General features: G+C 37.5%; 3 protein-coding genes across 6 annotated transcripts; 2 read left to right on the forward strand and 1 right to left on the reverse strand.

Moving 5' to 3' along the window:
* Positions 1 to 26,257: 26,257 nt before the first annotated feature.
* On the reverse strand, positions 26,258 to 101,563 carry LOC118279160 (cytadherence high molecular weight protein 2). 2 transcript variants are annotated; one of them, XM_050698217.1, is made up of 20 exons: positions 101,224 to 101,563; positions 96,921 to 97,081; positions 87,898 to 90,498; positions 87,401 to 87,578; positions 85,135 to 85,313; positions 84,617 to 84,706; positions 83,712 to 83,870; positions 82,825 to 82,995; positions 80,460 to 80,624; positions 79,806 to 79,954; positions 78,719 to 79,409; positions 77,989 to 78,098; positions 77,025 to 77,145; positions 68,164 to 68,348; positions 44,991 to 45,108; positions 44,203 to 44,394; positions 35,326 to 35,455; positions 34,603 to 34,703; positions 31,817 to 31,978; positions 26,258 to 29,189 (listed from the first exon to the last, which is right to left on the reverse strand). In XM_050698217.1, the coding sequence occupies exons 1-20, from the start codon at positions 101,306 to 101,308 to the stop codon at positions 29,088 to 29,090; spliced, it is 5,850 nt and encodes a 1,949-aa protein (XP_050554174.1). In that variant the 5' UTR covers positions 101,309 to 101,563; the 3' UTR covers positions 26,258 to 29,087. The 2 variants fall into 2 exon arrangements, with proteins under 2 accessions (XP_050554174.1, XP_050554175.1); XM_050698218.1 differs by having other exon boundaries at positions 35,347 to 35,455; positions 101,224 to 101,555.
* A 327-nt stretch (positions 101,564 to 101,890) lies between these two features.
* LOC118279295 (40S ribosomal protein S11) lies at positions 101,891 to 106,390 on the forward strand. 2 transcript variants are annotated; one of them, XM_035598949.2, is made up of 4 exons: positions 101,891 to 102,017; positions 103,493 to 103,609; positions 105,582 to 105,787; positions 106,247 to 106,390. In XM_035598949.2, exons 1-4 carry the CDS (start codon positions 102,006 to 102,008, stop codon positions 106,368 to 106,370), a joined length of 459 nt encoding a protein of 152 aa, XP_035454842.1. In that variant the 5' UTR covers positions 101,891 to 102,005; the 3' UTR covers positions 106,371 to 106,390. The 2 variants fall into 2 exon arrangements, with proteins under 2 accessions (XP_035454842.1, XP_035454841.1); XM_035598948.2 differs by lacking the exon at positions 103,493 to 103,609 and adding an exon at positions 103,321 to 103,449 and having other exon boundaries at positions 101,941 to 102,017.
* A 2,281-nt stretch (positions 106,391 to 108,671) lies between these two features.
* On the forward strand, positions 108,672 to 120,515 carry LOC118279118 (MIP18 family protein galla-1). 2 transcript variants are annotated; one of them, XM_035598650.2, is made up of 3 exons: positions 108,672 to 108,898; positions 108,981 to 109,244; positions 118,518 to 120,515. In XM_035598650.2, exons 1-3 carry the CDS (start codon positions 108,754 to 108,756, stop codon positions 118,613 to 118,615), a joined length of 507 nt encoding a protein of 168 aa, XP_035454543.2. In that variant the 5' UTR covers positions 108,672 to 108,753; the 3' UTR covers positions 118,616 to 120,515. The 2 variants fall into 2 exon arrangements, with proteins under 2 accessions (XP_035454543.2, XP_035454691.2); XM_035598798.2 differs by having other exon boundaries at positions 108,755 to 109,244.
* The last annotated feature ends 1,544 nt before the right edge of the window (positions 120,516 to 122,059 follow it).

Here is a 122,059-nt window from a genome sequence, read left to right on the forward strand (position 1 = left end):
CTTCGTTGAAATTGCAGGCTAAAAAGCTAAATTAATTATTATGTTGTCATCTTATCTGTTTGACGAAGAGCTTGACTAGTTTCAAGTCATGCTAGATGCTTATTTTCATGAGCAGCATTCCGGTAAAGAGGACGCAGCGACTGCCGCGCTGCTACTCATAATAGGCTAAAAATGGAAAAGCTATAATCTATAGCTATATCTTTTACCTGGGGCGTTAGTCTGCTATTACAATTGTGTCAGAATGGTCGATCTCTGAACAGTTGTAATAGCAGACTAAGGCCCCTGGACCTCATTAAAGGTCCAAATAAAGTTGTTCGTCATAAAACTATTACCAAAAATGCTTTAAAGATCTCCCGTTAACTATGTCCGCCAGTGTACTGTGCGAAGGTGGGGTTACAACTAAGTTAGTGTAACCTCCGCGGTGTTGTACTACTATGTAACTGCTCACTGTTCGCTGTTCAATGTAACCGAAACGAAATGGCTCTTATATGGTAGGAGTCTCTCGTCAATGAATATTGGAAGTTTGTTACATAACTTTAGAGGTTTTTTGCTTCAAATGTTGCTAGTATCTACCTGCATGCTTTTTAGAAGCTATGTTATATATTAATAATGAATTAAGACTGTTCTCATTAGTCGAGTGTCGGGTTCGATTCCCGGGTTGGGCAAAGTATTACTGGGCTTTTTTCGGTTTTCCGAAAATATCCCAGTAAAAGCACGGAGTCTGGGATTGTGCCCAGTGCGTGGTAATAGGCTCACTCCCTTTTACGGAGACTTACCGAAACAGTTACCTATTCGTCGCCAACCGCAAAGGGGCAAAGCTTTTATAATTTATTTTTTGCGGTATTGGTAACGTATTAATTTCGGGCATTACTTAAATAAGTTAAAAGCCACGATTAGAACTACTACAGAATAAATTCCTGTGACTCCTCTGGTGTTGCGGGTGTCCATAAGCGGCGCTGATCGCTTACCATCAGTGACTTGTCTGCTCGTTTGCTATTCCATAAAAAATAGGCTCTGCTAAATAGACCGTACCGTAGTTGGACAATAGACACTTCCTTACCTTACATTACAATGTATGTAAGATATAATTACCTACCGTACATAGTTGAGAGTATTTACTTGTTAGTACAATGCGTTGTTAAATGGCCCGCCATTGTCTTCGAGACATGTGTGTGAAGTAACTGTGTATGCTGTGTAGTGTGTATGTAGCGCGAAGAGGGTCAAGGGAGGAACAAAAACTGTGCCTCATCTTTTTTTTATTATCTACTAGCTACTTCCCCGCGGTTTCACCCGCTCTGCTTGGCTCCTATTGGTCATAGAGTGATGTTTTATAGCCTATAGCCTTCCTCGATAAATGCACTATTCAACACAAAAAGAATTATTCAAATCGGACCAGTAGTTCCGGAGATTACCGCGTTCAAACAAACAAACAAACAAACTCTTCAGCTTTATAATATTAGTAAGTATAGTATAGTATAATATTAGTATAGATAGGTTCACGCTTGATCGCTATCTCACCTGATGGAAAGCGACGATGCGGTCGACGATGGAGCGCGCTTAGTGCTTTTCCACCAGAGATGTGTTGTACTACGTTGCTCTGGATGCGTTTGGTTTCCACCAATCATACTCGTATTCATTGGTACACATAGCTTAGCCCTGGTGGAAATGGACTCAGCTTAGCTATGTTTTTATATGAGCCGATCCGCTGCTGTCTGCTGTGGATTCGTGGATGGATGGCTTCCCTACTATCGATACATCGCATACTCGATCGAACCGCGCATTATCCTCGCGCAGCCACTTTGCGGCGGCGCATCTTCATAACACATTAACTCACACAGCTACATAGCTTAGTATCAGTGGAAACAGTCACATAGTTTCACAGCTTAGCTATTAGCTACATTCTCGTAGCATAGCTACAGAGTACATCTCTGCTGGTAAAACGCATTTACTCTTGGAAATAAAATTGAGCGGACGAAACATAAGAGAACTAAAAACACACTAGATATCTACTTACCCCTCCAAAACAAAAAAGGCGTGATGTTATTATTTACAGTTTTACAATTTAGCACTCAATAAAAGTTCATTAGTAGGTGAACTCCATCGCGACGGGCACGACACGTGTCCGATTCGACACGGCAGACGTTCTCACGACTGCGATCCGACACGGTGACGATACGATGGGGATACGACGGGTAATATGCTCTATTTTATACTAAAATTACCAAAACGTTGGAACATGTGTATAAAGTACTTTTGTATGTGTTTCGAGTGCCCATGAGGCGATTGCTTACCATAAGGTTATCCGTCTGCTCGTTTACCGGCTTATACCGTAAAAAAATATTTCAATAAGCTTCTTGAGGCAAAGCTGCTTGCTTCATTAAATTCATTCGGAATTGTCTAGGTATTTTATTTAAGGAATTAAATAAATTATAACTTTTTGCTGTTTCAATAATATTTTTCTTTTTCTATGACTGAAGCTAAGTCGTGTTACGACAGTCACGAATGCATTTATTGCAATCACAAATGCAGTTCAATTTTTCAACTGTTTTTTACATTCAATAATAAAAATCATTTATTTAACAGTTACGAGAAACACCCATTACTATACATTAGTATTTCTTGGAAAACTGTAAGTGCTATAATAATCTAGTATTTTCAAATAAGAAATAATTCCAATAAGAATTTTAAGTGGAGTATCTTTCGTAGCATACTAAAATGAAAGTTAAGGGTAGTACACAATATGCTTCGTAATGATATTCTCACGATCTCCGATGATCTACAACTAACTTATAAATCCTTTACATTTACATACACTAATTTAAAAATATAGACTAGAAAAATATATTTTGAAGCTTATAATTGCGCGGCTGCACGTTTTCACTGTAGCGGGGCAACCGGCTGCGGCGCACCGTGTAGCGGGTTCAAATTAAAAGAGTACAATAATATAGCTAAATAAATTTTATTTATTTGACCTCCAGACAAGTTAAGGAAATAGTAGAGTTTTCATCTGAGAAATTCTTAGTAATCTATACTTATAATAAATCTGTAGAGAGGTCAATTCTGTACATGAAATATATTTCCAAAATAACTATCAGCGGGTGATTAGTGATCGATACTGACGCCAAAAATGCAATCAGAAAAATTTTTGTCTGTCTGTCTGTCTGTCTGTCTGTCTGTCTGTCTGTCTGTATGTTCTTTATAGAAACAAAAACCACTCGACAGATTTTAACGAAACTTGGTACAATTGTTCTTCATACTCCTGGGCAGGTTATAGTATACTTTTCATCACGCTGCGATCAATAGGAGCAGAGCAGTGAAGGGAAATGTTGGGAAAACAGGAGAACTTACTCCATTTTTTAAGCTTCCGTCGCGTGTGCAGCCTTAATGGTTAAAGCTACACAGAAATAATGTATGACGGAAATGTTCTCCTTAAAATTGTTTAAAAAATATTCCACGACAGCAAATGTCTATCTCTTATGGTTGACTCACAATAACACGTATAACTCCCGATAGCTTAGCAGTTCGGAGCTTTCTGATTATATTTGTCTACTCTTACGTTTATAACAATCTCATTAATTCATTCATTCATTCATATTATAAGAAATCTGTAGAAGGGTAAATTCTGTACATTGAAAATATTGAAATAATAAATAGCAGGGGGTGTTACTGGATCGATACCAAACCCAAATTGTTTTGTCTGTCTGTCTGTACGTTCAGGCATCACGTGAAAACTAACAGTTTGATTTTGATAAAACTTGGTATAATTATACCTTATTATCCTGGTCATAAAATAGGATACTTTTTATCCTGGAAAAATACGTAGAAAAACAATCTTAGTTTTTCAGTTTTATTCTACAGAACACGAGCTCAACAGCAGTAGCTCAATAGAGGGATCTCCTTAATTATTATGGGCCTCGCTGTATTTGGGTCCAATAGATATTTATAAGATGTCATTGTCAGAGTTACTCAAAATGGAGAAATAAAACATCCACGCGAAGACAGACATCCGCGCGGACGGAGTCGCTGGCAGAAGCTAGTAAATAATAAACGAGCAGACGGATAACCTGATGGTAAGCAATCGCCGCCGCCCATGGACACCCGAAATACTAGAGGCGTTATAAGTGCGTTGCCGCCCTTTTAGGAGTTAGGTATTTAAGGGTTATTGGAAAATAGGAGATTGAGAAGATTAGGAAAAGGGGTAATTGGACCTCCGGTATAAGTAGTATTTTCGGTGACTCTGTAAAATAAAATAATTGCTATATTATACGCATGAGTATTACGATAATATAAGACCTAAACAAAAAAGCATGCCAAAAAAATAAAACTAAACGGCGATTCAAATACATAGATAGTACATTAAACAACAAGAAAAAAGTAGTACATATTATGTAACATTTAGCTTCTATTGTTTTAAACCGGTCCAAGCTATCAACACATTAATATACTTCGCTAAAATAACCAATTAAAAATAGATTACTAAAAGGATACTGACCGAAAACAATGGGCCACGGAATTGAAAAAGAAAACATTCGAAATTCAAAGCCGGCGCCGCCATTGGCCAGTAAACGCTTCACAATCATGGCCGCCGAAACGTCAGATTTGACAGATGATAAAGTTTTTAAAATGTTTTCCGACTCGCTTATTGTTTTGAAGCGATTCATTTGAATACACTTTTTCTTTTATGGCAGAAACGACTGCTTCGTTGGTCGAGTGGTCGCAAGGGCGACTACCGGACAAGGGGTCTCGGGTCCGATTCCCGGGTCGGACAAAGTATTACTGGGGTTTTTTCGATTTTTCGAAAATTTCTCAGTAGTAGCACGGAGCCTGGAATTGTGTCCAGTACCTATATGGCAATAGGCTCACCCCCTATTACATGGGACTTATAACACAAATGTTGAAAAGTGGGTGTTCATTGTATAGCGGCATTACGTGCCGTAATGAGCACCTACCCCTTCGAGGATAAAAGGCGTGACGTTGCTTTGGCAGAAACAGAATCGATTGACGTGTTTTGCCATTGGATCCAAGGTAAATGGTTTACCATCATTGTTTTATCCATTTTCAATTTTTATGATCCTTATTAATTCTTTCTTACATCTAAGTGCTATGCTATGTAAGGTCAGGTGACTTAATAGTAATTTTATTACAATCATTTACGTAGAAACTACTACGTGAATTGAGATCATGGTGATTGAAATTAAATATGGATGCTGTCAATCCTTAGTACAACTTTCTATCTCTAAGTAAACTTTTTTCATAATTAATATCTCCCAAAGTCATTGTATTGTCTCGCCTTTCAACCCCAAAGGTGTAGGTATCGGTGTACATTACGGCACGTAATGCCACTGTACAGTGTATACCCACTTTTCACCATTTGTGTTATAAGTCCCATGCAATAGGGGGTGAGCCTATTGCTATATTCCGGGTACGATTCCAGATTCCGTGCTACTACTGACAAAATTTAGAAAAACCGAAAGCGCCCACTAATACTTTGCCCAACCCGGGAATCCCTTGCTCGGCAGTCGCACTTGCGACCACTCGGCAGACCTAATCACCCAAAGTATAAGCCTAAAAAATAAATTTAGATATAATTCGATCCTTTACCTCATCCGACATTATTTTAATGCATCACTCAAGCTGTAACACATCAATTTAGTTTGACGAAAGAAAATTAAAAGTGGACTCACTAAAAATGTTCCATATCATGTCAAAACCCTTAATTTAAGGACCATTTAAACAGTCAAGGGCCAATTTCCTCTATCGTATTAAAATATCTTGCAAGTTGGCTTATGCAAAACTGTGTGTGTGTATTTGCCGACACATTTTTCAAAAAAAAGCTTTTAACTTGAGGCGCGGTACCCCAAAAATCGCCTGTCAAAATATTGTCGGTCGCATCAAGGGTGGAGATGTACAGTCGACACTCTTTATAAATATTAATATTAAAAATTAAATTATGAATAGTTTTTTCTTTAGTTTATCCGTGATCATGGCGCTTGCAACAGTGCTGAAATATCGGAAACTCATAGATATAAATAAACATGGTAAATATCCCGTTTCAAGTTTTAATGATATTATGAATAGTATTTGACGAAAAATCTAAAGGCTACTTATAAACGAAAACGTAAGTAATTATTGAAAATTGGTAAGCTGCGTAAAGTGAAAAGAAAAAAAGAAAATACGACAAAAACGAAAGATTAAAAAAAAAGAAAATCGTAGAAATGTTATCTTTTTATAATAACAGCCAAACTACAGTCGGCCAAAGTAAAAATACAATACTAACTAACGTCTTCAAATGAAAATACCATTTTCATCTTATATTTTTCAGGTTTATCACAATTTTTTCCTTAAAACAGACTTCACAATCATTTTTCACCAAACATAGCTACGAAAATGTGTATCCGACTGTACCCATCGCCTCAAAATTGCCCCGTACTTCCTCCGAAGGGTGAGACGGCAGAAAAAGCTTTCAACTCCAACAATACTTTTTAACTCAAAATTAGACCTATTTTTGTTACGTTAGCTAATTTTGTAAGACCAAAAGTATAAAGAATTTTTTGTCCGTTCAAAAATTGTAGTAATTGTAGTGATTTTGTCTAAATTGGCTGAGTGATGTAATGTGTCTTTTGAGTAAAGTAGCTCGAAATGGCCCAATTTTTGAACTACTTTCGATTGGTCTTTTAAAGTGCAATATAAAAAGTTTATTATAGTGGACCGCTTTGTTGGTCCCACATATTTATTGATCTGAAAGCTCTAGTTTCGAATACAATTATTATTTGAACCAATTTCGAGTTTCAGTAGGAGTTTCTGTCGCTAGCTACTAGTTGGAAAGATATTGTGCATTTATTAGCCAAACAAGTTACGCAATGGTCCTTAATTGATTTTATATGCTCTGAAGTTTCTTTCTATAATAGAGTCACGATTATTTTAAGTTTATGGCTACTTGAAACTGCTGCTAATAAAACCGAATGCCCTTCAAAATGACTCAGGCGATAGTTCTCACGCTACAACCTTGACAATAACGCTATCTAGTCACAATTACAAATCAATAAAAACCAAATGAAACTAATATCTAGAATCGCTCGACCTGTTCCCAATACAACTAAAAATAGATCGTTAAAAAAGATACGTACACCAAAGACAATGGACAGTTGAATTCGAAAAAGAAAACATTCGAAATTCAAAGCGGGCGCCGCCATTGGCCAGTAATGCTTCACAATGGCCGCCGAAACGTCAGATTTGACAGATGATAAAGTTTTTAAACGTTTCCCTTACTTTCTTTTTTGTGTGAAACAAGTTAATGTAGTAATTATACTTTTTTAGCGTGAGTTGGCATTGTTAGCGAGATAAGATTGCTGCAAAGGTTTTTAGTGAAAGGTCAAATCCTTCAAGACGTGGCATGCAAGCTTTGCGTTTGATTACAGATGTATAAATTGATACTGATATTTATGTCTTTTCATTAAAATTGAACCGTAATTTTGACATTAAAATCGTAAAGTAAAATGAAGACTTAAATAACAGCTGCAATATAGATTGCTTTGGAGATTAGCTTTTATATGACTCATCCTACTCGTATATGGGGATTGATGACCGATGGACACGTAAAGCCGTCGGCTCATACAATGTTCGTATAACCATTTCATGGAAAATGAAATGAAATTAAAAATTGGAAAACAGGCACCGATAAGAATGTATGCCAGAACTTCCAATTAGCTTTAAAATTGTATTTAATGAGAATAACAATGTAGAGGTTACTTATGTATCTTCTAAATGATAGCCACAGTAGTAAGCTGCTGATACCAAGGCTTTTACAATATGCATTATAATTACAAAGTCAATACAAGATACTAAGACCCTTGTCTTAGCAGCCAACTTCAGTTAAAAATACCTACTAAAGGGCAATGTCTCAAGATACGATATTTAGGGTTTATGAACTCATTCCCTTCTCACGGAACCCTCAATATTTTGACAAGAGCTTCTCAGAAAGCATGACGATGCACCACACAATCTTCCAGTCGATCAGCATACCTCAGGCCACGCCCACCGCTTTGAAACTCCACCGCGCCTTCCCATTGGCCGGCCGCGCGACTCGTGCGCACGTAAAAAGTCCAAAAATGTTTATAGTTTATAAATGATAAATATATCGACGCGCGTAATTTTCTGAGTAGATCATTCGTCGGTTCACATTTAGCTTTTAAAACATTGAAATATCGTTTCGAATAAATAACATTCGTTGCACTTAAAATGTGTGTATTTTTGGAATCGATATTCAATATCGATATTTGTTTGTTTCGATTCGTGTTTCCTTTACTTCAGTTATGAGTTATTGTTACGTTAATGTTGGTTAAGTGATTCGGTTGTTTGTTTATCCATTTTAGTTTTTATGTGTCTTAAACTGTTGTTTGTGATGAGCTGTTGACAGATTGTATCTGTAACCACTTGGCCTACTTGTCTAACTAATGTTTCCTGGTACTCTAGCGATCTATTACCTCGTCCTAATTCTTAGTATTGAACAAATCGTGATTGGGAGTTGTATTTTTCCCATAACCAAACTATTTGGATTAAATAGGTACTTTCTTCCTTGCCCGTAATATCTAATACGTACCTTTGTAGGTACATACGAGTATGTGCCAATTTTGGCTAGTCATTGGCGTATCCTTGAACCTCAAAAACGTACACCTATAAAGGTTAAACGATTTGATCTCTGATCCGGAGCTGCGGTCTGCCTAGCGGGCTTAAAAGCAGGAGTAGGAAAGGGGTGGTTTTTAGTCAGTAAGAGTCTGACACTCCCTCTCGCCTCGCCCGAGGAAAGAAGTCATTGGATGCTTTTCCCACTTAAAAAAGTGATTTAATCTCTGTTTAAAAACTGTATTGTATTTTGAACATTGAAAAGCTTATTCACCGGATGATAGGGCCTCTGGTAACCTCACTCACACAACGCAAACGTTGTTTCACATCGGTTTTCTGTTCGGCCGTGGTATAACTCCGATCGAGCCAGCCCATGGCTATCCCACACTTAAACTTTTTATGCTACCTCCAATACAATAGGCAAATTACATTCTGTCTATACCTAAGTTACCTCTGCCTATTCTTCAGTGAACCGTGCTGTACCGTTATCTCCACACACCACTCAGACGGTAGCTATAAATACTTGAGAGTATTTGTGGAGCTCTCGGGCTGATCTTATCAAGCAGACGAGGCGCTTGCTTTGATGTAAGCGCCATCATGGCTGTCATGTGACGTCAGAACGTCAAGTGCAACTATACAGCGTGTAACAAATTACCCATATACATCAAGAAGCACTGAAGAATACAGGTTGAATAGAATCTCTACACAAAGTTTCAGCTTAAAATACGATTAAAAAAAATTGGTACCAAATACTTGGTATCCCATGGTTCTTGATTTTAAATCGTCATGCAAACGTATCACAACACTACAGGGGTCACTCGCCAATTACGAAACATTTGTTATGTAAATCTGATCGCCTAGTACCTGTATCTACCTAATTTTATGTTCGGTTTCTGGAATTCGTTCCATGAAAACATGACTTTATAAATCCTTCCCGTATCGTTTGTTATGTTATCTAGAAACCGTGCACTTTATATGTGTACCCCCTTTTTGTTACACCGTGTATAGTCTGTAGTCAACTTTTGACTGTTCGTGTTCTGTTTTGTTCATGGTGAAGTGTTTTGGAAGATTTTTTTTTCAGTATCACCTGTTTTGTGTGTAGTTCTGAAATTCAAAGCATTTATTTTATTTAATCCTAAATTAGGACCTTTGGAAACGTCAAATTGAATTGTCTGTGCTGAGCTAAAAATTTTCTGTGCAATTAGTATTTTTGGTATATTTTTTACTTACTTCTGCTTCGGCTTTGCCCGCGTCCCTGTGGCATAAAAATCCATTCAGTCAAGTCAGCTCATACAGCTGACTTCACAAAAAAAGAGGTTCTGTTTTTCACTAAACTCTCCACTAAACAAACGTACTTTTACATTTATAATATTAGTGTGATGGAGTAAGGGACAAGCAAGATGAATCACTTAATATTCAGTGGTCAACATCGTCTATGGACACCCGCTACTACCAAAGGAAACATAAATACGCTGCCAGCCGCTGACATGGTATACAAATTCATTCACACAGTGATATTGTATTGGCAGAGCAAGTACCTTTAATAGTTACTGCATAACATAAACCGCCTTCTGAATGTTGAAAGAGGTTCTCATTTTCATTAAACTCTTCACTAAACGATTGACTGCACGATTGCTGGCACAGTGGCTGGGCAACTGGCTACCGTGCTACGTGTAGCGGGTTCGATTCCCGCACGGAACAACTTTTTGTGTGATCCACAAATTGTTGTTTCGGGTCTGGGTGTCATGTGCAAGTGAAATTGTATGATTGTAAACGCACCAACGACTCAGGAGAAAATAAATTTAAGGCAACGTTTTTTAAAAAAACAAAAAACAAACGTATGTTACAACAAATCTAATCTCATTCCTAAAACAATCAAATCGTCGTTCTAAATTCAAATGCTAACGCAACACTAGCGCCCTCTACCGACGGATATGAACGCCAATTTGAATGCTATTACTTCCGTAGCGATTGTTTGACCACTTGAGAGTATATTGGCAGGCTGACTTTAAAGATATTGGATTCTAAACCTCATCTGAATGTTGATAAGTGTTTGTTTTGCACTTACAGTTTTCATATTGGAAGTTTGGGTTGACTGGTGACGTGTTTGAATGGTCTGTGATGGTGACAGTCGTCTGGTCAACGTACTAGAGAGTTAGTTATTCATTCTCTCTGTTGATGAAGGCAGATTTTTTATCAATGTTGAGCACTGAAAAAAAAATGTGGGAGAGCCATGCTTCGGCACGAATGAGCCGGCTCGAACGGAGTGATGCCACGACCTCACAGAAAACGGACGTGAAATAATGCTTGCGTTGTCTTCTTTGTGAGCGTGAGGTTACCGGAGGCCCAATAACCTCCTTCCCAATCCACGATTCCCCAATAACTGATAAATTCCTAACCTTCAAAGGCCGAAAACGCTGCCACTTATGAGCACTGGTGCACCGGGTGTCCATAGGCACGGCGATTGCTTGCCAGTCAGGTGACCCTTTCCATCCGTTCAGTTATCAGGCTTAAACCATAAAAAACCTTGTTAAAAGCAAAACTTGAAACCTACCATAACAAAATACCTTTTTAGATAATTCCATGACAGTAACAGTTATAATACCTATAATAAGATTTGCCTGATGACACCGGTTAGTATTGCCAGTGCTATTTAATTTCCTGATATCTGATTGTAACAGTTATAATACCTATAATAAGATTTGCCTGATGACACCGGTTAGTATTGCCAGTGCTATTTAATAGTCTGATATCTGATAGTAACAGCTATAATAGCAATAATAAGATTTGCCTGCTGACACCGGTTAGTGTTGCCAGTGCCACAGTCACCAGAGTTGGCCACAGTCAGCCACAGTATGCTACAGTTGGTCACACCGCGGCACCGAAACAAAAACACAGGGGGCGCCACTTGACGACAATTGGGAACGGAGTGGAGACGAATTGAGGTGACATATTTTTTTGTGATGTTTAAGAGTTTAAGAAGTAAGTTATTGATAAGTTAATTCTTATGGAATGCTACCTATCATGTTTATGTAATCGAAACGAGAGTGCGTTTAGCGCTGCGATTAGTTGTTTTATCGAGCCGGCCCATCAAACTACCCAACGCGCTCTCGTTTCGATTTCTTTAGCAATAAAGCATACTCATACTAAGGGTACTGGTAGTGTATGGAATGCAGTTTCTTGCTCGTTCTTCTCCATTCGAAGCTACACTATGGAACGAGCGCCTAGCTTCACTGACACTACTGACAGACTATTAGCCTATACCTAAGTATTTATGATTTAATTGGGATAAATGATTCGACTTTGACTTACAAAAATTATGTCATAAGATTTTCCGCTGTTAAACTTAACCATCCCCAATAACTTTTACAGTTAGACTACCTACTCATATAAGTACATCTCAATTTTTCTCAACGTTTCATCTCCATAGCCTTTCCTATGCCATTCTCAACCCCACTTCCATTAAGAGGATTAAAAGCGCTGCATCCACTCTATACATAGCTTTACGCTATACTTACTAACAGCACTACAACCTACCCCATTCTACCAAAAATATCAAAGAACTTTCATCTTTATAACATTGGGATAGAGACGAAAATCCTTTGAGCGAATATGACAGTTCAGTGTAGCTTGATGTGCGACGTCTAAACAAGGGTATTGAGGAAAATACTCCCAAAATGTCTTGTGCTCACACCCGCTTGTGTTATGTACCTACGGGAGTTTTTACAAGCTTTTTATAAGGAGAAATATTGTTCTAGTTTCCTTATTGCTTCTCATTTAGATAAGGAGTGAAGTGGATCTTCCTTTACCTTTTTCTTCTTATGGTTACTAATATTTGCATGCCTATTCAGTAGAACAAAAATATCTAGTATACCTTAATCGATATACACCCTTTTTTATGGGAGAAAAATCATCCTATTACTTCTCCCGCCTTGGACGAGGCCTCCGTTCCTTTCGAGAGAACCTCAGACTCTTTTGAAATACCCAGCCCCGTTCCTACTCCTGACCCTTTTCCACCCGGAGCCCTAGTCGGTAGTCGCCGCAGCAAAAGAGCTCAGTTACCCTTTTAAGTCCGTCAATGAATTTGTGAGTCTGGAATTTGGAGAATAGTTCATACGGCGAGAAAAACCGCTTACCATTAGGCAATATGTTATCCTTTTATTGCACAATGTTCACAGCAACTTAAACGACTTACATAACCCTGTTTGTCTGCTCGAGCCTCCTTTGCCAGTACTAAGAATTTAAAATTAATGACCCAATACATCAAAATCATCCAATAACTACACGAACCAATCACCAGTAATTACAAATTTTTAATCTAAAAAACACGAAAGTACCCCATCTTTATTACTCTGCCTACCCCGTAACATATGGCGGGGAGATAGCACGCACGCGCCATTGACTCCGCAACTGTCGTATGTGATAATTAGGCACATCATGCCATCTATTGGACAGGGAGTCGACAGTATTAGGGTTCTTAATTACGTATAAAAATTGGCAAAAAATGTGATCTTTTTTGGAAGGTTAAATAGGTGTGAAGAAAATTTATTGGCTGTTAAATACAATGTTTTAGCATAATGGTGTTTTTCACAAGAGATGTGCTATGCTACGTTGCTGTGGGTGCGTTTGGCTTCCATCAATCATATTCATTTGTAAACGTAGCTTAGCACTGGTGGAAACGGACTCAGTTAACTATGTTTTTATACCAGAAAAATGCGTCAAATCGAATTTTTTATAACGTCACTCACTCCATTTTTATCGTAGGTTTTTAAGCATCCAAAGTGATATAGACCATATAATGTATTATGTTTATCAAATAAGACCTAAAATCACAGATAACAGAATTCTTAATGTATCCTAAAGTTGTACTTATTGAATCTTGAATGAAGAAAATTCGACTAAACAACTACACAGAATATAAAAGATTTCCTACCAAGTACTTATAATCACAACAGGTGAAAACTAATAGCAATCCCACGGAAAAAAAAAACTGAATTTTCACCTCAACAATTGCCCCTCCATTTCCCAAATAAATGTCGAGCAATATTCATAAAGTACTGCCTGCAATCTGCGTCTAATAATCGCCGATGTGCCCGCGACACGCGTCGCTGCTACCGGTCGCATTGTCGCAGCGCTAATCGCAATCATCACGGTGTACTCAGACAATGGTGGGTTGAACGATTATTTTTAAAGCTTTTTTTTTATTTTTTGTCGTAGAACAGTATTTTTCGGGTTTAGATTGGGAAATGTTTAAAATGTTTTTCCTGTTATTTCAAGAAATATACAAAAATAAATAGTTTTTTTGTTCACATAATTTTCTTATTTTAAAAAAAAAAAAGTTGCCTAATCGCCCGATAAAGGACATTATTTAGTTTCTCGGATTTTGATATCTTATATCGGCTCGAAGAACGGGGTAAGAACATAGGTGGTAGTTTTAGTCAGTAAGAGTCTGACACTCGCTCTCGCCTCACCCAACGCGGGAGAAGTCATCAAAAAAACTATTTAGTAGATTTAGTTTCATAATTAAGCCCATAAGATTACCTCTAAAACATTAATAACATCGGTCTCTTTCACCTTTAATTAATTAAAAAAGAAACTCAAGCACTAACCAAACACAAATTACCTCGCCAAAAAAACCAAATGAGACTCGCAATAATCATTCAGCATTCGATATTAGCACGGGGTGGTATTTATATTGACACTATCACGCTCCAGTGTGCGCTGCGAGGGTGGGCAGTGACGCAGAAATATGGTGCGATTAGAAATCCTGATGTCGTAGGTACCCTACTAACAATTCGGGTGGTAAGTGATTGGATGGGAATTGGTAAAAAAATCATTGTATTGTTAAAAAAATAATGGTTTTGGTAGCACAGTAAGAGAATCTTTTACTTAAAGTATTTACAGAATCGTTGATTTCGAATTATAATTATATAATTTATTCATATCTGATACAGTACTCTCAACGGATCTTGGCAGATCTGAACTACGTGCAGAAGGCTGCGCAATAAGTGTAAAGGGTCAATTGTATTTAGAAATGGTCAATCTCTAGCCTAGATCGTCGCCCCCCGCACCTCGCCTCATGCCACCATTTGGTTCTAAAAATACTTATTGCGCAGCCTTCTGCACGTAGTTCAGACCTGTCAAGATCCGTTGAGAGTACTGTACTTCTCACGAAACTTTCTGCCTCGCACAGCAAAACTGTGGAATGAGCTGGCATGGGCGATATTTCCGAACCGATACGACCTTCAAACTTTCAAGAAAGAACGTAATCCTTTTTAAAAGACCTGTGACTCCTCTGGTGTTGCGGGTGTACATGGGCAGCGCTGATCGCTTACCATCAGGTGAGCGGTCTGCTTGATTTCCATAAAAAAATAGAATCTTTATATTGCAACTTTAACTTCAAAATATAATAGAAAGCATTACTTCGATTCCTAAAAATAACCAAAAATAGAAATAATAGAAGCTCGTCCATTATGTCACCATTATATAATATGACCTAATCAATCATGCGACGTGACGTAGAATTAACGACTCCGCCTCATTATCGATAGTTATGCCTCATTCTGACACAGTTTGATCTATTGCCTCGTGTCATTACACATTTGTCACGGGTCGCCATGAGGTCAGATGATCAATTATAATAATGTCAATTGTAAAAATAGAAATTGTATTAAGTGATATAGTTTGTTTCCCAAATAAATAAAAGTACACGTATTTAAGAAGCTATCTTAAACAGTACCGGAGCTGCGGACAATCTACGAGGGTTTACTAGGCCTCTGTTTCAAAAGCAGGAATAAGAACGGGGTATTTTTTAGACCAGTAAGAGTCTGAGACTCGCTCTCGCCTACCCAGGGCGGGAGTAGGAATCGGATGACTTTAACAACTAAAAAAAAACTCACTGTAAAAAAACAGTACAACACATTCAGTCACAGTCTCCGATTCACCTTTCCCTAAAAAGTCGTCTTTTTAAAAATTGAACCTTTAAACTGCAAATGCAATCACCACCTATCAAGTACAAAGGGTGGCGATTAAGGAGAATTCTCATGAGCAGAGGTCGCTTATAGTTCAGGAATAGTCGGCCAAGCCTATTACTGTTTTATTGCTGAGAAATTTCAGAGACCTCACGCTCAGTTGTTGTACTAACAATCACTCATCTTAAGAGACTACGATTCAACCCTTTAACACACAAATCATGAAAATGAACTGTCATTACTAGAGTGTAGCTGCAGGGTATAAAAGACCATTCTAAATAATTCGCTCGTTGTTTTGTCAACGTTAACCCTTCGCTGCCGGATTAGATCGCCATTAGCTAATTGCCTGGTTACCATTCAACCCTTCGTTTGATGAGTAAGTTACAAAATATTGTACTTATGTTTGGATGTGTGATGTTTACAAGTATGGAAAGAGATGATGCTCAAATGTTGGTATTGCCAACCACAGTGCTTTGAATTAGAACCCGAACACAATTATTATGTTTAGTAGTTTCGGTCTATTTTCAGCAATTCTGAGACTGGAATAGTCCCGAATTCGAATCTATCTATTACCAAATTGAATAGTGCCACAAAACAATAAATCGAAACTTAAGTATTTTGGTATTTCGGGTGTCCGTATGCGGTGGTGGTTGCTTACCATCAAGTGATCCGTCTGCTCGCTTATATTTCATTTATTATAATGCGAACCATAAAAAAATACTAGCTAGCTGGTCTCAATACTCACTGAGATAGAGGTCCATATATATGGACCTCTATCTCACTTTTGAAACGTGGGGAATATTATTAAAAAAAATTTAGTTATCATAATACCTGAATTTGTCAAAAAAAAATCGTCATAACCCGACACTCTCTATAAATAGACCTAAAACTATACATACATACATACGGTCATATTTTCCGCTACTTACTTCGATCAACAATACCAACTAGATAACGGGTCACGTACAAAATCAAAGCCAAATGGTGTCCGCGTGAATTTATACCTATATAGCTGCATTTGTTTTTAACGTACTAAGAGAAAAGTTTTAAAACAGTTTTAAGTCTAACCTAATTTCAACCATCGCACCTAGTAATAAAGTCACAAATTTTCAAAATATTATCTTACACTTACTATCTTTCGTAACAAAAGCAATAAACCTATTCTGTCACTTAGAAATGAAAAGACATAAGTCAAATAACATTAAGTGTAAAACCAACTTTAAGGAGCAACAAATAAAGTACGATTTCCTGTCACGGCCTTGTGAGCTACAGCGTTTTGTTTCATGTCAGTTTGCCTTGTCGAATATTACTACAGGAGGTATGGAGTCGCGTTCAACACTAAAAGAATTTATAATATGAACGTAAAAGTTTAGTTAAAATTATGTATGTTGTTATGTTAGGCACTGCTGTTTTAACCAATCGACGGCGGTTAGTATTTCCGGATATATCCGATTTATCAAAGTGATCTGAACATATGACCGAATTCTTAGCTGGCTTATAAAAGTTATCTTCTCTTTCTCTGGCGACAATCGAGACCCATTCTGCACACGTAAACGGATTGCTAGGAAAACTAAAAAAAAGAAATAAGTAACTATCTAATGAGAGTTAAAAAAACAGACACAAAAGTAGCATTAACCTATTTAAAGGTTCTAGTAACAAATTATTTTAAATTATTACCTACAACATAAATCTACTCCATGCGTCTACTGTTCTGTTACACAAACGTTTGGCCACGTATTGGCCGATCTTGGCCAAACGTTTGTAGCGGTGATTTAAAATCGGTAATTTTGTTCATAATTAAATATTATTTGTTAGTTTAAAAATTATAATATAACTTAATTTATATGTTCTTACCGAAAGTAAGACACCCCGGCCGATGAATTGCTTTTGCGGGCATTATTTTTGCAACTCTTGAATACACATTGCGGCATTGTGAAACGTATTTACATTGGCCGTGTTACAAGCGAACTAAACAAAATAAGAGCTCACGTCTCAAGTGAGCTGTTATTTATCGAGACGTATTTTTTGCGCCGACCCGATATCTAGTTGGTATTGTTGATCGAAGGCTACTTAAGTAAAGGCTATATTGGCAGTGACACTCATATTCATACGTTTCATACATCGCAGATGTGGTTGTAATGTCGTGCGGAGAAAATCTGCAGAGTACTGCGGAGTGCGTTAAGTGAGTGAGGTGCGGGTTGTATACGACGAATTTAAGACCACCTAAGTAAAACTCTCAGATATTTCGTTCACTGAAAATCTACGAAATTACCTACCGTCATCGTCGTGATCTAATCATCGGCCTGAATCTAAATAATAAAGAGAAAGATCAGAAAAAATATTTTTTATTTATTTTATTACCCCAAAATCGAGCTGCGGGAGTCGCCGAGTCAACACCTCCTGAAGATGCTCCGTGGAGGAGCGAAACATATGTCGAGTGGTATATTGCATGTTATGTGTGTGTTTTATGTTGCACCTCTGCTGCATGATCATTTAATTGCGGACGGGAGGGCATTGCTGCATACCGCATGTTAAAAATAAATCTATAAACGGAATGAAAACTAAAAATCTATAATTATTATGAAATATATAATCTGTATTCTTAGTGTTTAAAGATGCTAATTAAAAATATATTCCAATTCCTTTTCTAATCATCCAAAACACACAAGTAGAAGGTTGTTCTAAACATTTTTTTAACAAAAATAGAATTTATTTTCTTCTGCATCAATTCGTAGTATACAACCGCTACTCTCTCTAACCAAGGGGAACCCATCATCGTCAATCAGGAACTAACATAAATATGCTTTTACCGCCCTCTCCCTCGGCCCGTTACGTGAGGGAGCCGGAGTAACGCACTCACACAATTGTGTGAATTTTTACAGATTCATTATAATGCAGATATTATTCTACGTCTCTGTGTTCTCTTGTGATTTCTGTGTGACAGAAGAGTTTTAGGTGTTCTTTAAGTATTTAATTGCCGTACTTAGAGACATTTAATGCTTACTTAAACTATTACTTAGTAAGTAACTATTTTGCATCGAAAACAATGATTAAGGACTGGGTTAAGTAACCATTAACCACCACCAACCGAATGTTCTCGGATCGATTAACTACTTTAAACGTAAAGCAAACTCCTTCTAAGGGTAATAAATAAAGTGAACAGTACACTTAGGTTAACCTGGACACTATGGGACTTTTTCCAGTTAGATAGAAGAACGATATTAGCAATGGGTTTAGAAGATATGTCGTTCCCAGTCATCGAAAAGAAAGTCTGTGTAGTTAGAACTGAAAAGTACGAAGTCTTGAATTTTAATTCCAAGACTGCTAGCTCTGTAGCTGCGGACTAAATAGTGGGTTTACTGGGGATCCAGCTCGAAAGGCAAGAGTAGGAACAGTGGTTTTTAGTCAGTAAGAGTCTGACACTCCCTTTCGCCTCTCCCAAGGCGGGAGAAGTCATTGAATGATTTTTCCCCCTTAAAAAAAGACTGCTAGCTCAGTATTTATGTTTAGACCTTAAAAACCTAATAAACAAAGTTACCTTCATTTTAACACTACAAATTAATAACATTTTAATTCCCTAACACCTGAATATAAAGACACAAAACACCGGTCAGCAAGCTAACTACATAACGAGCAGTAATCACGGCGCACCCATCCTGGCCATCATATTGCACGCCGCGCCGGTGACGTGCTAGCTAAAGTTAATCTTCATATAATTGTGAGTGTCCAGGGGACGCCAGGTGGGACGTAGGGCGGCGTACGATGACGAACATTGACTTGTGACTTGATGATGGGTATGAAAATTAAAAATCTGTTCAGTCCGTCAGTTAGACACTAATCTTTTTTTTTATTTTGTTATATAAGATGACAATACTTAGATAATAGGAAACAAAGTTTAGGAGTGGGATCAAATACGTCATCTATAATATAAAAATAAGTCGGGTTTTCCTTCCTGACGCAATAACTCCAGAACGCATCAGCTGATTTCCACGGTTTTGCATTCGTTGGACAGGTCTCTGCCTCCGTGAGGTTTATACCAAAGAAAATTCAGGAAAAAAATTCAAGAAAAAGGCAGGAAAGCAGGGAAAAGTATTTGTTTCCGTAAGGAAATAAAATATCATCATCATCACCAGCCGAGAGACGTCCACTGCTGAACAAAGGCCTGACACTCCCCTAGTCCTCCACGTAGAACGTAGACAAAAAATATAACAGATAAAAAATACGTATCTAATATTTTAAAATAATCTACAAGACAGATATTAAAATAAAAAATAGTCATATACCATATTTTCCACCAGCAAGTTCACCAACCTACCCATCCGTAAGTCTCACCCATTACCACCGCTGGCCACAACACAGGGTGTTGTTGATACACGCGCCGCCGTATAGTGTTACTTGTTTGTTGATAGCGCTCGTGTTGCCGACATCTGCACTGTGTGACGGAGACAGTCCGTGGTCCGGCTGATATTTGCCAGTTTAAGTCAATATTGTGGTTAAATAAATATAGTGTAAATGGTCTCGTTGGTTAAGGGAGGGACAAAGGGACCGAAGAGAGGATGTTAGGTTCGATTTCTGAATACAACAAAGTATTATTTTTTTATTGTTAGTGTGGGAGAGCCATGCTTCGGCACGAATAGGCCGGCTCGACCTGAGTGATACCACGGCCTCACAGAAAAACGACGTGAAACAACGCTTGCGTTATGTTTCGTTGTGTGAGTGAAGTTACCGGAGGCCCAATTGCCCCCCCCTTCCCAATCTTCCCAATCCCCGATTCTTCAACAACCTTTAAATTCCTAACCCCTAAAAGGCCGGCAACGCACTTGTAACACCTCTGGTGTTTCGGGTGTCCGGTTTATACCATAAAAATAAATTATTTTGGTCATCATTTTGCCAGAATTTTCATTTTCATCTGATGTTTGAAGAATCATACTCTAATTAGTTACCTGGTGTGGTAAACATAGACCCTATGGCCAAACTCTGGCTATTCAATTCTAGACTAAAACACTATGTATTTTCTAGAACCAAAATAATTGTCAATTTTCTTTATAAAAATGTTATTTTTGATTCACTTTTGAAAATGAAACAACACCCCATACCATATTGGCCACGGCCATGCATTTAGTTAATGAGAGGGGTAGTGGGTTCGATCCCGGCGCACGCATAATCATGCAATAATCTATTTGACTTGGTGTGGGGTTCAAATTGAATATAATAATGACTGACTCATCGTTGTATTGTGGATTGCTCACTGCTCACCTTGTTTGGGGGATAGCGTGATGGTTGAAGTCTTTTGATCATACATATAATTTTGGAAAAAGTTATACTTATTGTATTCATGGTGTCATGTGTATGTAAACTTTTATGTTTGTAAACGCACCCACGACACAGGAGAAAATCCAAATGTATGGCAAAGTTTATGGGAGCTGCGGACTACCTAGCGGGTTTACCGGGGTTCAGGCTCGAAAAGCAGGAGTAGGAACGGGGTGGTTTTTAGTTAGTAAGAGTCTGACACTCCCTCTTGCGTCGCCCAAAGTGGGAGAAGACATTGGATGATTTACACTTTAAAAAAAGCAACGTTTTTAAAAATATAATATATCTGACACACTTTTATGCCTTTCATCCCATACATACGTTTAATCAACCAAATAAACCGAACGCTAACACCACTTCGGGACCTAGAATCAATAGGAACTACAACATAATTATATTCTTCCTTGCATTTTGAAAAAGTTTTCTACCCAAAAACCTATCTTTTACACTACCCAATTTACAAAGACCCCCACATTCCTTTTCCACCTTCAAACACAAAGCTCAATTCTAACTGGTGTTGTTATCAGGGATGTAAATCAGGAACGCCATATGTATGGGAGATAGGCATCTACATTATACGCCGGTAATTAGATGATGCAGTAATAAAATCATTGGCTGCATTGGTAGGGAGGGTAATCTCTTCATCTTTTGAACGTATGGTTGATTGTGGACGAATGCATATCAAAGTATACTAAACTGTGAACTATTTTGTTAGGACTTAGTAATCTTGAGACGTTGCCCTACATTAGGGCTTTCTCCCGTGTCGTGAGTAGGTACGTTTACAAACATTAAAGTTCACATGCACATGATAAAACTAACTGATATTTTAACTGTAGGCTTATATAATAATGTATATAATGCCTATAATGTATTGGCTTAAGCTGTAAAATTATGCATGTTTTTCTAAATAAATAAATAAATGATACATAAACCCGAAACAACAATTTGTAAATCACATGCTCCGTCCGGGAATCGAACTCATTACATATTGCACGGCAGCTAGTTGCCCAACCACCGTGCCAACGGTTTCCGAAAACTAAACGGGGTAGTTTTTAGTCAGTACAAGTCAGACACTCCCTTTCACCTCACTTAAAACGGTAGAAGCCATTGGATGATTTCCCCCTCAAAAATGGGGCTGCGAGACGTCGCCGCATCTGTCTACGACAGCTCATGATGAAAAGCCTCTTTGTAACAAAACTAGTAGAGCTTTTCTCTAGTGATTATTAGTTAATTTCATCCTATCAAGAACTCCTATAAAAAGAAAAACTATCTACACCTACCTATTACAATAATTTCCCCACACATCAAACTCAACACTTAAATCCAATCGATACTACAACTACGACAAAACACGATAATCTTTGAACAAACACGGTTCGTTAGTTTTATACAGTTTCCGAGATAGCGCCGAACAAAATGTACTGATAACATATCGGTGAGTTATGGCTGTTAAGCCTTTATATATGTATGTATGTAATCTTTATGGTGTGTGTATTATGTTGTAGTGTCGTGTTAAACGTGTGATTGGGTACCTATGGATCTTATAGTTATTTCTTTTTTTGTATTGTGTCACCCGGATTGCCTCGTTGGTCGAGTGGTTGCAAGTGCAACTGCCGGACAAGGGGTCTCGGGTTCGTTTCCCGGATCGGGCAAAGGATTACTGGTTCTTTATCGGTGTTTCGACAAAAAATCTTGAAAGGAACACGGAGTCTAGAATTGTGCCCAGTAATGGCAATAGGCTGTTGCCTGTTACATGTAACAGAAATGGGGAAAAGTAGGTGTACATTGTATAGCGGCATCACGTGCCGTAATGTGCACTTCTGCCTACGCCTTCGAGGATAAAAAGCGTGACGATACTTTTTAAGTAACTTCTAATAACAATCAAAGACCCACAACCACCTACATATCTACCTACCCCACATCAAAACCTCGTGAGTAGTTTCCACTCGACCAGTTCCTACCTTCCCCAGTCGTGCAGAGTGCTCGTGAGCCATTCTACTGCCGACTAGTGACTCGTACTGACTATTGACTTCTGGTTTATGGAGGCGATACAGTCAATCGTGCCGCTAATGGACCCGGTGGGGAAATGTGTGGAGACTGCTGCTCTTGTAGAAATATTCAACACTAACAATCCTGTAAGATTTTAAGTAGACAGTAACAACACAGAAAGATTCCTAGTATCTTTATTTTAGTACCTCGTTGGTCGAGTGGTAGGTAGTAAATGAGACTGGGTTTCTAGAGCAGGGTCTTTTTTAAAAAGTACAAGTACTGCCGGACTTACTTCGATTTTGAAAAATTTCTCAATAGTAGTCAAAGTCTGAAATTATCAACTAAAGTCACGTAAATTAATGGAGAAAAGCTCTACTAGTTTCGAGTCAGAGAGAGACTCTTCATCATGAGCAATGTGCGCAGGCGCGGCAACGTCGCGCTGCCTACTGTGGCCGCCTCTGGTATTTCGTGTGTCCATAGGCGGCGGTGATCGCTTACCATCAAGTGATCTGTCTGCTCGTTTACCGGCTTATACCATAGAAAAAATAATAACTTATTTTTTCTAAAACCCAGAAATTACTTAATACTACTCATCTTCCCATCGCATCTAATATCATTCCATATGTTTTCTTAGTCAAATCCCATACACACTATTACAATCAATTGCAATTTCTCTTTCCAACACTAGTTACTAGCAAAATCATCACAAACTACCACTTAACCTTAAAACAAAAAGCTCATTCCAATATAAATCCATCCAGCCGCATCAATAACAAAATTTCAAATAAAAACAAACAATAATAGAAGCTCCATTAGCGATATAAATACAACTGGAGTACTCTATGTATTTTCGTATGCTCTCCCGTTCGCGTGGAAAGTGGCCTTGTGTGTACCGCTAGTGTATCTATAAAATTTTGTTTAAAAATATATTCTGAAATGGGTGTGCCCTTGCTCTTTTCGATATTAGAAGGTATAAGTTACTGGATAAGAGGTTAAATGTCTGCAAATCAAGTCAAAAGACTGCACGTTTGGTGCGATGGCTGGGCAACCCGCTTTCCGTTGATTCAATTCGGTTCAATACAATGCAACGGTGCAACTCTTTGTGTGATCCACAAATGGTTGTTTCAGGCCTGTGTGTCATGTGAACTTGTATGTTTGTAAACACATCCACAATATAGGAGCCTTTAGACAAATACCATTTATCATTTTTCTACAAATAGAGTAGAAAACTTAATTGTGGGCTTTCTACTCTTTAGTTTTCTACTCTTTCGGTAGACAAGCGCTAAAGTAGCATTTGGCTACAGGCTCCGGAAATTTTTAAATGCGCTCAAATCAAATCTGCCAAGCCTGTATACTGTGGTAAGTCCTCTTAATAATGTAGAGGAGGCTCATAGTAAACTGGAAGTGTACTGACAAGGTACATTTAATCAAATATTGACTTCTTTCATTAATAAAAAAGGGAACTGCGTTAAATTTTCTTTACTGTCTCCTAAGTCAGGCACAGTCAGTAAGAAAAATACTATGCTGAAAACTGCACAAACGCGAGATAATCGCGCACAAACATACATAAGTACATACAGGTCAAACTGAGAACCTCCTTTTTTTAATTCGGTTAAAAAAGCAATGTCACGTACAAGTCATACTTAAAAACAGCTACAACGTCTGAACAAAACCGCCGCCCCTCGGCAATCGGAAATATTTTTCCATTCAATTGATCATGCAACATTTTTCTAACAATTTGGATTCTTATACCGTCATTGTGGGGCACTCGTGTATACGTAACGCGTTGATAGACGGACAAATTCTTTTCTTATACAGATTCGCAATTTAGAGGAATGAATTCGATCATTTGTTAAAGAATGATGTGATTATTGAGATGCATTTTGGCCTGTTTAAAGCTCGATTGTTTAACGACAACGAAGGTGACGTGTCATAAACAGAGATTTGCATTTTTGTTATAAACGTATCTTAAACCTTTTGAAAAGCATAAAATGTTGTTGTTTTTAATAAGTTTTAACAAAAGATATACACTACGTGCCTTCAATGTGGCAGGTTTAATTTGTTTTTATCGTAGGTAGTACAAAAATTGACAAACTATTAAAATATTTTGTTCAAAATTGAAATCTTGCATTGCGGTGCCCTACCTAGTGGGATTTTACCCGGGGCGTTTCCGGCTACCGAAAAGCATTAGTATATACGGGGTTGATGTTGTATTAGTCAGTAAGTTTATGACACTCCCTTGCCTAAACGCCCAAGGCGAAAGAAGTCATACGAAGATATTCTCCTTAAAAAAAACAAATATGGTCTACATCTATTTAACATTACCAAACACACCCAACTAGCCCACATTACACACATAAATCATAGCTACCAATTAACCAACAATACAGAAACATAACAACACTAAACCATTAAATCCTGACCACCCAAAACTCCCAAAAGGGCATCAATTCCATCCCCATAACTCAATCTCTCGTCACCTTTCTATATAACTAACATAACAGTTATAAATATAAAAAGCTTTCACGTCTATTACAGTCTACTGTCATAAAAAAATGAAACTCATTCACAAATTGAAGTTTAAAAATATTCCTTGAAACATGTCTATATAAATGGATACTTACTATTTTTAGTTGTAGTACATTTTTGTAATGTAAGTGTGGGAGAGCCATGCTTCGGCACTGCTGGGCCGGCTTGACCGGAGTGATACCACGGCCGAGCAGAAAGCCGACGTGAAACAACGCTTGCGTTGTGTTTCGTTGTGTGAGTGAGGTTACCGGAGGCCCAATTACCCTCTTTCCTAATCTTTCCTATCCCTGATTCCCCAACAAACCTTAAATTCCTAACCTCAAGAAGGCCGGGACAAACACTTTTTTTATGTTAAATGGGCCGAAGTTTGGCCGCTATTTCGCCTGATGCACTCGTAACGCCTCTGGTGTTTCGGATGTGGGTGGTGGCAATTGCTTACCATCAAGTGATCCGTCTGCTCGTTTGCCGGCTTATACCATAAAAATAAATTATATCATATATTGGTCTAGGTTCGATGTTATTTGTATCGGTTGGGACGAAGAGTTTATGATTATGAGAGCTTGTGATCGTAAAAGTGGATAGTGAATGCGCAATTTTGTGGATTTCAATTTCGATATTCTCAAAATTTGCAATTATTTTATTGAGTGAGTTTAGAATAAGGGCTTGAGTTAAATTGTCAAGTCAGAATCCTATTTAGACAGGACTTTTCCAATACTGTCTTTCGATAACCAAATTCAAAGCGTGTAGATATGTATCTTCTTAGGCCACTTATAAGATGTCATACACCAGGAAACAAGGTGAGCGGGTAAAACAGAATTTCTCAAATAAAACAAGAATACGATTATTACACAAATATTTATTTCCACGTAGACATGAGTTACACGAAAGTTACGCTAGTAAAAGGAATCACAGATAAAGTACATAAGACTAAACAAGTGTCGCTAACTAAACATAAAAAAAAATCATATATTACATTTGCAAGTGATAATTATTAAATTTAAAACACATATAAAATCACAGTCCCACACCCGTTTGCATTTAATATAGAGAATTCGTGGACGTTGGGACCCGTAGACACACAATAATAGACACAGAAAAATATTAGATTACATTCACTTAAATCTATGAACCGCTAACACTTACATGCTCATAATATAGAAGTGCTACGGCGATACATCAAACAGAGAGGCTACTCTCTAAAGAACGGGTCAAAAGTGACGTCACGGCAAAATATGCCAGTACACGAATTCCTTACAACGGTCAGCATTAAGATTCCAACCATGCAAACGGGCTGTCAGTAAAAGAAACTTATCACAAAAATAAAAACGGAAAAAATTAGAAAAAACCTTGAGATATTGAACTGACACAAGCGTTTGATAGCATTGACATCAACTTTTCCATCGTATTCTGTTACAAATATCATTTTTTTTTATTTATTTATTTTCGAGGAATAAATTCCGTCCGTTTCTCTATCACAGCATTCGAAATCCTCTTAAATACTCGAGTCGTTAAAATACCTTGTTTCACACATTCAGTAAGAGTGTCCCTCAAGGCACTCTATTAGCACACAATTTTCAAACTCATTCCTTTGAAGAAAGGTTAACATACATAACAGGGCATAATTTGTTGACGTTCTAAAGCGTGGCCGCATTGAAATTACCACAACCAAGATTAAAATTTACTAAAACTTGGCACATAATAATAGCTACACAATTTTGCGTCGGCAGTCAAGCAAAGTTAAAATTAAAGAGATGTATTCTAAATAAAATACACAATACAATTACTGAAAGGTATTTGTTAGCTCACAAATAAAATCAGTAAGAGAGCTCAGTCATTTATGAACTACATTCATAATTATATTAAAGCATTAAGACACTGGACCGAAGCCAGGCGTTGACTAGCACAAACATTAAATAAACAAAATCAGAACACAACATTTTTGGCTAATTAAGTAACGTCACTAACCGTAGTGAATTTTTAAACTAAATAGAGAAATTAATATTTAAAATTAAAATGAAGATAAAAGCAGTCATATGCGTCCACGTTTTAAAACATCAGCTCACAAAATCCAATGCGTAATTAGGTTTGTTGAATTACATAGTTTTTTTCCGTCTAGTTCTAATCTACAACCATAGAAAAATAGATAAATAGACTCACATCAAAAAGTGTACAACATTATCAAGTCTAACCATCTAAACGCATTTACTCAAACATTAGAGAAATATGTCTATACTGTTTTAGTAAAAGCTGAAACTACTAATTTTAATATTGATTATTAAAATATATGGGTGTCCGCCACGTAGGGCCGTGCAAACTATGGTAGATTAAATATATTACTGGTGTTGCTAATCAATTGAGTTTCTACTAATACTCTAAAATACTGCGAATAAAATTACGTAGAGTATTTGACTAGTATTTTTATGATGTATTTTAAAATTTAGCCTTAATTATAATGAGGCGAAAGATACAAGTTGAGCGCATATCCAAAGATTGTGCGTAGACGAAACATAAATGGAATTAAAATTGAAAATTGGGAATGTCTTACGAAACAATAAGTAATACAAAGCAAGGAATCGATCGAGATGGACACATTAACAATAATAATGAAGGCATCGATGAAAAAGTGCGTCGACATGACACCAATTTTGCAAATGCCAACTGCTTTACTTACTTTACTGCAGGAAACACTAATGAAGTAAATCAAGTACCACTAGGTACTGATCACGCGACGTGAGCAAGAATTGGCACAGACATGAATGGCACAGAAGGGAGCATATATACCCTGATGGATGATAAGCATACGACGACTCGTGAACTAAGTACACAATTAAAATCAAACTTCAAAAAGTTCAATATAGGCAACAAAATAAAACTAAAAAAATATAATCGATACAAAGTACCGGTGGCGGTAGACAGTCAAATACATTTTGCAAGTAAACGTGTCAGCAGACGTGCTTAGAATTATTCTAAACAAATATTGCATTGAATTGCAAAGTCCAAACAAACTAGCTAATTTATATTTTGAATAAAGTACCTTTATATCAATATAATAAGATTAATTTCACATTGAACAGCAAAAATGTTCTAAACCTATTACGATTAATGACTGAAAAGCAACTATGAGAACAAACTATTACACGTATGCAAGAGATTATACCATATTTAAATACATAGTTGCATTACTTCTGCTACATGTGATGATAGTACGATTAAAATTACCAAAGATCAAATGGACAAAATTCTACTTAAACACCAATTACATTGTGCTTTAAAAATGCGAACGATCATCCCTTTACGATTGCAATCAGCCATCAATTTAACATCACCACCAAACAAATGTATAGCAAAGCCACGGTATGTTTTAAACCAAGCTCAAATACCAAATCATACCTCCATTGATTAGCAAAACCTTTTACTTCACCCTTCTATGAATGATAGTTAAAGAGAAACATCAAATTGGAGTATTATAATTGTAAGGTTAGGCCTTAGTACTGGAGACTATTTGGGATGAATAATTTTAAAATTGGGATCGATGACTCATTTGGCCAGTGTCGGCTAACCCGCGTCGACGTTCACGTTTGCTGTTTGCATCGTTATTACAAATATGATCAACATGTTCATTCTGTTTGCCTTCAGGCTTTTTAGTATCATTGTTGGAATTTCAGTCTACTTGTCTTTGTTCTTACCTTTCTTTGTGCGTCCCTGCTTGATCACTTGTACCAGTTTTATCTTTTGTGCACACGGGCTCTTCATGTAGTCCTGCAGCATCTGTTAAACAAATTATATCATTAAGTTCATATTCGACTGCTGGGCAAGATATTTCGGGTTCGATCAAAGTATTACTGGGCTTTTTTCGGTTTTTCGAAATTTTCTCAGTGGTAGCGGAGTCTGGAATTGTGCCCAGTATATGGCAATAGGCTCACCCCCTATTATATGGGACTTATAACACAAATGGTAAAAAGTTGGTGTACATTGTATAGCGGCTTGCCGTAATGTGCACCTCTGCCTACGCCTTCGGGAATAAAAGGCGTGACGTTGCTTTTATTAAGTTCATATTATTTGACATTTTCTTTAATATCTTAAATAGTATCTTCATTTGTAATTGCTATAGTTTATTCTTCATTAATATTTATACAGACGTTTAATAGTTGTTCCAATTTACACTACGACATTTCATTTCATTCTCATTATCATTTATGTTTAATCATAAAAAGTTAATACGTTTACAGGTGTCAATTATTTTAATTTATGCATAATTTATTCTTCTATGTTGTGTTAGCAAATCTTGTCTTACAAGTAATTAAGATGACAAGGAATACTGTCATTATAACGTCTGTTTAATGCTTTGTAATGCGATGTTAATAGTGTATTAGCTACGACTACGATTGCCTGCAGTCTTTAACCCTTCATGAGATTTTGGATCAGCGTGTGATTCAGAACATTTCTATGCCACAAGTGGTTTTGGATCACCATATTATAATCCAATCTTAATTATGCTCTTCTCAATTAATGTACGTGAGTAAACCGTGATTTTTCAGTTAATTTCGTATGTCTCACGATAGTTATTAAAAAAATATTCCCCTTAATTATCTGTGTTATGGTAAGCGTCCACAGGCCCGCATCGTACGCATCGCACGCAACGGATTTTAGTTTGTCTTGTATAGAAACTCATACAACTGCGTCCACTGATCCGCATCGTACGGACCGCATCATCGGCAATGTCTACATGCGATGCGTACCAATGACGTCATACGGAATGCGTACGATGCAGGCCTGTGGACGCTTACCTTTAATCAACTTTCATGCAATTATAAAATTCGCTATGACATTTAGTAATTACAAGAGTAACATCAATAGCGAGTTGTTTACGACGAACCGATGGCGATGGCGGCTCGTCATCGAAATTATTAACACAAAGCGGTGTATTACGGAACACTCGTAAACCCTGTTGACACCTGTTTTTGGATAAAAACATTGGGTAGGTAGATGCAGAAGTACCATTCTGTGGTTATTGAAATATGTTTGTTTGACTTATACACTTCCGTACTCGGAGTCATTTAATGATTACTTAAACGATTCCTTAGTAACGATTTTGTATGGAAAACAATTGCTAAGGACTGGGTTAAATGACTCTGAGTCTGGTAAGACACATAAAATTGTATCTAAGATGACAACTAATGGTGATGATAGGCAAGATGACTAACTTTTGTGTTTATTACCGTCTCTAGATTATTTTAAAACATTAGACATATATTTTTATTTTCTAACGGAAACAAATACTTTCGAAGATATATACCGCGTGACGTCAAATCAAGGTACGTTTTATACGTAGAAATTACATTATCTGTCATCACTCCTAAACTTTGACTCGATATTTCCTTAAGAGAAAGACATGTTTTTACACAATAACGCCTTACACATCCATCAGTCTTTCTTATATGTACCTTCTGCCAATGTATCTATCCAATGCAACTTATTCCACTTGTCAACAGTATAACGTAGAAATGCAGCTGCGTCGGAACGCCACAGCGTAGCGTAATACCATCAAATATTCAGTAGCACAAATTGGTTCACTTCTGTATTGCCATTACTAGCAGTAAATACATTGTCGAGTTTGTTAACATTGTCTTGTTTGTTTGGCCTTGATGGGATAGGAGTTGTCTCCTTGTTCTTACTACTTCTTACTGATGAACGAAACAATGTAACCAAGAATTGTATTGTTTGTATTGTGAACCTGTAGGTCTACTCCGAATGCGAAGTTTCGTTTAATCTTCGGTCCTAGGTTTTATTGATTACCTAATAAAATTACTTAAAATTACGTTTTATTTTCATATCAAAACCTATTTATTTATCTTCATTTCATTCGTTCATTTTTGTTCACGAAAGTTCGCAACAAATATTGTAGTTTATTTATTTAGTTATTGTGTCGCAACGGATTGTAGTATGCAATCTGCGAAGTTTTTTCGTTCGATTTATTGAAAAAGAGTAACCTATGGAGTTTCTTGCTCGTTCTTCTCCATAGGAATCTACACTTTGGAACGAGCAAATAGCTTCACTAGAGGACTGACCGACAGACAGTTTTTTTTTTATATTGTAATATTTGCTTTGACGTTCAAAGTGTCTTTTCGGTCTATTTGAAATAAATAATTTTGACTTTGACTTTAATGTTATAAATGCGAAAACGTTTAATTTGTCTTTCCTTACGTAAGCGTGGCTGTGAATCCTCCAAGCAGGCGATGTCAAGTTTTTAAAGTTTTATTTAACTTTTTCGATTTACTTGCTCAACCTGAATTGTATCAGGTTTATTTTTTTTATTAGATAGCTAATTTTACCAATAAAAAAAATATACTATACAAACACAGTTACAAGACCAACAAAATTCCACATCTACTTACTTGCATGCTGAGCTCCGAGGATATAGCGCTGGCGACGGCCGGCAGCTCGGACAGCGCCACCAGGGTCGGCAGCAGGCAGTCGCTGTGCGGCTTGGAGACCAGCCAGTTGGCCGGGAGCGTGCACAGCGTCTTGATCACACTCCATCCGTCACATATTGTCTCCTAAACGACGATTGAAATCATTGATTATACCAAAAATATAAAATGTAAACTTAAGCAATATTACTTCAGTATCAAACAGTTTAGTGGTAGCACAAGTTTAAACCTTAGTGATTTTTGGTCGCTATTAAATATGCATAACCCTATATATATTGCAAAAGTGATAAAAAATATTGAAAGAGACCAAAAACGATCAGGTATTAGTCAATTTGTAGACTTTGTTTAACATTGTGACAGAGGTCTTTATTTCTTTATTTGTCTAAAAACGTGTGATTTCTCATTAGTTTACTATTCCAAGTAGATGAAACACGACCAAAAGAATACTAATTTCTATTTATGTGCACGATAATTAATATATTAAGAGCCGGCCTCATCTAGTTATTCAAGAGTTTAACGTGTAAATGAGTTACATTGTAACCTATTTGCAAAAATAAATATCATTTATCATCAGTAAAGTACTAATAAAAAGTTAGATAGCAGTAGTAAATACGACACAAATAATCAAACCTACAAACACGACATTTCATTTATTACATAAAACGCTATTCTACTTAAAACAATTACAAACTTACTTCCGAAAAGCAAAAAGTCGTTAAGCGTATAATGTGGAACATCAACAATAAACTATGAAGGCATCACGAGTATAAATTGTAGAGTAATGGACGGAGGGCACTCGACAAATGGGCACCGAACAACAAGACAACACCTGGGTCCTTTCTAATTTATAATTTACTAACGCTTGTTAGAGAATGTCGGAGTAATTCCTGAAGTAGGAGGAATTTGTTTGTTTCCTTATATTCTTGCAAACAGGAAAAATCCCTTTAAAAAAAATAGTTGCTCCACACTAGGATTTTCTCCTGTGCCGTGGGTGCGTTTACAAACATACAAGTTCATATAAACATGACACCCAGATCCGAAACAACAATTTGTGGATCACACAAAGAGTTGTTCCGTGCGGGAATTGAACTTGCTACACGTTGCGCGGCAGCCGATTACCCAGCCACCGCGCCAACCGTGCAGTCAAGTTTTGTACTCTTGAAACTTGATTAATTAAAGAGCAATGTGTAATCATAAAACTCAATAATGACAACTGCTACAATCCAACAATATTAATTCCATAACAATGACAAAAAAAAAAGATGGCTTCTATGACAAACAAACAACAACAAACCATTATATTATAACAACACAACACTTTAACTAAAACATCATAAAACCAATTATGAAAAAAAAAGTCGACGCATAAATTTTCATAATGGCCCCAGTACACTTCCTTGAGCAACTCCGCCCGATGTCACTCGGACACCTGTGTCCGTGAGAACTTTGGCCAAGTAAAACTGTTGTAATGAGCCCGTGGAATAATTTACAAGGACTTGAGTGCGGTATAATGTGTTCAGAAAGAAAGTTTCCGATGATTACCGGTAAGTAATCGTGTCGAAAGCTTCTGTTGGGTATTAAATATTCAAATACACAGGTAAATCTGAATAAACAATAATACACTTTGATACAACAAAGGAACTGTTTGAGATTCATACATAAATTAAGCTAAATGTACGAATCTATCGAAAATTAAAGAAGAATCATAAAAAAATGGTATAAATTATTACAATAATTATTCCCCAACAATCCTTAAATTCTTAAACCCCAAAAGGTCGGCAACGCACTTGTAACACCTCTGGTGTTTTGAGTGTCCATGGACAGCGACGATTGCTTAGCATCAGGTGATATGTTTACTCGTTTACCGGCTTATTCCATAAAAAAATAGCTTTTCAAATTAATAAGATTCGCTTGGCCACCATCTCGCATTTTACTCAATTGAAGCTAAACTAAAAACGATGAAGTAGAAACCATCTAACACCGAAATGTACACAAAACTATTAAAAAATACACCCAAAAGCACATCCCATACATATTAAAACGCAGAAGAAAAGTTCCCACAGACCGATAACTTAATAGATAACCACAAGACAATAGAAGTAGTCGGCTCGATCGATTACGTTGACCATGTAAACGTTGGTAACGCGTCAACCGATGGGCTATGACACGTGTTAACGCAGGTGTAGCCCGCATGAGAACTTACTAATAAAACGGACGAGCTAATTATGCGAGACGTTAGTTTTTAGAGGTCAAATGTATTAGTTGTTGTGGCGATTGCATTTGTTGGTTTAAAGTTTAAAACCAGTAATTTCAACGTATAAAGTGCCGTAAAACTATATTCTACAAAAGTAAAAAAATATACACTCCTAAAATATTTCGAAATCGAACAATACATAGAAGCTGAAATCAAGAGTTGCCGAAAAGTGGATGTATAATAAAATTTAATAGGTACCTATTCATGACCAAAAGGAAAAAATTGAAATACACTAATGCCCAACGCCCAAGAACATCCATAACGGCTACTTTCAACCAAATAAAAGCTTACGTCTGTATCGAAATCTATCATATTGTCTTTTGTTTTTTGAGGGGGAAAATCATTCAATGACTTCTCCCGTCTTGGCGAGGTGAAAGGAAATGTCAGACTCGTACTGACTAATAACCACCCAGTTCCTACTCCTACTTTTCGAGCCTAAGCCCCGGAAAGCTAGGTAGTCCGCATATACTAAAGCACCTACAATACTAAAACTCACCTGTAACTGTGGGTTGTTGACAACAACGAATCCGACTAGAACGATCAAGTCCAACACCATGGTTTCGGAGAGAGTCTGGTCGAGGCGCTGGTTGTTTGTACCTGGATAAATAAATAATAATTACGTTATAATTTGTTATATCGTGCATACGTTCGAGTTATACCTAGTTTAACTGTGCTTTTCCATCAGAGATGTGTTATGTAGCTATGCTACGAAGATGTAATAGCTAAGCTGTGAAACTATGTAACCGCTGCTACTGATACGAATCTACGTACCTAGGTGTGCGAGGAAGAGTATGCAATGTATCGATAGTAAGAAGCCATTCAAAGCTGAGCTGAGTCCGTTTCCAACAGTGCTATAGTACAAGCTATATGTAGCAATGAATATGATTGGTGGATGTTAAACGTAGCATAACACATAGAGATGTGTTATGCTATATACTATACTACTGTGTATGTAGTGATTGGTAATTGCCAAGTTTACTTCTATTGCAAAAATATTCGTCAATATATATTTAGTTATTTAAACGTACAAGCAACTGAATATGAATTAATACCATCGTCATCACAACATAGTCTATTTGTATGCTTAGATCTTTAAAACTATGCAACGTATTTTGATGAGGTTTTTATGAAAATGTATATGTATGTTTGTTTTTATACATGCATAATATAGTAGAGAAGAACCGTGCGAATCCGGGGCGGGTCGCTAGTTACTTTATACCTTTAGATGACTTTTGCTTACGTAAAGCGGTTGTCCTTGGTGCTTCCTTATCGGTGGGCGCGTGCTGCGATAGAAGTCGTGCTACTGCCGCTCTGAACTCCAGAGGCCAACCGCCTTCACCGAAGGCGTCCTGTTAACAAAATTAAACAACATTAATAAATGTATCATCATAACTAAAATTGTCATATTGATCCTTTTTAGGTCAGTACACGTTAAAGATTTACGTCTGATTGGCCGACTTGAATAAACCAACCAATTAGAGCGCCGTTTCGATTACTTTTAACGCATAGCAAACTCATACTAAGGGTACTGGACCTTATATAACCATAATACGAGCTATACATATGTAACTGTAAAATAACCTTCTAGATCTAGCAAAGGGTTTGCCAGTATCTCGCTAAAAATGCACACATGTAATACGCTACATGTTCACGAGAACAGCATTTACTTAGATATAAATACGCCAAAAGCTAGACAAAACCAGAGCATTATTCTTCAAAAATTGAGTGATTCATTGGAAAAGAAACATGAGTTTTCAAATGTAAATAGATTAGTTGTTAGGAAAGAAACTTAAGCTTTTAAATGAAAACAGAATTGATCTAGCCCCAATTATCACACAAAGACCAACACCAATCAGAAGAACGCTCTAAGCTCAAAACAAACAAGATAGACACAAGACTCAAACATAAAACAAGGACTCACAACCCACGAAGCATGACGGTACAACTCCCAAGTTAAATGAGGGATGACGGTCAGGCAGCGAGCGTAGAATCCGTGCGGTAAGTACAGAGGTCACGCGAGCTCTGATTGAGTTACTGACTCCAGGAGATGTGGACTGACCACGCATTGGGGGTACATAATAAAAGAGTGGGCGGCCAAGATTTGTGGATGGTAATGCTGTTATGGAGTTACGGTTAGTGGTTGAATGTTTTTAAGAAGTTTCTTTAGAATCACGTTTGGTTCTTTGGATTTACTCTAAAAGGGGCGTAGTATGTCTAGTGCAAGTAATTTAAAAGACTCATCTTTATATATATAATTCTTCTGTACGTGTGTATGTCACTGAACTCCTCTTAAACGACTAGACCGATTTTGATGAAACTGTTTGTGTGTGTTCAAGAGGATCTGAGAATGGTTTAGATTCACAATTTTGTCCGCTGGACAAAGTTTTTTTAATTAATTTTTAATTTATTAGTAGTTGTTGATTTTGGAATGTTTTACATAGGATCCGAGACGGCGCTATCATCGCAGTGTCAAATATTAATGACGTTAGATATTGTCACATTTGAATAATAATTTTCATCAATATGGTCCAGAATGTTTTAGTTTATTAAAAAAAGTTTAAAATTTTCAAATTAAAGACGTGTAGACAGGACAACGTCTGTCGGGTCCGCTAGTAAACAATATAAAAATAAATCGGGTTCACTCAAGAACGCGCGAACCGATTTCCACGGTTTTGCATTCGTTGGAAAGGTCTCGGGCTCCGTGAGGTTTATAGCAAAGAAAATTCAGGAACAATTCAAGAGAAAAGCAGTAAAACAAGGAAAATTATTTGTGACGAAACAAAGTTCGCAAGGTTTGCTAGTTGTTCTATAAAACGTCTCCAAAATATGCTTTTATTCAAGAATGCATCGTAAGATAAATTGAAAAACTCCATTTTTCAATCCCACGATAACAACATCATCATTCCGCTAACAGAAACCGCAAATAAATAATGTTCAATACAAACGTGTGCCCATGTGCGTAATAAACTAATAATGATGTTTATCTCCGCCATAGGATTACAAACACAAGTCCCAGGACGCATCGTTTGCGGACATCAAAAGTTTCAAGTCCACTGGGAGAGGGGAGCTCAGGGAGTGGATTGAAATGAGAGAGTTAATTAATAAATCAAAATTATTGGCTTTGTAGTAGATAGATATTTGTTTAAGTATTAGTAGTGTATTTTTTGGTTTCATTGTTGGTTTGTTGCGGTGTTTTCATGGGTGTATCTATTGTAGATCCTGGCTTACAGGAGTAGTGGCGGTACGGGAGGTTGTGGCTGGCTTGTCCCATTAAAAAAAGTATTGTTTGGTTGATGGCCAGGGATTTGAAGATGAAGAAGAGATTTGTGTTAAGAAACTTGACAGAGTATTTTTCTATTATTATATTTCAAGGACACAATACGATAGGTCAGTGGCGTATTAGTAAAGAAGCATAAGACCAGCAAAGAACGGAAAAAGGTGATAATGACAATGATGATGATGATTATGATGTGTGTACTTTTTCTATCACGGGACCACAGGGCCCGGACCTTTGGAAGGCGTATGAAGAGCCGAAGCCAACTCGCAGAGGCCCGTTGAACAATTTAAATCTAAGTGAAATGTATCATTACGATGTTGACATGTTACTAACAGAAATAACAACTAACACACTAGTGGTATTTACAAAAGCAGTATTTATAAACGCACCCATGACACACAAATTAAACAATATAAAAATCGAAATCATATTCAAATCTATTCACAAGACACTACCCATCAAAGACAACACAACAAGAAAACTGCAACAAGCAACAAACAAAGACCGACCAGACCCAATGTTCCATTTAAAAAAAATCACGTCTACATAGGCGCGCCACCTAATCCATTAACAGAGGTAGGAGTATCGATTACGTGGCATCAACCTCCCGGGACCAACCATTAGCGTACACAGCCAGCAGTGGATGGCTATATAAACATTAATACCGACGCTTTTAGGGAGACTCCGGTTTCAAATCTATTGTTAGGGTCTTTGAATGTAATGAATAAAATATATTTTTGCAGTTTTTCGGTTGCTTGTGGGTGATTTTCGTTTGATGTTTTCGAGATTGTTTTTAATTCACTTATGCATCTGCGTAGGTATATTTTTAGATCCCCTAAGTATAGGTTCGTCCGTTAGAATAAAAGTCGAAAGTATTTATTTCAAATAGACCGGGAACGCACTTTTGAACGTCAAATCAAATATAATGCAAAATTAATGTCAGTAAGTCAGTCCTCTAGTGAAGCTATTTGCTCATTCCAAAGTATAGATTTCTATAGAGAAGAACGAGCAAGAAACTCAATAGGTTACTCTTTTTCCGTCAGTTTCACAATAAAATTCTTGGTTACATCGAATAAGATATATATCATAATATATCATAATACATAGAAAAAGACCTCTGTACCTTCAGCAAATAAATAAAAGATATGATGTCATGCAATATGAAACAAAACCAACAAAACAACAACACCAACAATAATTAAATTCAGCAAATAATTCGCGTACTCTTACAATTGGCACAGTTTCAAGTGATTACATAGCGTGGCACGTGGCGTGGCAACGAGCGCCGCTAAGTGAGGGTAGTTGTAAACGTTAATGTTTACATTAAGGGCTTCTAGTGTAAACTTAGTATCATCGGAATCTCCAGGGGTTGTGGATGAGATGTGTGCAGTGTGTACTCTGTTTTTGTTTGGAGTATGGTCTTTTAATGGTGTTTTTGTTTTGATGGGTCTGCTGTAAACACTACGTAACTAATGCTACTGATTCGATTACTGCAAGGAACAATTTTTTGGGTGATCGACATATTCTTGTTTTGGGTCTAGCTTTGATACGTATGTAAAGTTATTTGATTGTAAACACACCTGTGACACAGAAGAAAATACTAGTGCAACATTCTATTTAAGAAGAGCCAGTGATAATAAATTATACACTGTTATGAAAATCGTCGCCTATGGCAAAGTCAGAGTCGCAGGGAGCCAGTGGATGTAGGTGGCGGCTTGTCGTTCTACATCAAAGACTAATGCCTTTGTTCAACAGTGGACGTCTCTCGGCTGATGATGATGATGACAATGAAGACAACGTTGCAAATAAATTAGCTATTACCGACCTAGTTAAAACTGTAGTTCAATCTACACACACGGCCATTCCTTCAACATTCCCTCAAAGACGTTCAGCCACATCACAAGACAGAGCAAGGAGTATTGACAGTGGAGACTGCAGTAGCAGCTCGGCAAACAATCGCAAGTAATGCAAAGCAAACAATTTGTTTAAAGTGCGGCCCCGCGGGGAGCGGGCACGTGGCAGTGCTTATACTCTGTTATACGGTGGAATATAAGATGTGAATGGTGTATCAACGACTATGTGATAGACTAGACTTATGGGTGTTTTTAGAAACCAGCCCTAAACCTTCCCTTAACTAAAAGTTACTTAGCATGAAGTAGCACCGAAACTGATACCTTGGTTGTACTGTAAAGATGGAGAAGTGTCGGAGATCCATATTATATGGGCCGGCTCGACCGGAGTGATACCACGGCCTTACCGAAAACCGACGTGAAATAACGCTTGCGTTGTGTTTCGTTGTATGAGTGAGGTTACCGTAGACCCAATTACACCTTTCCCAACCTTTCCAATCCGCGATTCCCCAACAACCCTTAAATTCCAAACCCCCAAAAGGGCAGCAACGCACTTGTAACGCCTCTAGTGTTTCGGGTGTCCATGGGCGGCGGCTATTGCTTACCATCATGTTAACCGTGTGCTCGTTTACCGGCTTTTTTAAATAAACTTGACGTTTTGCATTTCAAAACTTAACCATGAGTGCTGATACAAAATATCAGACAAAGAAAATACATTGTACCAAGCGTTGATCCACGTTCCGGCAATAATTGTAAATTACCACCACGTGTTAATTGCACATAAAACATTAATTGAGATTGGTACAAATAGGATACCCATCTCTTCATTTATCAGTCGCACAACTACAATTCTACAAAGTAGGACAAATAACAAACGCATAAAAGAAATTGTAACACTGTATTGAATCTAATATGTATATAAAATTCTCATGTCACAGTTTTCGTTGCCATACTCCTCCGAAACGGCTTGACCGATTTTGATTTTGAGGTATCTATGAGAATCGGCCAACATCTATTTTTCATCCCCCTAAATGTTAGGGGTAGTACAACCCAAAATTTTTAAATTTTCCGCGCACGAAGTCGCGGGCAGAAGCTAGTATTGAGATAATTATCGTATACGGCGGCTGCAACGTCTCGCCTCGCGTGAGATGTCATCGTAAGTCGTATGTCGTCACAACGCGTGACCATCGATGTTTACTGAGGCGAGACCGGCACAATGCTGCCACGTGTCTTGTCCAGACGCGATTATCTGGCTGGATTAGGGTTAGCGGTATTTGGGACAGTTTTTGTGCAAAATTAGTTTAATTTGTGCAGCTAATAATGTAATAGTGGTCGGGTGGTCAAAACTGTTATTGCTATCAACAAAATGTTTGAAATTGATCAATGATCCAAAAGCTTCTATTTCCATTTCACAATTAGCTAAAGTCAAATTCACATATTACGTTTCTCACAACACTAAGCTATGCTACGTTACTGTGGATGCGTTTAGCTTCCACCAGTCATATTCATTGATACACATAGCTTGGCACTGGTGGAAACCAACTCAACTATACAATGTTTTTTTTTATATGGAAAGTGGATGGTTTCCCTACTATCGACGCATCACATACTCGAGCTGCGCAACTTCCTAGCACAGTAACATAGCTTAGTATCAGTGGAAAAGGTCACATAGTTTCACAGCTTAGCTATTATATCTTCGTAGCATAGCTACATAGCACATCTCTTATAGAAAAGCACCCTAATAATGTGACATTTAGACACAATATCTTGGACAATAATAGCTGTAATTAGTAGTATGGCAGTATCTACACCGATCACATCGAGTGTCAGTCACTATTTATTGAGGCGGGGCGCGAACAATAGGGACACGTGACTTTGGGACATTGCGAATTATCGGTAAGGACATTTAATTTTACGTGTGGGATTCAGTATTAAATGTTTAGGCGGTTCGGATAAGCATTTAGAAGAAGACATTAGTTATCAATTTGAAACTAAACAAAAATTGGTGTTCGATAACTTTTTATAAACAAGGCTCATAATGAAATGAAATGATATTTATTTCTGTAAGTAGGTTATAAAATAACACTTTTACACGTCAATATTTCAAATAGCTAGATGAGGCAATATTAAACAAGAATAGTAACTATTTTTGTTACCCGTAAACTATAAAAATGCAATAAACTAATCAGGGAACATAGTAGCTTTTTAGTCTGTGAGAGCCATGCTTGACTTATTCGTCAACTCGGCCGCAATAAACTCGTCCGCGCGGTCGAGTCGGGAAATTCATAGAATAATTATTTTTTTATTATGCATCTCGGCCGATTTACGTGGTCGAGTTGATGAAGCTATTTATTCGTATCTTTTATTCGCCAACTCGACCGACATTGAAAATATGAGGCATTTTTGTACAGTACATACAAAAGTGTTTCGTTTCTAATTAAATTTTTGTTCTTCTGGGTATATTATATAATATAAAATAACTTAAAATTAGAATTAAGGACAGATAAAAAGATGTTTTTTAATCAGGCATTGCTCAGTTGAGTATTAGGTTCATTTCTTTCCACCGATAAAAATTCCAAGTTGCGAGAGAGAGACAAAACTATTTTAACTAATTAGGATATATGTAAGGTCATGATTAAAATGCTACATTTTATAAAAAGGTGATTGTAATGAAACATCTACGATCTTTGTAAATCTTTCCATGATATGCCTTTAACATTTTCTACTCAAATGTACATTTTGTACTCGGTTGAGATGACGAATAAAAAAAAATCACAAAAATTAGCCGGGTCGACTCGACCGCATAGTGAATGTTTCTACGGTCGAGATGCACAATTAAATAATAGGTAGATTTAAATCTTCCCAACTCGACCGCGCGGTCGAGTTTATTGCGGCCGAGTTGACGAATAAGTCCCATGCTTTGGCACGAATGGGCCGGCTCGACCGATGCGATACCACGGCCTCATAGAATATCGACGTGAAACAATTAAACGCTTGCGAAACTTAAAAAAAAAGTAACAGCTTATACCTATGAAAGAATAAAACCAAATCCCCTACATCACAACACAAAGACAGTCAACAGACCAGTCTTTGTTTTACGTGTATATGGTCATGGACAAAAAAATTAATCAAAACCTTAATTCAAGACCAAAGCAAACAGGCTCCTCGTTCACAAATACGTGGTAATATATGGTAAACACACCGACAGATAGACTATGTATAATGAGTATGCAGTTGGATATCAATACAAACAGAGTGATGGGTTTGAAATCAAAGACTGCGTAGAGGTAAGCTAGCAGTAGCTTCGAGTAAGCCTATGAGTAACGTGAAACGATGGCACGAGTGTATTGTGTACGGAGCGGTGTGAGAGGTGGTTTCATGTGAAATGTGGATATGGTGGTTTTGAGATTAATATGGATGATATTAATATAACTATATGACAAATTTATAGTCAAGTATGACATAGGAGATAATATTAGTAAGGGAAATGGAATAATCAAGGCTTTGAATATAATTCTTGCAAATTGGCATTGTGTCATTTTTGTTCTTGTTGTTTTTGTCTAAAATAAAACGATTTATTAGAAAATCTAAATCCCCATTAACATCTATGTATTTATCAGACCACTTACGTATTACCAAAAAAATAAATAATAAATATTACCAATAATAATAATAACTACTCCCGCGCGGTTTAGCTTGCGTCACTTCAATCCATAGTCCAACTGGACTATCCAACATAAAAATAATTCAGATATATAATTCAGAAGAATCCAGTAATTCTGAAGATTAAGCGCATCCTAACAAATAAACAAACTCGTCAGCTTTATATAATAAGTATAACCTAAACCAATTTTTAACAATGTCATATCCAAGTCAACCTCGAAATTAAACACCCATTCTTTACCAGACTACTAGGTTAGCATAAAAAGGCACTACCAACCGGGAAAACTCCGTACAAAACTAAGGCGAACCTCTAGAATATAAAAATAAAGTCTCAAATATCTCCTCCGATCCATTGTAGCTCGTACCTCTGGCCGGCTACCGCACACCGCTCTCATCGTTTACCCTATGTGCTGAGCAAACACCGCAATGATACTCCAGTTAATTAAGGACGCCGAGTCAATATGCTTTCTAACAGATGTGCACGGAATATTTCATTACCTCTCATTTGTTGGGCTGCCGACTCTTTTTACCAGTTTGCTTTGTTACTAGGGAATTGTCTGAGAAAGGTGATTTGGTCATCAATTTGGGAGTTCTTGAGTTATTTGGGTAGAAATGTAGCTTTTTGGTTGAGGTTGTTGGAATTCAGATGAGTACTACTTTAAGGTTGAATGATTTCGTTTACAAAATAACATCATTAGAAGGGTAAAATTAAAAGTACCCTTAACCGACGAGCATGCATGAAATGAAAAGACTGATGACTGTTGATGAAGCGAAAGATGTAAGATTCGTAGCAATTGGCGTTCCATTGTATCTGCCTTCCTCTATGGGAGACAGGCGTGAGGTTATGTTTGTAAGTATGTATGACTTCCTTTACTCGATAACGGATAGGACACCATTATCCTTTGCAGAAAAGAAGATGCCGTTCGAAACAAATCAATTATCATACAACTTATAGTCCACGTGTATCGTGTACCCTAGTCCTTTCCGTCTTCGAACCACAAGACAATCGGCGAGGCGTTACCGCTTCATGGTAGATATCCCACCCACTCGCACGAAGCGCTTCGCTTCAAGCTTCCTTGTGCGAACTACTAGGGAGTGGAACTCCTTGCCGGAGTCTGTGTTTCCTGATGGGTATAACCTGGGTGTCTTCAAAGCCCGAGTGAATGGGTTGCTTATGGGCAGACGTACTCCATCGTATGCTGCATCATCACTTACCATCAGGTGAGATAGCGGCCAAACGTCGACCTATTAAAAGTAAAAAAAAAGTATCAAAAGACTCTTGAAATTTCTAAACCTAATTACTAACCTGCACAATCATATGATCCAGTTCAGCCAAGGTGCGCAGCAGATGAGCGGTGCGAGCTGCCTTGACGAATCCGCCGCTGTGTTCCAACCCAGCTCCCTGGGCGAACAGCATGCAGAACTCGGCACGGGAGCCGGCGATGCCAGTGCCGAGAGCACAGCGGAGAGACTGGGTCGCGACGATACGCTCTGAGCCCTACGTGTGGAATTTTGAGAGGTTAGTGGAGACAGAGAAGAACTACATTTAAAATCTTTGTAAAAAATTGATTATTTATAGATTTCGTGTTGTCCTAGTCTAATCAGATTTTACTCATCAACATCAGCAACCTATAAATGGCCACAGCTGACCAAATACCTCTTCGCACACAGAGAAGGTTTGAGCATTAATCACCACGCTTGCTCAATGTGGGTTGGCGATTTTAAACTTATAAATAGTCTTTATAAGTCCAAGTTTTCTCATGGTGTTTCCTTCACCGTTTGTCAGTGGACAGAAAGTACATATGACTCGGAAAAAGTAACATAGGTACTTGCCGTTGGTAAGTTTCGAACCCGCACTCTCATACATAGAAGAATTATTTGATCAGCAGCTTTTCCTCTAATAAGTCAAAAAAAAGAAGATTCTAAAAAGGCATCATACAGAGGCATAACAATCGTGCAGTCCAATGCCGTCTGTGCTAAAGCCAGTCTTGTAAAAAATTCATAGTTCCTACACCATCTGGACATCTCTTCTAAATAATTACACATTTAACTACGGAAACCTATTTAAAGCCTACAAAATAAACCAGCACTTACAGCATCAACCTCGCAGGGATGGCAGAGGTCTGCGCAGACCGTCAGCAGGGTTTGAATACTCTCCCGCGCGGCACCTGCCTTCTCAGCACGAGTGATGCACCCGGTCAGGCAGAGGTAGCTGGAACAAGGAGTATGATATGAGCAGATTTGATAGTAAACAATCGGCGTTACCCATGGTCAATTCCGGAGCTGCGGAATACCTAGCGGGTTTACCGGGGCTCCGGCTCGAAAAGCAGGGTTGGTTTTTAGTCAGTAAGAGTCCGACGCTCCCTCTCGCCTCGCCCAAGGCGGGAGAAGTCATTGGATGATTTTCCCCACTCAAAAAAAAAAACCCATGGTCGATGACAACACCTAAAGAATTACAAGTGCAGCCTTTTCAGGATTTGGGGTCTATACGGATTAAAAAGAACATTAGAAGATCTTCTTCAGAACTACCTTCGAACACATTTGGAAATATGTAGGTATTCTCTTCAGCATATATTTTTCTATATCATAACAGTCTGCCATAATTTTTTCAGCATTTTAAACATAAAACCACCGACTCAATTAATTCACCTACCCACCTATCCTGTCACACGAGTCCACAATTTTATTTTAACGCCATCTACCGTCAATTTACATAATCACCACACGTTGGGTAAGCCGTTAAATCCGTATGAAAGACAAACATTGTATGTTTTGTGTTACAACAAGAACAACAACAACAGTGTGTTGTTGGTCAGTTACTGCTTTAGGCGGTACATGAATGTTGTGTTAGGATTCCAACATGGCGCTTGGTCTTGTATATTTAAGGCATAGTTTGAGATTGGCTGGCTTGTTATGTGTCTGGGTGGTTATGTAACTACATATGTAAGGGAATTAGTGAGGACTTAAAGCGTTGTTGCTTGATGTTTTATCGTTCTCATAACACCGTCTTCAGTTTAAAGGACGCAAAAATGTAAGTTAGGGATGCCTTGTCACTTATTTGCAATCCACAGGTATGACTGTGGTTGATTTTTTTATGGAATAAGTCGTTAAACGTGTAGACAGATCACCTGATGGCAAGCAATCGTCGCCGCTCGAAATACCAGAGGCGTTACAAGTATGTTGCCGGCCTTTTGAGGTTTAGGAATTTAAGGGTTGCAGGTCAAGCATAGCTCCCCACATTTAAAACAATCTTATGTATTTAAAATTACAATTTACTAAAAGAAAAATATTTGTAACTACTACCCAATTCATTCTAAATCATTTCCTACCAGAAGTGCAGAAACAACTTATTCAAGAGATATTTTTTCTTTGCAGAAACCACGCTTATTACATTATCCAATATTGGTTGTTAAAAACCATTTCACGGCTGTGTACCCCCAACTAAAAGGGGGAAAATTATAAAAAATCTCGTTTTGCTAGCAAGCATCTTCGTCGGTGTACATCCAATTATAAGTTGCGTCAATATTTGCTGCGCTTATAACCGCTTCAAGCGATGCTCAAACTTTTACTTGTGCATTGCAGAAATATACATTTACAGTCTATGTAGTTTGTGTTATGTTTTAGCCGTACAATTATGATGGAGCTGACTACATTTGTCTTCCATCCAGTCGAAAGAGATGACTAAGGGGCCTAGACCAAGCAGCAGCGCTCACTGATCCTGAAACCTGAACCTGAAATGCGAATTGTGGGGATGACAAAGTCTCTTATAAAGCGGACTCTGCGGTGACCGCTTATCTAGTGCTTTGATGCCACTTATTATGATAATCATCAACTGTTTACAGCAGACAGCACCGGTTGCGCGGTGGCTAGGCAACCGGCTGCCGCGTAACGTGTAGCGGATTTGATTCCCGCATGGAGCAACTCTTTGTGTGATCCACAAATTGTTGTTTCGGGTCTGGGTGTCATGTGTATGTCAACTTGTATGATTGTAAACGCAACCACGACACAAGAGAAAGACAGAAGAAAGAAAGTTATTTTTAAACAACAAATAGCAAGCCGTTAAGCTCCCGCAGCAAGTAGTAAAAAAATAGCTGATCCCTGAATGTAAAATAAATCAATAAGTCATAAAAGTTTGAGAAAGTCTGTCGTAATTGAATCTCGGGAGTAACCGGTAAGTTTGGTTTGAACTCGCGGATTTTGTGACTACGGATTTAATCTTCGACGTAAGCGAATTCAAAATTGGTTATCTCAAGTCCAAAGATGAAGAGGGTGCACTGCTTGCTTTATTGTGAGAATTCATCATTATCTTGCGATTATTTTTGTCCTTGAAAATGTAGGAAGAGAGATGAAAGACTTTTTTAAGAGGAGGAAATCATCCAATGCCTTCTCACGGCTTGGGCGTGACGAGAAGTGTCAGTCTCTTACTGACTAAAAACCACCCCGTTCCTACTCCTGCTTTTCGAGCCGAAGCCTCGGTAAACCCGATAGGTAGTCCGCAGCTACTGAGAAAACTTTTATTTTCGTCCTTGAAAATGTTGAGAGAGAGATCAAAGACGAGAGGTATGAAAACCTTAGTACATGGTGCTCTGTAGCTGTAGTTTCTGTTATTGCATTTATGTTTTGGCGTATAAAACTGACCACTACAAATCAATATAATTTTATAGCAGCCACAAAACGAACAAACAATTTTCCGTTCCAGAAAAACCAATAAAAAAAAATATAACGATAAAAAGATGGCGCCGTTGGTACGTGAGGAATTTAAAATTTGGAATCCGAGCAACGCCCCGTGATTGGTTACTCACGCGCAACGATATATTTTATACCAATTGTTTTTTACAGTTTGTAAAAGGTATTTTAGACCTTAAGGTGAAGGAAATAAGGGTTTATGTGATGGTGTATTGGTCAGTATGGTTGTAAAGTTTTTGATAATGTCAGACCTCCTTGTAGAGACGGGTTAAGATAATGTAATCTTAAATATTTGTGAGACTTAAAAGGTCACATTGTTTAAGGATGGCCGTGTGGTAAATGACCAGAGATTGATGGCAGCGAAACTGGATTGGGAAAATAAAAGTTAAAGGATATTATCAACCACGTACGCTTTGTGTAACAAAGTAATGACTTTGTTACACAAAGTTAAATACGGCATACCTACGTTGAAAAGATACAATTTACATCAGAAATAAACGAATAATAATTACCGATTTAACTCAAAATCTTTTTGTACTTGTTCTAAAACCTAGAAACTGATCTTAATTTGAAATCTATGAATAACTCGTAGATTTTAAATTAATTTTATGGAAAACCAACAGCTATACAATTTGATTAAAGAATGTGAAAAGAGCCGATTATAGGTTTTCACGAATAGCAGTAGAAAAAAACATGCCAACAAAGCAGTAAGATCAGTTAATAACCACATTTCAAGAATAAACAAACAAAATAATCATACCTTGAAAATGTAACTCTACTATCAGCTACGATATTTCCACAAAACTCCTACTATTTCAACTAACATACATCAAAATCGGCACAGCAATTTACGTGTAAAAGCATAACAAATCACTCACATTCGCGGAACAAACATAAGTTATGATTTCAACATGATAAACGGTCCACATTTGGACATTAATTTCAATAAAAACAAAATCCTATCGCCAACCATTAACATACTATGCGCCATATGTCCAACCTCCCTGCTTCGGTTTTGGCAGGATCTTAGACAAGAGACGTGCGATATAAATAATACCATCCTAACTAATATTATAAATTCGAAAGTTAGTTTGTTTGTAGTTTAGTAAACCTTTTACATTATATCTAGTGAATTACACAGCAAAACGTCACGCCTTTTATCCCCGAAGGGGTAGGCAGAGGTGCACATTACGGCACGTAATGCCGCTATACAATCTACACCCACTTTTCACCTAGAAAAGAATACAGACGGATACAATTCATAAGGGCAAAGCCGCGTGTAAAACCTAGTACTTGAAATGTGATGGATGCCAGATTTCAACGCGTATGATATAATGACATTTCACCGTTCACTACACACGCGAACTTCCATGTTATTTTCATGTAGCCTATACAGGTTGATGTTTTGTGCGAATGCAGTTTGTTATTTACTTTTTTTAAGGGGGGAAAATCATTCAATGACTTCTCCCACCTTAGGCGAGACGAGAGGGAGTGTCAGATTCTTACTGACTAAAAACCACTCCGTTCCTACTTCTGCCCTTCGAGTCGGATCCCCAGTAAATCCGCTAAGTAGTCCGCAGCTAGTTGAAACTGTAATTACATTCATTACTATAAAAATTACGTGTATCGTATAAACATAGAGCTACATGTATGTCACACGCTGTTTTGATTGCTAATAATACAATGAAATATGTACATTGCCAATTTCAAGTTACTAGTAAATATGATGTATCAGTATTAAAGCCTAATTAAACAATAGCTTAATTAATCAGAAAATTAATGGAAACATTTAAAACAACATCCTGTGTAACGTCTCAGCGCCGGCGCCATGATTCATTGCCTCCGCCGGCCAATCACGGCGCGTTCTAAATTCAAACGCGCTAATGGAAGGCGAGCATCCAAGAGGCGCCTGTGCATCTATCCGGATCAGTGTTGCCAGGTGTTCGACAATTTTATACGTTCAGATTTTATTTAGAAATATGGAAGTTTCCATAAGGAAATATTTTATTGGTACTTTAGCTTAGTAGCTAAAGTAAATGTTATTAATTTACGATAAATTATGAAATTTATGAAATCTTAAATATTGGGTGTATCGAACATATTAACTTCTAATAAGCTCCTGATTGAAAAACAACACCTAATTAATTTACACCCAAAAAATAGTATTATTCTACTAAAAAAAAAAATAGTACAAAACACCAATTAACCACGTTAACCTACAAAACAAACCCACACCACAACAACTGGCAACACCAAAAGAAAGCACTCACCTAAGAAAAATTTATGGTTCGTTTAAAATGTTTTCGTTCTTAATTTCAGTTAGATAAACGACTCGGGCGCATTTCGGCGCCTTTTACAAGGTGAAATACGTATACCCATTAAGGACACTGTGTCGTCTTTGATATTCCTCGAGACTTAAAACGTCCAATTAACAAAGACCTTTATAATTTGACAGATATCTTCATTTGTCGAACATTTCAGTTAGAAGCTCCGGGGCAGGGGAGGTCAGGTTAAACTGGGCACACATTAAAATCGTTGTGGCATTTTAAGTGCGTGAGGTATGTTAATTTTGTGTGTGGATTTATTTTAATTGAAGGAAGTCGGTAATGAAAGGAAGCACAAGTTTGCCGCTGCAATACGTTCCAATATTTTATAGTTACTTTGTACGAATGGATTTATGTATGTTTTAAATGCTATTGCTCGCGTTTGGTTTGATAAATAACGCAAAAAAGATAAAAATTTTAAGTACATTTCGTAATAACTTGTTTTTGAAGATATATTGCGGAGTTTTGTGCGGCTTTAATCTTTGGGATATATTTATTAGACGCGTGTTTGTGGTCATGTTCATGTTTTCTTTCAACGTGAAACAATATTTCTTTGTAGATTATGTAGGTGGAGTTGAATGTCTTCTCATCATCGTTACTAATGAAGATTATTTTTGGGACCAATATCAGGAAGGAATTTATTGAAATGTATAGTTTTATTACATTTTTACTGTTCGTGCAATTAATCGGCCGTATCATCATCATAGAATCAGCCAGAAGACAAACCACTGTTGATTTCAAAGGCCTGCCAAAATTAAGTCAGTCCATGTAGAACGACATTAGTGAATTGTACGCTAATAATGTCTATACCTGAAGTTAGGTGCAAATTGTTAACGAATTACAAAATAACTAATATTTTTAGTCAAATATGCCAATTCAATTCTACCCAGTCCACTTAAAATATAGCTTAAAAGGACTATGGCTAAGCAATTCAAAAACCACTAAAAATAAATCTGTAACTTTCAATTAAAAATACCAGCTTATACTCAAAAGGCCACTAACAGGTGTTTGCAACATAAACCAGAAATCCCATAAATCCATATGTGTTTAATTTTAATCCAAAAACGAAGGGGGGCTACATAGAGACATCAAATTTATTTCATTTTAATAAACGCAAATAAATATGTAAATTCGTTTTAAACAAATTCGCGCGCCCCCTTGCAAATGTTAGTTTAGTTGTGCGTGAATAGAAATGCAATGTGGGGATATTGTATGAATGGATATTAATAGTGTGCAAGGGTTTGAGCATGCTAATAAAAATATTAAGTTAATGTAGGACATACTATTTTTTTATGATATAAGCCGGTAAACGAGCTGACGGATCACTTGATGGTAAGCAATTGCTGTCGCTCATAGACACCCGAAACACCAGAGGCGTTACAAGTGCGTAGCCAGCCTTTTGAAAATTAGGAATTTAAAGGAAAATTGGGAAGGGGTAATTGGTCCTTCGGTACCCTCACTCATACAACGAAACACAATGCAAGTTATTTCACGTCGGTTTTCTGTAAGCCGTGGTATTACTCCGGTCGAACCGACCCATTCGTGTCAAAGCATTGCTCTCCCACAATAACATTACGTTACAAAAACAAAACGCTAATAAAATTAATACCCAATCAAATAAAACCACGTCCTATTACAGACAATCACGACATAAACAAGCGAATCAATGCAAAACATAAAAATCAAGAGCATAGCAAAGCGATACCAATCAACGACGATAATGAGCAATTAGCTGCATGCGAACAAGACGATAATTAGAAGAGTAACAATACTAATGAAACGGGTAAAGCAATCATCATTAAAATTGCTGAAATAATTTCCACATCTAATCAAGATGTGGGAGTAAGAGTAAATAGTAAAGAAGTTGAAGAATGCTAAAATTTAAATGCATATTGTCAATTAGATGAAGGTATGTGGTTTGAGCAATGAAAGTGACTGAAGATTTGAGACGATGATTGGACTCGTTGATCGGTATTTAGGTTTTAATTGGACGCTCATTAGTAGTGGTAACAGATGTTTTGTTGAATGTAAAAGATATGTGTTAAAGTATTAAGTTTCCTTGTTGTCTGTCAATCTAAGATTTTTAATATCATTTAAGTTAATAGTTAAGATTAATGCAATATTCATTATGCAGTGCATAACTTAAGTACATATTTTTAAATATATCTTCGGAATTTTTTTAGTTAAACAATCATAAGCCTACATAGATTCTTTAAACTTTATTTTTCTGACTCTTACTGATTAAAAATCACTCCGTAGTTACTCCTGCTTTTCGAGCCGGAGCCCCGGTAAACCCGCTATCTATCTATATCTCTATCAGAGATTCTTTAGCCTAGACTCAACAATTTTCTTTAATCATTCGTGTAACAAATAATTTAGCATCCATATTGGCAATAGCTATTTCTATCACACCATTATCATCAACAACATCACTACAAAAATAAAACACACTGTAATGATACCTCTCTATTCCGGCACAACGCACATAAAGTGCCACCTGATACTACACTCGCGCACAATTGAACAAATAGGGTCAAAAGCGGCTTATACTACTCCAGTATAATCATTGATGTTTTATTTACCCTTCGAAAGAACGTGACAACTGTCATTACAAGTAGAAAATGAGTTTAGAGAAAGACTTGTATTTGATAGATTTAGAATATTAGCTTTAACAGATGGAGCAATCAAAAACGTTTACGAACAAAACTGTTTTTTTTTTTTTTGTTAATGAGGGAAACCTTTACAAAGGCCTAGTTTTTGGGGAAAAACGAACTGTGAGATTTGTACCTCACTAAAACCTCTCAGGTGGCCACCATCTGCGCCTAAAAGAGGCACCGGGTCCTCTTAGTAGACCAACCCCAGAGTTAAGAACAAAGCTAGACCACAACGAATTAAATATCAACAAATTCTGATATCGTTTAAGTTAAACTTGGTGTAATATTTGTAAGAAATGTTTTTTTTTGAAGAATATTTTCATAAACAAATTATTTTTTCAAGCTAACTTTAAAATGAAAGTATAGCTATGCAACACGCGTCTAGTTAAGTAATATTTCTACTAGCACATACATCACAACAACAGCCTATTAAGTGGCCACTACTGATCAGAAGCCTCTTCTCGAACGAAGAAGACATGAATCACCAGGCTTGCTCAATATGGGTTGACGATATCAAACATATAATTAGAAATCGTAAGCCCAGGTATCCTCGCGATGTATTCCTTCACTGATTTTAAGTAGTGTCTAAATAATCTTAGAAAGTATATGTAACTCGGAAAATGTCACATAAGTGGACGCCGTTGGTAGATTTGGAACCCGCACTTTCATGCATGAGAATTGGGCGTCTTAATCATCCGAGCCACAACACTTTCTACTAGCATCACAACCAAAAACTGCATAAAACCATCAATTATTAAATATAATAGAGCAACACTTACACAAGAGACATTCCTTCAGCTCCTTAAAAACATTTAATCCCCCATCCTCTTATAGAAAACAAGCAATCAAATGACAAGCACGCAAAACACGTCCAAACACGATCTTGAAGTAGCCATTAACACCATCAAATTCTTTCTCATATAATACTCAAAACATTAGACATTCTATTACCTATGTAATAGGGTTTATAATTATTATGAACAATTAAAAACTAATGATAGAATCTTTTGAAGCGATCCGAACTAAAATTATATGCTTTTAACAAATTTTTGGAGCAGCGGAACATTTTCATTTGGCACTGGTTCAAATTGAGAGTGATCTATGCTTGTGTTGGATTCTCGTTTTCTCTCGCCTTTTGTGAATAAAATGTGATGTTTATTTTAGCTATATAGTGGTGTATTTTAAGATTTTAAAAGTCTATCCATATTTGATTAGTGTCTATGCCATATTTTTAAAGGCTGCCTCAATACTAGTTATTTCTCTGTGTCGTGGGTGCGTTTACAAACATACAAGTTACATACACATGACACCCAGACTCGAAACAACAATTGCAGATCACACAAAGAGTTGCTTCGTACGCGAATCGATCCCGCTACGCGTACCGCGTCAACCGTGCAATCAGTTAATTCAGACCAATAAAATAAAATTAAAATCCAGTATAAGAAACGCAACCACAAACAGAAATCAGCATTATTATAAACCATCTCCACACATTGAACGCAATAAAAACCCAAATAATTTTGGCTGAAGTATATCAAAAATAATTCAACTTGCGTGTACAACAGCATTTCTTGACTACCATATCTCATTTTACATCAGATATGATATTCCAGATATGCTGTCTGAAACCTTATCATATACTACTCAAAAATTCAGAGCTCGTTGCGTATTTACATAGGAAGAGTGTCGAGGGGAGAGTGGGGGTATCAGGGTAATCCGGATAAGTAATTCCCTCCCGGTAAGTAATGCGTTGATAAATGAAATTAAATCGCACAAACAAGCGTTGCCGTACGACCCGCCGTTCCCCTTTCATGTGTCCTCTTGAAAGCTTGTGTAGAGATGCGATGTATGTGTGTTGAAGTTCTTTGTCGATAAATATGTGTACAGATATGTGGTACACTAGTACCACATCACACCAAATTACTGATATCGCTTATACTATAGCATAATTTCTATAGTTTTTGGACCAAAAATACGTCTCCCAATTTTTTTGGAATAGGTGGCAAACGAGCTGACGATTATGGTAAACGATCAGTGCCGCCCATAGACGAACACCAGAGTAACAGTTGCGTTACCGGCCTTTTAAAAGGAATCTTTGCAAATTTCAATTTGCATGTAAACACTACTTCTACAAATTCTATGCCCATTACGCTTTCATTAATTAAACTATACTTAACACTTTCATCTTTAACCAGAAAATAAATAATCCCGACAATAATCAATCAAGTCATCGACACACAGCCCCTCACTACAACACACTTTGCAAAAAGAACATCGCAACTCGACATGTGCGCGCCAATCTGTCGTTGTTACGCGAATGCACTTCAAGCACATCACCCATCTCTCTCACACTCACTATTTATACTATAGCTGTCACTTTCACACGCCCCAGTCACAAGTATACCCTATTCGCGGCTGTCGCAACTACTTAGTGATGGCGGAGCGATAATCGCTTGTTTCGATGTATTGGATTGTTCCGTCCGATTCGATTATTCGGTTAAAAAAACAATGTTCTCGAGTTACGATGATTTGATTACTGTAGATTCGTATTCAGAGCACGCCTCTCTTGTTGTTATAGTTCGAGATGAAACGGAAAATGGCTAGCTCGTTTGATGTATCGCAAATTCTGCGATTGTTTTGATTTTGATTGATTGATTGTACCGAAAGTTACTTTAGTGGAAGTCATGTTCGAGATTCTGAATGTGGGATGACAGGAAACTAAGTCGTATCGATATTAGGAACAAAACTCACAAACCTGTAAAGAGTGCATTTCTAAAAAAAAAAGCACAGACTCATAAATCCGGTTTCTGGTAAAGCATAGTCTATTCACGACTCATAAAATATGTATTTTAATTTCTGTACATGAGACTTCAATATACATAAATAACCCTCCCTGTAAACAAAATTGGCCGAAACATGAACAATAGACTGCAATCACTTTCCGACTCGCAGATCCCAATCAAAACAGGACCTAATCAACGAAGGATCAACAATAACAATCACTGACCACCTCCAAAGCCTAACCCTCAAACGAAATAATCTCAAAATCAAAACAGCAGTGTGCATTTTACCCCCAATTTACCCCCGCAAGTGTGACATATCTCACGTAGGCCTTGAGTGAGACGGGGACGCGTGAACCACACCTGGCGTTTCGCACGGCACTTAACGCGGTCGATAAGACCGAGCCAAGAATTTCGGGGGGTTGATTAAAAATGCAATGCAATGTTCGAAAGATTTCCGAAGATCAAATAGAGGGATACTGTGATTGGAATTTGGAATGAAAGGGTGAGAATATTAAAATTTAATTTAGTCACTGTGGACTAACTGTTTACTGTTTCACTTTAGATTCGTATATCAACACCTCTAGAAGAGATTAACATCAGACAAAGAGCCGTGAAAATTATCGACAAAATCAATTTAAAATTATAAATAGAAACGATATCATTTTTTATGGAAAAGGAAGCATACGAGCATATGGATCACCTGATGGTAAGCGATCAGCGCCGCCCATGGACATAATCATGTTTAACAACAGATTTTCCAAATAAACTTAAAGAACAAATTAAAGTTCTTTTCCATAGATCTCAAGTAAAGTCTTATACTAGAATTGGAACTACATTTACGGAAATTTTCCGTGATGATGGCGCTTGCAACAGTGCCGAAATATCGGAAACTCATTAAAATTGAAAAACTTGGTAAATATCCCTTTTTAAGTTCCAATTCTAGTGTTAGTGACCATGTCAGTTTCAAAACTTATAAAGTCTTTTACTTCGGCCTATCCCTACAGACATTAAGCAAAGAACCAAAGGCGTTAACATTCCTTCCACTACACAAGTTCCTAATACACATAAAATATAATTTCCTCATCCACTCAGCAATGAATTTAAATAACACAATAAAATTCTATTGATCTCATTCGGCGGCCCCAAACATGGCCACACGCAGGGATCTATGAAAGGCGTTCGGTAGGCGTAAGTACAACAGAACAGCGGGCGGCGCCGCGGGGCGTCAATTGAGATGTTAGCCGATTGTATTATTAGCGTGTTTTGGTTGATTACGCTTAGTTAGATCTGAGAGATATGCTATTGCTTTCATAATTCTGGCATTTGCAAATTAATCTTTCCAGTTTCTATTTCTAATTTAATGCTTACCAACGTCACGCCTTTTTATCCCCGAAGGGTTAGGCAGAGGTGTACAGTACCCACTTGTCACCATTTGTGTTATAAATCCCATGTAATAGGGGCTGAGCATACTGCCATATACTGGGCAACCACTGAGATTTTTTCGAAAAACCAAAAAAAGCCCAGTAGTACTTTGCCCAACCCGGGAATCAAACCCGAGATCCCTTGTCTGGTAGTCGCACTTGCGACCACTCGACCAACGAGGCAGTCAATCGACAATACAATTTGACCGAAATAGGGATACACACAAAAATACAAGCCCCACACTTGACAGACAGATTTAAAAATACAGTAAAATAACACCAAAATCGGGCAGATGTTAATAAACTTTCTATTTATACAATTTCATATCGAGTGACGTATGAAGGAACATGTGACGACCCTCGGTGTCCGTGTCATGCGCGTGACAGACGTCATCGGGGACCAAGAGTCACTGTCACCGCGAATCGTTGCGAGTATCGTGTGCAAATGGAAAAAGTAGCGATTAAACGCCTGGACATACCTCAGAGAGGGTTCCACCAAGCAGGGCTAACATAATGACAGGATAAACCTGGACTCATCGTCATTTCGACAACGGAATTATTCAGATATCTTCAGACTCTTGACAGACATCATACAGAGATCAGATATCTGCCGCCGTGGCTCGGCAGTATACGCTCATAAGAACCTCTCCGGATGTAGAAGTAGCAAAGGTAGTCCTTAAACATGTTTGGATAAACTAGAAGAGTTCACTAAACTAACTCAAAAATATTCTATGGTGGATTCTACACCAGTGTCGCCAGGGAACAATCTATTTTTCCTTGGCTGAGAAATACAACCCGGGTCTTTTCAAGGTCAGAGTAAATAGGTCTATGTGCTCCATCTTCGGCCACATCTTCACTTCGCCGTTCTGGCAGTAAGCGGGTTGGTGGCCAAACGCAGACTAATCAAAGCAAAAAAAAAAGTAAAGAAATGTGCATATAAAAGACAAAGAAGTATGGTAAGACCCTAGTAGTAATAAAGTGCGTGGTAGCTGAATATTCAAAGTGCAAAGGCGGAGTTTACAAACGCTTAATCAAAAACCAAGACGAGTTACTAACTTTTATTTTCATTCGACAAAGCAAAACGTAACGTACGATTGTTAAAAGAACTTCTAAGATCGTAACTTTGATAGCACATTAAGAATTTTGGCACACATGTGGATGGATGTTGTTTGATTGACAGCCTTTTTTATCCCCGATACTATTTCACAGACGATGCGATGGACAGAAAGTCCCAATCCGCAGCACATCTGTTAATAAACTTTCTATTTTTGTGATTCGCGTGTATTTACCACAGATGATTCGACCCCTCAAATTGTGGGTATCGGTATCATGATTGTCATTTAGGAATAACAACTGGAACATTAGATTGGTATGTGTAATAGGGGATTTTACTACTTCTACGGTTTTAGGAACAACTTTTTGATTTAGCAAGAAATTGTATTGTAGTATTTAGGTAGCAATCAGGCAATAGACAAACGACATTAGAGAGACATCGAACGACAAAAGACATTTCTCCTATAAGGTAAGGGTCCAAAGGCCCGCATCGAACGCATCGCACGCAATGGATTTTAGTTTATCTAGTATAGAAACTCATACAACTGCTTCCACTGATCTGCATCGTACGGATCGCACATCGGCAATGCCTACACGCGATGCGTACGATGCGTACCTTACAACATGACTTATAAGTCTTGACTATATCAATCACAGAAGACCTTTATTTCTAGCCAAAACAAACAGACCTTCGCAAAAAACAACAACAAAACAAAAAAAATCCTTTGACATCACGAATCAAGCGTCCCAATCCACAGGGCATCTGTTAATAACCTTTCTATTTTTAAAATTTCGCGTTTCTATTACAGGGAGTGTGGCACGACCCTTTGGACACGGTGTCGTTGGTAGACAGTTGTCACTGGAGACCTGTAGTGTAACGACTCCGGCCATTCCCTCGGGGTTACACAGAAACCGCATTTGTGGCACGCGTTACTGTTATGATATTTTTGCGAATATCATTCTCTAGTTGGGCTGTGTGAACTGTAGTTTGATGGGAGTAGGGGTTTTGTGGGTCATGTTAGAGGTTAAGTAGAGTTATGGGTTCATTGTTATAGGTCACAGTAGTTGCAGAAGTATCGTCTTTGGATCTGCTCCAAAGATGATCTGCTTCAAAGACTATTACAGCGACGGTATCTGGAGTAAAGACAAATTAAACGGCAACACAGCGTAGAAAAAAAAAGAAATCCGCAAAAGCGACTGCGACTTAATTATGACACCTTTATCCAACACTCTAATGGAAGCAAGTTTAACACAAATATTCAAATTGTTATAATAAATTACACAATCTTAACTGCTTTGAGGGTGAAACGACTTGATTATTATCTTTAAAGAATTTGCAGAAATTTCACAATGTTCATCATTTTGAACAAATTCAAAAGACAGACTCATACGAGTAAAAGCACAGCTTCATCCAATAATCATATTGCCAAAACAACGACAAATGTTCGTGCACACATTAGCACAAAGAACCTGCACGGTTGTGCATGTCGACCAATTACAGGGCGCGAAGCAATGTACCGACAATAATGAATGCACTCAACGCACTATTCATCAGAGAGCCTAGTGCGAGTATGTTTTACGTTAACGCAATCACGAGGTTCAGCGCTCTGATTGGCTGCTCCAACTTAACCAACCAATCAGAGGGTTGAACGTAGTACACCATTAACATAAAAAAGGCTTGCACTAGGCCCTTAGTAGTCAGGACTGTTTTGATTTAATTTCACGGGCGACGCCTACCCATATGGCGTCATGAGGACATTTATTTTATTAGGATCAAAAGCTTAATCAAGTGGAAGTGGCTGATGTTTTTATTTCACGTGTTTATTATAGTTCGAGGGGTGTTAAAAATTCTGCAGTATGTCTGGTTTGATGTTTTGTTTGGTACGTTTTTAATTAAAACTTTGTCAAGTGAGTTATTTGAGCAGAGTTTGGCGATTGAGTTATTGTGCACTAACCAACATAGGATGGATAAAGATAATGATGGTTCATTTTATCAATACTGAATCTTCAACTATTGAATATTAAATCAAAATTACCCTTAAAGTATATGTGAGGGCTTGTTTGGCCGGCTCGAATTAAGCAACGAATCAGAGCGCCGAAGACACTCTTGTTTCGATCTCGTTACGTAAAGCAATTTCGTACTAGGGCACCTACAGTCATCAGTTTCACGTTATAGAAGTTCCTACTAGGTTTTAATTTTAGTTCCATGATAGATTTTAGATCAAATAGAATTATATCTAGCACCAAAAGAGCGAGTCGTAAACCAACTTATTCAACAAATTATTACTCTTGTTATTTATTTGGCGTTTAACATACTCCTTGTTAGTCCGTTACCACCATACTCCTCTGTCATTCCCAGAATATTGACAAAAACTCTCCCTTCGCCTTATAATAAAGACACAACCGTTACTCACACACTACATCAGTCGCGTGTCTATCCTCTTGGGTCACAGGTTCGATTCCCGGCCCAATCCCTAGAGCAAACACTGACAACCGTAACACGTGCCTATGCATTTCCATAACTTTCCCCTAAACAAGGAAAATGAGCTTTAAACTTTAGGATATAAAGTCGATTTCGCGTTATCAGGACAGAAATTACCGTTGCATTTAGACAGGTCTACCGATTTGATCGAAAAGCTAATCTTATTCTGAGAGGAATAGAGTATATTTTTGCGTGGCTAGCAGTTCAGTGACAATTTTAGTTATTGGTTAGGCACGTGTCATAAAACGATGAGAATTTGTATAATTGTATTAAGTTCGTGTAATAATTGGTTTGTGGATACGCTGGGTGTTGTGGTTATCAATTATCTGGGTCTTGTGTCAGCCATTTTTTCTCACACCTCCCCCTTTTGGCTAGGACAGAGAATACTTCGACGGAGAAACGGAAACTATTTATTTTCTTCACCAACGATTTAGATAATATTTTACTCACAACACCTAGACAATATACAGAATCATAATGTTACAACGTATTGAATATGTCATCATCATCGTCATATCAGCCACAAGACGTCCACTGCTGAACATGGGCCTCCCCCAATGACTTCCAGATAAGCCGGTAGCGGCTTCCTAGGACCATTCAAATTATGCTTTTCTTTTATTTAAACTACACAGGATGGTGTTTGGCCACTATCTCGCCTGGTGGTAAGCGATTTGGCGGACGATGGAGCACGCCTACCTATGAGCAACCTGTTCACTCGGGACTTGAAGACACCCAAGTTGTATTTTGTAGGAAACACAGACTCCGGCAAGGAATTCCATTGCTTAGCGGTTCGCACAAGGATGCTTGTAAAATACTGAACGCAGCACGACTACATACAAGTTAAGTTAAAACAAGACTGACCAAAACCAGTACCATTAAAAAAGGCCCAATATATGTATAAAATAATAAACCGAACAAAAAGCATATTAAAATTCAAAACTCCCATTATACTAAACAAAACAATCCATCACGACCATACAAAACGTATTCAAAAGGAGGATACATGTAAAACAGCCCTCGGCCCATCAGTATTACAGTTTAATAGACAGTGTGTGACATACGGACAAAAGGGACAGATAATAATAGTAAACAAACAGATCCTCTGTGTAACATGTTTAACGGTTGTGTGTGCTACCGTGGGGCGTGGTCACTGTGACAGCGGGAGCGGAAGATAGGAAGAAGCGTTTAAGAAAGGGTGATGAAAAGACAAGAAAGTAAGTAAGAAGAAAAAAATTGTAATATCTTTCCATATTGTGAATGTATAGCGTGCTATTATGAGACGTAGTCAGTGTAGTAACAAGAGAGGAAAGCAGACGATTAAGAAAGTAAGTTCAGAAAGGACAAGATTTTCCAAACTATTATCAAAGATAGTCATAAAGTTAACAGTGGTTACATATGAAGGCCGAGCTCAGTGGCGTGTCGTTAGCCGCGAGAGGTCTGTGCCCTTATTGGATGGTTTAATCAAGCCAGCCAATCAGAGTGCCCTACGCGCTCTCGTTTCGATTACTTTAAAGAAAACTCATATTAAGGGTACTGCAAAAGAAAACATAGGCCTCATAGATCATGATGATAAAGATACCCTACCTAATTTCAGAATGAATTCCCTTTTTAGTCCATCAAAGCATATATTGCAGGCATCACTATCTTTTATAGATCTCTTCAAAAGATGGTGGTCTAAAATGCCCAAAACCTAGAACCAAAATTTCTCGTTCAAAACCAAAAAAAAAAATCACTACACCAAAAAACAAAGACTCATCATCAAATCCCCAACGCTACAACTACTGGCCATACATAACATTAGAGGGGGCACAACACAAACTACACCATAAACGTCACCTGCCATTAAATCGAGCGCGCATCATTGGCGACACACAAATTGAATGCGACCCCCGGTTGAGCGGCACTGCACCCCTTCCTTATTCAATAAATATTGTTCATAAGTATTGAGATGTAGGGATGTGACAGTTCGATGTTCGGATCGTTTGCAGATGTTTGCTGAATACATTTTTAGCGTAATGTGTAAAATTTTTAGTATCTTTTTATGAAAGTCTTCTAGTCTAAGCCTAATAGTCTAAACCGGACTGCGTAAAAGGTTATCAGGGTTCCGGCTCAAAGCAGGAGAGGGAACGGGGTGGTTTTAGTCAGTAAGAGTCTGACACTCCCTTTCGCTTCACCCAAGACGGGAGAGAGAAGTCATTGGATGATTTTCCCGCCTCAAAAAAATAAAAAGAAACCTTTGTCCAGGTTATTGAAATTCGTCTTAATACATGTTTTTATTGATTGATATCGTAATAAAAGTGAATCTCCTATTTATAGGACTCACACACAACATAAAAATATACATAACTTGTCAACATAATAAATACCTAAGATCGTTGTAGCTGTCATATTCACAGCCTAATGACAACATAACACCATTTCAGTAATAAGGCTTTTAATAAATAAACCAATACAAATACATAAGCCCAGTGAATCGTACATCTAATCAAGCAAAGTACTAGGGTAACATAAGCAGTACACACGTAAGGAAACAATCGGCCACGCCAAACACACTGCCGTCCAGATGCAAACAGAACGGACGATAATAAAAAATAAATATTGACTTTGAATATCAAATAATCATCGAGCAACGTTTTAATAAATTAAAAAAAAAAATGTCCCCGTCCCGTTCGCGGTGAAATTATAGGACATGGGGTGTGGGTGCCGTGTAAGCGGGGTACGGAAATTAATTATTGAAATACCATAAATATATTAATATTTTTATTAATCAGTATTGTAGCATATATTTTTCAAAGAAAGTAGTGTGTTTCGTTAAGAAAGGAATTTTCACCTGATAAATCTGACCTCATTGGCCATGATGAGTATCATTAACGCTTGAAAAATCTAAAAATATGACAATCTATCATTAAATGTTGAAAAGGAAAGTAAAAGAATACTATGCACATTGGGAGCCTTAGTACGAGATTGCTTTACGTTTAACAAGATCAAGACGAGAGCGCGTTCAGCGCTCTGATTGGTTGGTTCATACGCGCCGGCCAATCAGAGCGCCGAACTCGCTCTCGTTTCGTTTTCGTTCAACGTAAAGCAAACTCGCACTAAGGGTATAGTACATTATCGCTCCGCTTATGATTCCGCTACCACTAACGCCACAACCACACACCACGGGGTACGGGGCTGTTTTCATTTACTTAACAAGGCGACTTTTTAATACCAATTGGTGGGCGGAGCCCAGTGATTGGTCGCGGGCGACATGCTGTCTAATTACAAAGCAGCTTATTGGCAGATCGCCAGATTGAAGCGCGTTCTCTTTGCAGAATGTCGTCAAATTAATTTGGGGAGTAATTATAATGAGTGGTTTAGCCTTGGCTCTCAATTTATTCTGTAGTTAATTGGATGTTAGGTAGTTTAATGTTTGTAGAAAAATAGGGCCATTTATTTTAGATGGACTTGGAGTAAGCAAGCCATTTGTTTTAGAAAACTTTTTGATTTAGTATGATACATTTGTAAACCTAAAAGAATCGAACTTTTTCAAGGGAAACACTAAGTTTCGACGATGAAACCAACCATTAAACTCTCTACGATTGATAGACGGTTCAATTACATCGAAAGAAACAACCGAACAACAAAACTCGAAAAAACACTAATCGATATTCTGAAAGCTTGCCAATTGGAACGCTCCATTTGAAAATAGAAAAGGCGGCATCAAATCAAAATCTCAGCATTCCCGAGAACTTAACGATGTTATCGAGTACGGCTCGAGAGTTTAATTCGATTCCTGTTCACTTACGAATGGTTCTCGATACGGTACTCGTAACGAGTAGCTCTTTGAAACCCTTTCATATAGGGCTGGCAATGGGCACTAAGTAATTTTGGCTGAGTTTGGAGGGAAATGACTGAGGCTTTCAATTTAATTGTGATGTAGCACATGCTTTTGATTTTTGAAATGAACGCTGCAAGGTTTGTAGAAAAATGAGAACATTAGAACTATTTAAAACTATGATTCAAAATACAAACTGATCAATTAATAAAGAATATTTATAACAGTACCCTTAGTACGAGTTTGCTTTACGTTTAAAGAAATCGAAACGAGAGCGCATTCGACGCTCTGATTAGTTGGTTTATTCTATCTGGCCAATCAGAGTACGTTTCGTTTCGATTACTTTAAACGTAAAACAAATTCATACTAAGGGTACAGTTAACAACTCTAAAAGTAACAGTTAAACGTAGACTGACTTCTAAGCTAAATAGGAAATCATTTTATTTAAGGTCTAACTTTCCACCTACATCCTAATTTAAAAAAGAACTCAAAGACCAGAAACATTCAACTCATACGTCATACACATAACCAAATACAAAGTTAAACCAAACAAACTCTAATCCAGCCGATATCAATCGTCACATATGGCAACAAAACACCGCTAATTTATTACATCTTACAACCCTAAATGTGCCGGTATCCGATTGAATCGATAATCGTCTGTAATCTACCGAGTATCGATGTCACAACCCTCGCGTCACGGAGTAGGGGGCGGCAGAGTGCACGCGACTGTAATTCTGTTTTAATTTAATTATGTTACTAGTTTTGATATCATCTAAGGCTTGGGCCACATGATTGAAATGTTTTTGCGAATTGAAATAATAGAGGAGGAATTAATTAAATTATATAAATTTTAGGGGCCTTAGAAATTGTTTTAAGTTTGTCTAGAGTTACATTGATAAGTGCACACCACGCTTTTGCATAGCAGATTGTAAGTTGAAGTTTTCTCGTAATGTTTTCCTTATTTTTGGCAGTTGTCCCACCAACGGCGAGTGAACGACTAACTATCGGCTATTTTCTCGCTCAAGAAACGTACAATAGATATAATTTCCGTGTAAACAAAAGAGATGCATATACAAATAGTTGATCGCTGACTGTTCACACTGCCGGCGAGTGCTCGCTTCACTTGTTTGTTTTTGTTTTCACTCGTTTCTAGTTCTAGCTCTACTCGTTACTCGTTCATCGTTGCCGGTGGGACAACTGCCTTTAACATTGTCACGCCTATTATCGCCGAAGGGGTAGGCAGAGGTGCACATTACGACACGTAATGCGGCTATACAATGTACACACACTTTTCACCATTTATTTTATAAGTCCCGTTTAATGTAATAGAGGGTGAGCCTATTGCCATATACTGGGCACAATTCCAGACTCCGTGCTACTACTAAAAAATTTTCGAAAAACCGAAAAAAGCCCAGTAATTCTTTGCCCGATCCGGGAATCGACCGAGACCTCTTATTCGGTAGTGGCAGTCTTAAAGTTTTCCTTTAAATATACATAAAAAATCTTTACATAATCATCACGGCTAAAGCAACCCTCCATAAACTGCATACTCGGTGCCACTCAATACTGAGATGCAAGTGGAACAGGACATATGGACACAATGGAGTGGCTGCGTGCATTGTGAGCGTTGCACCGTGCTGCACTGTCGCGGCACACAATGTAGGAGCCGGTCAACTGTATTAAATGTCATCGCGTTTAATTAAATACCCTTGTAGTATGTTAGTAGACGGTAGTGGACTTGTTTGATGGGTAAATCTCGAAAAAATATAGGGAGAAGGCAAAAGTGTATATGTATGGATATTTACCAGTACTTTACACAAATACACAAATTATATCATAAGTCCTGTATAAAATGAACACAATTGTTAACTAGACAAGTGAAGTTTTAAATATATGTTTTAAAATGGGTAAACAAATGCTTCCGGAGCTGCCGACTGCCTAGCTGATTTACCGGGGCTCCGGCTCGAAAAGCAGGAGTAGGAACGGGGTGGTTTTTAGTCAGAAATAGTCTGACACTCCCTCTCGCCTCGCTCAAGGCGGGAGAAGACATTGGATGATTTTTGCCCTTAAAAAAAGCTTTAAAACCGAAAAAATCACATTCTATATTAATCTTTCATTTTCACAGGAAGATCACCTATCAACCTAAATACTACAAACCTCAAAACTATTAACAGAAACACCGTGTATCATATCCAACTGAGCCCAAAAACTACAGAGCCCCATTTAAAACACATCGCATTTAATTAACACATACAAGTATTACACCCCCGACTTCGCCCGTCACCGCCAACATTACACCGAGTGTCACAACCAAGCTATTGTTCTATATACTGACGAGTCAGCTTTTTAAGTGATTAAATGCTTTTTCTGAATTATTCTTGACATATATGAATGTTGGGCGGATTTGTGTGAACAAATGTTGGCGCAAATGTTTGTTGACAGGTTGTTGGCTTTGAGTATTATTGCAATATTTATGATGAAGTAATAATAGGTGTGGGAGAGCCATGCTTCGGCACGAATGGGCCGGCTCTTCCGTAGTGAAGCCACGGCCTCACAGAAAACCGACGTAAAACAACGCTTGCGTTGTGTAAGTGAAGTTACCGGAGGCCCAATTACATCTTCCAAATTCTCAGATTCCCCAACAATCCTTCAATTCCTAACCCCGAAAAGACAACGCACTTGTAACGCCTCTGGTGTTTCGGGAGTCCATGGGCGGCGGCGAATGCTTACCATCAGGTGATCCGTCTGCTCGTTTACCGGCTTATATACCATAAAAACCAAATTTGTGAGTGTTTTACAACCCAATTTCATTATAACCATTTCCTACATAAGCGTGTGAGTAAATACATAAAAAAACCATCTTCAAAACTACGTCTGCACATTCGAGATCGCTCTATCCATTTACTAGAGCATAATCTAATTTGTGTGATGCGTCCTCGCCGACCCCCGTAATTTCCTAGGAGGGCGCCACTGTGCCAAATGGCAACGCTCTTTTTATTATTTCTCCTTGCGTAAAAATATTAAGTAGTTTAAGTGTTTATTTGCGTTTTTATGTGTGTAGAAGTGTATTTATGCGTGTAGAAGTGTATTTATCCGTGTCTTTTTAAGGGAGATAATGATACAATGACTTCTCTCGCCTTAGGCGAGGCGAGAGGGAGTGTCTAGAGTCTTATTGGCTAAAAACCATCCCGTTCCTACTCCTGCTTTTCAAGCCGGAGCCCCGGTAAACCCGCTAGGTAGTCCGCGGTCCGGGTATTTATGCGTGTAGAAGTGTATTTTTGTTGTTATTGGTATGTAAGGTTATTTATGTTTGTGCATAAACATTGTGTTAGTGTCTTTCGATGACTAGACGATGCAGTTGATCGATTTGCTGATTGTACATATTTAAAATAGGTTCAAAGTCAATATGTTTCACGTAACTTAACCTAAATAGTTTTGAAACGAAAATTCCGAAGTACATAGAAATTCTTAGACAAAGAATAAAAAACAGCAAAGTTTGAAACAAACCTTTGCAAACACCGATAAAATTACAACATTTCTGTATCACATAAATATTAAAGACGAATCAAAGAAAAACTACAACAATCATACCTGATATGTATACAACCGACGGTAGAGGTTGCCAAATTAAAAGTACCCTTAACCGACGAGCACGCATGAAAAGACTGATGACTGATACCTACCTCAATGGGAGAAAGGCGACACACCTTGCTGCCTATGATGCTTCTGGTATTATAGCTTTACATGTACTTTGGCTACAGTCACCGCTTACCCATTAACCGGGCTGTAAGCTTAATTTCTTTTTTTTTCTTTTTAAAAAACGTTGCCCCACATTAGGATTTTCTCCTGTGTCGTGGGTGCGTTTACAAACATACAATTTCAAATGCACATGACACCCAGACCCGAAACAACAATTTGTGGAACACACAAAGAGTTGCTCCGTGCGGGAATCGAACCCGCTATCCGTTGCACGGCAGCCAATTTCCCAGCCACCGAGCCAACCGTGCAGTCATAATTGAAATGCTACCAACTATATTGACTTACCTGATCAACATATGAGCCCTGCCTCGCAGTGTACAAAGCATTTCTGCCTCCTCCTTAGAGTTGTCCCTCTTGCCATCGTTGTACAGTCGTGAGGAGCAGAGCACTCCGTCCAGAACGACGGAGAGACAGTCGCTGAGCTGCATGGCTAGGTCCATCTCTCGTTGGTTGGCTTGTAGGTCTTTTTCCTGGAGACATAAGGAAAAGTTTAGAAATCTGATTGCACTTCTAGATTTAAGGTATTAAGTATCAATAAGCTATTACAATGAACTGCTAGACTATTTGTCTTATCTACATAAAAGAGTTGACAATTAATCGGTACCCAGGCGGGCTGGAGATCGCAGTTTAAAGTTCAGGTTTATGAGAGAACGCTACTGCCCGAGCTTTGTCAATACTTAGGTGCTTTTCCACCAGAACTGTGCTATGTAGCTATGCTGACTTGATGTTATAGCTAAGCTGTGAAACTATATAACCGTTTCCACTGATAATAAGCTATGTAGCCGTGTGAGTAAGATGTGATGACGATAAACAGCTCGAGTTTGCGATGTATCGATAGTATATTCATAGCACGCATGCATAGCACGCATCTTGCTATATAAAAAAAAAAACATAGCTTAGCTGAGTCCGTCCGCTACGCATGTAATTTCAGAAATAGTCCTTATACTATACAAGGCATATGACAAAATCTATAATAATATCATCATCCATGAAGTACGAAGAATCAGTACTGATACTGCCCAGTAACCCCCAGTAACTGGACTACTGACTACTGTACTACTCTCTGTGCAAACATTTATATCTACGTCCCCGTTGACCGAGCGCCGCGGCACGCTGTGGCATTACTGTGACTCGTTTGATTAGGCAAGTGTACTTGATTCAGTACTGGTACGAAAACTTTTTTTTATTCATTCGACGACTTATAATTTTCCTCTAAAGACCACTACAGAATCAACTTGCACGGTTCTCTCACATTATCCTTTATTTGATTATCTGGACTTTAAAAGAGACTATGACCTCTGAGTTTGTTTCGGCATTTCTTCTCAGAGTAGTCGGATAGGAAATGCCGGCCTCATCTATGTAGTTGTTTCAAAAAGTGTTATTTTATAACCTACTTGCCTTTTTGCACCATGACTTTTATGTTTTTTTTTTTTTTTTATAATACTAGTTTTTATGTTTGTTGTTTTTTTTTAAATAGTGCAAATAAACTGTTTTTCTTTCTTTCTCTCTTTCTTTCTTTCTAAATAAATAAATATCATTATCATTTGAAATAAGCTCCATTGAAAATGCTTACAATCTCTCCCATTTTCAAAATTCTATTTCAAGATGTAAGTACCTACTGGAACCGGAACACATGGCACATCCTGGCTTCAAACCCGTGCCCCTTAGATATCGTAAATATCTGTTCGTTGCAAAAAATCGCAACCCAAATATCGGGCAAAGATGTTATCTCGGTCAGTCGACCCTCATAAACTACTAGATTTACGACAGAAAAAAGTGCCTACTTATTTTTCGAATTTTTGGAAAAAAATCAGAGATGGCGTTAGTGATAACGGTCAATTAACATTGCCGCGGTACGATTCAATAAGTTGGCTCTAAATAGCCTTACATTTGGTTCCCAAAATGGTAAACGTGTTCGAATATAGTTTGAGATCGAGTTTTCTACACTGTACGCACTGTTCGAACCCGCTTCTCATGTATGAGGTCGCGGGTTCGAAACCTACCAACGGCAAGTACCAAGTGACATTCTAAGATTATTTAGACACCACTGACAAACGATGAAGGAAACCATCGTGAGGAAACCTGGCCCTATAATTTCTGATTTATAAGTTTGAAATCACCAACCCCCATTCCGCTCAAACCTCCTCCATGTGAGAAGAGGCCTTTGGTCAGCAGTGACCACTTATAGGCTGTTGATGATGACGATGATGAAACCTTTCGAATAAGAGAAAATCTTGCTTCTTTTGAGACAAAAATAGCCCATTATTCACCCAAAATATTCATTAAACAATCAAAAGCACACGCTCTTCAGACATTCAGTAACATTACATTGTATTTGTTTTGTTTTATTTAACAGTACATTGCGGCAGTAGACCGAACCGAGCCGCTTTATCCAAGACCACTCCGTTACGGAAACAACTGCATAAGATTAAAATTCCCAATTTTATTTTTATTACACAAAAATGCAACAATTATAATACTTTTTGGCGAAGGCTTTAATAATGTTTTTTATTGCGGACGATTGTACGGCCGGTGGGAAGTCGTAAGGATGGATATAAAAAATTAATCCGTTAATACACTTCTTGTGAAACAATGCGATATAGAAGTAATAAGGCGGTGTTTTTAATTAATTTGAAAGTAAGGACGCTGTAATGACGTTAGAGAATATCTCAATGCAGATATAATTGACTTTTTTTAGTGTAATTTAGGTTTGTTAGGGCATTTTATTGCTTAAGAACAGCTACATCGCTGTATGCATTTCTAAAAATCCAAATCACGATTGGTTTATTATTACCTATTAAGATTACTTCAATAGGCCCAATTACCCCCCCATCCCAGTCTAATCCCCGATTCACCAACAACCCTTAAATTCCTAACCCTTAAATAGCCGGCAACGCACTTATAACGCCTCTAGTGTTTCGGGGACGCATAGATGGCGGCAATTAATTACCATCAGGTGATCCGTCTGCCCATTTACCGGCTAATACCATAAAAACGTTCACTTACAAATCGAAAGATAGATAAATTACATTCATTTCATACGCCTAATCGCCTATATGAGACTTCTTACATCTCACGACTAGACCAACAAGTCCATTTCAGATGGGAATACCCACCGAACTACTCAAACATCTACTAAACCGTTCCCAATCATCTAAAACCTCAAATTTATAAGGCCAAGTCGCGTCGATATCTTAGACCCGTCGCTAAAGATAACACCAGAGATAAAGACTAAAGAAAAAAATAAACCCGTTTTATTTATTTAACGACTTTAGAATTTGTATCGGAGAGCCGGTAACTGCCTAATTAGATCGCCAAGTTATTTTATATTTTTGTTTTTATAACAAACAGTAAAAGCTTACGGTACGAATATTGTGGAATTCTTTTTTATTTCTGTACACGGTAGCGAGGAGAGATAAAATCTTTATAGTTTTGCGGACATTGTTATATTGTTGATGTGTCATTGTTCTAGAGACGAATCCTTTTTATGTGTAGACAGTATTATTAACACATTGAACGCTGTGGTGGTCACCGGTGACCGACGTTAGCGGAGGATTTGCCTTCAACAGTTTTCTATTGGCAGTCAAAGAGTTGAGCAATGATTTAAGATTCAGTTTCCTTAATTAGATGATTCAAAAGTATATAAAACTCCTACATCAGTAGTATTATTTTTTTACCTTACACGAGTTTCTTTTTATTGTTTCTCTATCCGACGCAATTTTGAACTCTTTCTATGTTTTTTTTTTTTAATTTGAAGAATTGATAACTTGCTTATAGAATTTGAAACTAACAAAATCTCCCTCAAACCAATGGAATGACGCACACTAGAAAAACGGCAACTCAAATCTCAAACCAATGAAATGGCGCAGATTAGAAAAAAATAGGCAATGTCATCTCAAGATAGTGCCTAAAAATCGAAATGGCATCTTGTACACAGATTTCAAGTTGAGTATTCTGAAAAACTTAAAAAAAATATGTGAAATAATATCCGCATATATAATATAGACATTACGTGCCGTAATATGCACCTCTGTCTACCCCTTCATGGATTAAAGGCTTGACGATATAAAAAAAAATAATATCGGCTAAACATCCAACTAGCACGTCTCCTTATATTAGACGCACACTATCTAACAACGCATAACTCGTATAAGTACTGGCGCAAGTAGCGAGGCGAGTATAAAGGACAGCGTGAACGGTCGCGTCAGATGCATTAGCGGCGCTTTTAGGGCGCCCACCCACTCAACGGGCTACTGCCAGTAATGCACAGGGCTGGCACGGGAACAGAAATTGAAATACTATTTTATTTGTTGAAAAATATCCGAATAAATTCGGATTCATCTATTTGGAGTTTGTTAAAAAGATAATATATTGTTTTTTTTTTTATTATTATCCTATTAATATAATAATACTATAAGCATGGAAGTTTGTGACGATGTGTGTGTGTTTGTTAATTTTACCGTCGTACTCAGAGTAATTTAATGATAACTTAACCCAGTCCTTAGTATTTGCCTTCCATACGAAATTGTTACTGAGGAATAGTTTAAGTAATCATTAAATGACTCTGAGTATGGGTGTAACACGCAAAAATTACTTGAACGGATCTGAATGAAATTTTAAACCTTCAGACATAAAGGAAAGTGTGAAATCACACATGGGTTACTTCAGTTAAAAGTAGATCAAGTAGTTAGAAGTAAATTTATGTGTTTTTTTTTTTCAATATTGAATCCTATTAAAGCAATTTTAAAAGGTTTTTTTTCTTTTTATAATAGAACTGACAGTTAAAAATTATAACTGACAGGAAAATCCTATAAAAATAATTTTATTAGTGGCAATAAAGTAAATCAATTTGATTTACAGTTGCATGTGTAAGACTAATGCACTTAATTTATTAATCTAGTTACATTATGATTAAAACTATGCCTATTTACCCAACGCCGGACATACATAGTCTTAATAGAAGCTGTAAATTAATCAAAAGTTTGACATGAATCAATATTAATGAAATCCGTCTCGAATACAATGTAATATGTACTTTTCAACCGTTGTGTTATGAATACCATGTAATAGGGGGTAAGCCTGTTACTATATGAAACACAAATGTAGACTTTGCTGTGTTATTACACCAGAGGCGTTACCGATTTGTTGCTGCCCTTTTGGGGGTTAGGAAGGGTTGTTGGGGAATCGGGGATTGGGAAGATTGGAAAGGGGGGTAATTGGGCCTCAGGTAACCTCGTTTAGACAATACAAACAACGCAAGATTTGTTTTACGTCAGTTTTCTTGAGCCGGCCCATTCGTGCCAAAGCATGGCTCTCTTACTTATACAACTCACACCTTCTCAGCTCTTTACTCAACTGAAGCAGGCAACCAACACATAACCTAATTTTATTTTATTTTAACAGTCCAATTTATCTACCTACATACAAAAATATATCACTTTCTAGTTGCTGACAGCCCTTAAAACCACGTTCGTCATTCGTCTCGTGGCGCGGCGTCTAGCGGCGTCTAACACATACATACATACCTACATACATACACACTATATACATTTATATATAGCAGTAGTAGAGTAGGTAGTACCGTCACGACTTCGCTACAGACTAGAGCAGGGATGCACAGACTTATTAAGACTAGGGGCCACTCGGACAAATTATGAACGGATTGCGGGCCGCAGAAGTATAAGGTGCGTTGTGGTAAGATCGGCGCAGAGGTAAGAACGTACAAATCAAATATCTCACTTATTTGGCTATATTTTTTAATGCTGATCACATTGCGTGGCACGTCATTAAGTCCCGCCCCACCCCGCGGTGACCACCACTCGCTCCGGTCAACACAGACGTGTACCCGCGCCGTTTTAGAAAAAAGGCAAATTTTATAAAATATTTGTTTATCCGGTCTTTCACCTACATTTTTATTTGCATATTTTAGCAAAAGTATAGCTTATTTTGACATGTTTTTGCCTAAATACTAAGTTTTAAGCAATGATAATATGATAAAACTAATCCAGATTTGTCTACTACCTCTGTAGGCTGAAATCCGGTGTTACCCATGTCGGGTAAAGATCAGACAAAAATATCCCTATTCGAAAATGGGCAGTGATTGTCAAACTTTTGTTACAAATGATTTTAATTTAATTTTAAATAATTACTTAGGGCTGATTTTCCAATCTTCAGTTGCCACGTAAATACTCCCGAACCTCTTCGCGAGCCACTTCTTATACAAAAGAAGCGCTGGAATTAGCCATGCAGCAAATAAATAATAAAGAACTCACGTATGCAGCCACTTCAAAAATGCTTGTGGATAAATCTAAACTTTGAGAAACTCAATTTCTTTGAAATTTGGTATGCGGGGTAAGATCGGACAAATTAAACGAAAAAAAATAGAATCATTTGGAACATCTATATTTGTTGTATTAGGTAAATTTTTGTGATTTCATGTTAAAGTACAGGAAAGATCGGCTACGTTCCTTTCATACACCTTGTCCTCCTAGCACTAGAAATTATTTTAAATTGTTGTCCGAACTTACCCCACGATGGCCAAATCGTCATCACATCAAAAAAAAATTGTCCTAATTTTATAGGCTTGCAAAGCAAAAAGTATTGAGTATTTATAAATAAGTTAAATTTTAAATAACACTGTGTTTAATCATTATTCGTTTCCACTATTTTTCATTAATCTACTGTGTACCAAAATTTTAATTTTATTATTATCTTAATAAAGTTTTTGCAACATCCTTGCAACTATTCGAAAATCCGTCCGATGTTACCCCAACGCACCCTAGGTAATTAATAAAGAATTGATAATAATGTTTTAAAAATGAAAAAGAATTTATTAATTTGAATCGTGACTCCGCATAGTGCTTACAATCTTTTTCATATTTGGCTCAAATTTACTTGTAGCAATTTATTTTTGCTGTCGGCGGGCCACCAGATTTCGACCGGCGGGCCGCGGTCTGTGCACCCATGGACTAGAGAGTGAGCTGAGTTATAACTAAAGGAAAATTGAGTAGGAATGCTTTTATAGAAACTGCTGATTAGATAGATCTTTATTAGGACGTTTTTCGAACAGAGATGTGCTATGCTACGTTGTTGTGGATGCGTTTGGTTTAAACCAATCATATTCATAGGTACCTACACATAGCTTAGCACTAGTGAAGACGGACGAACTAAGCAATGTGTTTATGGAAAGATGCGTGCTATGGAGTTTTGCAGTTCTATAGATAAATATCACACTAATATTATAAATGTGAAAGTTTGTTTGTTTGGATGTTTATCCAATGTAAGCTGAAACTACTGAACGGATTTTGATTAATTTTAGTATACTGACAGGTTCTTTATCATCAAAGACGTGGTTGAGTTATCTCTAACCATGTCTATAAATGTTACTACTAAAAATCTCCAAAACCTAACTTTGCCCAACCGAAGCATCTTACTCAGAACGCCACGGTTAACAGCCACACTCGCGACCACTATACCTACAAGGCATCTTACCCCTTTAATACGAAAACTAACAAAATAACCCATAAAACTATACGACCCCTAAATATTACATATTGCGACTATTTTCAATAAAAAACATAATCAGCAGTGAGGCGAGCACTTTCCGAGATTACAACCAAAGTTCGGACATACATAGTAGTGGTGTTATGTAGATCCGTAATTGTGACCAAAATTATCGAATATCCACAGTAAAAAATACTTTTTGGAACCGTAACTGAATCCGATATAAAAAGTTGAGGATAATATCTTATACGGGGAGAGACTAAACACCTTTCTTCAATGACGGACAGACTGACAAACTATTATACCTTTATTTGTGGATATTTTAAAAGCACCTATTTATGGTTTAATTGGAATAAGTTTAGTGATTTGAGTTTGACTTGACAGAAGGTGTTCTAATTCTACTTGTTTCATTTAAATTCCTACTAAATCTAACTCGTAACCCAAACCAGCCAACATCGTAAATTAATTATTAACTGGTATGATAAATAGCATTTTATATTTTACTATCCGAAAACCAGGGGCTGACTAATCATAGTAACGATAGCTCAACCAACGAAACAGTCAAATACAATATAATTTAATCTAATATCTGTATCCTTCTCCAGATCCGAATAGTGAACAAGTCACATCACTACCATCCCTGCTACAATAAAGAGCAACCCTTACATTACCTACGTACGTACAGAAAGGGTAACATAGTTTCTGCCTAGTTAATTTTCATGTGTTTTCGCTGTTTGGGCACCAAATTGATTAACTTTTTGCAGTTTATGTTTGTAAACGTTTTGGGAGACGAGTTTTTTTGGTGAATTTTATTTTGTGATGTTAAGCTTAGGAGTATTTTTCGTAAATGATATTATTGTGTCGTCACGCCTTTTATCCCCGAAGAGGTAGGCAGAGGTGCACATTAAAGCACGTAATGCCACTGTACAATGTATACTCACTTTTCAGCATTTGTGTTGTTATAAGTCCCATGTAATACTTAAGGGATGAGGGTTATTATTATGACTTATGAATTAAACGCAAGAAAAGGATAGACAGTAACAATGTTGATATTAGTTTTCTATTATACTTTTCAGGTAGGTGTTGCATTTATAGGAAAATGTCAGTAAGATGAAATTACATTTTTGATAATCTAAAGCACAAAAAGCCTTCATCGATTTCAGTACGACGTATTTCTTAAAAACAGACGTGTAACGCCATCTATCTTGGTGCTAAGTCAACCTATTAGTTAAGTCATTATATGCAGATGGCGTTGCTTGATTTCACAAAGTAGTTCATGCTTCAGGATATAGATGTCGCTCTTCCGAATTTTACAAACTCATCGACTAGAGTAACAGTACTACCAGATAAATTATAATGGTGCTATTTTGCCGCCCTAATGACCAAGACGACGGCATTTGCCAATTCATAAAACTGTTGCAATGCCTGTGACCATAATGTGTACACTTAGTTGCAAGAAACGCTTTAACTTTGACTCTGACTATATTTTTCGTACCGGCGTAATCAGTGTGGCACGGTGAATAGTTAGTTCAGCAAAGTTGGCGTTCTCATGAGTTCCTATCTTTCTGGCTTCTTCACGATTTCCCCGATGACATAGTCTATTGAGATAGTCATAGAAACAGATAGCAATGTACAATACTTACCAGTTGCATGCTGAGCAGTTTGACGACGTAGATGGCGGCGCGCGTGGCGAGGAAGTAGCGCGCGCTCATGTTGCACGACGACACCGCGCGACCCATCGCCACCACCGCCGTGTTCAGCGCTCTGACAGCGAATTATGTTATTAGTACTATTTTACTATAATAAATCTCATATTTATATTAAAACTAGCAAACCCGGCGAACTCCGTTTCACCACCAATGATTTTCCCTGTTTTGTCTGAATTTTCTTTGCTATCAACCTCACGGAGCCCGAGTCCTTTCCAACAAATGCAAAACCGTGGAAATCGGTTCGTGCGTTCTGGAGTTATAGCGTCAGGAAGGAAAACCCGACTTAATTTTATATAATAGATAATAATCATGTAACTGTCTGATGAGCTAACTGCAGTAGTTCCAAGCCACGTTAGGGACTCTTAATCTTGAGAGTTAACGTAGTTGGGTCACTAGTTATGTGACGTTACATGCTGACTTTTTTTATGATATAAGTGGGTAAACGAGCAGACGGATCACCTGATGGTAAGTAATCGCCGCCGCCCATAGACACCCGAAACACCAGAGGCATTACAAGTGTGATGCCGATGCCTTTTGGTGGTTAGGAATTTAACAGTTGTTGGGGAATCGGGGATTGGGAAAATTGGGAACGGGAGTAATTGGGCCTCCGGTAACCTCACTCACACACAACGAAACACAACGCTGTGGTTGTTTCACGTCGGTTTTCTACTCGGCCGTGGTATCACTCCGGCCCAGCAGTGCCGAAGCATGGCTCTCCCACACTTACAACACACAATATAACGTTAAACTAAATATATTTTATATTTGTATCTACAGTAAATCCTGGCTTACAGGAGTTGCAGCCCTTTAGGAGGATGCGACGGGTTTGTCCCAAAAAAAATATGTATATTTATTTGATACAAGTGACTGAGTGAATCCAATACTACGTTTCACTTACTTGGTAGTAAACTGCGGAGTGATGTCCTCGCGGTCACAAGCGATGCACAGCATCTCTCCCAGTACCTTGAGGAGGTGGATCTTGTGGAGGGAGGTCCTGTCTTTAGGGGTCTACAACAAGAAGGTGATAAAAGTAAATATAATGCCGATATACAGTGGTTCTTATTAAAAATGGTTTCTTAAGGTAAGCGTCCTCAGGCCTGCATGCAACGGATTTTAGTTAGTCTTGTATAGAAACTCATACAACTGCGTCCACTGATCCGTATCGTACGGACCGCATCATCGGCAATACCTACATGCGATGCGTGCTGATGACGTGATGCGGATACGATGCGGGCCTGTGGACGCTTACATTTATGAGTTTAAAAGCAATCAATTAAAAAAATCGCTTAATGAGTTTCCCTATTCTCTTAAAGATACTCAATCTCATTAAGGACAGATTTTTCCGACACTACATAACTTTACTGGAGGAATAATTTTGAATTTTTAATAGTTTTAGACACAAAAACTTTCAGACATCAATTTTATTACATGGATAAAAAATATCTGTTGATTATTACGATTCTATTACATTTCTATATTAACTTCAAATACAAAAAGTGACAGCACCCTTTTCAAATTAAATTGGGTATAATTTCGTAACCCTTACCCTTTTAGTTCGCAAAAAACAATACGAAAATAACTAAATCAACAAGACACTGAATAAAAACAAAAAAAATTCTTACACTCACCATCTTAGCGCACTTCTCAACAGTCCTATGCAATTCATTCAACTGTTTCTCCAAGAATTGCATATCAATCATAGTGCGAGGTTTCTCATTCTTCGCCGAACTCTTACTCATATCACTGAGAGAAGAACAGACTGAACTAGTCTTACTCAACTTTGGTTTATCTTTATCACTTTTCTTTTTCTTCTTTTTACCACTGGTAGTTGACTCGTTGTCTTCTGCTTTGACCTCTTTTTCTACTGGTTTATTATCTTTTTCTTTGACCTCTTTTTCTACTGCTTTGTTCTCTTTGTCTGCTGCCTTATTCTCTTTCTCTGCTTCTTTATTCTCTTTGTCTACCCCCTTATTATCTTTGTCTACTCCTTTATTATCTTTGTCTACTCCTTTATTATCTTTGTCTACTCCTTTATTCTCCTTGTCTACTCCCTTATTCTCTTTTTCTTTAGGCTCATCTTTTTCAACCACATTCTTAGCTCCCCCGTTAATAATAATCCTATGTCTCTTCTTAGTGAGAGGATCGAAGCCGTTTTCAAGTTGAGTGACGTTTTCGTTTTCAATAGTGAATGTGATGGGGTGTTCCAAGAAGGGTTCGAGCGTGTGCGATAGTTGGTGTATGACTTTACATACTTTTGTTGTGGTCGGCGATATAACGTCCACTAGGGAGGCATCGTCTATTATTACCGTGTCGTTGCTCCTGTGAAAAGAGGTTTAGAGGTAAGAAAATGGAAATAGTAATTGGAAACTTGCTATGAAATTTGATTAAATCAGTAAATTGCTAAGTATTAGTGTACTACAGATAACGCTTATAATCGCATCTTGATACCTAAGTCTAAATCTCTAATAATTAAATACTAACATATTATTATAGTTGTGGCGACAAATGACATGAAAAGTGACATATGACAGAAGTCGCATTTAGACGATCGAGGAATAAATCAACGGATGACGTCATAAATTCTAATCTGAAGTTTACATGCGAATAAACATACTTGGCAGTTGCATATTTCATTAACAAGGTAACAATGTACTATCTTACATTACCATTTATAACATTCGAAAATCTACTAAATAAATAAGTAGTAAAACTTACGTAGTCAACAACTTCTGCTTAACCTTCCTAGCTTTCTTCTTGATGGCCTTCTGCTTCTCTCGGTCCTTTCTCTCTTGTTCTAGACGCTGAGTCTCTTCTTGTAACTCCTTCTCTTCTTTAGACATCTGATCTTGGCTTTCTGATGTGGTCTGGTGAATGGAGAGTAGTTTTGTTAGGTTTCGTGTTTATGGAATCTATCGTTATGCCTTTTCTCCCCAAGGAAGATATGACAGTGGACATCGAAATACAGAAGAACACAAGAAAAAATTATGGAGTCAGAAGATTTAAAAAAAATAAATATTTTATTTCACGGCTCCCTCATACAACTATTTAACGACGAGATAACTTGACTAGTTTCAAGGTAAACTAGAGGTTCATGATCATAAGTAGAATCTCACGACAAACGGCAAACATTGAGTGAGCCGTAATATGAGTCTGAATCCTTTGGTAACAATGCCGATCTAGCCCTAAACTATTCAGGAGCTGCGGACTACCTAGCGGGTTTACCGAGGCTCCGGCTCGACAAAGAGGAGTAGGAACGGGGTAGTTTATAGTCAGTAACACTCCCCCTCTCACCTCGCCCAAAGCGGGAGAAGATATTGCATGAATTTCCTCTCTCAAAAAAAAAGCCCTAACATAATATAATATACTCACAGGTTGTCGCGGTCCAGTGGTGGCCTTCTCCCGGATGGCCTGCAGATGTGACTCCAGCCGCAGTTGGCTGCGGTCCTGCTTGTCGCGGATGCGGGACCGCAGTGCATCCGCCTCCAACTCCGCCGCCGCCGCTAGCGCCGACAAGCGGGATTTTACACCTTGTGCCTGGGGGAAAGGAATAAATACATCATCTACATTGTAATCATTTGTAGAACATAACAATGTTAAATATACATCATCTATCTATCTTCTGAAAATTGATAGATATTTTGTTTATATTATATATAAGTTGTCTTATAATTAGAATATTCTGAGAGCCACTTTGACATAGGAATAAATTAGAATATTCTTAGAGCTCCTATCGCCTGTGACACAGGAATATTCCTAGTACAGACATATTAAATTTTGTAAGATCTTTTTCGGCTTACTCACGTAATTATTTGACAAGGAACTCGACTAGTTTCAAGCCATGCTAGAGGCTCATATTCATGAGCAACATTCCGCGACACACGACGCGGCGACTATCGCGCTGCTACTCTCAAATAATTACGTGAGTAAACAGAAAAGCACATTATAATTAATTTAGTATATCTCACAAAAGTTATAATAATATATAATAAACACTTACATATCGTAACAATTCATTCATCATTCATTAATTCATTCATTCACTCATTCATTCATTCATTCATTCACTGCTACTTCATTAATTAATCACTCCACAAAACCTTTCAATCGACCTGGGGCCTTAGTCTGCTATTACAATTGTGTCAGAAGCTATACAACCTACATAGCTCCGTCCCTCTTGCACTGATCAATGATCGACCATTCTGACAAAATTGTAATAGCAGACTAAAGCCCCTGACCAGTGAACACCTACAACAACTACCACCATAAACCCCTCACCTTCTCCCTAGCAGCATCATCCCTCTCCTGTTTCTTCTGTTCCTTGAGCTCCTCGACCCTGGCGTCTCTCTCCTTCCTCATTGTAGTCTATTGTACTTGACTTTTACTTGACTTTTTTAAAGTTATAATATAAAGACTATATTGTTACGATGCGACATTTATTTGCTGCTACTCCATTAATCAATCACTCCAAAAAACCAGTCAATTTAACCCCACTTAACTAAAACTCCCACTATAAACCCCTCACCTTCTCCCTAGCAGCATCGTCCCTCTCCTGTTTCTTCTGTTCCTTGAGTTCCTCGACCCTGGCGTCCCTCTCCTTTCTCATTGTAGTCTATTGTACTTGACTTTTTAAAAGTTATAATATAAAGACTATATTGTTACGATGCGACATTCATTCGCTGCTACTTCATTAATCAATCACTCCACAAAACCTTTCAATAAGGTCGATTATTGACCTGACCGGTGAACACCTACTAAAACTCCCACCAAAACCCCTCACCTTCTCCCTAGCAGCATCATCCCTCTCCTGTTTCTTCTGTTCCTTGAGTTCCTCGACCCTGGCGTCCCTCTCCTTTCTCTTCTCCAGCAGAGTCTCGACATGGAGCTTCCTTCATTCATTCATTCATTCATTCATTCATTCATTCATTCATTCATTCATTCATTCATTCATTCATTCATTCATTCATTCACTGCTACTTCATTAATTAATCACTCCACAAAACCTTTCAATCGACCTGGGGCCTTAGTCTGCTATTACAATTGTGTCAGAATGGTCGTTCACTGAGCAGTGCGAGAGGGACGGAGCTATGTAGGTTGTATAGCTCCATCCCTCTCGCACTGATCAATGATCGACCATTCTGACAAAATTGTAATAGCAGACTAAGGGCCCTGACTCCCACCTAAACCACCTCACCTTCTCCCTAGCAGCATCATCCCTCTCCTGTTTCTTCTGTTCCTTGAGTTCCTCGACCCTGGCATCCCTCTCTTTCCTCTTCTCGAGTAGATTCTCCACATGGAACTTCCTTCATTCATTTATTCATTCAATCACTCACTCACTCACTCATTCATTCATTCACTGCTACTTCATTAATCAATCACTCCAAAAAATCCTTTCAATTGACCTGACCAGTGAACACCTACTACAACTACCACCAAAACCCCTCACCTTCTGCCTTTTTTTTTTGGGGGTGGAAAATCATCCAATGACTTCTCCCGCCTTGGGTAAGGCGAGAGGGAGTGTCAGACTCTTACTGACTAAAAACCACCCCGTTCCTTCTCCTGCTTTTCGAGCCGGAGCCCCGGTAAACCCGCTAGGTAGTCCGCAGCTCCGGATCAGGCATCAGCCCTACTGGGCCCCATCTGTGGTGGTCTGATGGCTCTTTGAGCCGCACGCACGGGTCTGGTTCTGGTCGGGCGGCGAGCTACCCTTGCTCGTCGTCCGCAGACCCGCACTCACCTTCTCCCTAGCAGCATCATCCCTCTCCTGTTTCTTCTGTTCCTTGAGTTCCTCGACCCTGGCGTCCCTCTCCTTTCTCTTCTCCAGCAGAGTCTCGACATGGAGCTTCCTGGCGGCCTCCAGGGCCTGTCGCCGCGCGCCCACTGCGGCCTCGCGGGCTGCCTTCTGTTCCTGGAATGGGAGATAGAGATTGAGAATGAGATGTATGTTTGTTTGGTGTTTCTTTCTTTTACACTTTTACTAAAATAATGCAATGTCACGCTGTTTTATTCCTGAAGGGGTAGGCAGAGGTGCACATTACGGCACGTAATGCCGCTATACAATGTACATCCATTTTTCACCATTTGTGTTACAACTCCCATTTAATAGGGGGTGAGTTTCGGGTTTTACTAAAATAGTGAAAGTTAAAAATCTCCATTAACATCAGTCATCAATGGCTGAAATGACGCTTTAGAAATTAGGTGAAAAAGATTATAAGCGTAAAACAAAATGGTGTTTTTATACAAAGTCAAATAAAACTGTCCTTGCTTTGCAATTTTAAGATATTAGACTACATAGCATTAGGAACAAACTGAATTTTATGTGATTTTCACTAATATAAGTCTGAAACAATTGCTACCAGCTCAGAAATGGCACCGTGTGGTGGTAGTATCCACTTAATTGTGGTTCTGCTGCCAAGTATAAGGATTATAGAAACTCCACAGCTCAGGTGCCATAGTAGGCAAGTATAGGGATTATAGCACTGCCTCAACTGATTACACTTTTAACTAACAACGAAACGAAAATCATTGAAACTCTCTATCAATATGCGCGAAACTCAAAAACGACCGCCTAAATTTTGATACAGCATTTTAACCAACTTAAAAACGTAGAAGGTATCCACTTACCAGTTTGGACAGTCGATCCCTCCTCATCTGCCGTAGGCGCGTGGTATGCGACCGGCATTGGTCGAGGAACTCGTGTCTTCTGTTCTCTGCTTCCAACTGCTTGATGAACGCTATCTCTCGGAGTTTCTCTTCTTCATCGTGGGCCTTGCGGACTATGTCCTGTGGGAGATGGAGAGGGGGGTAATGGGTGAGGTCTTATACCGTATGCAGCGAATACAAATGAATTTCTTACCATCTTGGTTGATAATTTGCGAAAAAGAGCAAAATAGGCTGGTTGACAACGTATGAAAAATTAGCGACATTACACACACACACACACACGTCACACCTTTTATCCCCGAAGGGGTAGGCAGAGGTGCACATTACGGTACGTAATGCCGCTATACAATGTACACCCACTTTCACCATTTGTGTTATAAGTCCCATGTAATAGGGTGTGAGCCTATTGCCATATACGGGACACAATTCCAGACTCCGTGCTACTGAGAAATTTTCGAAAAGCCAAGCAATACTTTGCCGACCCGGGAATCGAACCCGAGACCCCTTGTTCGGCAGTCGCACTTGCGACCACTCGACCAACGAGGCAGTCCCAGTAATTAAGCCAAAAAGTGCATTTGAACTAATTTGAACACTCTTCTCAAATACGGTATTGCAACAGCAGCGCCGCATGGCTGTAACATACCAACAGAGCTTACAACATTGGAGCTCTTCTATAGTCAAGGTATATGGTATAAGCTGTTCACACAGAATTTAATACTCGATTTGTTTAATTATTTTTTTACTTTCGGTTTTTATTGATATATTTAGTTGTTCTGAAGACGAGTACTATTTGTATTTTGTACTTTAATTTAATTCATACGAATAATTGATGTACTTTAATTTAATAAAGATGTGTTCTCACTTACCTTAAGATGTTGGTCTCTATTCGCAGCTGCCTTCTGAAGTCGTCTCTCCATGCGAAGCCTCTTCTCTTCTATCAACTCATTCTTTGCAACCTGGAGAATTGGGTAGTTTCCTTAGTAAACATTTAATTATTACGATTTTTCGTGTGTGTGAAGTGAAGCTCATCAGTGCTCGTTCTAAAGTGTAGCTTCGAATGGAAAAGAACGAGCAAGAAACTGTACTCCGTGAATAGATAAAACATTTATTCACCCCTCTTTTGTATCTGTTCACCCCTCCCAAACCAAACTCTTAATCGGTTCCTACGACACCAGCATTAAGAATGGGGGAGGTAACAAATTGTATTCCACTTTTTTTTCAGCCATGGTCGTCCCACTGCAGATCAAAGGCCTTCTTACCCTCCTTCCACTCATCTCTTTGTAGAGCTTTCTGTCACCAATCCTTTTCATAGGCGTTGAGTTCATCTCGCAGTTTTATTCTACTTACATACGTTCTTAATAAAAATACTCCAAAAACTCCATACCTTAACCTCCTCAACTCTAGCCAGCAGCTGATGTATCTTCCTAGCCCGTTCGGTCTGATACTCAATCCGTTGCCTCTCCGCGCGAGCCTGTTTCAGCTGCAAGCGACGCAGCGCATCCTGCAAGCTGCCGCGACGCTTGATGCCTTGGGATAGCTTCGCGTGCAGTTGCTGAGCGCGACCTGTACAAATATATGGATATAAATTCATGGTTAAATAAAATTATATAGATATAAAATTAAATAAATTATAATTAGATAGAATAGAATCAATAGAAAGTAACACCTACTTTGTGGAAATCAATGCTACTGTAACAATACATTACATTTTTAGTTTTAATTCCGCTTAACACATTGAACGCCGTGGTGATCACCGGTGACCGACGTTAGCGGAGGATTTGCCTTCAACAGTTTTCTATTGGCAATCAATGATTTACGCCCGAATACTCAAACGCTACTCAATTTTAAGTTGTACTTAAATATCGTGCTATCTCTGTCATTTTATAAAGAATTGATAGTGACAGAACTACATTTGAGAGCGTCTTAAAATTGAGTAGCGTTTGAGTAAAATTAGCGTTTGAGGCATTAAAGATGTATTTTTAAAATTCGATGTGCAGCACCGCGCTCTCGCCCGCAATTAAATTTATGTTACACCTCTGCTGCATGAACATTTACCTTTCATTATACCTTTTCGTAAGTAAGCCGATAAATTTTAATAATTGATTTAGTAATAAAATTATACTGAATGGATTGCTGATGAGCAGACGAGCTTCATCGTAGTTGATCCCTTACTTTTTTATACTACCGTGAAACAATAAAAAGTTAAAAAAAATGGTTCACACATGGGAGAGCCATGCTTAGGCATGAAAGGGCTCGACCTGAATTATAGTACGGCCTCACATAAACCCAGCATAAAACAACGCTCGCCGTGTGAGTGAGGTTACCATAGTCTCCCCCGACCCCCAAAGGCCGGCAACACACTTGTAACTCGTCTAGTGTTGCGGGTATCCATGGGCGGCATTGTAAACTTACCATCAGGTGATCCGTCTTCGTCGTCGTCCTCTATCCCATGAAAAAAATATGTTTTTCTTGTGTTTAGTTGTGACAGTAACGACCAGTCTTAGTACCTGTCTGTTCATAGACTCGAGATAAAATTTTGACACAATTGCATGAATGAATAATTATGTTATCGGCTTACCGCCACACTCACAGTCATTTAATGGTTACTTAACCCAGTCCTTAGCAATTATTTTCGGAACAAAATTGTAACTAAGTAATCATTAAATATCTCTGAGTATGGTTGTTACTCAGTTTACTGTTACTAGTTTCCAGTGATGCTAGAGGTTTATATTCATGAGCATTTCGTTACCCAGGATTCAAACGAGTCTAAGGCGACCGTCACCGAATGAATATAAGCCTATAGCATGGGTGGAAACTAGTCGAGTTCCTCGTCAAACAGTTTCGTGAGTAAACCAATAACATAATAATTAATTTAGTATGTCTCACGAAAGTTATAATAAAATTGTTGTGCACTAAGTTTATTTATGTCAAAATTTTACCTCTAGCAAGCAAATCTATCGACAGACAGGATTCTGAGACTGATCGTAAGATGAATGACAATGAGCAAATTTATATGAAAGATGAATTGGTGTGTTATCTTATTAAAAAAACTACTTTTGCGACATGCTAATGAATCAAAGCTATGTTAAAACTTATTATTTATAAGTAAAAAAAGCTAGTTTAGTTATAGAATTTGTTAAAGCGAAAAAATGATTAAAGCATTTTACTTAAGCTAACATCATGCTGAAGTGATTTAGATATTTATAATAAAACTACTAGTTTGTAATTTGTAGTTTGAATGCTTGTGTATTATATCATAATGTCTGAGCTGACATGAAAACTAATAATGGAATAAATTAATGAATGAATGAAGCATTAATGAATGAATAAATGAAGCATGAACGAATGAACGAAAGAACTATGAATGAGTTAGGAATGAATGAATGAAATAGGAGTGAATGAATGAATGAAAGAGGAGTGAATGAATTAATGAAGAATGAATAAAAGAGAAGTGAATGAATGAATGAATGAATGGAGAAACTATGAATGAATGTATGGAGAAAGAATAAAAAGTGAATAAAAAAAATAATGAATAAAGGAATGAAGAACGATTGTATAATCAAAGGTTTCTCTGGCTCTGGTCTTCTCCCCTACTAATTCCTATTAAACATATCACAAACACAGACTAATTATTATCATGCCCAATTTACCTGGATCCCTTGCCACCAAGGCCTCCAAGGCGCCGAGAGTATCAACCCGTTCAGCCCAGGACATGCCGGCGAGCGCTGTCTCATACTGGTCTTCTAGACTCGCAGCTAAAGATAGGTTCTCTGTAGATTGACAGGAAACACCCGCCGATGCGTCTTCGCAAAGGATTTCTGCGTCAGTCTGTGAAAGAGATTGTGGCATGATTAGTTTTTATATGCCAACCCATCTTGAGCAAGCGAGAGTGAGTATTGGTGTTTTTTTAAGGCGGGGTATCCTCCATTGACTTCTACCGCCATCGGCGGGGCGAGAGGGAGTGTCAGATTCGTACTGACTAAAAACCACCCCGTTGCTAAACCCGCTAAGTAGTCCGCAGCAATTGCGATTTTAGTATTTGGAAATAGTCTCCTCGTTTTGCGTAATATCATACTAAAAGAAGTCTATCATATTATTTGATAGGACAATAAGCTAAAGATAACAAAATATTAATTTAAAATCTCACCTCCGTATCGTCAGTCTCCGTATCCAGATCTATGTCGGAAACCTGCTGAAGTTCCATGATCTGTCGGTTCAGTAAATCCTCCTCCTCACACAGCTTCCTCTCGTCGTCCACCGACTGGAAGTCCAGAGCTAAACTAATCTTCCTTTCATTCTCCTCAATCTGTGACGTCATTTCAGCAATTTCCGACATCTCCGACGGATCTGCCGTCTTCAGAATCTCTTTGTGATCTTCATTCATTTGATCGTCGTCTTCCAAAAATTTGAACGTAGACATGAACTCAGATTTCCATTTGTCAAAGTCAAATTTCTCTTCGGTTTTCTCTTGGGACCTTGCTAGTCCCGTTGTAAGGCTTTCTAGAGAGGAATGTAAACGATTCTTAGTCAACTCCGAACCATCATCTTTGGGAGTGTCCTTCACTTTCTCACGTTTCAAAGCTTTGGACCTAGAAGTGCGAGTTTTCAGACCTGTGACGTCTGATTTTTGTCTTATAATGGACAAATCTTTCTTCGCCTCTTTAGCTTCCGGCTTCGGTTTCACTATTTTAGGCTTCTCCGGCTTGTTCTGCGGTTGTTCCGACTTCGCTCGATCCAATTTCGAGGTCGATATAATTTCTTTCACCTCCTGTTTAGGAGACTCAATCATGTTAAGAGTCGGCAAGCTGGTTGTTGCTGATGGCTGGTGGAATCTGTTAGCCCAGTGCGATTTAGATTGCTTCTTCGATTCGCGACTGAGTCGTCTGGATTTTACTGTGAGCCAGCCATCGTTATCGCTCTTAGCATTATCGACGTTAAGTACTTCAATTGAATTAGCGAAGTCTCCTTCTTCTGGCACTAATGTCTTCAAACTCTCACTAGATTCAATGCGGGACATATCTATTTGAGTGACAATGGTGTCGCTACTGCTGTATTCTTCGCCTTCTTTCTTATCAAATGAAGGATTGACTTTCTCGATTTTATCTCCTTTCTCATTGATTTTGAGTGTAGATGGTCGTGGGGGACGCTTTTTCGCGTCAATTTTGGCTGTATTCTTACTATCGCCGGAACCCATTTGGGCGCGGATGGGTGGTTTTTTGGATACAACTTTATTGGATGGAGCGTCAAACAGAGATGTCCTTCCCGTGGTGAGGTTGAAAGGGTAGCTGCACTTGCTGGTCTGGTTGCGTTTTTGGAATGGTCTTTGAGCTTTAGAAGCGGAATTCGGTCGCATTTCAACGACAGTCTTGCTTCTAGCTATCAGTCTGGTAGGAGTTTTGACTTCAGTTTTGGGAGTAGTCACTGGTTTTGGTTTGGCAGCTGCCTGTGAGTACGCTGGCCTTGTACTCGGCTTTTCAGAAGCTGTTTTGAGGTCAGTCTTCTTTGCATCATGGTCTTTCTTATCTTTGACCTCACCATCTTTATCAGGATTCTCACCAACTTTAGTGATGTCAGTTTCCTTTGTATCATCATATTTATTATCTTTGTCTTTAATGGTTACGTTTTCATTTTGAATGTCATTTTGACTTGTTCCTGATTCTTTGACATCTACTTTATTGACGTCATATTTATCATCGCCGGATGAAGTCTTATCGTCGCTTGATTTGCAACTGTCATTGGATACATCACCAAAGTTATCCTCAGACTTAACTGGAGATACAGAAGAAACGCTTACTTTCTCATCACCAGTACTATTTTCATCGGATAGCTTATTTTTCTCGTCATTAGTTTTATGTTCTGCCAAGTTTCCAGTATTTATGGGGGCAGGTTTTACAAATGCATCATCAGATTCTTTATCGAGATTCAATTGATTTTCATTCTTAGCTGCATTTTCAATAAGCTGTTTAGCTAAGAACTCGTTCTCCATAGCGTCTAATTTAGCAATAGTAGCCTTGGCTTGGCTCGAAATATCTCCATTAGCTGCTTTGGCATCCTCCTGTGCCTGTCGTTTAGGTGATTTGATAACCACCATCTTTGGTGCAGTATTTGGGCATTCTCTGGCTTTGCCTATCTCTACGACAGGTCCTTTATTCGATTTGTTATCTTTCTCAATCGTCTCTTTTGCCAATTTCTCTTCTTTGTCAACTGCAGGTGTAATCACATCAATGACGTCATTATCATCGACTATGTCCTTAACCTCTTTCTCCTTTATATCGGAAAGTCTAGATATATCCTTAGCAGATTTTGGCTCAGGCTTAGTAGTGATTTTCGAAGCAATTTTGTTGCTGAAAAATTCAATATTCGCTTTTGGACTGTTGCTGGAATGTCCGGTAACTCGTGGGCTAACTTTGCCACTGCCGGGGCTAGCTTTGCCGGTTAAGTTAGGGCTGTTTTTGCCACTTGGTGTGTTATGTCCAGAGAGGCAAGGACTATTTTTGCCTGACACTGATGGGGAACTTTTGACGGAATAGCCTTTTCGTGACTCTGGTCGTACGAAGTCCGTCTTTCTGATCTCCCATGCGAGACTTTGTGGTCTTTGTGGTGGAGGCGTGTTGTCATACTCCCACTTGAGCCGGAACCACTCGCCGAGTGCTTTGAAGTCACGCGTGTAGTTCTCTAGAACTAGGATCACTTCCTGGCACTCGTTCAGGTTCTCATGAGCCTCGACGGTGTTGTAAATCTCGCCAATCTGAGAACAAGAAATAAAGTCAAAGTTAATTATACAAAATTAAAGACTAAGTTATCGCTAGCTTACACGCGAAAAAGTATCCTGATCATATCACCCCTACCTTTTAAAGTCAACTAAAAACTTGATTATACAGCTGGTACAGTGGCTATGACGTGCATAATATGAATTTGTATATTAGCAAACGCAATCTAATACTATATTCAAAACAACAAAACCTAACAAAATACTATACAAAACTTGACATTCAAACATGTCCTTAATGATGTAATTGAACAAATACTTCCAACATTATACCTACATACATACATATGTACAGTAATGCACCACCATTTTCAATCTACAGATAGAAGCTCGCTTTGCTCCGGTAAATATCGATTTTGTCTCGACAAAGGATGCTATTTCTAGCACGGAACTAGGGACAGATTAGTGCTTAACATAACTTTACGCCATTTTATCTCCGAAAAGGTAGCTAGATAAACAATGTAACACCTGTTCTTTACCAGTTATGTTATAAGCCCCCATGTAAGTCAACTACCATACACTGGGCACGAATTCAACCTCCAAAGCTATTTTCCCCAAACTAGATTGGTAGAAGTAGTTACTATAGATTTGGCTGAATATCAGTATTGTACACAAAGCCACAGTAATAAGTATACACCCAACATAACTATAACTATGCAATACCTTTACATGTGTGGGTAATTTTATAGTAATGTGCATAAAAACAAACGTAATAGCCAAACGCCTATTACGCACACATTGGTAAATACTATAATTTTTGTGTCGGTATACGTATTTTTATAATTTAATATATGGGTAAGGTTAATAATATTGACAATCGATGATATCAATCAACATTTTCAATTGAATAGACGTAGTGCTCGTGAACGAGTGGTTAATGAACCAGTTTCAATCATCGTTTACGACAATGTGGGTTCGAATCTAACCAAAAGTATTTATTTTATTTATTTACTATGTTGTTTTTCTTTGTTTTGTTATGCTTTGTTTTTGTTTTCTGTATAATAAAATCAAGGTATCAATGAAACAGATTCTGAATAAAACAACATTATTTTTTATTGTAAATAATTTATTATTTATGTGTTATTATGTCCAATAAGTAAAAAAACATGAAAAAATTGGATGAAAAAATATCGTGGTGCAATTATTTAATACAGACACCTTTAACATTCACAATCTATAGCTATTTAAATTTAATTAGGCTAATACGAGTGGTGAAATGAATCAACATGTTAAATGGAAAGAAATTATGACAATTTCCAACATCTTAACAATAACATCACTTCACCGTCTCCTTTAGACTTTCGATATTCCTAGTAATGGACAAAAAATCTAATTGCGATAACGTGTGTATTCAGTTATTATTAAAATTTGTTTTTGTTCACATTGCTAAACAATTATGAATGTTATGTCTGTATAAATAAGGTTTACAATTACTAAGTAAAATAAATTCAACTGCAATACACTTATGATTCCACTAGTTAAAGTAATGACACATTTTTACACCATTATATTTTACCTTTATCCAAATGATCAAATGTTTATTTAGTAAAATTACAACATTATTTTCAAAATTAAGATCAACCTAGCAGATTGTAATTGCTTTTGTTTCATCGATGAGCTATTATTATAGATTTGTAATTGTTGTGTTCAGCGCTGACTTGCTGCAACGTAAAACGGCAGAATGAAGGTGATATCACAGATTGCAGCATAGGCGCGCGTTGTTACGCGTGTGGAGAAGAAAGCATTGGAAGTAATCCGAATCAACCTTGCGTTCGGGCACAATGCCGTGGTGGCTAAACGAAGAATTCATCTCTGGATTTACTTATTTCGCGTCGTTAGCGTGATTCTATATCCCATGTTTCCAGAATATCCATATCAGCCGACCCATAACAACAAACGTAATAGCTTTCTAGCATTTCTTGTTTTTCCTCTGTGGATACAAAATAAAAGAGTCAATTATAATAATAATAATTTGGTCTATATGATAAAAATAACCTTATATATTTAGATACTTAGGTTGTTATATAGACTTATAAATAACTTGAGTTAAATTAATTTATTTATAAACATAAAAGGCAAATAATATATAATCATAAAAAGTGAAGAACAAAGAATAAAATTGAAATAAGTAGTAATTTGTATAGGTAAAGAATATCAAAATAATGTCTAACTGTTACTCACCAATATTCTTAATCGTTTTACAATATCAAATAATTTATGTGTTCTTCTTCCGCAAAACAACGACTATGTTATGTTTATATGTTTTTATACTTTAACTTTGTATGGATAGATATAAATTAAATTAAACACGACTATGAGTTGTGGATAATTAATTATTAATAAATACTCGTAGACTGACAACTAAGAATACAGACTTTTTATAATGTGGGGTGTTTGAGAAAAATATTGCGGATTGTCGGTAGTTACTTCATAAACGGGCCAAATAAAATAACCTGAGAGTTCTGTGGTTGCCTCAAACATTGTAAATTTTTATTTAGATATTGAAACATTAGAAAATTTGCATTCAATAATGTTTAAAAAATGTTACAAAAAGAACGCGATGCTGGGTTCGAACCGGCGTCTCGTCACTTTATCCGCAAGTGATAACCATTGCGCCATACGTGCAATTAAAGTGACAATCCAAATATCGTATCTCTTTGAATAACATAAAAAACGATGAGAAGATATTATATTTATATGGGTATAATTTTTGTAACTCGATCGTTCCTTATTTGATTTATTCAATGTTTGTTACGTATTGTTTTTATGTTTACCCTTGTTTTTATTTATATTTCATTATTGAATTAATGCGTATACCCTCACGAAAATGATATTTAGTATAAGTGTATGCGTGATGAAACTGTGTGCGTAATAGGCGTTTGACTATTAGTTTGTTTTTATGCACATTACTATAAAATTACCCACACATGTAAAGGTATTGCATAGTTATAGTTATGTTGGCTGTATACCGATTAATGTTGCTCGGTGTACATGGAACAACTCTGTCCACCCATATGCACGAAGCTTTTCACTTCGCATTTCTTTATAAGTACCGCTAAGGAGTAAAATCCCTTGCCAACGTCTTTGTTTCCAGAAGACGGAGGCCAAATACCACCTACGAATCTTCCCAATCTCCGATTTCCCAACAACCCTTAAATTCCTAACCCCGGCAAGCAACAAAATTGTAATGCATCTGGTGTTTCGAATGTTCCCATGCTGGCTTATACCATGAAAGTGACAACCTAAATGTCTTCAATTCCTGAGAAATAGGCTGCTTATTAACAGGCGTCCTCCTGGGTGTCATGTGCATAAAAGAGACTGAGATGGACCTCTGAATTGTTTTGTTTTTTTTTTTTTTACATACATACATACATACATATCGTCACGCCTTTAATCCCCGAAGGGGTAGGCAGAGGTGCACATTATGGCATGTAAAATCCTAATGTGGGGCAACGTTTTTCAAAAAAAAAAAAAAATTACCAGAGTAATCCGATAGGAAACTTCATAAAACTAAATATCATTATAATCATTCGCATAATGCACCAACGTTTTCAATTCGCAGTTAGTAGCTCGCTCGGCTCCGGGAAATATCGATTTTGTCTCGACGGGGGATGTTATTGCGAGCTAAGGTCACTGACTATACTACAGGTATGTAGCTATATTTATTAAATGCATTCGAGAGATTTCGCCGGTGGCGGCGTGCGGCGTGACATTGAACGTGGAAAGAGCTTGGAAATGCTTTTAGAATACGAGTATTATTTTGTTGTGATACTAAGAAGGTACTTATGTTATATGATTGGTTGGATTTTTTTGAAATAGATGAGTTAATCTTAGGTGCAGTAGGAACTCAGTTTATATTGCACTATGAAATAAGTTTCAGATCTTTGAAAATTCTCCACGGAATTCGTCAGTGTTGTAAGTAAACCGTAATTGTAGCTTTCCGTAGTAAAACGGCAGTACGTCAATTTTGCTCTCACCTACAGGAACAATTATGTCCTAAAGCCAAACAGTATGCTTCAACAAGCCATCAGACCACCACAGATGGGGCCCAGAGTAGGACTGATGCCCGACCCGGAGCTGCGGACTACCTAGCGGATTTACCGGCGCTCCAGCTCAAAGAGCAGGAGTAAGAATGGGGTGGCTCGCCTTGCCCAAGGTAGGAGAAGTCATTGGATGATTCCCCCCCCCTCAAAAAAAGGTCAAACAGGACAAACGTGTTAACTACCAACAATAATATCAAAATACAGGAAAAATTTTTCGTTTAAAAAAAAAATACTTCGTCCGACCCGGGAATCGAACCTCTTGTCCACTCCAGAGGCACTTGTGACCACTCGACCAACGAGGCAGGCATTAGGTGTACCCCCCACCCCCAATGGTAAAAAGTGGGTGTTACATTGTATATGACCACCTCTGCCTATCCCTTTAATGCAATAAAACAGATGACGTTTAAATCTCACAAATCAATAGCTATGCGCTGTATGTAATGTCCACGAGTGTAAAGGTCACAGTATGAAGGTTGTTTATGACGCGATCAATACTGAACCTCGCTTGCAGTAAAGGTTAAAAGGCATTGCAAGCGAGGGCGTTTTCTCTAGCAAATAGACCAGACCGAGTTAGAACGGGTTGGTATTTTAGTCGGGAAGAGTAGCTCAGGTCGCTTCACCTTCTTCACAATGACTTATCATGTTTTGATTGATGATTATGACCACAGAAGTCATCTGATCATTTTCCTTGCATACAAAAATACCAACAGTTTTTTGAAGGGTCATCAACTGACTACTCCAGCCTTGGGTGAGGAAGAAAGAGTATCAGAATTTTACTGACTAAAAACCTCATTCCCACTCCTGCTTCGAGCCGGAGGCTCGGTAATCCTTTCTGTTTTCCTCAGCTCCGGTCGGGATGAATTGGTACCTGGAGTCTAACAAAGGATTTTGAACCCTTTGTTTGAAACAAGGACAGCTGGTTTAAAAATTCTCTATAATAAGATAGAAATAGTAGGTACCAAGTTTACAATTGTGGCCAGAATTTGGCAATAGTTTTGTCCCCCAATTACAATAACTATTTTACTTGTAGCGCCTAACTGGCAAAGGAAATGTCTACCTATTTACTTCTATAACATGCGTAACTTCATCTATGTCCCTTTATCTTTAAAATCAAAAATAGACAATACATTAAACCCATTACAAACAAAACAAAACACCAAGAACCAAAAAGTCAAGTTTCCAGAAAACAATTTAAAAGTAAAATAAAATTTCTCATTTAAAATCGGAAGTCAGATCAGTTGGAATCAATTTACATTAGACAAGTAAAAGACAACACAGCTAATTCCCATTGCACATGAGCGAAGCGTCGACAGTTCCACGCTCATACCGAATTCAAATTGATTTGGGCCGGTGAATAATTTAATGGAGCTTCAGTACGCGTGTACCGGGCACAGGAACCCGCCAGTTAGGGTGCAACTGAATATTTGATGCGTCTCTATTTTTATACGGGCACCGATTGATTTTGTAGAATTACAGCTACAATTTACTGGCTTTTAAACGTTTGTTTGTTTGGTTTGAAATTGATTGACAGGAATGTTATTATGTGAATTAAACCTTTCATTGCCGATAAAAAGCTGTTAAAGGCTATTCCTTCACTAACGTCGGTCAGCGTTGTCCGACATGGCCCCTAATGTGTTAAGTATGAAATGGATGTAGGAGGCAGCTTGTCGTTCTACGTGGAGGACTAAGCAGGAGGCCTTTCTTCAACTGTGGACTCTCGGCTGATGATGATGAAGTAAAAAATACTAAACTGACGTTTTTGGAGTAAGGAATGCCATCAACCATGTATTCTGTTATAGAGTTTGAAATTTATAAGTCTTAATTTGATGCTGGTTTTTAGATGAGGAGCTGTTCTTCATGGGACACTTCCACCGCATTAGTCAGTTTATTTTATTTATTTTTAACCGTGGTCGTCCCACTGCACTGCAGGGCAAAGGCCTCCCTACCCTCCTTCCACTCCTCTCTGTGCAGAGCATTCTTTAATTAGTCACGCATCATTTAAAATCGTAACAAAAAAAGCCTCACGAAAGATGGGCATAAAGCTTTAAGAGTGCGTTCATCATTATCAACAGCCGAAAGAACTTAATTGAACAAAGGCGTCCATCTTATAGGAGTTGCCCAAGTAGGCTGCTGGCATAACGACTTTGAGATACCCAATAGATCACCAGAAACTGCGGATGCTAGTAACTGCTCGTCCATCTGAGGATATAACCATATCCTGAGGAACCAGGGGCCTTAGTCTGCTATTACAATTGTGTCAGAATGGTCGATCACTGAGCAGTGCGAGAGGGACGGAGCTATGTAGGTTGTATAGCTCCGTCCCTCTTGCACTGCCCCAGGTGGTAGTGTGATACTCACAGCTCGTTGCAAGTCTCCAAACAGCAGGGCCCAGTATCTGGCTCGCAGTTCGGATCGCTTGTCCCTGCCAGCCGATGCTGAGCGGAGCCGGGTGGCGGCGCGGGGAGTCGCGCGCCGTGGCGGAGGGGCGCCGGAACGTGGTGGCTTGCGGGAGATGCGACCTGCGAGGACAATTGGATGGATAAACGTTAGATATTGTTATGCAGCTTCGTAAAGAACATTATCGGCAGTTCGTCACTACTATGTCTGAAAAAGGACTGGTAACCGAAACTGTTATAAAGGTTTTAGATATCAGCGGAGTCTACAGATACTTGCCAAGACACACAGATTTTTAACCATCTATAGCATCTTCCTACCAACCGAAACTAATACAATATTATTCTTCTGTATAACATTGGTTATAGGGCTGTAGGTTTAAGTACCCTTAGTATGAGTTTGCTGGCTCTAATAAACCAACTGTAAAAGCATATTACATTAATGAAGAAAAGTCCTACTAGTTAGTGTAGGCTCTGATTGGTTGCGTTTACGTCACCACGTCTGCGAATACTGCTCATGATGAAGAGTCCCACTGTGACCCGAAACTAGTAGAGCTTTACTACATAATACGTGAGTAAACCGCGATTTTTAGTTAATTTAGTATAGATTTCCATAACGTCCCTACATAAGATATCAATGGATCTATCCATTGAACAGATACCAATACAAACAATAAACACAAACCTTTCATAGCAAACAAGTAAATCGATTTGTCCTTCACGACAGCCAATACTTCCCATCACAGAGCAGATGTTTAGAATTAGGTTTGTTATCGATCTCCATCAGTAATACCTTTTACAATATCTATTGTGGAGACGAAAAGGCAACCTCCATTTATGGAGAGGTCGAGTTGAAATTATGAACCGCGTTCGTGGTATAGACCATCACATAAACCTAATACAATTGACCCTTTTTAATGATTTTTAGTTTTATTACTAAAGAAAAAAGTTGCAAAATGAATGGTGTAGATTGAATTTGGTATAAGTAAATCAATTGATTTGTTTCTACTATTCGGACCGGAGTGATACCACCACCTCACAGAAAATCGACGTGAAACAACGTTTGCGTTGTGTTTCGTCGTGTGAGTGAGGTAATCGGAGTCTCAGTTACCCCCCTCCCCCCTCCCCAATCCCCAAAAACCCTTAAATTCCAAACGCCCCAAAGGCCGGCAACGCACTTGTAACGCCTCTGGTGTTTTAGGTATTTATGGTCCGTCTGCTCGTTTACTATCGTATCTCATAAAAAATAATTAAAGAATGTCAGTCCTTGGATCCTCATACTACTACTGTACTTTATACTTTATAATAGTCCTTAAAACAATAAGCTTTAACACTCAAAGCAGTGAAAACCTTTTTAGAAAAAGCAAGAGCACAATTAACAAGTCGTTTAGTCTTTAGTTCTGATCACACATTTCTTCATTGAACACAGTAGGCCGACGCCCATAAAATATCGTAACAACAAATTGACGATGCGTTCCATTGTGCCCCGATGCGTTACATGCGCTTATCCGCCGAATCAATTGAGCACAACTCTTTACTTACAATGTTGCAAGCAATTACGATACCGTAACAATGGTGCGACAAGATGGGTAACAGTTTAGGGATCAACAATTACGAATCATCATCCGAAAAGTGGAGTGGAAAACTGAAGAGAGGAGAGAGTCTAAGGAGACTAAGGAGACGTCCACTGCTGAACAAAGACCTCCCGCCTTTGTCTATATAACTATAATACGTCTCTCGGTTGATGACGATGATGATGATCCGAAAGATGTCCCCCATTGATAATTTCACCACAATCCCCATACTTAGCAAGGGCTTGGGACTCTGGTTTCCGCAGCTGCGAACTACCTAGTGGGTTTACCGGGGCTCCCGCTCGAAAAGCAGGAGTAGGAACAGGGTGGTTTCCAATCAGTAACAGTCTGACACTCCCTCCGGCCTCGTCCAAGGCGGGAGAAGAAAGTGGATGATTTTCCGCCCTCAAAAAAAGGGATTGTAGTTAAGTCACCGTAAATGCTGTTGCAGCACTGCCTATCTCTCGGTAACTAGTCGTAATTTTACGATCAAGCCCCAACTAAGGGTGATCACCATACAAAGATAATAGGAGACCTAGTCTGACTACTTACTAAATATTATTTAGAAATCCTACCAATTTTTCCTTTAAAAACAGATCCATAACACATTAATAAAGCAGGTTGTTAAGTAGCAAGGCCAGAAAATACCTAGTAAATGTACATCAGTAACTTTAAGACAATTTCCGCCAAAAAGTTTTTAGTCTAGTCCCATATTATTATATTATCTCATATCTAAATGTGTGTCAACATTATTAACCGGAGCTATAACAATTGAAATAATATTTTTATCAAAAAAACAGTTCATTGTTTTTTACAGGTGGAAAAAGTAGGTAACTACTCATTATAAACAAATATTTTCCTCTTCATAAAATGGTGGGTTAACTAAAAAGTCAATTCCCCACTACAATGATTACATACCAAACTATTTAAAGCCGATGACTCATCAACGCTTGATAACGGCACACAACCGCATCTGTCTAAACAGCTCCGATTAGTCAACATTTCTTAGAAATTGGCTAACTATGTATTAGTATGCTAGCGTAAATGTACAATACCTTATATGTATAGTCAAAGTTGGACAAGTTAAATATAAATAACTAAACTGGGATGTTACAAGATTTACTTTACTTGGGCTTACCCAACCAACCATTAAGCCAAAATAAACCTTAGTTTAAATTGATTTTGATAGAAATGTGACTGATTTTCATAACAAGAATTTATATTTTCATCTTCTATGTGTGTTAGGATGAAATAGAATGTCATCTTATTGGACACAACTGCAGATTCAAGCAGGTTTCAAATGATATCCTGACGGTAAGTGATCAGTTCCACCCATGGGTACTAACAACAAAGGAGTTGCTAGTGTGGAGTTGACTTTTGAGGATTACGAGATTCAGCCCTTTGTGTGCCAGAACGCAATGTTTTTCCATACAACAATAGAAAACATTGTGTCAATGCCAGAGTGAGACGAGAGGGAATCAGTATCAGACTCTTACTGGCTAAAATCCACCCGTTCCTACTCCGATCACTCACACATCCACTCTTGCAAACAATGTTTTCTGTGAAGCCATGGTACAAAGTGTTACATCTACAATTTAGGTATTCATTGTACTTTAATTTTGTAATAATCATAATTAGGTATTTTAAGTTTAAAGAATGAATACAAAGCCACACTGCTTAGGAATAAACAGGCTATTATTTCAATTGTGTTGTAATTTCATTTTAAGTAACATGAATGAACAATATTACATTATACACAAACAAAATACTAACTAATGTGTGAGTAACAAATAAGCTGAGAATAAAAACTCTTTTGTTTAAAAAGTTCAACTGTTTTTTTTTTAATCATGTATCTCCTTTTGTTACAAAGTAGATTCTATGGCATAGAGGTTCTTATTGTGTAGAATGGGCTAATGACCAATTATTGAATGTAGTATGTTCCTAAAACTACTTAATGTAACCAAGACTTGTGAAAAAGAGTAACCTATGGAGTTTCTTGCTTGTTCTTCTCCATAGGAATCTACACTTTGAAACGAGCAAATAGCTTCACTAGAAGACTAACCGACAGACAGACATTTTATATATTATTATCTATTATCATATTTGGTTTGACATTCAAAAGTGCCTTCCTGGTCTATTTCCAACAAACAATTTTTGACTTTGATTTTTTTTTAAAGTTGCAGCTCCTACATCAGACTACTTACAAATATGCCAGAGACCTAATGTAATACAAAAATAAAGTTTTCGAAATATAAGGACAAAGAGTTGTTGCTAGTTCTAATAGGTGCAGATGTGCATACAAAAAAAATGCTCATATAGGTTTGAAGGTACATGAGAAAAGTTTGCCCCAAATTCACAATGACTTTAAGTTTAAGTTACATTGTATATTATTTTTCATTAGTTTTAATGGTCTGTGTGTCGGAACCGCGTAATAATTGATTACCCAAAACATATTCAGGGTTCAAAACAAAACATGTTTTACAGAAGAGGCAAAGGTACCCTCCTATTCTGCCTTTTATTCTGAATGAACGCACAAAGACCACATTCTCAGCATTTAAATGGTATCTGTGCTATAAACCATGGTCTATTACCTAGCAGGCACTCCTTTACCGACGTTTTCCGAAACAAATACTACCGCCCACGGCCAAAAAGATTTTGACGCACATTCTTATGTACACAATAAAAAAATGCATTTACTTGGTGTGTCGACGGCCACATGGAATGCAACTAGGTTCCGCGCCTCCCTGCCTTCCTCCTGCACCAGCTGCCTCACTTCCTCCATCGCAAATCAACCAGAAATTTTATATTTCTGGACAAAACAAAAAGGTAGATCCCGAAACATCACTCGCGTATAGTGATCACTTCGTGAACATCGGAATGTAGTTTAAAACCGATACGAGGTAAATATAAAATAAAAAATGCAATAAAATAAAATTAAAGAGTTAAACGTTAAGAACAGACGATGTACGAAAATGCGAAAAATAAGTTAGCGATTATTTTCATAACAACTCGCGTTTTGACAGTTTCGTTTATAAATGTTACATGTTAAGAAAATCGATGTGAGATGCTACGGTAATTGCCTTTATAAAAAAGTAATTTGATATTTTTTCTAAAGGATTTTTATTTATTATTTTCTATTTTATAAACAATAAAATTGTGGTGTTTCTGGTATATTTCCTCAATACTATAAATATTTATTGCAAAACCTACCATATCTAACTACGAATGAAAACTACTTACTGTTAATATTTTTCAAGGGTTTTGAGTTTTGGTATCCAAAATGTTTTGAAAAACTATTTTACTTACTTATTTTTTTGCATTATTCTTTTATCTTTCTTTCATTTTATAAATTCTTTATAATTTTATAATAAAATAAGTAGTTTTAAGATTAAGTTACTTGGCAACATTGTTTATTTTCAGTTAGGAGATTTCATTAGTTGTTAATTTGCAACACGACCTTCTTTTCGTTGTCAAGCAAGATGGCGGATCAGGTACGTGTTGGTTTTCTTGATAAATTAATTCGAAATATGGACAAATTTTACTAAAATTCTACATAAAGTGTCTATAAATTGATTGCTTTCTATCTGTGCTATGATTTCCAAGTGTAAAATCAGTGATACTTGTGAAAATGTGGTTTTTAAGTTGGTGCACGTGGGATTCGGCTTTTCCGTTGAAAACCCTCTCAAAATGTGTTCAAAGTTGTTGTAAATCGAAGTATTTCTATAAAATTTTTGATAATTTCGGTTAAAATTTCACGATTTTGCTACCAGTGTACTGTAATTTTCATTTCACAATGACAGTGTGCTCGATCGATAGGTTAGTTTTGGTTCCGATTGCTTTCCATTTCTATGAAATTATAATGTGTATTACATGAATAAAATCATGATAATTTATCTTCCTAAATCTATTGACCGAAAAATGATCAAAAATCAACGTTTTCTGACCGGTTGGAGGTTATGTTTACATGTGAAATTTCTCAATAATCGACGATTACCATTGTATCAACATCATTATGAATGTGATTCCCGTTTCTGTAGCTTTAAAACAATGTTCTTGCTATACGTACGATTAAAGAAAACCAAACAAATAAAATCTTGCACCAATTCAAAACAATCATTATCATAACGAATCTTAATAAATTTCAAACAAACTTAGTTCATTCGCAGTCCCAAGATTATGTTAAATTACCGAACAAAATGTATACAATATGGAAATCAAGCCAGATCTAAAATCGTAGAACAAACTTCTAGTAATACAATTGAGTATTGAAGATTCTTGCAATGACTTCGAAATGATGATACCCACACGACGGTCTTCCGACTACCAAGTGACGAAGAACGTGTTCTAACCCAAACTCTGATTATAGTCATCAAAAATCTTCAATATCTTAAAATTTTCAAAGTATTTGGCATAAAATTACCACATGAATAATGGCTAAAACTTATATTAAATCTAGTTTTCAGCATTTTATTTTATTCAAGTAAAAAGAAAGGTTCCACATGATTAAAACAATTATGTGGTATCCTATTTTCTGGTGGTAATAAAGAAGTTCACTGCATTTGAAATTTTTAGTTTTAAAGCTTAAAATTACCACTAGAAGGTCTAATATTGTGTGTGCTTATAATTTCTCTATTTTCAATTTCTAGAATGTTTCTTTTTCAGCTGTAGTTTGTCTGTAGTTGCTTCACATCTTAATTTCTTCCGTCCTATCCTCAATTCTTACCTTCACACTTCTCGCAGTAGTTAGAAGTAGCAATATTTTATCATAATACTAATGTATTGATAAAATTACAGACGGAACGTTCATTCCAAAAGCAACCAACGGTTTTCTTGAACCGTAAAAAGGGTATCGGTGTGAAGCGTAGCAGGAAACCACTGAGGTACCACAAAGATGTGGGACTCGGTTTCAAAACACCTCGCGAGGTAAACGCATGATGTGTGAACTAACGTGTTTATTTTTCCGTAGACAGAGAAAGCGTTTCAGAAGCAGGCTACGGTCTTCCTCAACAAGAAGGGGGGACTGAAGAGGAAAGACATGAGACATTCTAAGAATGTCGGTCTTGGTTTCAAGACTCCGCGTGAGGTGTGGTACTTTTAGATATGGTCGATGGGAACGAGGCTTGCAGCGGTGGTGGCTACGTTGTTTGTTTTGTGTTCAATTGACTACATAATCAATTGGGACATATAACTAATATTTCCATAACATCTATTTTAAAACTTTGTTATAATGTTTCCTCTACAACAATTTACTAAAGTAAGTTTTTGTAGAGGCTCTCATCTCAAAGAGAAAAACAAAATTGAGATGAAGTCAAAATTTGAAGTCAATTGTTCACAAAACTGTTCCATGTTGGTCAGGAGGAGCTTGCTTTAACATGTGCATGGCTGGAATTGTCCAGTAAGTCAATTTGTATCGGGATTTATCATTTTGATACTTGCACAACCCATTCAAGGGAAGTTTTTTGTCTAAAATTATCACTGTAAGGCTAAAATGTCACTTTACTAAATCAAAACTTAGTCATTATTGTGGCTATCAATTGATTTATAATAAAAATATTGTCTAGTGTTAATGCACTTAATAATATAGTGCAAAATGTTACTTTTAACTGCATTGGGCATTAAATCAACTTTGGAAAATATCTATTCAAACAAATCTAAACTTAATTCTTTGCATGATAAGTATCAAAATGATAACTCTCAACATCAGGTGTTGGTCTCATCTTGTTTCATATTTATGATAGGTGTTATCATTCCATCCGAAGGTACAGTAAGGTGTGCATGCTGCTCTCGATGTAACCATGTTATTATATTTAAGATAATGTACATAACTATTATTTATTTTTAAGTATGTTTAAGTATAAGGTGTTATTTATAAGTGGCCCCCAAGTCTTATTATAATACTATAGTAATCCCATATAAACTTAAGTTTTTAAAATAGACGAAATAACAATTGCATGACATCATCAGTCAATCCATTACTAGAGACAAAATCGCCAACAATTTTAAAGTAATTTATGTTAAAGCGCATTTCTTTAAACTTCTCAAACAGGTTCACAATATAAATTAACTTAACAGCTTCTCCATATCACGAAATAATTAACACTATGTATTCAAATGGTGGAGGTATTACACTAAAACAACATTACCATCTATTATTGAAATGCTTGAAACTTATTTCATACCTAATGTAACACTTCTCTGCATCATACTGAGGTTGACTGGTAGAGAATGCCATACGGCATTAAGTCCTCTATGGTACAAAAAGTGTTTTAAAACCTCATCTAGTTATTTTAAAGATAGACATGTAAAAGTGTTATCTTATAACCAACTTGCAAAAATAAATATCATTTTACAGTTTATCATCTAAGTAAAAAATATTAAATTCATTATCATTAAAGAAGCATGACCAGGGTAAAGGAATAAAGTAAATAAATACACTTGCAATGACTTTAACATGATGATACCCACACGACGGTCTTCTGACAAATAAGTGACGAAGAACGTGTTCTAACCCAAACTCTGATTACAGTCAAACAAGTGTATAATATAGTTTTACATCTACTTTTGTAGCAATGGAAGTGGTGTTGGAGTCAAAGTTATGGTGTACATTGGACATAGGGTTCTAATGTCTAAATCCAACTAATGTGAGACATTCTTGGATTTGACTAAGTTCCTAAAGAATGCTTTTCATTATCGTCATCATCAATAGCTCATGTCATTTTACTACTAGACTATCTGCCGCATTTAATGATAAATTAAATGCGGTAAAGATTTTGTTCCAAATACAATTGCTAAGGATTAGTTTAAGTAACCATTAAATGACTCTTGAGTGCGGCGGTATGAGTCTCCTCTACATAAGATGAGATGTCCTTTTTGAATAAATTAATATATTGTAAAGATTCTTAGCTCCAACACCAGATTTCACTGCTACAATCAAGTAAATATACCAAAAATTCACATCAACTCATCCATTTGGGCTAAGGAAATACCGCTTAAAAGCAAACTAACATTCACTCAAACCATAACAAAATACTTAATTTTATTTTATCTCAATACAGGCGATCGAAGGCACATACATCGACAAGAAGTGCCCATTCACTGGCAACGTGTCGATCCGTGGTCGTATCCTCACCGGAGTGGTCCAGAAGATGAAGATGCAGAGGACCATCGTCATCAGACGTGACTACCTGCATTACCTGCCTAAGTACAACAGATTCGAGAAACGTCACAGGAACATGTCGGTCCATTTATCTCCATGCTTCAGGTGAGAATAGCAAGAATTTTCGTACATTTTCTACCTAAATAGAACTCAACTTTGGCGCGGACTGCTCTATGACATATAAGCTGGCTAACCTGGAACTAGTGGTCTAGGATACAAAATAAACATTTTTTTATCAAACGAAACATGATTGAAGTCATTATGTACTGAATACTGAAGCATAACTTGGTTATCCATAATGTAATTAGAATTCATTTATTGTTTTAAGTACAAAAATGCTCATAGATGGATTTTGCCATAAATGTTACATAGACCATTTTGGTTCCAGGCTAGCCAATGTATGTATAATAAAAATCTAAATGATGATACTCACACGACGGTCTTCCGAACAACCATTTGACGAAAGACGTGTTTCTAACCCAAACTCTGATTCCACACCTTACGACAGACAACACAAACTGTAATAAATCTTTTTCTATAACATTATCTCTTGTACGATTCCAGGGACGTTGAACTCGGAGACATCGTGACAATCGGTGAGTGCCGGCCGCTCTCCAAGACCATCCGTTTCAACGTACTCAAAGTCACGAAGGGCAAGGGCTCCAAAAAATCCTTCAAAAAGTTCTAAATAAACTTATGTTTTAAGTACTTTGGTTTTTTTTTCTATTTGTGTTACCCTATTAGAGAGCTAGTTATGGGAAAGTAGGTTATCAGATGGTCCCAAAGAACATCAGAACAAAAGGGGACATGGGCCACAACCACAGCATATTTCCTGTAGTTTTCATACATTTTAAATGGACTAGCCGTGCGCGGTTGACGCCAGTGGCCACCGCACGCTACGACCGCCACTGCTAGTTTTCTGTGGCTGGCATCGGCCACTAGACGCCAACATACGCCACTCGAGCTAAATTCCGCACTCCTTTCCTGTTAATTTGGACATATCCAATAACAGCGTAAATTAAACAATCCGAGTCCATTACGATCCTGTCAATATTATAATTTCTTTGGGTCCTGCATGAACAAGTGGCTGACGCGCGCTTCAGCTACCTTTGTTGCAGATTGTCAGCTGCTTCTAACATTTTTTTGGGAGTTCTCGTTTCCTGGAAACAGCGATATAATTAAAAAGTTTCTTTTCTTACACGATCAGCAACGCATTCGTGATGTGTGACTTGAGTTATTTGAAAAGTTCGCCCTTATTGACATAGATCCTACTAAAAAAATTTAATGCTTGTTATTAGGTTAATTATACTTGATTTTCGGTGTTGCAGAAATGTGTAGTTTTTATGAGAAATCCCGATTTTTGTGATTGACTGGGTTGAGGTTCTATAAAATTCTCAAATGGAATAAATAGGTATCCTAAGCTAAAATACTAAAACTGAAGTGAATAATCAATAAGCCTTTGCGTCATGCAGTCAGGTGAAAAGCTACATGAGCAAGGATAAACAAACTCAATGTTTTTTGTCGGCATTTCCTCAACATTGAAATTATCATAATTCGCTTCCCAAAACAAGTGTTACGTGACGAACATCATGGATAAACATAAAATGTATAACAGCGACATCTAGTTCAAAATAGCGTGATTAGTTTCAACTCTATTTTCCCGTGACAAGTAAGTTGACAGCGTTGTCTATGGAATGCGTTCACATTTCCAAAAATGTTCAACTCAATGCAAAAAATATTCCAAAAAAATGCTTTTGTAATTCGTACGTACTCAGACTCGCATAAGCATCACAAAGATGCGTGTGATGTAATCGTAAGCTAACATAAATAGTGCTAAAGTGATAAGTTTCTTTAATCATCAAAGTTCATACTTTGTTTGGAGTTTGGAGTGATCTCTTTAACAATATCGGTAAGTTTTAACATTATTTTCTATAAGTTCTTTGTCGACCCAAGAAGAAACACTAGATTTTAATGAATAGTGCTTTTAATATTGATGTAATGTTATAGTTCTTTACGTAGTTAGAATATGATTTACATGATCAAAAAGTTATGCCTTTCTATTTCGTCATAATCGTCATTCAAATGATACTTACTGTTATCAAACCCACGTGAGTACAGATTTTAAAGCATTCCTATCCCTTTAAACCCTGATAGCGTTAGAAAGAAAAATAACAATGGCAAAATTTGAACAAAAGACTTGTCGATAAGACGCACTTGACAGAAAAAAATTACCTATACGAACCCTCATAACGAAATTATATTGTCATGATATTTTTACATAAGTAACTTAAGTACACGTGTTTTTTATATTTTATACAATAAACACATATTTACTGATTTTACAAAGTACAACAAACAAAACTAAAATATTTAAAACATTTACGCGAAACATTATAATATTAATTTATCTTTTATTTCCAAACAATACCTCATATAAAATATTAGGCACATTGCAACCTGTTGTTATCTATACTTACCTAATGTCTACTTCATTATTGCATTTTTTTAAATAGGGTAAAAGGAAAGAGATCTGTTGCAGAATTCTTATAACTCTAATCTTTTCAAAATTCATTTCATTTTATGTTATACTTACCTAATTTCTACTTCATTATTGCATTTTTTTAAATAGGGTAAAAGGAAAGAGATCAGTCGCAGAATTCTTATAACTCTAATCTTTCCAAAATTCATTTCATTTGCTTTTGATGTTCTCCGCATAAGAATGTTGTGAAACAGGAACAATACAATTTTAGAAAACGCAAAATCTAAGCATTTATTGTTAAAGGTTGTGAGGACACCCTTTTCTGCAACATAATACATTCATAATACAGCTGCTGTTTCGTGATCCCAACTCAGGTAGTGAGGGAGATGACAGATAGAAATAAAGTCGCTCGCTCTCATTCAACTTTACAAAATGGCGGGAAATCCTTAGTTTCTCTTATTGGTATTCTAAATTCTGAACGCATCCGTAAGTCCATAGACAAAGTACGGGAAAATATGTAGCTCCAACAAAACAAACATGTCCGACTTGGGACTGTGACCTAGCGGAACAGAATTCACTTCTACCTAACGATATGATATCGTTCTTCTCAAAACTCTCTCTAAATAACTCACAAAAACCGCCAGTGGAGCTCGCGAAGCCAGCTTATATGGACAAAAGTGCGACACTACAGGAGTTAGGGTATAGAGATGAGAACGACTTGAAAGAGACAATATACGGTTTGTTTTGATCAGTTTTCGTGTTGTTTTGGACTAATTGGGTTGGTTATTTGTGGCTTTAACGTGTGTTGTGGTGTTTTAGACTTTTTGCGGACGATACGGGACCCTGAAAAGCCGAGTACGCTCGAAGATTTGAAGGTGGTTTATGAAGAGGGGATTTTTGTGAAGGAGCCTACTGCTGATAAAGTTCCTGTGTTACGAGTGGAGTACAATCCGACAGTGCCTCATTGTTCGCTGGCGACGCTAATAGGACTGTGCATTCGTATAAAGATACAGCGTTCGATACACCATCCTGTGAAATTGGATATTTATATCAAGAAAGGCGCACATACCACGGAAGATGAAAGTGAGTACTGGCATTTACTATTCCGCGTACAAAGGTCACAAAGACGCTAATTCTGTATCAATCTATCGCTTTTTATTCATTATTTAGACTCTGTAGCCTCAGTAATGTATTACCCTAAATCTTTTATTGTGCAATTCAAAAATAGTTACAACATAATTCATTGTTGTTAAAAAAAATGCAAATGCTACTCTTGATGCTATTATTCAAATAAGATTTTTGTCTCTAAAAATAATGTTATAAATTAAATTAAATAATATTATGCATTTGAGTATGTAAGAAATTAGGAAACTAGGTATTAGATTTTTTTTATTTCATTGATATGGCCTTGTTTTCATCAGCTGACTATGACATTACTAAAATGACAGCTAATTTTGTCCTGAACATAAATATCTTAATGACCAATTAAAGTAATTTTAATTCACAAATAAAACAATAGCAACTTAGCCAAAATACTAAATTTTAATAAACCATAGCTAAACAACTACCAGAAACATTTTTTTAAATACAATAGGTAGATAGCAGAAAATAACATTTGAACATTTTATTGTATTAAAAGTTTATTTATACCACATTAGTAATATATCATAATACTCTTTGTGTGATCCACAAATTGTTATTTCAGTTTGGGTGTCATATGCATGTGATATTTTATGTTTTTAACTCATTTATGACACACAGGAAAATTTTTGTGTGTCAACATCAACATAGGAAAAAATAAATAACCATCCAGCTAATTAATATAAAATTACTTTATGCCAATTGCAGTCACAATGTAAAGGAAAATGCAATACAATAATTATTTAAATACTTAAAAAAAAATGTAGTTCTTTGGTCATACTGCTTATAAATTAATTTTGGTTCATCCTTCTCACTTTACCCGAGGCAGGAGAAGTAATTGGATGATTTTCCCCCTCAGAAAAAAGGGGCAGGTATATTGATCAATAAAATTTTTCTTTAATAGTTAATAAATAGTCAAAAATATATTTACGGAGCAAAGGTTTGTAGGGACACAGTTATCTCTTTGTGTGGGTGTTGCCTACACGTATATGACAAATGTGTGTGCCTATGTAATTACCGCCCGATGACCAGTCACGGGGCATTCGGGTACGTGATCGGTCGTACTGTGAATCCATAGGAATAAACTATCTAAAACGTAACCTTGTTTGTCTTTATACCCGAACCCCGTGCCTCAACAGGTTTTATATTAATTCTCATTCCTAGAAAATTAAGATAAATTCCTATATTACTGGTACTTAAATAGCCAAATTAGTATATGCATTTATGCTTACATAAATCTCAAAAATGTCTAAACCAATCAATTTTTTGTACTAGCATATATTTGAAGAGGAAACAACTTAATGATGTTTGCTATTAGGTAAACTATGTTGTACCTTATGTTTTGAAAGTTATAGCCGAATGAATTATTAGAATCAGATCTAACTACCTAATTACTGATACCAACTCACAGAACCTGTTTTCAATGACACTGACTCATCGAACTAATGTTTGGACTCTTTTGGTGTTTAAACAAACAAACAAACGGACAGATAGGAATGTTCCATTAGTTATTATCTAAATGGCACGGAGAGTAGTTACGTCATTACGTTATCTGAACTAAGTAACAGTGGAGATAGGGCTGTCAGTATGAGATGCAAAATTGGGATGATTTTGACATTTTCTAGATCAAAATATCTCTAGTTATCTAATATCTTTTTATAACATCGCATTGTGTTTCGCCACTGACGGACTACCTAGCAGGTTGCTCTGGTTCGAAGAGCAGATGTAGGAATGGGGTGGTATTTAAGTTTTTAGTCAATAGTTAAGTCGGACACTCAGTCTTGCCTTATCCAAGGCGAGAGAAGAAATTGTTTGACTATTCCCTCTCAAATAAATATTTTTTACGCCATGTAAGTGACATTACCAGAGGCCCACTTTCTCCTCTCCCCATTCTCTCCAATCGTCAAATCCCTAACAACCAAAAGGTCAGCAACGCATTTGTAATTCCTCTGTTGCAAGTGTCCATAGTAGCACTGACTACTTACCATCAAGCAATTCATCTGCTGGTTTGCTTTCTACCTCATAAAAATCACAAGGCACAATAGTGGTGCATCTTTTCTCAAACTCTAACATGTAACTAGTTTATGAGGTTGTGGATACTAAACGCAAAACACTGAAACCCATCTTTCGTGAGTTAAGAATCCACGGCAGTCGCGCGTGTCCTGTACATTTATGTAAAATGTTGCTAAGTAATCCAGTCAAACTTTTATTTATTGTGTCTATTGAATAATTTAGGTCTATTTTTAGACAGTGTTTCGTTAACTTTACATAATGCATGAAAGACATCATTAAAATTTCAATAGGTTGCATGGCTTACTTGCGTGAGTTTTCGAAGAGTTTTTTATACTTAATAGAATGGTGTTTGGCCACCATTTCGCCTGGTGCAATCATGCCTACCTATAACTGTTTACTATCTGTTTTGCTATCTGTTTACTCGGGGCTTGAATACACCCAAGTTGTATTTTATAGGAAACACAGACTCCGGCAAGGAATACCATTCCTTAGCGGCTCGCTCAAGGAAAAATATCGGTTGTCGCATATTATGTTCCTATTCATAGGCCCCGTCAGGATTGAAACTAATTGAGTGACCTTGACAAACAGTTAGGCGAGTAAACCGTAAATGAATGTCTTAAAAATAACAATTCCAATTTCACAACCTTATATTATCTTTAAAAATTGAACTTATCCAATTTTATTTCTTTATGTCAGACACAAGACACAATAAATAGTACACAAGAACAAACAGTTCATTGAACTCTAACTTTAATTGAATCTCGTAATCAAATCATAATGCTAATTAATTCGCGTAGAAATAAATTAACTGAGCCAGCATAAATAATGTAAGACTAGCATAATAGTCTTTAAGATAATACGTTCACATGACTCAAGTGAACTTTCTTATCGCTAGACAACTCTTGTTTGTATTCTAACTTATGCAATTAATATTTTATTAGAGCTTTGTCTTTTAATTCTCCTTTCATTCTCCTCTATCAGTGTTATAAACTCCCTTCTCTCTGATTCTGGTTTACGGTTTACGTTATTCTTTGATGAGGTAACCCGATTAGTTAATTTCAAATCATGCTAGGGACTCTCATTGTCATTTTAGCAACATTGCGTGATTGAAATTGGTGTTTATAATTAAAATCCTCAAATCCTCGCATAATTTGGCCATCTTTTCTTTGGTATTTCTGCCCTTTTTCAGATTCTTATTAACCACAAGACAACTGAATCTTTTGATCTGTGATTACGACTCTGCAATGGTCGATTTTCTACTTAATTTTGGTTTTTCGCACTAATGCATTGATCCTGATAGTGTAGACAGTATGTGCGTAATTCAGAGCTGCGGACTACCTAGCGGGCTTACCGGGGCTCCGGCTCAAAGCAGGAGAAGGAACGGGGTGGTTTTTAGTCAGTAAGAGTCTGACACTCCCTGTCACCTCGCCCAAGGCGGGAGAAGTTACTTGATAATTTTCAGCTCACCAAAAAAAATATATATGCGTAATAACAGCCGGGCACCTATTCAAATAGAACCAAGAAAAATAGGTGCACAACTAGACCTATTAAATAGTAATTATTACCTAACGATAACATTTTATTTACTCAATACTCATTACCGCGTAACTTGCTGACCCGAAAACTAAATTCCAGAGTCCATATTTAAAATGTCAACTAGATACTTAAACGCGTGCGTTACCGTTAACAATGCATATTAAACTTTGGACTATTTGTGCTGTCACCGCACTGTTAGAACTGCACGATCAGTTGTTTAACTTTGCTCTAGGCTTTTGTATAATCATCAACTTAAGTAGCTACTCTTATCTAATAGAATATCTACTTTAGTGTTAAATATAATAGAGTTGAAAATGTAAAAGCAACTGTCCAAAATTCTGTACATTGTTCTATTTGCATTTTTTGTTTCGGTTTTCGAATCGCAAGCTCGTGTACCTGCTGAGCATTGGGCCTACCTGACTGTCTTAACTGTACCTACCTTTGTAGTTTTTATGGTTCACTTTTGGCTTTGACCATTGGGCTGATTCGAAAAAGTCTTTCACCATTAGAAAGGAACACAATCCATGATGCGTCTTTTGAAGAATGCACGCATCCTTCACAAACAATATGCGGCCTACCAATGACAAATGCATGTATCTAGCTAACAAAGAAAAAAAGCATTCGTCAGTTGACGCAACATGGAGAATGTCCCTTATTTTCTAGGAGTAACATTGGCTAGTCTTCATCCCAAATCCTGCTGGATCTGCGAACTGCCTAGCGGGTTACAGGGGCCCCGGCTCGAAAAGCAGAAGTAGGAACGGGGTGGTTTTTAGTCAGTAAGAGTCTGACACTCCCTCTTGCCTCGCCCAAAGCGGGAGCAGTCATTGGATGATTTTCCTCCTTTAAAAAAGTCCTGCATTATCGAGACTTACTCAAGGAAAATTTTAAACACTACACGGGTGAAGCCATAAATAAAAAACTAGTAGTAGATACAAATAAAAATGTTCAGATACGACTTGTTTTTATGACGCGGTGCGGTAAGTTGTTATTGAAATTATCTAAGTGCCAGTGCCAGATAATATGATAGTGCCGAACAAATATTTATGTATGCCGACGCTTATAGTATCTCTCCACTTTTATACGAAGCAAAACAATGATATTTTTGGCGTTTAAATGTAAATATTTGGTATTTCTGTAATCATGGACTTGTTAATAGGGTTGTGATGTTGCTGGTGTATTTTCACGTCGCGTCTTAGGATACCCTGATGACAATTTTCTTTAACTTCACCAATATAATTGTCGTGGTGGCCTGGGGGTTTAAGACGCCATTTTCTCACGCGTGATGTCGTGTTCTCTTCTCCAACGAGATCCTTTTATTACATTCACTAAATTGTTGTCAGACCAGATTGGACAAGAACCAAAAGACCAGATTTATACGTCGCCTATTTGGTCAAATCTGGTCATAATAGTTATTTGAACAAAATGCATTCTCGAAATTCCTTTGATAAGTTCTTTAATTGCTTCTGTAATTAGTGGTCTTGTACCATTAGCAAGCACGTGGATACAGAACTTTGGACTTGGTTCCAAACCGGGCACTTCCTTTTTTTTGTAATGGCTGGCCTTTCTTTGCCAAAAGGACCATAAACTTGACGGGCAAAAAATAATGTACCTGTAAGACCCTTTGCTTATCACTGTATGGTCCTTGCATATTTCGTATGCAAATTGTTAATATTTAACTTTATTGTAAAACAGTTTGGGTTGAAAATCCATTGAAAGAAATACAGACTGAAATAGCTTTGTGTCTGCCCATTTGCAAGAAAAATAACTCGTGAACAATGTTAGTATGTCACACGCACACGTCACAGCTTTGGTTTGTTCAGTTGGACTGTGAGGCTTGTAAACAGGCTTTTTTTCAAAAGATTCAAATGACAATGCTGTTATTGTTTTCTTTAATGATGCTACTACAGTGCTATAACCTGACAATAATATACATGTATACTGTGTATCGGGGGCAAGATCATATTAATCACATTCTTTGTCCATTACTGTAGTTGCCAAGCGATTAAAGGTCAATTTATACTAGCACAGAGTCGAAGCTCATCGAAGCGTTTTTCCAAAACTGAACATAACAAATTCAACCTTAACTCCACAGCGTAACGCATACATTTTTTTTTAACGTTGCCCCACATTAGGATTTTCTCCTGTGTTGTGGGTGCGTTTACAAACATACAAGTTCACATGCACATGACACCCAGACCCGAAACAACAATTTGTGGATCACACAAAGAGTTGCCCCGTGCGGGAATCGAACCCGCTACCCGTTGCGCGGCAGCCAGTTGCCCAGCCACCGCACCAACCGTGCAGTCATAACACATTACTTCTGAGATTATAAAAAGGCGCGCGCATTCGTCGGAATTCGCACGTCTGCGCGCGAATTTTCTTTCACCGTTTGTGTATAAAACGTGATGAAACCTTGGACTTTTAATTTCTAATTATAAGTTTGAAATCGCCAACCCGCATTGGGCAAGCGTGGTGATTAATGCTCAAACCTTCTCCGTGTGAGAAGAGGCCTTTGGTCAGCAGTGGTCACTTATAGGCTATTGATGTGATTTGAATTCTCCTTCAGAGTAAAAGCAAACAAAGTAATGATAATAAAATTATAATATTATGTTATTAATTCGATAAACCCTCGTACTCAGATGTCTCGATAAGAAATTGTTTATTTGCACTTTCTAGATGATCCCGTTGCCTAGTAGAGATAAAGTCAAGTAGATTACGGTTGCTAGAGTATTTGTCGGTGTTTTTTATATCCATATATTGCTGCCGAAATGCACCGACTTAATTGTCTCATTGATTGAATTTTAATTGCTGAGGTCGATTCAAGCAATAACGGAGCGGACGAAATATTATTCAGGTTATTGGATATGCGGAAATTCATTAAACCTAGAAATACAACCCGGGTCTTTTCAAGGTCAGAGTGAATAGGTACTTTCTAAGTCTGTGTGCTCCATCTTCGGCCACATCTTCGCTTCGCTGTCCTGGCAGTAAGCGGGTTGGTGGCCAAACGCAGACTTATCAAAGATTAAAAAACAAGATGATACTCCCTCTCGCCTCGCCCAAGTGGGTAGAAGTCATTTTCCCTCCTCAAAAAAATTAAACATTGGACTGTAGGTAGAATTATTGTCATTGAATTTCAATCAAATATTTATTTTAGTATTGTAATAATATGTACGTAGTTAAATCTAGGTCATTTCACATGCTTGTTTCAAATATATTCAATTTTTTTTATAAAATAAGCCATTGTGCATGGTGTATGTCAATAAACTCCTTTACCATTTGATTGGCGAAAAGTGGATACTCCATAAACGGCGTGATGGATAATCTAATACGCTATCTACTGCACATAGATCAAATGTCCACAACCTGTAACCTTTTCTATTTATACCCTTATCTTCATAATTATCTATTCTATGGGAACTGTTTTCATACTATCCACACTTGGTATCAGCAAGGTTGTCGTTTGTTTAAACATTTACACTTGTGCAAATTGAAAGATATGTAATAAATACGGAAGCGATTTCCTTTGATATAACATGTAAGTAAATACTTTTAGTGCTGAGTTGAAAATGGTGACCAATAATGTCAGACATCGATCAGTGATACGGTAGTCTTAGCTGACTAAGCGCGGATGTTGATCAAGGGCATGAAAGATAGAAAAGTTGCAATGATCAATAAGGAGATAAACATCTGACTTTCACACATCAACAGCCTGTTAGTGGCTACTGCTGATCAAAGCCGTCTTCTCGCATGGAGAAGAGTAGAGCATTAATCACCACGCTTGCTCAATGCGGGTTGGCTATTTCAAACTTATAGACCAGGTTTTCTCAAGTTGTTTTCCTTCACCGTTTGTCAGTGGTTTCTCAATAATCCCAGAAAGTATATATAATTTGGAAAAAGTTACATTGATACTAGCCGTTGTTAGGTTTCTAACCGCACCCTCTTGCACAGTAGTCTTAATCTCCACGACTCCGGTCTGACTTTAACAAGTCATAATTAGGTATGTTTCTAGTGTAGAAAAATATGGAACAATATGGAAGGTGCAAAAATCACAGCCAAATTGAATATGAGCAAATATTTACTAGTTTTTAGACCACTTGTCAGTTTTTGCTATCCACAAATATTATGTAATCGATCTGAGGACTTTGTTTTTGTTTGAACACGCTGTTTTCGACTGATACTCGAATTTGCTTCTCCTTGAGAAAGGTTAAACAGGTATCAATCAATATTTGGAATAACTTAAGGAGATTCCGGAACTGAATTTGGTCCTAATATCAAAATCAACAGCTCATGCATAACGTACGCAGTGCCTTCAGAAGAGAGTTTTCCATAATCTTTACCACACTTGACAGATAGATTGGAGATCGCAGTTACGTGATCACAGTCGGCATTTCCAACACCTTTTTTTTGAGGGGGTAAAGTCGTCCAATGACTTTTCCTAGCCTTGTGCGAGGCGAGACAGAGTGTCAGACTCTTACTGACTAAAAACCATCCCGATCCTACTCCTGCTTTTCGAGCCGGGGCCCTGGTAAACCCGCTAGGTAGTCCGCAGCTTCGGAAACAGGAATAGAAAGGATATGAATGCGTTCTCTCTTGTTACTTGGTGAAAGTTGGCTGGTCTTAAGTCATTCTAAGCTTATATTTATAAATGGAAAAAAACTTCGTCCATAATTATAAAATAATAACACATGATAGACGAATGCAAATAACGGCTAGTTGAAAAATAAAGTACAAATAAAGCATAATCATCTTGCCAATGACCTTCCGAAGTTATGGAGCAAGGTCGCATCACACGTAATGAGTTTCAATGTATTTGTTTTTGTAATAATTTAGCGTATGTAACGTATGTACCTACATTCTCGCGGATATTTTTGGCAAGTCATTAACGTTGAAGGACAAACAATATGGATGTGGATCCGTCATTTGGGGTGGACTATGCATATCAGTGGACGTTTTGTGACTGATATGACCCTTATTCTTATAAAGCAAACACTAACTCTCTTATTAGCTTTCATAACATCCAGTTTTACAAGTGCATCGGTTAACTAACAGATTAAGATTTTTAATCCAAAATGTCTACACCGATCTAGATTTTTGATAGAAATTCAGTAGAACTGATGTCAAAACTTGCTCCTATCGTACAACTCCTCCGTACTTTGCACTTTGCCTTTTTCGAGTATCTCCCCAATGAGATCAGCCATAATGATTTCACTCTAAATATGGCTGCAAAAACACTTGTTTATCTCATCTCATGTAATAGGATTTGTAGTTAAACTTGGACTCTCAACCGGTTTGTAAACAGTAGCGATCCAACCGGTCTAGACATCTCGTTGGCTGTTTATAGACTGCACGAACGAAAGGATTGTGTCTGTGAAGAGGCTGTTGCTAGGCTGGTTTGTGCAATTTTTCTTTCGTATGTTTGTCGTACTAATAGGAAAATTACGGAACAATTTGTGTCGGTCTACATCGTCAAAGATACCTGTTGCCAAACAAAAGTTATCTATTTATACTCCCTTTGTGTATCTTAGTTGTAAAACGATTATAAAGGGTCTAATCCTGATTATGATCCTAAGAACTTTGTGTCCTCGATAAGCCATTGTAAAGAAAGCGTATCTTATCAACTTATTGTTTGCACTTTGATTCATAATTGCTCCATTTCTCTTGTTACAGTCAACAAACAAATCAACGACAAAGAGAGGATTGCAGCTGCAATGGAGAACCCGAACTTGAGGAATCTTGTTGAAAACTGCATTGCTGACGAAGAATAATCTTACAACAATGGCGCCCGACGCAGCATTCTCCAATATTAGTGACAAAAACGAATTCACAAAGTTCACAAAATTCTTAGCTTATAAAGGCGTCCAAGTTATAGTAGAATCGAGGAAAGGGGTTAAAATAGAACCGAATAGTAAACCACAATCGTCAGATACTGATTGGTTCAATCTCCAAATACCCGACACTCCTGAAGTTAACCAAGCAACCAAGAATGCTCTTCCATCAGACAGAATACTTGAAACTATCAGATCACAACTGCACGTTGAAATATCAGTTCAAACGGAGGATGGTGATGAAATGGTCCTTGAGTTGTGGACCTTAGAGTTAGATGAGAGCCAGTTTGATACCTCATTGAAAGCCATGAACACAGTATACTTTCGGATGGGGATCTTGTTAAAGTCTTTGATCACAGTAACGAGAATAACCCCCGCATACCACTTATCAAGAAAGCAGAGGACGGAATCTTTTACTATATTCTATAGAGTTTACAGTGGGGAACCCAAAGTGAACGCCCTTGGCGAATCTGTCAAGAAGATACAAGCTGGGATGCTAAAAACTCCTTTGGGAGCTATTTGCTTCTCAGTTTCATACAGAACAAATTTCTCCATATCCCCAAACCGAACTGAGAAAAACAACGTGTTGCTACTAAAGAGTGATCACTTTGAACTCAGTCCAAAACACGTAATATTTGAGTCGAAAAAGAAGAAGGAGCAAAAGAAAGAACCCAAGAATTTTGGACCTGTCGACTTAAATAAACCATTACGGATGGCAGCTTTTGCTGATGAAGATATTGTCATGCAGGTCTTCGACGATTTTCTCACTAAGATCCCCGTTCCTAAATGTAGAAAGCGATCTAAGGCTCAAATTAAAAGTAGTGCTATGGAGATGCAAAGCACAAGGGATCTGGACCTCACAACTATCTCCAAAAGTCCGACCTCAATGGAAATGCCACCAAAGAAATTCTCAGGTTTCCGAAATGAGAATGAACCACCTTTAAAACTCCTTCATTTTCCATTCGCTGATGATCATCCAATTAGAGAACTTGCGGAGTTTTATAAAGACTTCTTCAACGCTCCACATTTGAAGTTAGCTGACGATCTAGCAAGATCAAAATCGAAGAGTCCAGAGTCAGTGAAAGAGATGGAATTAGCGAGTGAGGATTTATCAAAAGACCTTGAAGTGTATGAAAGCTCTGTGCTTGAATTTGATGAGTTGATTGCTGAAATGTGCAGATCGGCTGAATGGAGCGGGAATTAGGGATCAAAGTGACCGTAAAGATGGTATAGGATGACCCACTTCTTAAAAGCGCTTTGTGTGTTGCTTATGCACAAATGATTATATTGCGCTGTTAGTATGATTTCTGCATTGTATAAAGACTGTGCCATTAGTTCTCTGAGCATTAAGGAATGAGTTGTCCTACCATATTTGGAGGTCGGTGAAGGATTGAAGACTGATTAATCTGGACGATTTTATAGTTCTGAGTATATGGTATAGGATGTTTGTGATCGCGATGGACTATGAATGATTTAATTTCAATGAACAATATTTGCCCTTATATTAATGTGATGTAAATACAAGCTGGTCTAATGACAATTTTGCTGTTTTGTTTCTACTATACGTGTAATATTCAATGTCTGTAATTTTATTCAATTGATGTATGAAATAGTAATTGAAGTTGTATTAGGATTGCCTTTATTGTCTCGTATTTTACTATAATAGTAATGCACTGCTCTCCGTAATATTAATAGTGACGTAATAATATGATGCTATGTATGTTTGTGAACTCTTAGTTTATATTCTTGATTCGGTTTATGGTTCCAAAAATGCAGTTAATTTCTGCCCAATGTTAGAGTTTGTATATATTATTTAATATACATTATAGTTTGCATCGTTTTCGAATTATTTTAATTTACCTATTATTCTTAAGGATTTTTTACTTCTAATTTGTACTGAAGATGAAGTTGTGATGATGATTGGTCTACCAATCGCTGATGCCAAATGATCAAATGATTATGTTCTTTGGCAATCGGTCGCAAAACTGATTTTAATGTTATTTAGCTTATTATACACATTATTTACACGCTGTTCTTATGGTAGATAAACGACATGACTGACCTGAATTTTCGAGGTTTCGAAAAGCGTAATGGAGTTCCAAATTTTGCTGTCGCCAAATCACCATGTATGAGTACCATTAGTATGAGTTTCCTTTACGTTTAAACTAGAGCGTGTTCGCCGCTCTGATTGGCCGGTCCGAATAAACCGACCAATCAGAGCGCCGAACGCGTTCTCGTTTCGATCTCGTTATACGTACAACTAAACTCGTACTAAGCCCTCTGATTTCAATGAGTTGGTCGATATAAAGCGCTCTCAGCGCCATCAGGTGCAGATCGTTGGTACTTAAACTAGCGTGTCCACGTTTGCCTTATGATTTTCTGCAATGTGTAAGAACTGATGTTAATTCATTATTTTTTTTATTATTAAATAGGATCAGCAGGGACATGCGATTTTAGGTATAAAAGATAGCGGTATGATACCGCTAAGTATAGTTATAATTGGGCTGCGTCAGTACCTTACCTACATAAGAGTAGACCTCTTATACCTAATTGAAAGGAAGGTAAGAGATCAGAGATATACTTACTGCCGCACTCAGACACGTTTAATGGTTACTTAAACTATTCCTTAGTAACCATTTTGTTCCGAAAACAATTGCTAAGGACTGGGTTAAGTAAGCATTATGTCTGGTTTCGTCAGGAAGTCTTAATTGTGCCTCTTTTGGTCAGGTTCAACAAAATAAGGTATCCTGAGATTTGCCCTTATCCTTGGCCTGATTTGGAAAGAAACATCAGTGCCCCAAAAGATTGAATTTTGGTATAAAATTATTTCTAACAAACTTAAGTCAAAAATTCCGCCTAGAACTCTGCTGATCCTCAAGCGCAAGTAATTTTCTCATTACTTAGCCATTTTCCAAATAATTACTTGTAAATAGTTATTAATTATATTAGAATGAGTTGTGTAATAGAACTTAATATTTTATTTTTATATTCCTATTATTTGTAACTTGTGGTACAAACTTTTAAACTACTTGTTCATTTTATTTGTTAGAATTAGATAGCATGTTGCATGATGAAAATATAAAATGAATTATAAATAGAAATTATTTGCTCACTTTTTTGTTTGTAGGTAGATAATCATCTGAATAAATAAAGATATTTACCGATTCGATTTGATTTTTAATTGTTTTCAATTTACCGCCTAACTAGACCCACTAGACCCATTTTATCAAAGTACAATAATAACATTGTTATTAACAAGTTTGTACCTACCCGTTTATTTCTTAATGCCTACTGGGCAAAACTTAGGAACTGTTAAGAAATAATAAGTATCTAATAGAAAATCTATATCTAATATGACCCGTCCAAAATAATAAAAGTATTATT

The sequence above is a fragment of the Spodoptera frugiperda genome, chromosome 14 (assembly GCF_023101765.2).
Source record: "Spodoptera frugiperda isolate SF20-4 chromosome 14, AGI-APGP_CSIRO_Sfru_2.0, whole genome shotgun sequence".
NCBI classification, from domain to species: domain Eukaryota; kingdom Metazoa; phylum Arthropoda; class Insecta; order Lepidoptera; family Noctuidae; genus Spodoptera; species Spodoptera frugiperda.

Excerpts from the sequence above, each read along its gene's own strand:
- LOC118279295 (XM_035598948.2), top strand. Across the intron at positions 103,450-105,581 it reads GTTTCAAAACACCTCGCGAG|GCGATCGAAGGCACATACAT; the intron begins GTAAACGCATGA and ends ATCTCAATACAG. Across the intron at positions 105,788-106,246 it reads CATTTATCTCCATGCTTCAG|GGACGTTGAACTCGGAGACA; the intron begins GTGAGAATAGCA and ends GTACGATTCCAG.
- LOC118279160 (XM_050698217.1), bottom strand. The coding sequence starts at position 101,308 with ATGGAGGAAGTGAGGCAGCTGGTGCAGGAGGAAGGCAGGGAGGCGCGG. Across the intron at positions 90,499-96,920 it reads TTGGAGACTTGCAACGAGCT|ATTGGCGAGATTTACAACAC; the intron begins GTGAGTATCACA and ends TCTTGTTCTCAG. Across the intron at positions 82,996-83,711 it reads GGGATCGACTGTCCAAACTG|GAACAGAAGGCAGCCCGCGA; the intron begins GTAAGTGGATAC and ends CTCCCATTCCAG.
- LOC118279118 (XM_035598798.2), top strand. The coding sequence starts at position 118,626 with ATGGCGCCCGACGCAGCATTCTCCAATATTAGTGACAAAAACGAATTC.